This window comes from Anomaloglossus baeobatrachus, chromosome 2 (assembly GCF_048569485.1).
Source record: "Anomaloglossus baeobatrachus isolate aAnoBae1 chromosome 2, aAnoBae1.hap1, whole genome shotgun sequence".
Lineage (NCBI taxonomy): Eukaryota > Metazoa > Chordata > Amphibia > Anura > Aromobatidae > Anomaloglossus > Anomaloglossus baeobatrachus.
Window position 1 is genome coordinate 80848102 of NC_134354.1, and position 121896 is coordinate 80969997.

The window sequence follows — 121896 nt, forward strand, 5'->3', positions numbered from 1 at the left end:
CCGGCGTCACACGGGACGATATAGCGTGCGATCGCATGAGCGATCGCACCCGCCCCCATCGTTTGTGCATCACGGGCAATTTGTTGCCCGTGGCGCACAAAGTCGTTAACCCCATCACACGTACTTACCTCCCGTAAGTACACACGTACTTACCTCACGTACTGTGGGCGGCAAACATCCTCTTCCTGAAGGGGGAGGGACGTTCGGCGTCACAGCGACGTCACACAGCCGCCGGCCAATAGAAGCGGAGGGGGTGGAGATGAGCGGGACGTAACATCCCGCCCACCTCCTTCCTTCATCATTGCCGGCAGGACACAGGTAAGCTGTGTTCGTCAATCCCGAGGTGTCACATGGAGCGATGTGTGCTGCCTCGGGAACGCTGAACAACCGGAGCACAGAAGGACGACCTACATTTTGAAAATGAACGACGTGTCAACGAGCAATGATAAGGTGAGTATTTTTGCTCGTTAACAGTCGTTCGGAGGTGTCACACGGTACGACATCTCTAACGATGCCGGATGTGGTCACGAATTCCGTGACCCCGCCGATGGATCGCACAATACATCGTACCGTGTGACACCGCCCTTAGTAAATTGAGTCCAAATGTGTGTAATTAAATCTCAATAAAATATAGAAATGTGGCACTCCTTCTATGGTCGCTGGTGCTTGGATAGGGTCCCACCCCAGATCAAAAAATTGAAAAAAATCCAGCACTCAAAGCATTCAACTGAAATTGTTTTATATTTTATTCATTGATAAGGACACAATTCTGTGTAACTATTAAAGACGTTTCGGTCATCCGACCTTCATCAGATTACACTACAATGAAAAGATACATAAAAGATTTTTAAGTATACAGAAATAATGGCATTATACAATCATGGTAACAAAAAAGGGCAGAATATAATGCATGAATCATGAACTATGATATACAAAAAATGTCAACAAAAAGACAAAAATGAAGAATCTGTCAATTGAGCCGCTTCACTAGCAGATATAATGTCCACCTGAAGATATAATTGAAATACAGATAATATGTAGCATAACAGAACCATTATACAACAAAAGGGGAACCAAACAGGAAATCCAAAAATTTATCAAAAAATGTATATCTTGCTGATGTAGAGGAACAAAGTGCCTAAGCACTAGCACTGAGACACTATTCTAATCTAATAAAACAGACAATACACAGAAATACCATGCAATGAACACTCACCAGAAAGGGCTCTGAAGAAATATATGAAAAAGCTGGACCAGAGGAAAAAGCTGCCCGTCCGGGTCTGCAGTCAATGTAATCTGACAGTCCAATGTCCAGATTTAAATAGACCGCTCAATTAGCTCATTAACAAGTCACGGAGCGTCACTTCCGGTCCGAAGACCGGAAGTGACGTTACGGAGCGTCACTTCCGGTCCGAAAACCGGAAGTGACGTTACTGGCTGGCAATATGTAGATCCTGATGGTTGGCAACTGTAGACATACACAGACAGCCGCTCATCACCGCGGAACGTCACTTCCGGTCCGCAAACCGGAAGTGACGATCCTGGTTGGCAACATGTAAACTAGATGGTTGGCAAGCGCTAAAATCGCGCTGACTGGCAATGTCCCCTCATGCAATAACCATGAAATAAGGGTAATTAAGCCCAAACTAGTGTAATGAATAAGAGACTCTATTGGTAACATTATTTAAAGACAAATTACCTAAAAGGTCAAATAAAAGGAAAAATAAAAGGAAAAATAAAGTAAGAGGACTAAGGGAATGGTGTATTTATTCGGAATCAATTTAATAATTTTTCATCAACTATAATTAACCCTAGTAAAAAAACAAGAAAAAAGAAAAAAGAAAAGAGAAAAGAGAAAAACTAAGGGGAATATTCATAAGAAAATGGAGGGGGGGAAACCCTGATTTTTGCAATCGTTTTGAACAGATTCTTAACAAATGCTCTTTTGATTTAATGACCTTGACTTTGGATTATTTAAACCAAGCGATTATTACTAAACGTGAAGAGATTGTCGTGATTGAGCAACAATTAAGTTCCACCTCTTCGGCTGAAGATCTGGCGAAAATCAAAGATCAAGTCACAAGAGATTTACAAATCCATAAAATTGAAAGTCAAAAAATGAAAAGAGAAAAATTTTTACGGGATACTGAGGACTATAAAAATAATCGAGTTTATCGGTGGACGGGATACATCCTCCAGAGTGTTTCCAAGACGTTTCCAATATTCCTCTAGTGATAATTCGGCTTCGGATTCGGAATTTTCCTTTACCAGACGACCAAAACCACATTTTTTAGGTCAAAGAAGCCGCAGAGGTCAAAGAGGAAACCTAGGCGGGGGGACAACGCCACCGAATCTGCAAGAACAACGATGGTCACCAGATCCCAGGTACGCCGGATACCATTGTAGTTAACATTTCTTCTAAGAATTTGTTACCGGATCAAATTAGTCTTCTTCAGAAGGGTTTATCTTTTTGTCCTTCCTATAAATTCAATACATTCCAGTTACAAATGGACTTACTAAGATTTTATCGAAATCTACGTATTAAAGCCCATTTTTCATCATTATCTGATATAGGTCTGAGACCATCGACACAATCTACTTCTATTGCTCCTATCAATATCCAAGGATTGGGACTTAAAATTAAGAGCACTTTCATGCCTCCCAAAAATAACCCTCCAGTGGAAACGTTCATAGGCTTATTGGAACATGACATTACGTCGTTTTTCAAGGATGTGTCTAATAAATCATTACACTGTCCTTCCAATTTTTCAGATAAGGATAAAAATGCGTTGGCATCTCTTATGCAGGATAAGGACATAATTATCAAACAAGCCGATAAAGGCGGAGCTTTGGTAGTTATGGACAAGTCCATGTATTTACAGGAAATACTGAGACAATTGGGGGACAGTAATGTTTATGGGATATTGGCAAGTAACCCAACGAATAGGATTCGGGATAGGATTAGATCTGTGACCAGCCACTATCTACAAAAGGGAGTAATAGATCAGAAGACATTTGATTTCCTACAAAAGCAGAATCCAATCATTCCTGTTTTTTATGTACTCCCCAAAATTCATAAGACCTTGGTGAATCCTCCTGGTAGACCTATAGTGGCGGGCACAGATTCTATCCTTTCCCCTTTAGCTATTCTACTTGAGAAGATTATTACTCCTTTGACCAAAAATATTCCTTCTTTCCTGTTGGACACTGGTCACTTCTTAGAGGTGATTCGTGGGCTTGATATCATTCCATTTGATGCTTTTCTCGTGACTTGGGATGTGACAAGTTTATATACGTCTATTGTACATCAGAAGGGCATGTCAGCAGTTCGTGAGTTATTGTTACAACATAACTTTTCGAGTGATACAAGTGATTTCTCTCTGGACTTATTACAAATAGTTTTAACTGAAAATTTATTTTTGTTTCAGGACATCTATTATATTCAAAAACAGGGGACCGCGATGGGGTCCAACGTGGCGCCCCCGTATGCAAATACGTACATGTCTTACTTTGAAGATACATTCATATATTCACATAAGGGATTCCAAGAGCACTGCAAGTGTTGGAAGCGATTTATTGACGACATTTTTTGCATATGGGTTGGCCCGTTGGATTCCATCATGGAGTTCCATAATTACATTAACAGCATTTGGTCTGAACTTCAATTTGTTATACAATATGATTTACATCATATCAATTTTTTAGATGTCACTGTTACGAAATTAGAGAATGGACATTTACAAACTGATTTGTACATAAAGTCGACGGACAGGAATAACCTACTGGCATATGATAGTTGTCATCCCAAAGCCATGAAGAATTCTATACCTAAGTCCCAGTTTCTTTGGGTACATAGGATTGTTAACCAACAAGAAATTAAAGACACCAGATTACAGGAGATGAGGACTAAGTTTCTGGTGAGGGGTTATCCACAGGAGGTTTTGAATAGTGCTAGTGTGAATACCGAATCTTCTATTGGTAAGACTAGAGATAAACGTTTGGCTTTCGTTCATACTTACCATCCTTTTTCTTACAAAATTCATAAGTTCATCAGAAGTCATTGGAACATTTTGCGTAAAGGGTACCCGGAGGTGGAAGAATTTAAATCACCTTTTCTTCCTTGTTTTAGACGTCCGTCCAATCTTAGTAATAAATTAGTGAGAGCTGATGTGGGCGCCGGTGTGACTGGACCCGTTCAAACTCATCTTTATACCCAGAGACGTGGTACTTTTCCATGTTTAAAATGTGCCTAATGCAGTAATGTGTTGAAAGGTGATAGAGTTTTGCATCCCTATAGTGGTCGGGGTTATCCAATTAGAGGTTTTTTCACCTGTGAGACATCTTATGTTGTGTATGTAGTGAAGTGTCCTTGTGGCCTACTCTATGTAGGCGAGACCACCCAGACTGTTAAGGAACGTATATCACAACATAAATCCACCATTAGGTGTGAGAGATTGACTTTACCTCTTCCATCTCATTTTCATAAACAGGGACATAGTGTTAGTCAATTACGGTTCCAGGTGTTGGAGCAGGTCTTGCCAAATAGAAGAGGAGGCGATAAGGTTAAAAAATTGAAACAAAGGGAGGCGTATTGGATTTTTACTCTTCAGACTTTGGAGCCCAAAGGCCTTAATCGTGATTTCGATACTTCTAGTTTCTTATAGCTTTACATTCATTTATGCCTACTTGTTATTATTTTTTTCAGAGGAGTTGATCACTGATTTGATGATGGCCGGTCCCTTTAGGTATTTTCTTATAATCTTCTTTCTGTTTCTTTCTTAACATGATCCTTTTTCCTGCTTTTTCCCTAGTTTTAGTTTTCTCTATATATTACTAATTTTCTCTTGATCCCTTCCTTTCACAGTCTCTCCTTCCCCTTTCCCCTTCCCCCCCCTTCCCCTTCCCTTTCCAATCCCCACCCCCCTTCCCCTTCCTTTCCCCCCCCCTCCATTTTCTTATGAATATTCCCCTTAGTTTTTCTCTTTTCTCTTTTCTTTTTTCTTTTTTCTTGTTTTTTTACTAGGGTTAATTATAGTTGATGAAAAATTATTAAATTGATTCCGAATAAATACACCATTCCCTTAGTCCTCTTACTTTATTTTTCCTTTTATTTTTCCTTTTATTTGACCTTTTAGGTAATTTGTCTTTAAATAATGTTACCAATAGAGTCTCTTATTCATTACACTAGTTTGGGCTTAATTACCCTTATTTCATGGTTATTGCATGAGGGGACATTGCCAGTCAGCGCGATTTTAGCGCTTGCCAACCATCTGGTTTACATGTTGCCAACCAGGATCGTCACTTCCGGTTTGCGGACCGGAAGTGACGTTCCGCGGTGATGAGCGGCTGTCTGTGTATGTCTACAGTTGCCAACCATCAGGATCTACATATTGCCAGCCAGTAACGTCACTTCCGGTTTTCGGACCGGAAGTGACGCTCCGTAACGTCACTTCCGGTTTTCGGACCGGAAGTGACGCTCCGTGACTTGTTAATGAGCTAATTGAGCGGTCTATTTAAATCTGGACATTGGACTGTCAGATTACATTGACTGCAGACCCGGACGGGCAGCTTTTTCCTCTGGTCCAGCTTTTTCATATATTTCTTCAGAGCCCTTTCTGGTGAGTGTTCATTGCATGGTATTTCTGTGTATTGTCTGTTTTATTAGATTAGAATAGTGTCTCAGTGCTAGTGCTTAGGCACTTTGTTCCTCTACATCAGCAAGATATACATTTTTTGATAAATTTTTGGATTTCCTGTTTGGTTCCCCTTTTGTTGTATAATGATTCTATTATGCTACATATTATCTGTATTTCAATTATATCTTCAGGTGGACATTATATCTGCTAGTGAAGCGGCTCAATTGACAGATTCTTCATTTTTGTCTTTTTGTTGACATTTTTTGTATATCATAGTTCATGATTCATGCATTATATTCTGCCCTTTTTTGTTACCATGATTGTATAATGCCATTATTTCTGTATACTTAAAAATCTTTTATGTATCTTTTCATTGTAGTGTAATCTGATGAAGGTCGGATGACCGAAACGTCTTTAATAGTTACACAGAATTGTGTCCTTATCAATGAATAAAATATAAAACAATTTCAGTTGAATGCTTTGAGTGCTGGATTTTTTTCAATTTTTTGTAATTAAATCTCCACATATCTACAGCTGTTCTTTGAAGGCAAAAAATATTTTTTACCAGCTCACCTAAGGTTGCTTCAATGAGGCTTAATAGTATTGCTGAGAGAACAGAAAAAATCATGTGGTCCCATATTCAGATACAAGTTAAGAAAGAGGTAATCCAGCTCTTCAAGTTGAGGTAGTTTTATTTATAGAAAATAACAATTTACATGGTAGAAAACCCTTCCTTTCCCAACGGCACCCCACTCCAGCACCAACACCGGGCCCCGGGGCACAACCCTCCTACCCATGGAGGGGTTAAACACCTTGCTGCCGTACCATCACCACCAGGCTCCCCCTTCCCCAACAGCAGCGGTGGTACTCCACCTTACCACGCACCGTGAGTGGAGTCACAAACTTCTAAATCCCCTGTACATACTCCCCTTTTCAAACTCGAGTGTCCGCACGAACCCCCTGGTCTATAGACCCCCTCGAGCCACCGCGGTTCCGGATCCAAACGGCTCGGCCGCTGGCACGCGGTCAGTACACCTCGAAAAACTGGCGTCACGAACAGGATACGAGCAGGACCCACTTACCTGGGTGACGTGCGCCTTGAAAGTCGAAAACCGAAAGTCAAGAGTCCTTTTCCCACCAATTCCGCCATTTTCCGCCATCTTTTCGCGCTAAAATGCTGTCTTCCCCGAAAAAGCATGCAAAGCCTAAGCCCTGCCCTTCGTCTTGCTTGTTCCCAGAGGGACACAGCGCGTGAAAGAGTGCTGGGAAAAGACCGGGGGGGCGTGCCGGAATGTAATACTAGCGGAAGTGGAGCAGTGGCAAGATGGCGGAGCGAGACTGGTCACCGGAGTGTGCTGTTCCTGGGACCGCAACATGGATCGAGAAGGAGATGGAGCAGCTGTGCAAGAGAATGCGGATGCAGTTCCTGTTTATACTGACCCACTGGAAGGAAGAGATGCGGAGCCTGGCGATGACGGTCCGAGCCCGTCAGATTGAAATCCCACGTGAAGAGAGGGTAAGCGGTTACCCAGTCCCTACTGATTGCCCAAATCCGGCCACAGCGGCTAGGGGATCCGGACCACCCCCGCTCGCATTGAGCACTCCATCATCACCTACCCCGTCCTCGGCAGATGCCGAGCTGCTCACACCAATCCCGGCAGCGGAACCTGCAGTATTTAAGTATGAAGCTCTAGATGCAGAGACCCTGATCTCAACCATCAGTCCTGTCATGGCAGCCGTTGTCCGGAGCCCGGCCAGACCAGACCAGCCACATCACCAGGCCTGTCCTCAGAGGCGGAGCACCTGGACCCTGCAACCCTGGTTGGGGAGAAGTCGGTTATACAATTTCTAGTCACGGAAGCGGAGCCAAGAAGTCCACCAGTTTCGTTACCGTGCGGCATCCCGACGGCTGTTGGGGCCACAAGAGTCCAGATAAAGCCAGAGCCAGATAGAGAGCTGAGGCCGAACACAGATGCCCCCTACTGGGAACGACACCAGCGCCAGCTACAAGCGGAAATCGCAACCCAAGACCAGCGACGACGGGAGCTTGCCGCCCGTAACAGAGCAGAGAAGCAGCAGGTGAGGAGCGCTGCTTCTCAATTTAAAGGGCCATGGTGCCATGGCCTTGTGGAGCGGTTCGACCCAGACCAAGAGTGGGGGTTCATTCGCGAAGCAGGCCTCACAGCAGGGGTGTATGTGTCCCGACGGGACGTAGCGCAGCACCTACCTTGGAGCCATCCTGAGTGCAATCTTCGACCTGAGTAGATGGTTACCTATACCTGGCATTGCAGAGAGAGGGGCTGGTACATCCTGGAGGTGACCAAATATGTGATGTTTGAGGAAGCATGGCTACGGGACCCGACGATTTATTATTAAAAATGTGATAATACCAGTAGTTTTTCAATGCCATAGAACTGTTAGGTATCGGTACTTTCGTATATTGTTTTTCATAGTTTGTTATTTTTCATATAGAAAATGTTACTAAATAAGTGCTAATCAACCAGTTTAATGAAAAGAGTGAAAGTTATCAGATTTGCAAGAAGATTGTTAAAATGTGTACACCCGATACATGGACTCTGTTAAAGTTTTTATATTTAGTAAATATGGACCATGGTCACAGGACTGGCGTGACCGGCACCAACTTGTGTACTGTACATAGTTGCACCTCCTGTGGCAACCAGAGTCGTCTAAGACAGCATCCGGGACCTTAACCTGGTCACAGACCCGTGTATAGATTTCCAGGGGGTCAAGTTGTTTGGGTGGCGGGTTATTGGGTCCGGGACATTGGGGCTGGACTGTCACAGGAAGGGGCTGCAATGGAGTAGGTTGAGCCTCCGTTACCATTGAAACCGGTAGCGCCCCACCGTTGGACGATGAACTCTTAAAAATTTAGTAATGTTTAAGTAAAGTGCCTCCCCTGTGTAGGATGGAACCCATTAATAAAATTGTGTAATGTTTAAAATGTTCCTTTTTTCTTCTACAGTTGAAAACAAAAATAAACCTCTGGTATCCTGTAGCTCAGAGACGAGCTACGTTTAACCAAGGGGGATTGTGACACCTTGGCCTATCAGATTGTCACAGGGTATTGTGCAATCTGCCCTTCTGCACAGTATCCGCATCCTCCTTGGTTATGGATCCTTGTCCTTTGGTGTTGCTAAGAGCAGAGCCAGTCGAAACCCTAGGAACACCTTACACCACACCCACCAGACACACCATTGGGGGGCCTGAAGGGAATAGGGCCGCCCACTTGGGGGGTTGGTAGGGGAAGGTAAAAGAGTGAAAAGAGGAGTGTTGTGTTGGAGGTGAAAAAGAGAGGAGGTTAGGAGCAAGGCTCCTCGAGTCTACTAGGTGGCAGACGTTGGTCTGGGCCTGGTAGGAGCTGGAACCCCGGTTGCAGGGGATTGTGTCAAGGGGCACAGATTGCCTAGGAGGGAAGCCGGCGGCCTTGAGCCATCTCCCTCATCCGCTCCAAAATCGGGGTACTAGCACACCGATGGGATAGGACTTTCCCACTATATCGTACAAAAAATCACAAGCGTGAACCCTGAGAGCAAGCTCACTCCATTAGCCATACGGGTGAGCGGGACCTGATTAGTTTCACACTATAGTGAACAAGGTGCCACGGAAAAGGCCACAGGCTAACAAGCAACACTAAGGGCACGGATCCACGCATGCTCCCTCCTTGCCGCAGAGGTGCTCAGAATTCTGGTTTACAAGCTGTCAGTGTCAGTATTCTTGGACTGAGTGAGTACGCAGAAACCCTGCCTTTTCCCAATGGCACCCCACTCCAGCACCAACACCGGGCCCCGGGGCACATCCCCTCTACCCACGAAGGGGTTAAACACCTTGCTGCCGTACCATCGCCACCGGGCTCCCCCTTCCCCAACAGCAGCGGTGGTACTCTACCTTACCATCCACTGTGGATGGCGTCACGAACTTCTAACTCCCCTGTACATATTCCCCTTTTCAAACTCTAGTGTCCACACAAACCCACGGGTCCGAAGACCCCTCGAGCCACCGCAGATCCGGATCCGAGCTGCTCGGCCGCTGGCACGGGGGCGGTACAGAAGTACCGTTGAAGAATATCTCAACAGCAGTTCAGTGCACCACATAAAGCATATATTTTTATATAATATGTATATAGTTATACAAAATATAATCCAAAGAGGAGTATAACAACCTCAGGAGGTGTGATGAAGGCTACACGCCGAAACACGTGTAGGGTCCTGGCGTCGGTGCGGCAATAGTGGGACATGCCCTCAGGTTAACATTTGCTATTTTATGTACTTACCATCTTTACATACCATTGTGCTCTGCCTGTCTATTGTATTCTGCACCTAAAGAACATCTCCAGAATACGCCCCTTTCTCACAATGGAAACAACAGAAATCCTCTCCATAGCCCTGATCCACTCCTGCTTGACTACTGTAACTCTAATTGGTCTTCCACTAACTAGACTCTCTCCTCTACAGTCCATCCTTAATGCAGCAGCCAGGGTCACCTATCTGGCTAACCGCTACTCGGATGCTTCCACTCTGTGCCAGTCATTGCACTGGCTGCCCATATATCACAGGATCCACCCCCCTACATCTCCACCCTCCTCTCTGTCTATCACTCCACCCCTTCCCTACGCTCTGCAAATGACTTTCGACTAACATTCACACTAATCCGAACCTCCCACTCTCGGATCCAAGACTTCTCCCGAGCTACACTAATCCTCTAGAACGTTCTACCCAAAGAAGCTGGGACGAATCACAACTTACTCAGCTTCAGACGCTCCCTAAAAATGCATCTTTTAGGGCGGCCTATCACACTCCCTAGCCAAATTAAATTTGGACACATGGTCCCTCCACAACTTCTCAGAACATAACTCCACGTCAAACTCCACTGCACCCAAATGCATCCCAAGGTACTGGCTGACTGGTTAAGGCATCCTTTATCTATCCCCCATTTCCTTGAGATGGCTGGACTGTCGTTATAAATAAGCACTTGTACCTTGCCCCCCCCGATCATATTGTAGATTGTAAGCTCTCAGGAGCAGGGTTATCTCTTTTTTTTCCCTCTAAATATTGTATTTTCTATAACTGTTAATTGTTTGTATATGATCCTCCTGAATTCTAAAGGAATATGTTGGCGCTGTAGAAATAAAGATTTTTTTTTTTTATTATTATTATTATTTTTATTATTATTATTATTTTTCTGCTATGGCTACATCCATTTATTAGATCAACTATCTTGAGTAGTATTGGGTACCTTGTTGATACTATTTATACTGATATATATATATATATATATATATATATATATATATATATATATATATATATATATATATATATAATCTTGCACTTTATTCACTTCATGTACAGTATACCCAACTTTGGGAACACATTTTTATATATTATATTGTGTATTTATTATATTGGTGGCCAATATTATTGAACTAGGATACCAATGTTTCGCTTGCTTTATGGTTAGTGTATATCTCACTTAACTGCATTTTGTGATATACAGATATTTATTAACCATTTTGGCGTGCTATAATAATTGATTTATATCTCATAAATTTATTTCACATTGTATTAGTATAGTATATACTGGCTATATTTTCTATTTTGTATTTAAGAGGTTGTTATACTCCTTTTTAGGACTAAAGGGGGCTTTACACGCTGCGACATCGCTAATGCGGAGTCGTTGGGGTCACGGAATTTGTGACGCACATCCGGCCGCATTAGCGATGCCGTTGCGTGTGACACCAATAAGCGATTTTGCATTGTTGCAAAAACGTGTAAAATCGCTAATCGACGACATGGGGGTCCATTCTTAAAAATCGTTACTGCAGCAGTAACGAAGTTGTTCCTCGTTCCTGCGGCAGCACACATCGCTGCGTGTGACGCCGCAGGAACAAGGAAGCTCCCCTTACCTGCCTCCCGGCTGCTATGCAGAAGGAAGGAGGTGGGCGGGATGTTACGTCCCGCTCATCTCCGCCCCTCCGCTGCTATTGGGCGGCGGTTCAGTGACGTTTCAGTGACGTCGCTGTGACGCCGCATGGACCACCCCCTTAGAAAGGAGGCGGTTCGCCGGTCACAGCGACGTCGCCGGACAGGTAAGTATGTGTGACGGCTCTGGGCGATGTTGTGCGGCACGGGCAGCGATATGCCCGTGTCGTGCAACAGATGGGGGCGGGTACCCACACTAGCGATATCGGGACCGATATCGCAGTGTGTAAAGTAGCCTTAACTATACCTTGGTCTGCTACCATTAGGGTACGCCAATGACCTTTTCCCTCTTAATAATACAAAAAAAAGAGAAAAATAAGTATATTTGATATTGCCACTTGTGTCAAAGTGCAGTCTATCAAAACATAAAATTAATAAACCTGAACTATAAACACCGTAATGAAAGAAATAAGTGAAAAACAAAAATTGTGGGTTATTTATCGCCACTCCTGCCTATGCACATTTCAATAAAAAGCAATAAAATATATGTACCCCAAAAAGGCATCAGTTAAAATGTGAGCATGCATAAGACAAGCCATCACACATGTCCATCAACAGAAAAATAAAAAAGTGACGAGTTTCAGAATATAGTGACACAAACCAAATGTTTATTTACAAAATTCAAAAACATGATAAAAATGTAAAATATACATTAATAAAGGAACATAAATGTTAAACCTTTCCCTTCTCCTGACATATTTCCGTATATAGGTTGTCATTTCGCTTCTACTGATGATGGATATTGTATAATTACATTGGAGATATAGATGTAAAAAGGTCTGGCCTAAATAGAGTGATCGTTAGAAAACTCTGGATCCTTTTGTCTAAAACTATATTTTGTTTATAGCTCATTATTAATCCATAGTTAAAGAAGAGGACTTGTTATTAAGTAAAATCCTGCAGCACCACCTAGTGGTAGAAAACTTTGTACTGCCCAAGACTACAAAGGCAACACAGAAGTGAGATACAAGTAGATACAGTAGATGTGAGATGTGAGATGTGAGTACAAGTGAGATACAAGTGAGATACAGTAGATACAAAGGGGATTGTATCTACTGTATCAGCATGAAATAATAATATTGACCCGCCTAGAAGCAGCTTTGGGTTATTAGTAAAGTTGGATTAATGAGATGAAGAGTATATCCTTAGAGAGACAGACAAAAAGAATGTCTATATGGACAAAAGCATTGGTACAAACAATCTAATCATTGAATTCAGGTTTTTTATTCAGCCTCATTGCCCCCAGTATTTAACATCCGGCTCCTTCCATGCCATCTGCCTTTACTACCATGTGAGAGAATGGCTGGTGGTGTAGAGCTCACTAATATCAGCTCAATCCTGTAATAGTAGCCATAAGGGTAACAAGTCTATTCATGACACTTAGGGGCACTTTGCACGCTGCGACATCGCAGGCCGATGCTGCGATGCCGAGCACGATAGTCCCCGCCCCCGTCGCAACTGCGATATCCTTGTGATAGCTGCCGTAGCGAACATTATCGCTACGGCAGCTTCACATGGACTCACCTGTCCTGCGACCGTCGCTCTGGCCGGCGACCCGCCTCCTTGTTAAGGGGGCGGGTTGTGCGGCGTCACAGCGACGTCACACGGCAGGCGGCCAATAGGAGCGGAGGGGCGGAGATGAGCAGGATGTAAACATCCCGCCCACCTCCTTCCTTCCGCATATCCTACGGAAGCCGCAGTGACGCCGGTAGGAGATGTTCCTCGCTCCTGCGGCTTCACACACAGCGATGTGTGCTGCCACAGGAGCGAGGAACAACATCGAACTGTCGCGTCAGCGTAATCATGGATTACGCCGACGCTGCACCCATGATACAATTACGACGCTTTTGTGCTCGTTAATCGTATCATCTAGGCTTTACACACTACGATGTCGCATGCGATGCCAGAAGTGCGTCATTTTCAATTTGACCCCACCGACATCGCACCTGCGATGTCGTAGTGTGCAAAGCCCACCTTATTCCCTCTTAAATATTCCCCCATTGCCTGTGGGTGATATTATTGAATAGTAGATCTAAAGGGGAAGCTATTCTCCTTACAAAGACTGACACACCAATCTGGCTGCCAGTGACGAGATTTTTAAACCACAATGCTCCTCTGGGAAATATTCAAATTGTCTCTTCAGGTAGAAAGAAGACGAACTATGGTGCCTCCTACTGGAGGTGGCAATCTTAGAAGTAAATTCCCTAAGAGACAATTTGAATATTTCCCAGAGGAGCATTGCAGCTTAAAAGTCTCCTCACTGGCATGTTGGAATGGCTAAAAGAACTGATGAATTATTTGCTAAAAATCTCAATTCATAATATAGTACAGTTGGAATAAATCTGTGAATTTGCACTTTTTATATGATGCATGCCATTTTCAGATCGTGCTGACTCCCCTCTCTCTCTGTTTGTTTGTAGTTATGCTACAAATGTCTGGTGGCTGGTCACCACCATGCTATGCATGCCTGATCTTGGTTTGCAATATATTCCTCCTGTTGGTAGCTGTTCACATTCAGTTGCCTCACCCTTTCCACAGGCAATGCTAATTAAGCACCATACTTGGATCTGGTCCGCCTTTATCAATGGTTGCTGTCTGGCACTGGGAGGGTCAGTTCTGATATAGTCCTGGTATGTGTAGAGCTTGCTCCACATGCTGGGACCTGGGCTGGCCTCTATCCACAATTGCCTATTTTGCAACATAGAAGCGGTTTTATATTCAGGTTACAGGTATGTGTGCTCCATTATGGTTCTGCTTTTAACTTTATCTAGGAGGCCGCATGGCACATGAAATACATAATATATAGGACCCCCCTATTGAGATTTGCCGTGACGTTGGCAGGGGTGGCTCAAAGAATTGATCAATTATTTGCTAAAAATCTCAATTCATATTATAGTACAGTTGGAATAAATCTGTGAATTTGCACTTTTTATATGACGCATGCCATTTTCAGATCGTGCTGGCTCCCCTCTCTCTGTGTTGGAATGGTGTGTTAGTCTCCGTAAGGAGAATAGCTTCCGCTTTAGACTACGTCTTAGCCTCTCATACAGCCAGATCAGGTCTCATACTTTTCACTGACAAGGGACAACCATCCCGAAACACCGTCTACAAATTGAGGTTCTGATGTGGCATAAATTTTAAGTCATACGACAAGACTCGTTGGAGGGTCACTTTGGACTTCTAGGATTGCTACCTCCAGTAGGTGGCACCAGAGTCTATCTTCTTCCTCCCTAAAGAGACAATTTGAAAAATAGATGGATTGGAAGTAATTAAACTATGAATTGGAGACCATGTAAAATTACAGAGCAGAGTCACCAGTAGAGATGAGCAAACCTCAGGCTCGAGGTTCGGGGTTCGGGCTCGTAAAAAGACATAAAAATCCCCATGTTGAGTATTGTGCTGTGCTTGTGTCTGAGTGATTACCTGCATTGTTCTCACTGGTGGAAGTTTTTGTTCATTGCAAATAAGGCTTTCAATCAGCGTACTAAGATGTTTTGATCATGGAGCATTAGCATTAAAAAAAATACTGCCCACCCACCTCCGGAAGTGTTTAGCTTTAGGCCCATAACAAAACATCGATTTATCCTCCTCTTTGATGCCACTCATGTACTGTGTGCACCAATGTTCTTTCATTCGCATATGGAATATAAAGTGTTTTCAAACTAACTATAACTATGAAATGTATACTGCTAATACAATCTTTCTGGGGTGTAAGAAAAAAGAGGGGGGAATAAATCCCGCTCACCTGTTGAGAAGGAAACCTTGGAATTGAACCGTGCATGAACATTCAAAAGTCGGCCAAACTTGACATAGAGAAAATGCAGAAATAGTCCAGCACAAAATCCAATGATTAAAATGTAGAAATCTTTATTACCTTCTAAGATTTCTATTATGATGGACTTTTTTTAACCGTTGGAATAAAGAATTCTACATTATAATCATTGGATCTTGTGTTGGACTATTTCTGGATTTAATCTTTCTAGGGGCTATATAACAGTTTTGTTTTTTTTTAGTTTAGTTTGCATTTTGGGGGCAAATTTTGGTTTTCATAATGTTTGCTATTCAGTGTTTTTAGATCTTGTAAACAGCTATTTCTATGGTTACGGTAGTAAAGTTATCAGTATTTTAAAAGTTTTTAAATGTTTATTGACAGATCAAGTTTCTGGGGAAAGACTCAGTATTTACAGTGTTCACCTGTATTTTTCAAAACTTCTACAATTTGCCTTGACATGATGGATATCTGCTTCTGGCTTAAAGCCACCATCACATTTAACGTCTTTCCAGCAATCCCGACAATGATACGACCTGATAAGGATCGCTGGAACGTTGCTATCTGGTCACTGGTGAGATATCAAACAGTCAGATCTTCCCAACGATGCAGCAACGATACAGCGACTGTAGCGACCTATATAACGATCTTCGTGGTACGTGTCTGAGTTCTGAGTCGTCAACGAGTTCATTGGTAAGGTGTAAAACACACTGATGCATCCTGCCCAGCAGGACCTTGATGATCAAAAAAATGGACGACGCCATTCCGACACGACCAGCGATCTAACAGCAGGGGCCTGGTTGCTGCTATGTGACAAACGTAGCAAGATCGCTGGCGAGGTCATTGTTGCGTCACAGAATCTATGACTCAGCAGCGATCTTGTGTGAAGGTACCTTAAATCTTTACTGATAGCAACCCATTCTTATCTAATCATTTTGTCCCAATTTCTGCAATTTTCTTTGTCTATTTACTTTTTGAGGATTGACCACAAGTTCCCAATGGGATTGAGATCTAGGGAGTTTCATGGTCATGGATACAAAATTTTAATGGTTTGTTTAAACGAGCTATTTAGCTATCGGTCTTTCATTGTGACATGGTTCTCAATCATGCCGGGAAAAAGGCATTCTTCAAATTGCTCCTGGGTTGTTGGGAAGTGTTGCTTTTGGAGGACATTTAGCGAAAACTCTTATTCATTACTTCGTTCATAGGCAAAATTGTGAGTGAGCCCATTCCATAGATGAAAACCAACCTCATACATGAATAGTCTTGGGATACTTTACTGTTGGCATAACACAGGAGTCATTGAAGCGCTCACCTTTTCTTCTACGGATAATCATTCTTACAGATGTCCCAAACAGTCTGAAAGTGGCCTCATCAGAGAATAAACCTTTACCCCCGTTCTTTGCAATCCACTTCTTTTACTTCCTAAAGAATGTTAGTCTGCCTTGGATAGTTTTCTTGGAGAAAAGTGGCTTCTTTGCTTCTTAACATAATGCCAGCCTCCAAAATCCTTTGCCTGTAATTTGCCTGCTGTAATTTCTGAATAAGCTGTGCATCGGTGTAGAACCTATCACACAGCTGATTCCTCCTTAGAAGAAGGCCCTGGCACATTCTAGACTTTATTGGGCATACTTAAGCCTCCTTCAGAGTAACTGAACCTCCCTCTATGAAGCTCTTGATGATGTAATAAATCATTGTTTTAGTGATATTCTTACAAGCATCAACATCCTTGCCTATAAAGTCCCTTGGATGCAAAGCAATGATGACTGCATGTGTGCCTTTGGCAGTAACCATGGTTAACAGAAGAAGACAATGTTTTTAAGCATTACCCCCCCCCCCCTTTTAAAGCAAGCAGTCTGCTGTTATAAACTAACAACGAGCCTAAAGGCTCCATTAAACGCAACAACATTGCTAACGAGATGTCGTTGGGGTTACGGAATTCGTGACGCACAAATGGCCTCGTTAGCGACGTTGTTGCATGTGACAAATACGAGCAACCGCTAACGATGCAAAATACTCACCAAATCGTTGATTGTTGACACATCGTCTATTTCCCAAATATCGTTGCTGGTGCTGGACGCAGATTGTTCATTGTTCCTTAGGCAGCACACATCGCTACATGTGACACCACAGGAACGACGAACAACACTGTACCTGCGTCCTCCGGCAACGAGCTGGGCGTGACTTTTATGTGGCTGCTCTCCGCCCCTCCTCTTCTATTGGATGCCTGCTGTGCGTCGTCGCTGTGACGCCGCACGAACTGTCCCCTTAGAAAAGAGGATGTTCGCCGCCCACAGCGACGTCGCTAAGAAGGCAAGTTGGTGTGACGTGTAGTAGCGATATTGTGCGCCACGGGCAGCAATTTGCCCGTGACACACAAACGATGGGGGCGGGTGCTTTCATGAGCGACATTGCTAGCGATGTCGCTGCGTGTAAAGCCCCCTTAAGGGTAACAATGTTTTGAACGTTTAATTTTCAGGCTCCATATCTCACCATCCACTACACCTTTGAACATGAGACTACCTTTATTTTTTAGACAATCATCTTGGCTATGTCATACATAAATTTGATTTGCAACTATTTAGCATATAATTAGTTATGCTGTCATGGCACTGCATTTGTTACTGCTTTGCTCTTGGTAGTGGAAAAATCTTTTTCTTCCTATAGACTACAGAAAATCTATTCTCACATTCCCTAAATGGTGTAACTAGGTTGATTCCCAAGCAAAAGATCATGAGTTCAAATCAAGGAGCAGCCATAAAGAAAATTTCATAAGAAAAAAAAAACAGCATCATCATCCAGCTCATCAATAGCGGTTTGTTAGCCAAGAAAATTGCCAAACTGCATCAGGTGTGTGTCATTACAGTTGGAAGAATAAGAAATAAAGCCATCCATCCTTTCAAAAGCCAAGAGATGGAGTCAACAAGTCGGCTCATCACAAGGTCTATCAGTTATAGCGCAATAAACACGGCAGTGGAGGCCGCTCGTATGCTTCATTATAGTCAGATCACAGATGACCATGTAAGCACTGTGCCATGAATGTTACACAAGTCTGGAATGGTGTTTCGAAAAAAGTTGAAGAAGTTTTGACTTTAATGTCATCATAAAAGTTGGCTCGAGTTTGCGGAAAAGTACAAAAAGTGGGCAGTAGAAGATTGGAAATGGGTGATTTGGAGCGATAATATGAAAGTCAATAGACAAGTCTCTGATGGGTACAAATGGGTATGGAAGAAAAGGACGTAAAAAAGGGGCTAACAGATCGAGACGTTATAGGAACTGTCAAGTTCGGTGTAGGAAGCCTGATGATAGTGGCTTGTTTAACAGCCAAAGGTGTTGAATACTTGACCAGGAACGATGGTAGTCTCAAAGCTGAGCTATATATGAGTATCCTACAAGACAAGTTACTTATGTACACTTGAGTACTATGGAAATGAAAAGGGCGACATAGTGTTCCAGCAGGACAATGACCCAAAGTATACATTGAGTTTGGTAAAGAAACGGTTCAATGACAATGAAGTAGGGGTGATGGATTGGACCCACAGTTCTCAGACCTCAACCTAGTCGAACAGTTGTGAGTAGAGTTGAAAAAAAAAAGCTATATACACACCCAAATGAGTCGAGCAGTATGCACCAACATTGGAAACATGTAAAAGAGACCTGGGATCTGATTTCGGGTGAGACATGCTTGAATAATAATAATAATAATAATAAGTTTTATTTCTATAGCGCCAACATATTCCCCAGCACTTTACTTGAATCTAATAGAGATCATGCCCAGAAGGATTCAAGCTATGTGGAATGCCAAGGGAGGATTTACAAAATATTAACAAAATAATAAAAGTTAAAATTTAGATTTTTAGGAGCAAAACAGTAACAATGCAGTGATATGACAAGAATCTCCATAGCTAATAATATGCTAAATAGTTGCAAGTCAAATTTATATGTGAGATAGCCAAGTTGATTGTCTATAAAATAAAGGTAGTCTCATGTTTAAAACTGTAGTGAATGGTAAGATATGGTACCTGAAAGTCAAAAGTTCAAAAATTGTTACCCTTTTACTTGTCAGTGTAAGCCAATTAAATTCATATCAGCTGCCTTGTCCTCATTAGCAATTTCTTTTAAGCTAACGAGAAAATCACTGAAATTATGTGAGCAGGTCATTTTGTGGCAGGGCTCAAATTCAGTGAAAATGAGATTTTTGTGATTTAAGTTAATTTTTCACAGCAACGAATTACCTTAGATTTTTTTGCAATTGATCTGACCACTGTTCCTAACAATCTAGAGTTAATACAAATTGCTAATATAAAAACTAAAGCAATAAAATTTGTCAACAATAAATTTTGTGTCAGTCTCAAAACTTTTGACCACGACTGGAGACTTTTTTTAGTTTGAGAAAGTGCAACACTTTTTATTTTCTAGATATGAATATGTATGTAACCAGGGTTGTAAACCGTCCAGAAATTCAAGGACAGTTTGTAAAAATAGGACACTTTTTTGCCCTGTACATAAAAAAATTCTGTGATTATATTGAAGATGAAGAATATTATAAAAAAATATTTTGGCTGTAATTATTATTTTACAGTTTACAATGAATTCAGACAATGTCTTCATATTATAATTATGGGACATGTATAACTTATAATGATAATGATTTATTATGGTTTTATATCTGTCTGTAAAAGAAAAGTCTCTCTGTGATTTTTTCATAAACTATTGGAAAAAAAAAATCCAAAAAATCAAATTGATAACCAGTGAATAATGTAAAAATAAAAGTGTTATAAAAGATTTGTTCATCACATTCACAACTCTTACAACCCCTACAGTAGCCCACAGACCAATTCAGGCAACAAGCTATTCAATCTACAGTATATCGCAAAAGTGAGTACACCCCTAAGTATTTTATTATCTTTTCATTGGATAACATTGACTATATGACACTTTGAAACAATGTACAGTAGTCAGTGTGCAGCTTGTATAACAGTGTCAATTTGGTGTCCTCTAAACAACTCAACACACAGCCATTAATGTTTAAACCGCTAGCAACAAAAGTGAGTATACCCCCTGACACATGCTTGGCCAGTCCAACACCTTCACCCTCACTTTTCTTAGCAATGCAGTGGTCATCTTGGTGATGTGTTTGGAGTCGTTATCATGTTGGACTCCCACCACCATGCCTGACTGTAGGTAGGACACACTTGTACTCCTCACCTGGTTGCTGCCAAACACATTTGACACAATCTGAACCAGATAAATGTATTTTGTTCTCATCAGACCAGAGGACATGGTTCCAGTAATCCATATCTTTAAGCGGGCTTTACACGCTACGATTTTGCTACAGCGATCTCGTTGGGGTCACGGAATTCGTGGTGCACATCCGGCCGCTGTAGTGATATCGTTGTGTGTGACTCCTAGGAGCGATTTTGGATCGTTGCAAAAACGTCCAAAATCGCTCCTCGTTGACATGGGGGTCCACTCCCAATTATCGCTGCTGTCGCTGGGATGTAGTTGTTCCTCGTCCCTGCGACAGCACACATCGCTACGTGTGACGCCGCAGGAACGAGGAACATCTCCTTACCTGCCGCCGGCCACAATGCAGAAGGAAGGAGATAGGCAAGATGTTTGTTCCGCTCATCTCCGCTCCTCCGCTTTCATTGTGCGGCCGCTTAGTGATGTCGGTGTGACGTCGAACGGACCGCCCCCTTAGAAAGGAGGCGATACGCCGGTCACAGCGACGTCACAGGGCAAGTAAGTACATGTGACGGGGGTGCGCGATTCTGTGCGCGATTCTGTGCGCGACGGGCAGCAATATGCCCCTCTTGCAAAAACGATGGGGGCAGGTCTCATGCTAGCGATATCGGGACCGATATCGTAGCGTGTAAACCCACCCTTAGTCTGCTTCTCTTCAGCAAACTGTTTGCAAGCTTTCTTGTGCATTATCTTTAGAAGAGGCTTCCTTCAGAGACAACAGTCATGCAGACCAATTTGATGCAGTTGTGCGGTGTATGGTCTGAGCACTGAAAGTCAGACCCCTCACCCCGGTAGCCTCTGCAGCAATGCTGGTGGTACTCACACATTTGTTATGAAAAGATAACCTCTGGATATGATGCTGAGCACGTGCACTCAACCTCTTTGATCACCTATGGCGAGGCCCGGTTCTTGTTAAACCCCTGTAAGCTCTTGACCATCATACTGCAGCTCAGTTTTAAGATGTTGCCAATCTTCTGATAGCCTATGATATCTTTATGTAGAGCTACAATTCTTTTTTTCAGATCCTCAGGGAATTCTTTGCCATGAGGAGCCATGCTGAACTTCCAATGACCAGTATGAGAGATTGGAGAGATTGTGTGGGACACCAAATGTAACACCTGCTCCTCATTCACACCTGAGACATTGTAACACTAATGAGCCACATGAGCATATGTCTAATGCGGGGAAAATGGCTAATTGGGCACAATTTGACCATTTTCACTTAGGGGTGTACTAGTTTTTGTTTCTAGAAGTTTAAACATTAATGGCTGTGTGTTGAGTTATTTAGAGGGCACCAAATTTACACTGTTATACAAGCTGTTCACTGACTACTGTATATTATACCAAAGTGTCAGATCTTCAGTGTTATCCCATGAAAAAACATAATAAAATATTCACCAACAAATTATGAGGGATGTACTCACTTTTATGATATACTGTATATACTTCCCCTTATCTTCCTTAGTACCATAGATCTACACTATTCTCTATTCTATTTTCTTGAAGTGAATGATCTGACTCTCTGTCTTGTGATGACTTCTCCACGTCCACCTATTATTTCCTTACTTTGGAGAATTCCACATTATAAGCCTGGACCACTGACCTCATCATTGCCCTCTGATTACTCACCTTATAAGATGATGGTTGTATTACATTGTCATATAGCCTATGTGAGATTTTTTTTTGCCAGTGCAAATATGAAGTCCCATTTGTCCAAAGCATATTTAAGAACAGGTACATGACATGCTGCAACCTATTGTTCTCCAATTCTTGGTGCGTTCAGTGATTGTATTTGCATATATAAAGGGCCTCTATTAGGAGATAATGACTGTTCAAACCAAGCACAATAGGGATAAAAAAGGATTAGATGCAGATCAACGCGTTTCAAAGACATATCCGTCTTCTTCATCAGGACAAAAACAAAGGAACAATATCAATATTCATACCTGGTAAGACCCTATGTGCGCTTTCTCTTCCACAGATGAATAATTCAAACCAAGCACAGGCATTTGGTGCATCATGGTGTGGCTAAACATTTAGGAGCACCTTCCCACCTGCTTTTTTCCCCTCTACCTCCACCTTTCCCCCTTTTATTGACAGCTTCAGCTTCATAGAGCCAGAGAAAGGAGGAGATGAATGGAGTACAAGCAGGTGTGAAGTTGCACTTTAATATTTGGCCCCACCATGGTGCACCGAGCACCTTTATTTTTTTGAATAGTCACTCTGTGCTGACAGAGACCCTATAAATCTTTTTTTTTCCCAGGATTAGAAAATCGTTACTTCTACCCTAGCACCACAGCTGTCCATACACTGTGTGGTATTGCAATTCAACCCCATTCTCTTTGCTGGAACAGGGCTGTAACAAAATACACAACGTGTAGATAGGTGCAGCACTTTTTGCGGAAGAAGGCAGTCATTTTTATCTATTCCAGGACAACGTCTTAAAATTATGAGAACAGAATATATAGAGAGCCATATAAGACCCCCTTTCACATGTCCGTGATTCCAGTATGTGTGACGTCTGTTTTCATACATACCAGAGACACGAACATACGCAGACCCATTAAAATAAGTGGGTCTGCGCACACATCAGTGTTTTTTCACGGACGTATGGCCGCGTGTCCATGTGTTCAGCACAAAGACAGGTGTGTTTTTCTCTGGCAGCACTGATGTCACATGTACCACACACTGATGTGATCTGAGTGACATCAGTGTGACACGTACCAGAGAAAACACGTGTCTTTGAAGTAAAATTGTTTTCTATACTCCCCTGTCTCCAGCACTGCTGTCTTCGGTGCTGCTGTCACTTGCTGCTGGGTCCCGCTCATTATGCTCATGAATATTTGCTACACCGTGGACCCAGAAGCAGCAGCGTCGGAGACAGCAGGTGAGTAAAAAGTACCTAATCTCCGTGTGCTATCACAGAGAACACGTGTGCTAAAATCTTGGCACACGGAGGGCCATGCGCACCTTCAACACATCCGTGCAAAATATGTGTGTGTGTGTGTGTGTGTGTGTGTGTGTGTGTGTTGTACAGACGTGTGAATGAGGCATTAGAAAGGGGATTGTTTTAACTAACTTGAATATCTAGATTCACCAACAAAGCTTCATAGGTAAAAGTGAAGAATGATTAAAGGCCCATTTACAAGAAGTGATATAAAAATGAAATCACCCAGGAATGAGTACTTTTTTGTTTGGCTATTCCACCAAAGTCAGAACTTTTGATCACCGACTGATTGGCCCCAGAGATGCCATAGAACATCATAGAAAACATAAAAGAAACCAAAGAAATTCTATAAAACGTTTATCTTGTATAAATGGAATACTACACATTTCTCGTTTGTCCTTTTGATATTGATAACATTGAAAATATAAATGAGTTATGTTCGGCACTCGATAAAATACAGAGTATTAAAAACAGCACACGCAATTCTGGCACATCTCTTGTCAGCCTCAGAAGTCGGGTAATTCAGTAGTAGATGCTACAAAAATGTAAAAAATAATATGAAAAGTCTCTCTATGAAATGAAAGGACAGGAATGTGATCGAATGTCATTTTGCTTGAGCAGAGCATCATCCAGATCAATCAGATTTCCATTAATGGTGACGTCCATGCAGCCGACGTAGAAGGCGGAGACTGGAGTAGCCGTAACTGGGATATCTAACAATAAGAGACAGCGTTATTAACAGAAGACTTAGGTGCTAATACAAAGTCTGCAGCCCCCCTTCACTGTTAGGCATTCACAGCACATCCATATGACATGAATGCTTAAACAAAGCATGGGGGCCTAGAGTGTACCACAGTCATCTCTCTATTGTAGAGATTAGTGACAGGTGCTGGGCCACAGTCTCTTTTCTTTGAGACTCTGCACATTAAATGTATTCCTTTTCCTTTGGCTAGGAGAGGGTTAATGTTTGCATTCCCTTCCAGCAAGCATGTCTTCACCTCTTCAGGTGTTTCCGGTTTGAGACAACCCCACCTCCCTAAATATACCCTCTGCTCGCAGCAGAGGGTGCCGGTTATTCTCATTCAGTTGGAAGCTTGGCCTGGAGGTGAAAGGAGCTGCAAGAGTCCTCTCTGCGACTTGCGGTGTTGGCTGCAGCATTGGGGCTGACTGCAGCAGTATGTGGTGTGCTGATTGTACTGTTTGGAAGTTTCCCAGTTGTCTGTTTACTCCCCATTTTTATGTTGCTTTCCCCTGTGCACGTCTAGTCACTCTTCTGTGTGTGATTGCCGTGTGTTCGAGTTGTTGCTTTCCCCTGTGTGTATTTAGTTGTAGGATTTGTGTTTATGGTCCTGGCTCAACCATCGGGTGGAGGTTGGGGAGGGGAGTAACGTCAGGGCTTGGACAGAAGTTAGGGTCACATTGGCAACTCAGACCTCGCTACCATCCTGTGTACCTCTGAGCTGAGGGACAGCACAGGGTTCTTCAATCAGAGGGTCAGCTTAGGTGTTCCAGTCCTGTTATCCGTTCCCCGTGACAGAGTGAATGTTTATTGTTTAGTAATAAATCACTTTGTAAATATTCTGTGTTAGATATTTTTTTTCCAGCTCACAATGAGCATTATACATAAATATATATGATCTCCATTCCGCTCTTAATTTTTGCAAAAACAGCTCTGCACAGTTTCACAGACTACACTACACAGCCCCCTTTGGTAGTCTGCGACATTGTCCCCACTATCGATGTGCTCAGACACTGACACAATACTGGGCACAAAAAAATTCAGCAGTCCGGTCTTGGAATCTATTTCCTTTAGTAAGGCTCACAAATTACCTGTCTAAACTATTACCAATTACAATGCAATTAGAAGTGCAGATATTCTGTATGGAGCGAGGGCTATCAGAATCATTGAAGGGTTATTCTCCAATTCTTTAACAGATAAAATTGTAAAGTCCTTGTAAAAACAAACTATTTTACAGTTTACCTCTTATTAAATATCCATTCCATTCTCATAAACAGAGAGATTGTTAATTTTATAGTTTACCCTTAATTTTCTAAGATACTGGTCCCCACTAAGAAAGGTAGCTGATTTCCAAGGAAAGGGGTGCCGAGCTTAAAGGGAACCAACCAGCACGATTTTCATATATAAAGTAAAGCCAGTGCTATACTGGTGCTAGTACGCTGAATCTAAGCATGCCTTTTGTTCAGAGATTGGATGTTTTATTTAAAAAATATGGGCAAGTAAAGTTCCAGCAATGCACTGCTATTTGATTGACAGGTGCAACAGGAAGGGAATATGTGGGTTGGGTCTTGCTATCTATTCCCACCCCTGTCACCCTCATAGACATTAATTCTGGCGCAGGCAGACAGATAGGGGGCAGGAATAGATAGCTAGACCCGACCCATATATTCCCTTCCTGTTGCACATGTCAATCAAATAGAAGTGCATTGCTGGAACTTTACTTGCCCATATTTTTTAAATAAAACATCCAATGTCTGAAAATAAGGTATGGTTAGATTCTGCATCCTAGTGCCAGTATAACACTGGCTTTATTTTATATATGAAAATGCTGCTGGTTGGGTCGCTTTAAAAGCTAAGGTCTGTTGAACAGATCTTGTAGCACTGCTCTAAAGCTTGCCAGATCAGTGGATTTGATCAACTTCAGTTCATCTGCACTAATCTGATGCCACAGAGGCAACTTATCTCTACTTGTAGCAATTGGAAAGCACTTTTCTGGACTGTTAATCATCAAGAGCACAGCGCTCGTGGGCAAGCAAAGGCTAGGAGGCAGGGGAGTGTCGTGCTCCTGAACTGTAACCCCTTTAATCCCACTGGGCTTAATCATTCCAAGCAGGACAGTGTTAAATTGGGCTGGAGATGTTAAGCAGGTGATAGACATAAGTCCAGAAATATTTTTTTTATAGGATTTACCAGCTCAACATAGTTCACTACTATTTACCACTATTTTCATTCCAATCTGCCCTTTTAGAATCCTATAGAAAATGTTTAAAGGTGCGCCTGCTTCAATAGCTATATGTGAACTGCTCATTTGCCCAACAGATTTGTCCCCATCCTCCTTCATACATGTGAAAATTTAGTTAAGGTGAAATTTCATGTGTCCTGGATGGAGAGAGGGGAATAAGCTGCTGGAGGACAACTCTGGAAGTGTCATATCTCCCTTGAGAACAAAGGGTGTTGAAATGTAACTTTCTTGATCCTCCTTTTCCCTGACATCATCTGTTGGGGTTCTCCTGACTTGTTTCATGTGTATGGGGGCCTTACAAGAAATCAAAGGTATAAAGAAGCCATACAAGATATTTAGCCTCTAGTAACGAACCAGAAAGCTACAAAGGGTAATGCGGATATCGATTGCAAATAAAGGGAAATTGTGGGTGAGTACAGAGATATGAACATACCAGGAATGCCTCCTAAATACGTATCCACTTGGCCTCTCATTGACTGGTCCAAAATGACCAGCTGTTTCTTCATTTCTTCCTTGCCTATGTAATTAATTTCAGTGTAGGAACTGGAGGTTATTTCCACAGTGGACTTTGTAGCTGTAAAACTTATGGACAGATTCTTGTCGGTACATATTCTTTTCGTTGTGAGTCGTGCCACTGTAATGCTGTGAATGCTGACAATAATATCCTGTGGGGGGAAATACACACAGTAGCTATATGATAGGAATACCTTAAATAAAAGTAGTTATATATATATATATATATATATATATATATATATAATACAGTCCAAGATCTGGCATGTATTCCCCAGATCCCGTGTCAGTGATTTTGACAATTTTTGAATTTTTGTTACATGCTTGAGTAACAGGACTTCTGCATCACCAGGTAACAAATTAATGGAATAATATGGAATTAATGGATTATCTTTTTTCTTTTATTATTCTGTGATTTACTTTAAGGTGAATCTGTCAGCAGGTTTTTGCTACGTAATGTGAGGACAGCATGATGTAGGGGCTGAGACACTGATTTCAATAATGTGTCACTTAGGCTGTTCTCTCAATGTAATGAGTGTTTTATCAGTAGAAGATTATCACTGCCCAGACTAGTTGCACAGGGGAGACTTTGTCCAACCACAATGATTAGCAGCTTACTGTCAATATACAATGTACACAGAGAGATGTGGTGTAGGCGGAGTTAGCTTTCTGAGCTCTGCTATTATTACATTTAAAAACAGTGATTGTGTCACAACTGCTGTACCCAGAAAACAAAGTGATAAATCGTTGGAATCACGGTCTCTGCCACTTTATTATGCTGCTCTCAGATGAAGTAGCAAAAACTCGGTGACAGATTCCCTTAAAAGGGTTCATAAAATGGAAAAAAAAATGTGTAAGGGGCTTGATGTAGACTTGGTGTAAATTGATTCACAGAACTCAGTCCATTGACCTCAACTGTGGTCACTGGACGGAAGCCATAAGAGTCACCACCTACATCCTGGCATCCACAGTTCTTTTCTTTATAGCAGTCTTCAAATAGCTGAAAGGCAGTCACAGTGCAGAGGGAACCACCCTATTCTCATTAGCACAAGGAAGTACAAGAAGAATTGGGATGAAACTAAAGGGAAGGAGATTCAGATTAGACATTAGGAAAAACTTTCTGACAGTGAGGATAGTCAGATAGTGGGACAGGCTGCCGCAAGAGGTAGTGAGGGCAGTCAGAGAATGGAACAAGCGGCCACCGGAGGTAGTGAGGGCAGTCAGAGTGGAACAGGCTACCATGGGAGGTACTGAGGGCAGTCAGAGAGTGGAACAAGCGGCCACCGGAGGTAGTGAGGGCAGTCAGGGAGTGGAACAAGCGGCCACAGGAGGTAGTGAGGGCAGAGAGTGGAACAGGCAACCACGAGAGGTAGTGAGGGAAGTCAGAGAGTGGAACAAGCGGCCATGGGAGCTAGTGAGCTCTCCATCAATGAAAAAGTTCAAGTGGAAGGTGGATTAACGTGTAGCTAGGATGATGTAGGAAAACCTGCACTCGCAGGGGGATGGACCCGATGGCCTTTGAGGTGCCTTCCAATTCTGCCATTCTATAATTCTATGAGATTGCCTGACGTGTCATTATATCTGCGTCACACAGCAAAGATGATGTCACGACAGCCCAGCTAGTCAAAAGATGAGCCATGGGTGCAGGTGTAGGTGGTTCTCAGAGCTGTAGGGCAGTGGCAACAGACGTGGCTGCTGGACCAGACCCTGTAAATTGATTCGCACAGAAATTTAGCTTGGACTAGTTAAAAAAAGTAAAGAAGTAATACTCACTCTAACTCCCACCACTCCCCACAGCTCCCATTCCACGCTTACCTGATCCTTGCTAGGCTCTACTTTTTGGTTCTGTTACAACAAAATGGAAATGGTTGATCTAATCACAGGCTGCAGAAGTGAGCCACCTCAACCAGTGACTGGCTCATGGGACATTTCTTCTCTTTCGAAACAGAACCAGAAAGTAAGAACTAGTGAGGACTAAAAACCTATTAAACAGAAGTAGCTATGGATAATGTCTAAACCCTTTTAAACTCTGCTACAACATGAAATCTACAACTACACATGTAAAGATAAAACTTACTTGTACAATGTCCAAAGAATTATCTTCAATAGCTAATGCTAGAGGGATGGTCTCCTCCTTAGCCAGGGCAAACATCACCCCAGTGCTTGTAGACGACCGAATGTTTAGTGTAACATTTACTAACCAATCTTCTTCAGTTGTTGTGGCATCAGCTACAATGAAATATAGAAATCAAATATACAGTATTATTGGATGGCTACGATCTTCACCACAACTAATTCCTGCACATCAAATGACTTACTGTAATTTACATAAATTTGAGCCACTCCTCCACCGGGATAATAGGAACCTTCCTCCACAGAAACCAGACAGTGCTTGCTCTGCTTTTCTTGAATAACTTCTTTTACCCCCAGGGCTCCTTGATTCATTAAATTCCATCCACGAATGCATCCATCTAATCGAGGGTTAATCTATAATATAATTATGACAAAAACAGCAATAGCTATGGCCATATGTGAGTGGAGGAATTTGGTAGTGTTACAGTGGCATGCAAAAGTTTGGGCACCTCTTGTCAAAATTACTGTTATTGTGAACAGTTAAGCAAGTTGAAGATGAAATGAATCTTTTTTGTGGACTCCATTTGCAGAGCCCCAAGAGTCCTTGCAAGTGGTGGACACCGCTTTATACATTATTGCCAGCGTCCCATACAATTTGTACACCTCCAGCTTGTGTACTGAAGGTCTAACCAACCGAAACATCTTCATTTCATTTACTTGATTGAATTTTTTGGAATTAATACACGTATCACAGTTGTCTTTGGACTGCATGGTTATTTGCTTATGGTTACGGCTCTAGACCCGAACCATTGCACCCATTAACTAAATTAGATGTGCCATGTGCCTCATCTAAAAATGAAAAATAAACATTTGTAAGTGGTTTTGATGTAAATATTCAAGTGTTATGTGTCTGTCTACACCAACTATAGAAAAACTGTGCGTCTCCATGGTCACAGACTACAAACAAACCCTGTGTAGTCTGATCCTGCAGTCATGTTCCACTCCTACATTTGCCGCTCTTCTACTTTTTGAAAAGTAATAGGATCAGTCGGCAGAGGGAGAGGAGTTAGTGAACGGCTTTTGATAGTGTAAACAAAGAGAGCGAATCCATTATACTGCAGTATACAAGAAGGACATGAAGGCAGGACTAGTTGGGTGAATAAGCGGCTACCATGGATTCTGAGGGAATTCCAGCTCATTTATATTTGGTATGCAGTCAATTAAGTTATTTATAATTAAGAGGATTACAGTGTAGACATTCCTTAAAATTACCGGTTTAATGAGATTTTCTACTTTCCGTGGTAATCCTGCAATGTAGACTTTGGTTTCCAGAATACCATTCATGGGTTTAAACAGATATTTGGGGTTGTTGATATTCATAACAGCTTCCTTTGCAATCTTAACACTGATACTGTTTTCTAGTTCCTCCACGGACACCTAGAAAAAAGGGACAAAAGGTGAACGGAGAAGTGAATATAGTGTAAATGATGATGACAAGCATGTAAGCACAGATCCAGAGTGAGTACCTGAGGTTCTCTATAGTTTTGCGATGTATTATTATTTTTGTCCTACGTTTTGGCAAAATTATGAGCATAAAACATGTAATTTAGTGTAAAAAAAGTAGTTGAAAAAATACCTTTATATTTTACGATCCCCTTTCCTTGGTAATGATGGGGATATATTGTCACAAGTGACTAGGGGACACAGGGAGACCTATGCTAGCCCCAAGACTGGGACCACTTCACTCACCCTCCCCCAAGAGGTACTCTTGAAGGTAGAGAAATCTGCTTCCCAGACCGGGCCCTGTCTCCTGCCAGGCCCTGACCTAATAGCTCCACACTCCCAACCCAGGGTTGGGCAGGACACAAAGTAATAAACCTCCCAAAAGACAAAGGCAAGGGGGTAAAACTGAAATTCACGCACACCGCAAATATACACAGAATGGAGACAAAAAGACACCAGAGGGGAAAAACTAAAGGGGAAGGAGAAAGTCACACCAAAGAGCTTTCATACAGCGCAGACAACAAGTTTCTAGTCACCAAACAGAAGATGAACATGGACACCGGGATATTGCAACAGCTAAGCAGATGCTATCTTTGGCAGTTTCCTACTACTCTCCTCAGCTTTAAATAGAAGACCAGCTGTGGAAGGTAATCAGCAACCTGACTCTCAGAAGAGTAGCATATTGCTCAAAAAAGAATTAACTCCTGCATGGCTGGGAGCAGTGAAACAACTCAGCCGACGCCCAGCCGAGATGAGCACGTAGGGGTACTTTGCACGCTGCGACATCGCTAGCCGATTGTAGCGATGCCGAGCGCAATAGTCCCCGCCCCCGTCGCAGATGCGATTTCTTGTGATAGCTGCTGTAGTGAACATTATCGCTACGGCAGCTTCACACGCACTTACCTGCCCTGCGACATCGCTCTGGCCGGCAACCCGCCTCCTTCCTAAGGTGGCAGGTCGTGCGGCATCATAGTGACATCACACAGCAGGTGGCCAATAGAAGCGGAGGGGCGGAGATGAGCGGGACATAAACATCCCGCCCAACTCCTTCCTTCCTCATTGCAGGCGGGACGCAGGTAAGGAGATATTCCTCGCTCCTGCGGCTTCATACACAGCGATGTGTGCTGCCGCAGGAACGAGGAACAACATCGTACCTGTCGCTGCAGCGAAATTATGAAAATGATCGACACTACACAGATCACCGATTTACGACGCTTTTACGATCGTTTATCGGTGCATCTAGGCTTTACACGTTGCGATGTCGTTACCGGTGCTGGATGTGCGTCACTTTCAATTTGACCCCAACGAGATCGCAGTAGCGATGTCGCAACGTGCAAAGTATCCCTTAGGATAGACGTGGTTGCCTGTCGGTCTCTGCGATGTGAAAAGAGTATGATGCCATAGTAGTAGCCCACGTGTGCGGATCTGGACAACGCATGACATATATGGAGCTGGGATGAAGCGTAAGCAGAAAGGTCAGCTGCCTTGAACATAACTGACAGGTTTGGGAGGATGAGCTAAAAAATGTTTTTCTTGAAATTTTTTGTACAATCAATTGGAAGTTTTTGTCTATGGCATTGTTTTTCAAACTCCAATCCTCACAACTCCCCAAACAGATCATGTTTTCAACACATGACACCTCCAACCGATCAGCTGCGGTATCTTCAAAACCTTTACGAAGTGTTACAGCTCAGTACATGGTTTTTAGTGGGTACTGCAGATCAGCACCAATTCTTGGTAATGGCCACTAAACGGTGTGTTAAAAATGTGTTATTTTTTCTTGTGTTGTAATAGTAATTTAAAATTACTCAGTATAAAAAAGATCCATCTTACTATATGCCACTGTCCGTTATTGATGGCTTTCCCACCGGTTGTAACTTTCGTCCATAAGTCGTTCTTGAACTGAATCTCAATCTTTCCATCCCTCAAAGCCAATAGAAACCAGGAGGTGCTGTCAGCAGACTCAGCATACAGAATCACCCCTTCTCCATCATACGTACGGAAGTCAAACTCTGCCGAAAACCTACATGGAAAGTGAATTCCTCAATGACAAAGTGAAAAAAATCGTATGAGAAGCACTGATGAGATTAATTCTAGTTCATTATCAAATTCAACTCCGTATATTGGCAATAAACTATTTCAGAGACTCGTCTCTACAGAAAATACCTGCTCCTTACAAACTTGTGATTTCCAGCTGTGGTAGATCGACAACTTCCAGCATGATCTAAAAATCCTGCCACATGCAAAATGTCCCTTATGTCGCCATACAATCTCAATAGTTGTTAAAGGGGACCTGTCAGGTCCAATATGCACCCAGAATCACAAGCAGTTCTAGGTGCATATTGTTAATCCCTGCCTAACTGTCCCTGTATACACTAGCATAGATAAAGAGAACTTTACAAAAAGTATTTCTAAAGATCTTTAACATGCTAATGAGCGCAGGGACTAAACCCTTGGCATTAATTCCCCTGGCTAGCCAGCTCCATTAGCATGTGAGTATGCCCCTGTGGGTGTGCTAACATGCTAATGAATGTACAGTGTCAGAGGATGATCTCACTCACCTCTCCACTGCCATCGCATCCGACGTGGGATTTCGGCTCAGTGCACATGACCCCAGAGTTTGGGTCATGCGCACTACTTTAGTTTGAAGCCAGGGCATGTACACCCGGCTTCATAGTTCACATGACAAAAACACGGGGTCATGCGCACTGAGATGAAATCCAGTGTCGGGTGGCGATGGAGGTGAAGAGGTGAGTGAGATCATCCTCTGACACTGTACATTCATTAGCATGTTAGCACACTCACAGGGGAATACTAACATGCTAATTGAGCCGACTAGCCAGGGAAACTAACACCCAGGGGACTAGTCCCTGCGCTCATTAGCATACGATAAAAGATCTTTAGAAACACTTTTTGTAAAGTTCTCTTTATCTATTCTAGTGCATACAGGGACAGTTAGGCAGGGATTAGCAATATGCACCCAGAACTGCTCATGGTTTTGGGTGCATATTGGACCTGACAGGTTCCCTTTAACAGCTGTATTAAGGGAATGTTCACATATTTGCTGCAGATTTTATAGCAGAAATTTCACCAACTATCCCTCTCTTAGCAAATCAGTTTGATTCATCTGAACAATGTTAATTCACATTGTCTAAACTATTGCAACAAAGCAAGAATATTTGATCCTTTCCCTTAGGAGGCTTTTCCTCTTATTCTTGACCTGCTTTTATATGTCCAAATTTGACAAACAATATACCATGTAATATCAATTTAATATTTGTGCTTCTTCTCTGTGGGCCATGTGCAACTCTGGGAAAACTCCAGACTAACTAATCACAAAGTCATTAATGTCTAAACTGCTGGCAACAAAAGTGAGTACACCCCTATTGAAAATGGACAAATTGTGCCCAGTTAGCCATTGCCCTCCTCAATGTCATGTGACTGAGTCATGTTACAATATCTCAGGTGTGAATGGGCAGCAGTGTGGTAAATTTGGTGTTATCACTCACACACTCTCTCATACTGGTTAAAAATGGAGTGAATCAATTCTATAGTGGCCGCGCCCCCCTTAGTGATTATTTTGAAACCTCTTGTCCACAATTGGAATTTATTGTTCAAAAAACATTAAACATACGGATATAAAAAACAGATACAACACGTTTCGGTGGAAACAACCGCCTTCCTCAGGTATCTAAGTAAAAATACATTTAACTTTCTATTTTATAGATAAAAAATGCAATTTGTTGGGTATTCAAATAAGGGTATGGATATAACCACACCTGTGTAATCAGTTTCTTTGTTCACTTCAACTATAGTGGTTCATTTCAAGCAAAAATCCCCAAGCAACAAAACACATAAAAAATCACTTTACAAAATCACATAAAAAATCACTTAAAGAATCCCTAATTTAAAAGCACTTTCTTTAAGTGATTTTTTAAAGTGATTTTTTAAAGTGATTATTTACATGTTTTATTGCTTGGGGATTTTTGCTTGAAATGAACCACTATAGTTGAAGTGAACAAAGAAACTGATTACACAGGTGTGGTTATATCCACACCCTTATTTGAATACCCAGCAAATTGCATTTTTCATCTATAAAATAGAAAGTTAGATGTATTTTACTTAGATACCTGAGGAAGACGGTTGTTTCTACCGAAACGCATTGTATCTGTTTTTTATTTCTGTATGTTTAATGTTTTTTGAATAATAATTGTGGACAAGAGGTTTCAAAATCATCACTACGGGGGGCGCGGCCACTATAGAATTGATTCACTCCATTTTTAACCTTTTCACCTGTGGGAATCCGTGGCTGGATGATCTATTTAAGGCAAGCAGCAGACCCGGATAAACATTAGAAGTGTAAAGAGGCTTTGGAAAAATCATATAATCTTGAAGTTTTGTGGCAAAAGGTGAGTGCATAAAACTTCATTTATAGGGCACCAGAGAGCCGCTTTGATAACTCACTGAGATTGGGGTCGCATGTTTGTTTTTTATTATATATCCTGCAGGGAATCACCTTACTCTCTCATACTGGTCACTGGAAGTTTAATATGGCTCCTCATGGCAAAGAATTCCCTGAGGACCTGAAAAAAAGAATTGTTGCCCTACATAAAGATGTCCGAAGCTATAATTACGATGGCTCCAGTGCTGTAGCTCAAATTAACACTGTTGGCAAAAACCATACAGCAGTTTAACAAGGCAGGTTCCACTCAGAACAGGCCTCGCCATGGTTAACCAAAGAAGTTGAGTGCACATGTTCAGCGTCATATCCATAGGTTGTCTTTTCATATAGATATATGAGTGCTGCCAGCATTACTGCAGAGCTTACAGGGGTGTGGGGCGTCAGCCTGTCAGTGCTCAGACTATACACCATACACTGCATCAAATTAGTCTGCATCGCTATCATCCCAGAAGGAAGCCTCTTCTAAACATGATAAACAGTTGGAAAAGCTCCAGCGGATCCAGATGGATAATTATAAAGGTGTCTACTTATTCTTTAAAAAAAATCCAATTTTTATTTATTAATTTTAAAAGCACTAAATATAGATTGCTGGTAGGAAAATAACAAATATCCAAGACAACGTATTCCAGCGTTATGTTACGCCTTCATGATGGTTTATTCTCAGACAAGTAAGATATAACAAGCTTGGTCACTATTAATAAGGGGTTGTCCAAAACTATAAATGTGTTCCTGATATAAATACACATTACTTCTTCAGGTCCAGGTTTTAGCAACACTCCTCTAAAGTCCTAATTTCCCATCAATTCCAGATTTTGTTACACACAGGACAAAAGTTTCTGTGTTTGCACATCATCAATGTTTTTCCAAAAGTGGCTGGCTGACTGCTCATATCAGTAGCCAAAGCAGACCCCTCCTTGTTCACAAGAAATGCATAAATGAATAAGCGGGGTGGCTTATCTACTGTAATGAGCCGTTCAATTAGCCAGCGCCACACTTGGGTCATATGACAACACCGGGAACTGTCATGTTTCTAGCATAGCAGAATCAGTAAGTGGAAGTCACTGGGACCTACAACCAGTACTGAAAATGTGAAATCAGTAGTTTCTTTTACTTACCGTGTAACATCAGGTAGTTTGAATCTCAGATACACTACGGGTATCCCTGTGAATTGTTCTGCCAGGTACAGAAGTTCATAATTAGTCTCCAGATTGAGGGGAACACAAACAGGGATGCGCTAAAGTAGACAAAAGCACAAAGCAGAATTCATAAGTAAATGTCATTTTTGTTAGAGGAGTTATTCAACGTATAGAAATGTTTTTTAAAAATTAATTGCCAATATTATAAAAGTCCAAAATCATTACTTCTCAACTAAATTGGGGTCCCTAAGCTGGCTCACAGACTAGGAAAGACCTGTGCTATCCTTATTCTCAGAGATACCCCTAATAGTTGGGATGTCTGATTCTCCTCCCTGGCCCTACTCCTGACCAGCCTTGATCCTATATCCCCCCCCCCCTGGGGGGACCGAGACAGGAGTGTGATTTAACCACAGAAATAGATAAATAGGGGAAACCAAAATTCTGCCACACAGTACACACACACAGAGGTGTAAGACAATAACAAATTAGGAGGAAAACAAGAGCAGGGTGGAAACAATAAGACAATGGTTAACTCCACAACACCACCAAGCACACAGCAACACTTTCTCCAGCAAATGTGGGAACCACAGCTTACAGACCAACACAGTTGAAGCTAGAGTCGGCGTGGGCGGAAGATCTCCTCTAATCTAACACACTTGCTGATAAGAGATGTCTGGCTGGAATCTATATGTTAACCCTTGCAGCATGCTGTCTTCAGCTTACATAGGGAAAACCTTCTGGCAGGTTATGTTTAACTTCAGATAACCACAAACATATGTAAAAATAATTGTTTCCATGTCAAAGGTGTTTATACTCTTTACAGCCCACATACACCTTAGAAAATTGTTGAACCCATGCACATTCAACCAACAGCAATCTCTTCTGACTAGCTCATAAACATTAATGTCTGGCTGAGAATTCATGTGTTCTCTATGGGGAGAGTTATCTGCCTGCAGAACAAAATTAAAACCTTCCATGATACTTATATCAACAGGTTAATGTATTCAAAACTATTTAGATTCTGAGCCCCAATGGGGACAGTGATTTTCACATCTGTAAATAGTTTTGGAATTAATAGTGCTACATAAGTGAATAAAACAAATAAAAATAAATAAATAAAACTATTCCCAGGCTCAGTTAATATATATGTAGCATCCACGGGGCAGGGGTTAAACTCTTAATCATCGCGGGGCCGGTGATGTTGGGACCGGGATATCACGGGTGGCCCTGCCCGACTTTATGGCCCCGAGGTGTACAAATAAAAGGGGATGAGGATGGGTGGTGGAGGATGTTGGGAGTTATCTTGTGACGTCACCTGTGGTATATGGCCAGGGATTAGCTGCCGCTGCAGTCGCTGTTCTCTGGGGCGGGTGATGTCGCAGCAGGGATGGTTTAGCTTCCCGAAGATGAAGCTAGGCCCCAGAGAGGATGATGGGGGTAGTAGTGGCCGTGAGCGCCGAAGCACGGGTCGACGGCGCTGGCAATGAAGGGGACGGACACAGTAGTTGCGGTTCCAGGTTTTTACTCACTGTCTAAGTGCTGCCCTGAGGGTGACGGTCACTACCGTCATGGGCCCCAGCCGATGCCGGATCCTTTGGATGTCAGAACTGGTGTGGTAGTCCATGGGCCCTTCCTTCCTGCGCTTTAAAAGATGGATCCCTACGGCTTGAAGCTACTTGGGGAGCCCGATTCCAGTAGTGTTTACTCCCGTACCATATGCAGGTGACGCGGGTCCGTGATGGGGCCTCACCTTGATCGCGACTTTGAACCCTCTGTGCCTCTGTGCTCCTGGAAATTGTGAGGACCAGAGGAACATACAATCCCCCTGTCTTGCAGATTCTGGCAGTACAATATGAAGTCTGTTCCACCCTAGGGTTCTGCACCCTTCACAATGCCAGTCCCGAGGGAGCAGTGAAGCTCTCCCCTCGGCGACCATATTAACTCCTATGTCCCACAGGAGCTACCGAAAACCCGTCCACTCCTGTCCTCTCCTGCTGGAGAACTCTCTAACTGTCAAGTGTGCTCCTAACTCCCTCTAGTGGCTGCTCCTCCCCTGGTTCACTGTCACTAGTGGGTGGCGGCTCCCCATGTTTGTTGACTGCCTTAAGACCCGACCCTAGCCCAGTCCCCATTGGGGAGGGCAACCTGACTGTATGAATTTGTGCGTGGTGGAACCGATACTGACCTCCTCTCGATCCAGGATAGGTATCGCACTTTCAGTGAGGTGCAGTACCCTGTGGCGACTGAAGCCTCAGGGGTGCCACACATAAAATGGCAATTTTGGTACAAAACTACAAAAATATTGATAACAAGAAACTTCTACATGGAAATATCTATATTGAGAAGAGATACCGAGAACTTGAACGCTAAGCTTGTTGCACAAACATCTCCAGTTCACACCTCCCTAGTTGTTAGAAATCAGATAAAAGTTCATACACATTCGCCTTCAAAGTAGTGGCTGTAAAACCAAGCAGCAGGAGCAGCAGGCGTGTCCAGGTGCAAAAAACACAACTAGGTTATTGCTGTCAGCACATGGGAGAAGGATAAAAACAGGGGATGATATCAATAATTGAGAAGTGCAGACTGTGTGTTATCGTGTTCAGCAGCTAATTGACTCTGCACAGTAGGGCTGAGAAGATTCACCTCTCCAACTCCCGGCTCACTTCTACTCATTACAAATGTGCTGCATCCAGAAAGATGAAACGCAGCACGGAAAGTACCCCAGGGTGATGCTGTCAGCCTCACTAATACACAGCACAAGACGGCAAATGGAAAAGAAAGCGGATTCAGACAGTATTTTCTAATAACAAAAAGAGGGATTGCTTCCGGATATCTGTATTTAATAATTAAAAGGATTTTCCTACAAAATATTTTGATGCAATATCATGTACAGTATGTTTGATTGTACAGGTCTGACTACAGAGACCCTTACCAATCCAGAGTAAGGGATGCCAGGTCCACTGTTTTCACCGGAATGACCAGTGGCTTTCCTAGAAAGAACAGATCTCAGGATATACAGTCCATCTGGTTCCTAAATTCTACAGTAATGAAAAGTGAAAATAAAGCGCCTACTGATGCAACACATTCTAACGTGAGGGATATAAATTGTGAGGACTTTTGATTGTGTTGTGCTGAGAGCACAAAAAATATATAAGCATCAGACTAGGAAACAAGATGGTGTTCCTGTGGCATCCCTGAGGCTTCAGTCGCAACAGGATATTGTATCTCACTTAAGGTGCAGTACTCATCCCGGGTAAGGAAGAGGTTAACCACTGGTGTTCATCACTTACACAACACATACTTTAGGTGCTTTCCCACTGGAACTGGGCTAGAGGTGGTCACCATAGCAACGGGACTTCCCCAGCCACTAATGAGTCATCATGAAGGTGGGGGCAGCACAAGGGAATTGAGGAACACACAGACTTTTACCTCAGAACAGTCTGGAATGCAGGAGAAGCAGGGTCGCTCAGAGAGAGAAGGACCGAGGGGAGTGCTTTAGAGCTCCCTTGGGGGAAAAGAGGAAGAGAGTGCCAGAACATCAGGGACTCACAGAACTACAGCCACTGAGGGGAGTGCTTCAGAGCTCCCTCAGTTAGGACCGGGCAGACTGGAAGAAGCAGGAGCCAACTGGTGGAGCTGGTGAAACAAAGGAGCAACACAGTAGCCGAGGGGTGAGCCTAACAGCCCCTTCAAGACCAGGGTAGTAAGGGTGCAGAGCCCTAGGGTGGTGTACACTCCAAGTTGCGCCATCAGAATTTGCCAGGAAGGGGGATTTCATGTCCCATTGCCCAACACAAAGGCCCGGGGCACAGCAGCATATAAAGTCTGGAGTCAAGATCACGGTCGGGGCCACATTTGATTTGCGCTGCCTGCGAACTGGACAGGAACTTAATTACCAAATTCAGGGGTCCCCAAGCAGCTTCCTGCCATGAGGATCCACACTAGAGAGAGCAAGGAAGGAAGGTCTCACACTCCACAACACTGGTGGTGGCCTCTGAATCATCCGGGATCGGCTGGGGCCCATCACGGCAGAAACCGGCACTCCAAGGGTGACGACCTGACAGTGAGTAAAAGAACTTTGTCTGCAGTCCTGGTGTCATCCCGTCATTGACAGTGCCGTCGCCCTGCGCTCCGGCGCCAATGGCCGCTGCCCCCCACCATCGTCCTCCCTGGGGCCTAGCTCTTCCTGTGGGGAGCTGGACCATCTGAGCTGCGTTACCATCCGCCCCAGAAGAGAGAAACATCTCGCAGTGGCGGCTGACCACGGGTGGCGCTGCAAAGCAAACCCCCATCATCCCCTATACTTGTCACCTTGCACCTTGTATTGACACTGACGGGGTCAAGGAGCTGGGTCAAGCCATTTACAGCAACCCCAAATACCACTGGCCAGGTGACGAGTAGCCCTCTGGCCCTGTGGGTGCGTCATTCCCATTGCACCCACTCATGGTCCAAATGATAGTGGAGAAGAGATGGCATCCAAATAAGTGTGATACTACAGGACCTTGGTGTGATTCCACTGTGGAATGCTGGGGATAAGTTCTGGAGGCTCGATAAGTCAGCAAATAATAGAAATTTATTGTGGCAGATTAAAAAATGGCAGCAATGCGTTTCAACCACCTTCCATGGTCTTCATCAGGCTTATAATTGGTTGTACATGTCTTAAATACTTTCATCACAGAAAGCGTACATTCAAATAATTGATGGAATGATGAATAACACCTTGCTTGAACCATTATTAAATCTGCTCCATGTGGTACGTAACCCTGATATCCTTCACAGGCACAAGCAAGAAGCACGGGGCACATCCATGGTCAGAGGGCAACTCCCAGGATGTTACTCCGGTCAACAACCCTGGATTTAGATGTGTGTGCTCATGGAGTACCTCAGACATGCATCCAAGTGACACGTGACACATCTGTAATTGTCACAGCAACTCACCTGTGTGACGCATCACTAAATTCCTCGATATGGGCAGACAAAAAAAAGGGTGATTTCCATGTTGTCATAGGCCCCTCATTGACTGAATTGTGGATTCAGAGGAAGGTATTTGCTTGTCTATACAGTATATCACAAAAGTGTAAATATTTTGTTATAGCTTTTCATGTTATAAAAATGATGATATAACACTTTGATACAATGTAAAATAGTCAGCGTCCAGCTTGCATAACAGTGTAAATTTGGTGTGTCCTCTAAATAACTTAACACACAGCCATTAATGTCAAAATGGCAGACAACAAAAGTGAGTATACCTTTATTAAAAATGGCCAAATTGTGCCCAATTAGACAGTTTTGCTATCTAGTGTCATGTGACTTATTAGTGTTACAAGGTCTCAGGTGTGAAGGAGGAGCAGGTGTGTTACATTTGGTGTTATCACTCACACACTCTCTCATACTCTTGACTGGATATTCAACATGGCACCTCATGGCAAAGAATTCTCTGAGGATCTGAAAAAAGCATTGGTGCCTACATAAAGATAGCCAAGGTTATAAGAAGATGCCAACACCCTGAACCTGAGCTACGGCACAGTGGCCAAGACCATACAGGGGTTTAACAAGACAGGATCCACTCAGAACAGGCCTTGATATTAGCAATGGCCAGACCCACAGATACCTGGGATCGGTGGGTCTAACTGGGTTTACAAAACAGACCCCGGTTCAGGCCCGGAATTAATCCTGAACACCTGGCTGGACGCCAGTCCTCATATAAGTCTAAGGAGACCTGAAATATGCACTTTATAATGGTGGTAGAAAGGGATTGGGGGATTAGAGTATACTTACTAGACTCGCGCAACTGTGTGACAGCGAGTCTGACTGCTTGAAATCATAGACGCATTGTGTGTCCCTATCACGGTGTATAAATAAAATAAATAAAAAAATTGGTGTAGGGTCCTCCCATATTATGATACCTAGCACAGATAAAGCATACAGCTACAGGCTGCAGTCCCCCGCTCTATGCTTATCTTGGCTGTGTATAAAAATAAGAGGCCCCCCAGTCTAAAAATAGCACCCTGCAGCCGCCTAACTTTACCCGGCTCATCCCGATTGCCCTGGTATGGTGGCACTCGGAGTAATAAAGGGTTAATGACAGCTGACAGCTGCCACTAGGCCCTAGATTAGTAATGGGGAGGGTCTATGAGACGCCCATTACTAATCTATAAGTGAAAAGAAATAAACACAAACCGAAAAAATCCTTTATTTGAAATAAAATAAAAAAACACACCATTTTTCACCCCTTTATTAACCTTATTAATCCAGTTCCAACGTAATCCACACGAGGTCCTATGATAATTCTCTGCTATATACATACTGAAGTCACAGCAAATAGGCACAGAACATGTCTGCAAGCTGTGGGCTTCAGGCACAGACTGAGCCACAACGATGAGCGGTGACATCACTCAGTTTATTTGAAGTTACAGCTGGAGGTTCCCAAGGTACCCCAGCTTTGACCGCAGGTAACTGACCTCATTATACTCAGACCTGCATCTCCTAGCAGAAAACCGCTGTTTTTTTGCTAAGATAATACAGATTTAGTGTTTAAATTTATACACCATATTCCTCCACCTAATCTGCATCTTCTGTCAAAAAACAACATCAAAATACAATGCGGTTTTGATGCAATAGTGAAGCAATTTTTTGCCAGGATATGCATGTTTTGTGCAGGAATATGGTGTATAAATTTCAGCTTCAAATCCGTATGTAGCAGAGCCGGAATCGTTGTGAGACCTCACGTGGATTATATTGGAACTTGGTGTTTATTTCTTTTCACTTACAGATTAGAAATGGGAAATCTAGAAATATTATGAATTTTGGGCTGATGTGTGATGTATTATTAAGGAACAGTGTGAATTCTAGGGCGAGATTTTCTGATTTCTTTCAAATGATGAACAAGTCGTCTATATAGAGTTTATAATATGCAATATAATAGAAATATCAAGTGGGGGCCACGATGTATTGGGACTCAATCCCCTTCCCCAATGAAGAGGCTAGAATAAATGTGTGTGACCAGAGATCCCATTGCGGTCCTCCTCTTCTGATGGTATATACCGTCTCCGTATGTAAAAATATTATGGGTTAATATGAACTCCAACCCCCCTAAGAAGAATTCAGTCTGATGTTAGGGCAGTTTATTATGGAGCCCCAGTAAAGATTTTGTTTCCTGTAGTCCAAGACTATGTTTAATATTGAAATATAATGAAGACACCAAGTGTGAAAAAATATAGTCATCAAAGCTGTAGAATCCCTAAGGTAAGAGGGTAATTGGAGGACTAATTGCAGTCAATTCAATAAAATGGGATGATTGACTGGAAAATGAATGTATCCGATAGACTTTTTGTCTCCCTGGGAAATTCTCATGTTCTTGTGGACATTGGGCACAAGACATCTGTTGACATCTGCTGCCTCATTATAGTACGTATTTCGGAGATGTAGATGGAAACCCCAATGTAAGTGCTCAGTATAAAGCACAGAATAAATTTGAACTGATCCAAAATGTTCTGTACCCCAATTTGCCACCTGGCATTCAACTCAACCCACAAAAAAAATTCCTACTGATGTTTGTCATCTGTTAACGGAAATATAGAGGGCTTCCACATTATTGGCTCTTGAAAAGTGTTTATGCTCTTTCCCCAAAAAAGAAATCCAGCAAAATCTGAGCTCTGTAATTCAAGTGCCCTACTCCCTTCTAAGCTCCATAGTGAACTTAAAACACAATTAAGGTCCACATGATTAGCATTTCTATAGTGAAGAAGCCTGTTTTTTGTGGGTGGGTGTCTCCAGAAGTACAAGCTTGGCACAATGTACAGGCACTACAATGTACTGGGCACTACAAGGGATTAATTGCAATTTTTAATTTTGCAACATTCACTGCGTTTGACTCCACGGGTGTTTTCAAGAGACAAAATCATCACTACAGCTGTAGATGAATTCCCAGAGAGGTGTAATTTCCAAAATGTGGTTGCTTGATGGGGTTTCTGCTATTCTGGTACTTTGGTGCTTTGCAAATGGAGTCTAAAAACTATTCTAGGAAAATCTGTGCTCCAAAGCGCTACTTCAGTCTAGAGTCCTGCCATGTGGTCAAACAGTACTATACAGTCACATGGGGAAAATTGCCACATTCAATTGTGCAGCACATTATGGGGCCTTTTTTTATACCTATTCCCCTTGTGAAAATTGGAAATCTGGGGCTAAACCAACATTTTAGTGGTAAAAATGTAATTATTTTTTCTTCACTGCCCAATATTATAAAATTTTGTGACACATCTTTGTACCCCAAGATAAATTAATTGAGGGGCAGAGTTTGTAAAATGGGATCACTTATGAGGTGGGGTTCTGCTTTCCCAGTATGTCAGGGACTTTGCCAATGTGACATGATACTCACAATTCATTCCAACAAAATTTGCACTCCAATATGATGCTCCTTCCCTTCTTCACTTTGCACTGTGCCTCAGAAGTAGTTTTTGAACTCAGGAAAAATTATGTAACAAATTGTATTGTCCAAATTAAAACTTTGGGGTCGAAGCCACATTTTAGTGGAAAAATATAGTAATTTTTTTATATTCACAGCCCAACGTTATACAATTCAATTAGTCACCTGCGGATTCAAATTGCTCACTACATGTCTAGATGAATTCCAGAATGGGTTCACTTGTGTGTGGGGGGGTTGTGATGTTTTGGCATGTGAGGGGGATCTTCAAATGGGACATGGCGTCAACAATTAGTTCCAGCTAAAATAGTGCTTTTTCTCTTCTGAGCCTTACGTGCACCAAAAGAGTACTTTTTGACCATATACAGTTAGGTCCAGAAATATTTGGACAGTGACACAATTTTCGCGAGTTGGGCTCTGCATGCCACCACATTGGATTTGAAATGAAACCTCTACAACAGAATTCAAGTGCAGATTGTAACGTTTAATTTGAAGGTTTGAACAAAAATATCTGATAGAAATTGTAGGAATTGTACACATTTCTTTACAAACACTCCACATTTTAGGAGGTCAAAAGTAATTGGACAAATAAACCAAACCCAAACAAAATATTTTTATTTTCAATATTTTGTTGCGAATCCTTTGGAGCAATCACTGCCTTAAGTCTGGAACCCATGGACATCACCAAACGCTGGGTTTCCTCCTTCTTAATGCTTTGCCAGGCCTTTACAGCCGCAGCCTTCAGGTCTTGCTTGTTTGTGGGTCTTTCCGTCTTAAGTCTGGATTTGAGCAAGTGAAATGCATGCTCAATTGGGTTAAGATCTGGTGATTGACTTGGCCATTGCAGAATGTTCCACTTTTTAGCACTCATGAACTCCTGGGTAGCTATGGCTGTATGCTTGGGGTCATTGTCCATCTGTACTATGAAGCGCCGTCCGATCAACTTTGCGGCATTTGGCTGAATCTGGGCTGAAAGTATATCCCTGTACGCTTCAGAATTCATCCGGCTACTCTTGTCTGCTGTTATGTCATCAATAAACACAAGTGACCCAGTGCCATTGAAAGCCATGCATGCCCATGCCATCACGTTGCCTCCACCATGTTTTACAGAGGATGTGGTGTGCCTTGGATCATGTGCCGTTCCCTTTCTTCTCCAAACTTTTTTCTTCCCATCATTCTGGTACAGGTTGATCTTTGTCTCATCTGTCCATAGAATACTTTTCCAGAACTGAGCTGGCTTCATGAGGTGTTTTTCAGCAAATTTAACTCTGGCCTGTCTATTTTTGGAATTGATGAATGATTTGCATCTAGATGTGAACCCTTTGTATTTACTTTCATGGAGTCTTCTCTTTACTGTTGACTTAGAGACAGATACACCTACTTCACTGAGAGTGTTCTGGACTTTAGTTGATGTTGTGAATGGGTTCTTCTTCACCAAAGAAAGTATGCGGCGATCATCCACCACTGTTGTCATCCGTGGACGCCCAGGCCTTTTTGAGTTCCCAAGCTCACCAGTCAATTCCTTTTTTCTCAGAATGTACCCGACTGTTGATTTTGCTAACCCAAGCATGTCTGCTATCTCTCTGATGGATTTTTTCTTTTTTTTCAGCCTCAGGATGTTCTGCTTCACCTCAATTGAGAGTTCCTTAGACCGCATGTTGTCTGTTCACAGCAACAGCTTCCAAATGCAAAACCACACACCTGTAATAAACCCCAGACCTTTTAACTACTTCATTGATTACAGGTTAATGAGGGAGACGCCTTCAGAGTTAATTGCAGCCCTTAGAGTCCCTTGTCCAATTACTTTTGGTCCCTTGAAAAAGAGGAGGCTATGCATTACAGAGCTATGATTCCTAAACCCTTTCTCCGATTTGAATGTGAAAACTCTCATATTGCAGCTGGGAGTGTGCACTTTCAGCCCATATTATATATATAATTGTATTTCTGAACATGTTTTTGTAAACAGCTAAAATAACAAAACTTGTGTCACTGTCCAAATATTTCTGGCCCTGACTGTATATCCCTGTACTCAGGAGAAATCGCTCAACAAATTGTATTGTCCACTTTCTCCTGTTACCCCTGTGAAAATTTAATTTAAATTTGGTTATTAAGCAACATTTTTGCAGTAAAAATGTGTATATATTTTTTTTTCTTCATTTTTATGGGTCATCGTTATAAATTTCTGTGAAGCAACTGTGGCTTCAAGGTGCTCACCAAATGTCTAAATAAATGCGGTTGTCCCGGTTGCATGTGCACCTTTTTCTACCACACTTTTCCTTCCACTCAACTTTCCAGTAATATGCTTGGATACAGCACTCTGTGAACAGCCAGCTTCTTTAGCAATGACCTTTTATGGCTAACCCTCCTTGAGGAGTGTGTCAATGACTGCCTTCTGGACATCTGTCAACTCGGCAGTCTTCCCCATGATTGTGTAGCCTACTGAACCAAGACTAAGGGACCATTTTAAACGCTTAAGAAGCCTTTGCATGTGTTTTGTGGTAATTGTTCTAATTTTCTAAGATAATGACTTTTGGGTTTTCATTGGCTGTAAGCCATAATCATCAACATTAACAGGAATAAACACTTGAAATAGATCACTCTGTGTGTAATGACTCTATATAATATATGTGTTTCCCTTTTTGTATTGCTGATATAAATAAACTTTTTGATGATATTCTAATTTATTGAGATGCACTTGTATATGGTAATGTAGAATCATAGAATTCCATGTATCAGTTATTAAGCCATTTATTAGCATTAATATAATATTCACTACTTCAATGCCAGTGTCAATCCAGCCAGAAATCATACACAATATTCTCAAGTCATAAAATGATTCCTGGACTGTGTTTTAGGAGGGGGTACGCACTGCTGAGTGCTGTCTAAGTGCCTGTAACTACAGCAGAAATCCTCCCAAACAATATGGCAGAATTACCAACCACTGGGTTCACTACTGGATGCATTCAGATAAGCTCATATTACGTCGTCATTTACCAGTTTTGTGAAATTCAAATGAATGGCGTAAAAGCGGCGATTCCCAGCTGATGCATGTAATCATACACAGATATATGAGGATTAGCACAGCGTGACGTGAGGAAGCAATAATATGATGGATGGAGAGGACAAGGCTGGTTTAGTTACATAATGCAGTGCAGCCCGGACCATTCGTAAGACAAGGGAGACGTGACATTAGTATAGGAATTGTGAATGTGTGAAGAAAGTGCAGACTCTGCACAATGTAACTGAAGCCCTGCTCTGCCTGGCACTCTGTAATTACAAAGAGACATTATAACACAAATGTAAAGTTTCCAACGAAAATATAAAACTATCCATATATTAGTCAATCAGCAGAACAAGTGCTGAAACAATGTTTTATTTTCTTACAGAGCCATTGAGATTTTTCTCATGTTGCGAGTTTGGCTTTTTCTTTACATAGACTTCTTTGTAGCACTTGATAAACAAGTACAATGCAATAACAAAATGATACTAGAATAGAAAAGAAACCACCAAAACTACAACACCTTTAAAAGCTCATGATATATAAAGAAAATATCTATCGTTTGATCCATTTATTAATGTATTCCAAAACACCTAGACTGAATGGAGGAGGTGTTATGAGCACTAAAGTACACATACGGTAAAGAACATAAAATAAGGTCTTACATAAAACTAGTACACCTGACCCACCCAGTTCTTGTACAGACTAGAAGTCTGAGCTGCACAGTCCCGAAAGGTCCCTGCGCAGATTGAAACAACCCTTACTGGATGACTCAGATGACTACTCAGATCTTCACATCATAAGTGGCCACCAAGGGTTCTGCGTACTGCCTTAAGAATCCGGGGGAAGGTGCAGTGTAAAATAAGTTATAATGTGCCAGGAGAAACAAAAGACAAACGAGTTCCAAGCAGGGTCCACCTCAGAAATATCCCCAGCGAGAAGTGGAGGCCCGGGGAAGCTTTAAATAGTTACATCCATTAGGTAATAGGAAACACTTGTTGGCAGAAAGGCAATGAACACACAAAGTGTCCACACAGAGACAAAGTGTTCAGAACCAGGACAGCGACCGAACCTGACTGTGCTTCAGTGAAGAGGGAAACAGACTCCAGCACCGGAGGCTGCCTGATCAAATCTGAGGCATAACAAAAGGCCTTTAATGGGTTATCCAATGCCATCCAGTGTCACTCACTTCAACACCGGTAGTGATTGGTGCTGATAATGGTACGACCCCACATACCTGGCAAGTTGCCTGCACAATTGGCAGATATTGTGCATGTCCTTAACACTAGAATGGGACATGTACATAATTACTGACAATCATATATGTTTCTCGGTTTGTGGAGTTGCAAAATCGACACCGGTCACTACTGATGTGGAAGTGAGCGACACTAGATAGCATTGAATAATCCTCTTAAGGGAATCTGCAAAAAATGTTTCCTTTTCTATTTAGTCACCAAGGAGTGTTTTAGACAGCGCCATATCTAATTTGCAGCCATGGTGTTTCCTAAGCAGAGGAGAAAGTATGTTCTTATATTGATATCACACTAGGTCATGTATAGAGAGGTATCTGACTGCTCACCACCCAGCAGATATCTGTAACCCGCGGCTCTCCAACACTGGCAGCTCAATACTAATAACAGTATAAACACTTCTGCATCTTTTCTGTACATGGATTGATCTATAACAGCTGATAATGGCATTGCGGTACTGTACCTCTGTATATGGACAATATTGTATGGATGCTTACAGAAGGTTCACGTAAAATTCCATATGGAGCACAGCTTCTTGGGGATCCTCTCTCTATATTAGGGTATATTCATTTTTGGCAGATATGATGCAGAACTATTGCTATTTGTTACATATATCTGCAGTGGGTGAGCAGACCCCCTGCAAAAGGGAGCATAGTTAACCCGGAAATGTTATTAATAAAAATGTTTTATTTGTATGTGCATGTGTATTGTGTTAGGGGACCCCTAGTGGCCGGGTGGGACGGCTGTCACCACAGTGAGGAGGAGGAGCCGGCAGAGACAAGGGGAGGAGAGAGCAAGGGTGTGAGGAAAGGATTAGATCAAGGGAGCAGTCGTCTCGGGGACAGGAGCGGAGCAGCAGAGCCGGGGCAGAGTGTGGGAGCTGGAAATCAGGGAAGCCGGTGAGAAAAGGGGCAGGCGGAACCTCATAGTGTGAAGCAGTCCGGTGTGGGTCCGGGCTGTGGGTAGCCAGAAGTGGGAGCCGGGCGAAGTGGAGTAGCCAGGCACATCCCCACTGGAGGGGACGCAAGGACAGGCTTCCCCCAGCTAAGAGAGCGTATCATCACCTTTATTGCTTTGTTTGGGACTTTGTGAAGAATAAAAGAATGTTTGTTCATTGCATCGAACCCTGCCTGAAGAGTGTTTGTGCGCCGGATAACATCTGCATCACCACCACACTCTGCCCCACCAAGTCATCTCCTGTCCCCATAGTGACGGTGGAACCAGGGGTAAGCCTGATTGCAAGGGCCACGACTACAAGGCCAGAGGCACCCCTGGCACCCCGTTACATGTGGCGTAGTCGGCAGGATGCGATTCCCCTGCCAGGAACCCAGGAGGCTGGAGATCGGGTCGTGCCTGAAGCACAGGATCCGGACCGTGATACAGGATTTCCAGTCCCTTGGTGGGAAGAGAGCCTAGTGCCCGTGGCGTTGGACCGGGTACAAGATGGCGGCAAGGAGGCCGTTATCTGTGAGGAAGAAAAGGCGCGAAGAATTGGCGCCGAAAGAAGAGCCTGGGGCTGGCCGGTGCCGAAGAGAAAGCATGGAGTACTCCGCCCAAAGAGGGGAGGCGCCAGCTCCAGGGCACGGAAGAAGAAAAAGAAGTACCTCAGCGGAGGAGTCAAGATGATGCGTGGGGCTGGGGGTGGAGTCTGTTTAAGAGCGGGAAACGAGGACCCGCCTCCACTCTACCCAGTCTCAGCATTGACACCGCCGCCGTTACCAGCAAGATTGTCAGGGGCAGCGATGCCTTCACCACCGAGAGGAGCTGCAGCAGCTGCGCCTGTGGAGCCACCCTACGCCCCTGCGTCCTTCCAGAGGATCCGTCAGCAGCCGGGACAATCCCTGGGGGCATACATCCAGGCCCAAGCGGAGGAATGGAAGAGGGCCTGGCCCCCAGAGTAAGTCACCACTGCTGATCTGTTGTTTAAGTCCGGCGCCGTTTAGCCGGCAGAAGTTCTTTTAAAGTTTCACGGGACGAGCTCCCTTCTGTGTGTTTGTACGGGCAGTCGCCCCATCTAAGACCGGGAGCGCTGTTGCCAAGCCTCCGGGCGCCCATCTAAGACCGGGAGCGCTGTTGAGCCTCCGGGCGCTAGTTGAAAGAAGGACCGGGAGCGCTGCAGAAACCGCCGGGCGCGGGACTGGTGGCCGTCCAGAGGAGGAGAACTGGGCACACTGGTGGCCGTCCAGAGGAGGAGAGCTGCGCACACTGGTGGCCGTCCAGAGGAGGAGTGCTGCGCGGGACTGGTGGCCGTCCAGAGGAGGAGAACTGGGCACACTGAAGGCCGTCCAGAGGAGGAGAGCTGCGCACACTGGTGGCCGTCCAGAGGAGGAGAGCTGCGCACACTGGTGGCCGTCCAGAGGAGGAGAACTGGGCACACTGGAGCCCTCTGTGTGGGTGCTGCGCCTATTGTGGACGGTATTGCAGACTTTACGTGCTTCTGTGTGTTTTAAGTAAGAGCCGTGCCGGGAGGCTCGGGTTTTAAGAGGGGAGGTATGCAGTGGGTGAGCAGACCCCCTGCAAAAGGGAGCATAGTTAACCCGGAAATGTTATTAATAAAAATGTTTTATTTGTATGTGCATGTGTATTGTGTTAGGGGACCCCTAGTGGCCGGGTGGGACGGCTGTCACCACAGTGAGGAGGAGGAGCCGGCAGAGACAAGGGGAGGAGAGAGCAAGGGTGTGAGGAAAGGATTAGATCAAGGGAGCAGTCGTCTCGGGGACAGGAGCGGAGCAGCAGAGCCGGGGCAGAGTGTGGGAGCTGGAAATCAGGGAAGCCGGTGAGAAAAGGGGCAGGCGGAACCTCATAGTGTGAAGCAGTCCGGTGTGGGTCCGGGCTGTGGGTAGCCAGAAGTGGGAGCCGGGCGAAGTGGAGTAGCCAGGCACATCCCCACTGGAGGGGACGCAAGGACAGGCTTCCCCCAGCTAAGAGAGCGTATCATCACCTTTATTGCTTTGTTTGGGACTTTGTGAAGAATAAAAGAATGTTTGTTCATTGCATCGAACCCTGCCTGAAGAGTGTTTGTGCGCCGGATAACATCTGCATCACCACCACACTCTGCCCCACCAAGTCATCTCCTGTCCCCATAGTGACGGTGGAACCAGGGGTAAGCCTGATTGCAAGGGCCACGACTACAAGGCCAGAGGCACCCCTGGCACCCCGTTACATATCTATAATAATGCACAAACTGCAGGAAAAACCTTTTGTCAAATGAGTGGAATCGATTTTTCTGTAACAAAGCCGCCACATTTAGAGATACTGTAACCACGCCGTGCAGAGGTGGCATATATGGCAGGACATGAAGAGTCTATGGCTTTGTTCTGTGTTGTGTTCCTGGAGCCAAATTGGAGACCTATTGGCAAAAAGATTATTTGGATGACAGCTATCTCTTCTGATTTCCCCATACACAGGAACGCACATCTTGGCCGAACACTCGTGTTTTCTATGAGAGACGCTGCCAGAGTCCCCAAGAAAACCAAAGGATCAGTTGTCAGAAATCCAACCTGCTGGATCCTTCTCTCCTCCAACATCATGTGTGGGGACGTTCCCCATACAAATTTCAGTGACATTGGCAGGTTTGTCTGACTTTAGTCTAATATGTATGATTCCCTCTAAAAATATAAAATTATCCATATAACATTCACTTGACAGAAAAAAATTATGTTTTAGTTTTTTACACAGATATTGACATTTTGTTATGCAGTTGCTGCAAAGGTTGTCAAAAAGAAAGAAAAAAAAATCCCTAATAGTAAAACCCCATGGACTGATGATTTAACGTCTGATTTAACAAAATATAGTCATTACTTTATGAAAAATAAATTGGAGTTTCAGAGCAGTGTGGACCGGATCTTTTCTTGCTTCTTGGAGACATGAAAAACCATATGTAGCAATTCATCACATAGGTACCATACATATATATATATATATATATATATATATATATATATATATATATATATATATATATATATACACACATACATATATATACATACACTGTATATATACACACTGGCTATTGAACCCATTCTACGCACAGCTTGCGAACATTTTTATTGTCACATTTTTTAATTTATTGAAGCATTAGCAGACTGATATATATATACACCGTATTTTTCGCTTTATAAGACGCACCTGATTATAAGACGCACCCCCAAATTTGGTGAAGGAAAAGAAATTTTTTTTTTAATGTTAAATGGGGTCCATCTTATAATCCCAGTGTCCCTCTAACAAATTATATAGGGTATATGTCCCTCATAGCCCCCCATCCTAAAATTAGCTCCCTTAATCTGGATATGGCCCCCTTATATTGAATATAGCCCCCTTGTGATGGCACACGTTCCCCTGTGCTGCCTATGGCCCCCTATGGATTGCATACATTCCCCTGTGCTGCCTATGGCCCCCTATGGATTGCATACATTCCCCTGTACTGCCTATGGTCCCCTATGGATTGCACACATTCCCCTGTGTTGCCTATGGTTCCCTATGGATTGCATATGTTCCCCTGTGCTGCCTATAGCCCCCTATGGATTACACACGTTCCCCTGTGTTAGATAGCGCCCCCATGCTGCTGCCCATAGCCCCCATAGATCGCACAAGTCCCCCTATGCTAGATATCGCCCCCATAGTGCTGCCCATGGCCCCTATATAGATCGCACAAGTCCCCCTGTGTTAGATATTGCCCCCATAGTGCTGCCCATGGCCCCTATATAGATCGCACAAGTCCCCTAGTGTTAGATATCGCCCCCATAGTGCTGCCCATGGCCCCTATATAGATCGCACAAGTCCCCCTGTGTTAGATATCACCCCCATGGTGCTGCCCATGGCCCCTATATAGATCGCACAAGTCTCCCTGTGTTAGATATCGCCCCCATAGTGCTGCCCTTTGCCCATATATAAATCGCACAAGTCCCCCTGTGTTAGATATCGCCCCCATAGTGCTGCCCATGGCCCCTATATAGATCGCACAAGTCCCCCTGTGTTAGATATCGCCCCCATAGTACTGCCCATGGCCCCTATATAGATCGCACAAGTCCCCCTGTGTTAGATATCGCCCCCATGGTGCTGCCCATGGCCCCTATATAGATCGCACAAGTCCCCCTGTGTTAGATATCACCCCCATAGTGCTGCCCATGGCCCCTAAAGATCGCACAAGTCCCCCTGTGTTAGATATCGCCCCCATGGTGCTGCCCATGGCCCCTATATAGATCGCACAAGTCCCCCTGTGTTAGATATCGCCCCCATGCTGCTGCCCATAGTAAAATAAAACACTCTTTCCTTACCTCCTGCAGCGCTGAGCTCCCTCCTGTCTCCCTCCGTGCTTCTCTTCCTCCACTTCCTGGTTCTCAGTGCGGTCATGTGATCGGCACAGCAGACTGAGATCTCTGCGTGCCTGATCACAGTGGAAGCAGGGAGACCGGGGAGAAACGCTGGAGGGGGTAAGGCTAGTTTCACACTTGCGTTGAACGGTATCCGTTGCATTGCGTTGTGTGACGGATGCAACGGATGTGTTGCATATAGTGGCACAACGGATGCAACGGATGCTGCAAAACAACGCAATTCATTTTGTTTTGTTTTTTTACAGTTTTACCGTCGGCAGACTACTGTGAACGATCAGCTGATCGCTAACAGTAGTCAGCCGCCGGGTGATCAGCCGATCACTCACAGTAGCCGGCCACCTGGTGATCAGCCAATCACTCACAGTAGCCGGCCGCCGGGTGATCAGCCGATCACCCACAGTAGCCGGACGCCGGGTGATCAGCCGATCACTCCCAGTAGCCGGCCGCCGGGTGATCAGCCGATCACTCACAGTAGCCGGCCGCCGTGTGATCAGCCGATCACTAACAGTAGCCGGCCGCCGGGAGATCAGCTGATCACTCCCAGTAGCCGGCCGCCGGGTGATCAGCTGATCGGTCGCCAACAATGTGTGCGGGGGGCGGAGTGCGAAGTGGATGGAGCCGAGCGGGGCCATGGCTGAGGACGTCAGTGCCGCGGGGACTGCATCGCTGGGGGACAGGTGAGAGTGTGTGTGTGTGTGTGTTTTGTGTGTGTGTTGTGTGTGAGGGAGGGAGCAGAGCCGAGCGGGGAAGTGTCGGGCTCCCGGCACACGTAACCAGGGTTTCTTGGTTACCCGATGTGTACCCTGGTTAAGGGTGGAGGGAGCCAGAGAGAGCATGCGCAGTGAAATCCAAAGGATTCCGCTGCTCAAAAAAACATTACATGCTGCGTTCCTTCCGCCCGATGCAGCGTCAAAATAACGACGCTACGTCGTCCGGCGGATGCAATGCTGACACTTGCGTTACAGTGCGTCATCCATACAAGTCTATGGAGAATAGCGCAGTGCGTTAACGGACTGCGCTATTCTCCATAGTGACGGACTCCGCTGAACGCAAGTGTGAAACTAGCCTAAGTAAAGCTTTTTTATTTTAGAATGAGCAGCAGCCTGGGGGCCAAATCTAACACAGGGGGGGCATGTGCCATCACAGGGGGGCGCAGAGACATATAATATGCACCACTGCCCCAGCCCCTCACTGCGGTGCGATTTCAGCACCACCGGAGATGTACAGCGGCTGTGCATATTATACGAGCGGGAGCAGGAGATCAAACGCTGCCACTGCAGCGTTCACCTGCCCCCAGCAGCGCCCCCACCTCCCCTGGACCTTGCAGTGTGTATATATATAAATATATATATATATATATATATATACTCCCCTGTATATTCAGCTTATAAGACGCACCCCCTGCTTTCCCCCAAAATTTGGGGGAACAAAAGTGCGTCTTATAAAGCGAAAAATATGGTACATATATCTATCTATCTATCTATATATATATATATATATATATATATATATACACATATAATGTGCGATATACTGAGAGACTGATATACTGTATATGATGAGCTGTATACAGCGGGACTGATTATATATATATATATATATATATTTATATATATATATATATATATATATATATATATATATATATATATATATATATACACAAAACAAGAATGCCGTGGAGACACTATCACATGTTTCTCAATGCTGGCAGGAAACTAACCAGGTCTTTCATCGGGAAGGAATAACCACGGGAAGGGCAGTCTCCAATCAAGGAAACCGCCTATATTACAACATTGTATCCATCCACAGACAGCTGTTTTGGGGTATTTGCCCCTCATCAGTGTGGAGTAGGAAATTGGGTAGTGGGAGCAATGCCTAGTAGAAGACTACATAGGTAAGGATGGTTGACCTCGGGGAGACCAACACAATATTAATGGAAAGTTGACTGTAAGGAAAAAGTGTGGCAGAAAAAAGTGAACAAGCAACTGGGATAGCTGCAGCCTTGATAAGATTGTTAAGAAAAGGCCATTCAAAAATTTTGGGGAGATTCACAAGGAGTGGATGCTGCTGGAGTCAGTGCTTCAAGAGCCACCACACACAGACGTATCCGGACATGGGCTACAACTATCACATTCCTTGTGTGAAGCCACTCATGACCAATAGACAACGCCAGAAGCGTCTTACCTGGGCCAAGGAGAAAAAGAACTGGACTGCTGCTCAGTGGTCCAAGGTGTTGTTTTCAGATGAAAGTAAATTTTGCATTTCATTTGGAAATCAACATCCCAAAGCTGGAGGAAGAGTGGAGAGGCCACAATCCAAGCTGCTTGAGGTCTAGTGTGAAGTTTCCACAATCAGTGATGGTTTGGGGAGCCATGTCATCTGCTGGTGTAGGTCCACTGTGTTTTATCAAGACCAAAGTCAGCGCAGCCGCCTACCAGGATATTTTAGAGCACTTCATGCATCCCTCTACCGACAATCTTTTTGGAGATGGGAATTTAATTTTCCAGCATGACTTGGCCCCTGTCCACACTGCCAAAAGTACCAATACCTGGTTTACTAACCACAGTATCACTGTGCTTGACTGACCAGCAAACTCACCAGACCAACAGAATTTATGGGGTATTGTCAGGAGGAAGATGAGAGACAATAGACCCAACAATGCAGACGAGCTGAAGGCTGCTATCAAAGCGATCTGTGCTCCCATAACACCTCAGCAGTGCCACAGGCTGATCGCCTGCATGCCACGCCACATTGATGCATTAATTCATGCAAAAGGAGCCCAAGTATTGAGGCACTTACTGTACAGACTTTTCAGTAGGACAACATTTCTGAGTTTAAAATAATGTTTTCCGTTGGTCTTATATAATATTTTAACTTTCTGAGATAATGAGTTTTGGGTTTTCATTGGCTGTAAGCCATAATCATCAACATTAACAGAAATAAACACTTTAAATAGATCCCTCTGTGTGTAATGACTCTATGTAATATATAGGAATAGATCCCTCTGTGTGTAATTACTCTATATAATATATAGTAATAGATCCCTCTGTGTGTAATTACTCTATATAATATATAGGAATAGATCCCTGTGTGAAATGACTCTATATAATATATAGGAATAGATTCCTCTGTGTGTAATGACTCTATATAATATATAGGAATAGATCCCTCTGTGTGTAATGACTCTATATAATATATAGGAATAGATCCCTCTGTGTGTAATGACTCTATATAATATATAGGAATAGATCCCTCTGTGTGTAATGACTCTATATAATATATAGGAATAGATCCCTCTGTGTGTAATGACTCTATATAATATATAGGAATAGATCCCTCTGTGTGTAATGACTCTATATATTTGTTTCCCTTTCTGTATTGAATTATGGACATAAATTAACTTTTTGACGATATTCCAATTTTTTGAGATATCATATCAGACTGTTCCCATTGTAGAGTGCAGTGAGTTACATTTCCAGCAGATGGCGCTGTGGCACCTTTCCTGAATTTGTGCTGTGAAATGAACAATTTTTTGTAGTTTAAATCAACAGGAAATTAAAGCCGCATCCGATGTCATATTTTTCAGCACTAATTAGAATATGGCTATCATTATGACTGAAACTGCCTGAAGATAATGCTAAACAAGTACATATTAAACTGATGAGATACATTTTCAGATACTGTCATGAAATTGGTATGAAAAAGTCAGGTTGTCTATTATTTTCTATGGTTATTAGCAGAGGAGAATAATATATCTATCAACATGGTTCCTAGATATGTCTGAAAGGAAGCAGCAGGTCATTTCTCTGGACTTTATTACATTATTTTTCTCCATTGTTGTTTTTATGCTCTCACGATGGCTTGATGTGGCAGTGGCACCATATAATTGATGATGACGCCGGCTCTGCGGCGTCTTGTATATTATAAGACAATATATTATAACAAAGTTCCATATAGTTCAACCGGTTATTTCAGTTTGTTTTTTAATTTTGAATAAATAAAATTCAAATGAGATAATTGCCTTTTTCTAATCATAAGAGCTAAGAAACCAACAATTATTTACTTTTAATATTACACTGAGGTCCTTTTTTGAAAGATTATTAAAATTGGACGTAATTGCAATGAAAACACCTATAGCCAGCAGAGACATCATTGATATTCCTATAGCAATATGGGGATCCATAGAATAACTAAGTATGGGGTAAAGTGTAATGATCAATGATTACATGTACATGGCTAATTTTGAAGAAGTTATCTATTGATGTTTTCGTTTTTAGTACCTATTAGGTACTTTGAGAATTAGGGTGATAACCTCGGTGGATAGGAAGGGATAGGAGTACTGGGATATAAACAGAAACAGCTCTTTTACTCATTGTCTCTCCTTTGCTCCTTCTGAATTGTCCATTTACATATACTGTATCTGGAAACATATATTAAATATTTCCTCGTAAGGGCTCATCCTTTTTTGAGAGATTATATCCTAGCTGCTTTGAGAACATGTATATTATACTTTCCAATCATCCAAAATCAAGCAGGACTGTCCCAAATTTCGGGAGATGTCCTACTGTCCTGGAAGCTCGGGGAATTTACCAAATTGAACTGTATCTGTGACCTCAGGACACATATAAAGTTGAACATAATGGTGGAGCAGGGAACCATCAGATCCTTGCTCCACCAATCAGTCAGTCTTGAGGCTGAAGGACCTTCAGGTCATATGACATTCTCAGATTACATGGCTGGCTTTAGAGACCCTCTCAACAGAGAAGCAAGACACACATCCAAGTAGGATGCTTATGTGAGGACATCTTACTGTGTGGGAGGCATCACAAGGTGTGTGGGAGGCTGTGGGGGACTGAACTGTTGGGGCATCATACTGTGTGTTGGTGGCTGTGGGGAATTGAACTGTTTAGGCATTATACTGTGTGTGGGTTGCTGTGAGGGACTGAACTGTTGGGGAATCATATTGTGTGTGGGTGGTTGTGGGAGAATTAACTGTTCGGGCATAATTCTGTGTATGGGTGGCTGTGTCTGACTTAAATGCTTGGGCATCATACTATGTAAGCATGGCTGTGGGGGAATGAACTGTTCAGGTATCATACTGTGTGTGGGTGGCTGTGGAGAACAACTGTTGGTGCACCACACTATGTGTGAATGGCTGTGGGGGAATGAACTGTTCAGGCATCATTGTTTCTGTACATGGCTGTGGGGGAATGAACTGTTTGAGCACATACTATGTGTGGGTGATTGTGGGATCTGAATTGTTGGGGAATCATACTGTATGTGGGTGGCTGTGGGGGAATTAGCTGTTGGGGCATTATACTTTGTGTGGGTGGCTGTGGGGAACTGAATTCTTGGGGAATCATACTGTGTGTGGGTGGCTGTGGGGGAATGAGCTGTTGGGGTATCATGTGTGGCATGGGGGAATGAACTGTTCGAGCATCATATTGTATGTGTGTGTGGGTGGCTGTTGGTGACTGAAATGTTTTGGCATCATTCTGTTTATGGGTGGCTGTGGAGGAATGAACTGTTCGGGCATCATACTGTGTGTGGGTGGCTGTGTGGGAATTAACTGTTTGGGAAGCATATTGTTTGTAGGGGGGACTGTGGAGATATCATACTATGTCTGGGGAACAGTCCATAAAGAGAGAAAATTCCAGCTCACCCAGCGGAGACGGGACGGTGCACGGAAGGGAGGTGTCTAGTAAGTCCAAATAGAGAAAAAAATCCAGAATCCAGTCTAGTTGATAAACTAATTTCTTTCTTCCTTTATTGAAATTTCATTAAAATAGCCATCAATATGGCATGGTGCCAACCATACAGAAGACGTATCTCGGACGTCACAGCATCCTTGATCGCATGTGATCAAGGACGCTGCGACGCCCGAAACGCATCTTCTGTATGGTTGGCACCATGCCACATTGATGGCTATTTTAATGAAATTTCAATAAAGAAAGAAAGAAATTAGTTTATCAACTGGACTGGATGCTGGATCCTTTTCTCTATATGTCTGGGGAAGTCTACTGTGATGGGCATCATACTGCATGAGGGGCACTGCACTGTGGGGGCTTCATACTGTGGTTTCGGGGCACTTCAGTGGCCATATAAGTGGCACGATACTGTGTGGTAACACTAATGGGCTTCACAATGAACAATATTTCTATGTGGGTTCATATAAAGGACTTGGTGCGAGGTCAGCAAAATAGCTTACTGTAAAATAAAAATAGCCACGGCGCACTACATAAACAGCAGTAGGTGTCTCTCTTTTATGTATTTCAGAGTTAGGAGGTGTAGTAATGAGGGCAGCCATAGAGTGGAAGAGGCGACCACTGGAGGCTGTGAGCTCTCCATCAATGGAAATCTTCAAGCGGAAACTGAATAAACATATGGCTGGGATGATTAGGAAAGCCTGCATTTGCAGGGGGTTGGACCTGATGGCCCTTGAGGTCCCTTCCAACTCTACCATTCTATGATTCTAGTATATGCATTTTGGAGATAAGTGTAGCTGGTGATTCATCAAAATAGAGATATCAAACTTGTATAGTGTTGATATGTTGTGGGCAGGGGACAGAAAACGGCAGTGGGGCTGCTCGAGACGCTTGGATCCATGGTCGTGGCGGTGGCTAGAGGGGAAGCCGGACTCGGGTCTGAGCACCCGTCCGTCGCCCGCAAGTGAAAAGGGGGGGATTTGTTATATAGGGGAGGTTTTGTCAGTGACGCCACCCGTGGGTTGCGGTGATTGTTGGTGACACCGCCGGTGCCTTGGTATGGGGTGCCCAGGGCTGATGGAACGGGGCAGCAGGATGGTATCCCCTCCTCGGGTAGGGGAGGTGTTGTCCCAGGGCCCAGGTGTCGGTGAAATACAGTGATCAGGCACAGTCTGCGGGGATGGACCGGAAGCTACCGGTGTACTCAATGTTTTGAATAAAGTCACACAGAGTCCAGATAGTAAACCAACTGCCGGTAACCCTCCGGAGGGGTGTGCTCGGGTCCCGCACACTGGTGGATAGAACAGGGGCCCTTCCTCCTGCACTCTAATTTGGTGTCTCGTGTGTTGACTAGTCCGCATGAAACGGGGAAGTCCACTCCTGGTGACTTTTCTGTGGGAGCTGTGGCCCGCGAGATCTGACCCTTGGGATTTTTGCAGGCACTTGCAGATGCCCTATCCCCCTCGTTGGGCTTCCGTCTCACTCTATCTGGGCTGTTACCTGAACAAGACTTGGAATCTTGTCCCCTGCTGGTTAATTGGAAAGGTGCTTGCAGCTGTGCTAACCCTAGGGTACCAGGTACCCCGACTGTGCACGGCCTCCATACCGGAATCCCGCTGTCGGCACCGGCGGGCTAAAACCCTGCCCCGGTCCACTTAAGGTCTCCCGTGACCGGATCTCTGTCGCCTGTGGCCCTGCTCTGCCATCTGCCACCTAGTCCAGTAGTCCGGGAGCTACAACCCCCGACAACCACTTCACCTCTCTCACTTCCACTGTCTCCTAGCAACTCTCTTCTGCTCGACTCTTGTTCCCTCCCCTTGACACCTCAGGACCCCTAGGTGGGCGTCACCATCTGCCTGGCCCCGCCCACTGGTGTGTCCCTATTGTACTGGGGGGGGTGACTAGGCTTTTGTGGCTGGTGTATGTACCTGTGTGGGGTTGTGATGGAGGGCCAAGGAGGAGGGAATCCTGCACCTGGAAGAGGGGTGCAGTCATCTGTGACACCCTGATTTTGTCAGGGTGTCACAGATATATGTGTTTGAGAGATCACGCTCATATTGCGTGATGTGTTATATTGTGCCCATGTGTTTACTGTTCAACCCAGGGCCTATGGAGGTTAATGCTTTGGACAAGAGCAAGTGAAACGTGGTTGTTTGAGATCAGCAGCTCCTTTAGGTGTATAATATTGGTAGCTATGAATAACCATTGCTGGATTGCACTAGCCCTTGCCTTTTTATAAGTAAGTAGTCTCTTTTTATGCTGCAAGCACATTCATGGCAGGTATAAATCTATCATTAGTTAAAGGGCCAATCCTGCATGGAAACAATGTTAAATGCTATTATTCACAAAAACGAAAGCTGGGTCGCTGAATTCTTTCTTTTTTTTGCAAGCTATACCCCAGGAGCTTTCAGAGGCTTAATCAGGATGCGAGACGCTGGCACGTTCCAGCCTCGATGCCAGGGCTTAGAAGGCATTACACAATATTGTAGCCTGCTGGGCGCTCATTGTCTGCCAAGTCACTCTTAAAATGTGCCAAGTATTTGAAGCATTCTTAACACAAAAGCCGTAAAGCTCGGGGGAGAATAACTAGAGGAAAAATAGAGATAAAAATATTTCCTTAAAAATAATAATAAAGCGCAGCGACACGCCGACACCATTTATGAAGAAGTATTGTAATCTAGTACTGTAATAATGGAGAGGACGGCATATATCATCGTCTGCTTGAGCCGCCTGTAATGAAACATACCCAGGACTTTATAGCCCGAGGCGATGGGGAGTCAATGCTGATTTCACAAATTACTCATGAAGAAACTTCAACACATTAGGTTTTCCCCTGGTGACCGGTGGTGGCATAAAATAACACCTGTAACTGGGATTTCTGCTCAGATGAATAGACTTCAGTAAGTGACAATGGCCTACAGCTGTATGCTCCATTACAATGTGGTCAATGACCCCTGCAACTCCGCGTCATTATTCTAGAAATTATGATACTAATTCGCGGCTTGGACCAAGTATAGAAGGGATGAACAGCCGGGATGAAATCTAGTTTGGTGGCGGGGAGATGATGTGATATGTAATGACAAATTGGAACGCTACTTATCAGATTGAAGTGAAAGGCAGCGAGCCGGCCGCGGGTTTATTAGCACCTTCCATCTGCCTGTCGAGGAGGCCGTGAGGAGTCCCGGGGAGTCCCAGGATACGTTTATCATGTTTCACTTGTGGAAAGTGAAAAGTGGGCAGTTCTATTACACAGATCAATCATGGTATATGGGATCTCTCTCTATCTTACGTCCCCTGCAAAAAGGCATTAAGCCACATAGCACCATTTAACCCCTCCATGACGAGGAAGTCTTCTATTGCCATGTCTGTTTCAATATTACAGTTATAATTTCTACTACTGTGTTTCGCTGAAAATAAGACAGTGACTGTCACGGGTGTATCACAGGTTACAGACAGTCCTGTGGTTTCTGGTCATACAAGGTCACAGAATTTGGCTGCGCAAAATGCTGCCTGATATTCCACTGTTCCTGCTGTCAGTATTCATTGGTATAGGTAGCTTTCCTGCTGGATTCACCTCTCTCCCTTTTGGACCCAGCAGGAGCTCATCTTCCACCCAGCTGCTGATCATTAGCATTATCTTGGTGCTTAAATACCCTTTCCTTCATCAGACTGGTGCTGGTGATATTTTCAGTTTATTCAAGACTTGGTTTAAAGCAGGTGGCTGTAGTATCGTTACTGAAAACTTTGCTAAACTTCTACCTGTGTAATCTGTAAATAATTAGTTCATGCATTTTCTCCTGTGTCCTACTTATGTCATCTATAGTGTTCAGTGGGGTTGACTAAGAGCTCATCCCATCCATTCCCTTTTTAGGGCCCAGCACTAGTGATACCTAGGGTCAGGTATCTGGATCAGTACATAGGTGCGGAACCTATCTAGGGTTGTGAGGACCCTCAGGGGCCAGCAGTAGGTTTGGTCAGGAGTCACCATCTTCCCTTTCCCTCTACACAGGGTTTCCCTTCCCTTTCGCTAATTGCTTGATACTTCCCCATACTAACCATAACATATTTTTGTCTCCAAAAGATGCGCTAGAGCTTATTTTTGGGGGATGTCTTTTATTTTGTATTGGTGGCAGTGATTGGGTTGCCCGTCAATGAAAAAGAATATTCACCCCTTCCACAGCCCATAATGCAGCCAACCCTTCAGCCAGTGTCAGTGATTGAAACTTTTGTTAAAGTAAAAATTAATATTCACCCCCTTCTCCAGCCATAATCCTGTCCACCCTCTAGATGGCATGTGACTATAAACTTCGGGCCTTACAGCAATACAAGGGAGCAACATACACCAATGAAAGTTACATATTCTGGAAGCCCTATTACAGGATACTGTTATTATGATGATCCATAACTAGGGCTTATTTTTGGAGTAGGGCTTATATTTTAATAATACTCCAAAAGGGCCAAAAAATCCTGGTAGGGCTTATTTTAAGGGTAGGTCTTATTTTCGGGAAAACACGTTATATGTTAAATATTACTCTAAATGCATCAATGAGTAACAATTCTGAATCCTCTTTTCTTACAGCGCTGTACGGTGCCATTCCTTTATTATTCCTCCTAGAAAAGTAAAATGAATTGACAACTGGGTGTTACCACTCTCTTCGTCGTAGGGGTGTGTCTGTAAACAGAGAGTATTGATTGGACACTCCCAACATAAATGTCATTCAGTGTTCTCCTCTAATCTCATCAGGTATCTTGGCATCTTTAGACTCTGTTCACACTGCAGAGTCTGGCATAACACCTGGTGCTGTTGAGTTACTCTGTCAGACCTGGGTGTCGACCGGTTTTGTGCTCACTGGTGATCAGTCTAGCAGGAGTTTATTCCGCTTGGCTTGTGAATTGCTGTAGGGGTCATAGGTTGCTGAAGACCTATCACAGCCACCTCCACCCTTTAGAAGATGGTGGAACCGAGTCCCTCATGCCAATTATAGCTCTAGCTTTGCTCCAGCGATACCGGTCTTTGTTCGTGGTGACCCAGTTGTTGGTGAACTATTGTATGCTATTTGGTGTGTGGTGGAAAATATCTTTGTTGTTTGTTTATCTCCTCCCTGTATTTTATTTCTCCCTGAGCACGTATTGTCTTTTATCCTGTGTGTGGTTGCAGTGAGTTTGAGTCTTGGTTTTCCCCTGTCTGTCGGTATTTGTGGGATTCATTACTCCTATCCCAGCCCTCCCCGGAGGTGGAGGAGAGGGGGTGTTAGACCAGGACAACTAAGGAGTCAAGCCTACGCTGGCGGTCCAGACCTTGCCACCATCTGACGTACCTCTGGAATAATGGATCGTTTAGGGTCCCTAGTTTGAGGGACAGTTTAGGTTTCCCTACTCCTAGTTACCATATCATACACCGTGATAATAAAACACCCAGTTGTCATTTTAATTACACATTTCTCGGAGGAATAACATGAACAGTACAATGCAGAGTTCTCAGAAAATACATTTAGAATTTAGAAGAATGTCCTGGGAAGTGTTGGGTCCTAGAACAAAAACTTGGACAGCTGAAAGGACATATGGGAAGGACATTTTTAGATAATTTTAATCAGCATCACAGAAAAGACTCCTAGCTATGCTGATAGCTCACAGAATCCAAGTGACAGCTCAGAACACAATGTCCTTTTGGATGCTATTCAGAATATACTCATGTCCAAATGACATTGAGACTGACGCTTCATTGTGGCTGACAGTGTTTGACTATGAGGTTTTATATGAGGTTTTGGAGTGGAAACTAAGCAAAAACTCTCAAAATCCTCATCAAAACTCCTCCAAAAATTAGTGTCTGCTTCAAAAATTCTCCAAAAAGACCCATTTGAGCATATACCCTTTGTGTACACTGTATGGGGGCTATTATATGTTAATATATCACACACAAAGCTAGAAGTTGGGATTGTGGTTAAGCTTGTTTGGATGTTACATATTGATAGGAAATGTTTCAGGGCCTGATAATGGCATGATTCTTTACCAGAAAAGAAAAATTGTGTAAGTCAAACCGCAGCCGCTCAATATCTTCTCCATCCAGATAAAGGGGTTAGTGACTGAAATTAATCTCTTCATTAGGCCTCTTTCACAGGTCCATGCAAAACACATACGTTTTGCATGGTCCGTGGTGTAGGTGCGTATGTGTGTATCCGTGTGTGTGTTCAGTGTTTGCTGTCAGTGTGATAGCCATGTGACATCTGCATAGCACAATGACAGCATGAACTTCTATACTTACCTGTCCATGGTGCTGCTGTCTCCAGTGCTGCTGCTGCTTCTGGGTCCTAGGTGCAGTGAATATGCGTGTGCATAATGAGAGGGGGATGGAAACAAGTGACAGCAGTGCCGAAGACAGCAGCGCTGGAGACAGGTGAATATAGAAAATCATTTTATTTGAAAGACACGTGTTTTCGCCATTACGTGTCACACTGATGTCACACAGATCACATCAGTGTGCGGTCCATGTGATACCCGTGTGGGCGGTGCAAAACGGACATGTCACCGTGTGGAGTACACAGACACATGTTTGCTCCATACAGACACACAGTCCATATTAAAACTTGAACATGTGCGCATACCCATTGATTTTAATGGGTCTACATGTGTCCGTGTCACCGATATGTATGGAAATGGATGTCACATGTACCGAAAACACAGACATGTGAAAGAGGCCTCAGAAGGTTCTGGAGTAATTGAACTTTGTACTATTCCGTTGTGGCTACTGCAGAAACTCTTAATACACACCTCCGCCATTGTACAGCCTCATATTAGAAAAGAAAAAGGCTATTGATGGAATTTAGTAGTTGACATGAAGCTCCTACTGGCTCCTTATTACCAAGTCCTGCAGCAGCGGAGCAGATATAATATTACCTGTATAATATTGTACTACACATTATTTATATATAATATAATCATGTTTATTCATATATAGGGTATGTATTTTTCTAATTTGCACTAACACTGTAGTATGCAAAATGATGACTGTTTTTATATGTTTTGTTAAAGTAATTTATTGGTGTTTTCCAGCAGCAAGGAGTCAAGTATAGTCGAGCCTGTGTGCTGCGCGGTGGGACTGAAGGTCAAACAATGAAAGGATGAACCCAATTACAGTCCAAGATCTCAGGATCCAAGTCCGGACTCTGTGTTTGCTTACCCTGAATTGATATTTTGAGCAGAGCATCTGATGGCTGGAGACCAAGGCTGAAGGAGATAGAGCATTGCAGGAATAATCTCAGAGAATATAATAAATTACTGATAAATAGCCATGAAGAGCATCAGCAATTTAAGTATTTAAAGAGAATCTGTCGGCAGATTTTTGCAGCCCCATCTGAGAGCAGGATAACGTAGAGGCGGAGACCCTGATTCCAGTGATGTGAACACTTGGTTTACTGGGTTCAGCAGTTGTGACATAATCACAGTTTTTAGATTTAGCATGTAGCAGAGCTCAGAAACCTAACCTCGCCCACCCCACAGCTCTCTGTGTACATTGTATATTGAAAGTAAGCTGTGATTTCAGCGGGATTTAGCAGGATATCATTGAGACAGCGAGCAATCTTGTAGCAGTGTTATTCATTTCCTTGATCCTTCAACAGATTTATATATAGGGAGAATTAGTATTAGGCTAAGGGTACTTGACGAGTAAAACAGAGCGAGTGAAATGCGATAAAAAAAATCACATTCCACTAGGGCCAATGTTTCTCTATGGGGCCGCTCCCATGAGTGATTTTTTTTCAGCCCTAATTGGACCAAGAAAACAATCACAGCATGCTGCCGGTGGAATCCGATTTTTTTTTCTCTCGCACCCAAACAAGTCTATGGGTGCGAAAGAAACATTGCATTGCTCTCGCATTGTGTGACGCCCTGACCGGGCCTAGTAGTCACAGATAGGGCCCCGCACTACACCAGTCCCCTAACAAGATGACAGCAGCCAAACATTAAACCCTAGTCACCTGCCTCAGTGCTTGATGGACACACCAGGGGGGGGGAGCCAGGCGGTTGGACACGCCCACCGAGGAGTTCAGAGGGTCTGGGGTGGGAAAAGTAGTCAGAGAGTTTTAGTCTGAGGAGTCTGTTAGTGGAGGTGAGGTTAAGTGGAGGCAGGCCTGTGTGTCAGGTCTGCAACTAACTGACAGGTGCCAGGGTAGGAGCCCTTTGGCTAGGAGGCAGACGGAGGCCTCTGCCTGCAGGAGCCAGGAAGACAGCTCGGTGGAACTGTGGTGGACCGGGACAGGGTAGTGGCTTGCCGGTATCGACCCGGGGAACCGACTCGGAAACCGGAGCACAAAGGGGGGTACTCAGACCCTGAAGCTAGGTCCAGAAGCTACTGGGGGCTAGCTAATTAACTGATTGTGGCCAGGACCATAGGTTCTGTCCCACTTAAAGTCCCGACTGAAGACAACAGCCCACCGAGGGGGATAGAAAGCCACCGCCACGGCAGAGAGATCCCACGGGCCAGCGTCTGCGGGCAAAGGGCTCCTTAGGCGATCACAAGCCGGGGAGCGGACGCCTGTAGCTGCAAACGCAGGTAGTCCACCATCACACAAACAGGTGCATGAGAAAGGCAGAGACCACCAACCGGGTGGGGGACCAGACTGCAGCCGGCTGCGGGCACCGACCACCATCACCTTGGCTTACCAGAGACTCGTATGTGGTTACTAATAGTGAGTACATCAGTGCCCTCCGGCCGCCCATCTCCCTGCACCGCCCAACTACTTCCCCAACGGTTCTCGGGGCCACCATCCCTACCCACGGAGGGGTTAATAACTTGCTGCGCAACATCTCCCCCGGGTGCCCCATAACTGCAGCGGTGGTGTCCACCTTCACCACAACCCGTGGGTGGCGTCACAAACTTACACACGGCTCCGGCCGTACACCTACGTCCCCAAACCGCCAACCCCTTTTAATCAGAGTGACCGTGGGACCCCCGGGTCTGGAGACCCTCGAGCCACCCACTGAAGGTCCGGACCCAAGCAGCTCGGCTACCGCTGAGCACGGGGAGGCACAATTATAGCGGAGTGCAGTGCGATATACGCATCAACTGACAATTGAGGAGATAGGGAGATTAGTCCCTCCCTCTCCTCCGCAGCGCCCGCTCTGTCCTCCGCGGCTATGCTTTGATCGCAGGATCACATCACAGTGGCATGACACTCGACTTACCTTCAGCAGAGCGGCAGCCAAGTGTCATGTGATGCACTCGCAGTAGTTCTCATGTGGCCCCAGCCTTAAGCTCAGTGGTTAGCATTGCAGTCTTGCAGCGCTGGGGTCCTGAGTTCAAAACCCACCAAGGACAACATCTGCAAGGAGTTTGTATGTTCTCCCTGTGTTTGCATGGGTTTCCTCCCACACTCCAAAGACATACTGGGAATTTAGATTGTGAGACCCAATGGGGACAATGTTTCTGATGTATGTAAAGCACTGCGGAATTAATGGTGCTATATAAATGAATAAATATTACTATATTATTAATACTTATACCATTAGAACACTGGAGTGGTGGTTGTTAGAAATGGGCCTCTATGCATCTATGCAGATATTGCATTAAAAACCAGACGTTTGGAGCTAGATACCACATTAGCAATGTATAGAGTGTATTTCTGTTTAATTTATTGTTAGATTCATTGAAAAAAATGTGCTTTACTTTTAAAAATAAAGAAATATCTAAGTGACCCTAAACTTTTGAACTGTAGTGTAGCCTAATAAGAACTTCATATTTTATTAACTACTATATTTAATATATTGAATAGAGGGGGCTCTGGAGTAGGAAATGTGGCGCCCCTGAGGCTTCCATCGCCACAGAGATATTGCATCTCAGCCAGAGGTGTGGTATCCCATCCCGGGTAAGAATGGGGTCAACTTCCGGTTCACAGATAAAACTTGCACACACCAATTGGTAGGCAAACACCGGGTCAGGGATAGTGGCAGCAACCCTCATAGACTTAGTCATGGGGCCATAAGTCCCATTCATTGGTCCCAATGGTGTGGGTGGGGCCTAGTCAGTGGGTGTGTAGGAGGAGTCAGAAAGAGTGAGTAGAAAAGGGAACTAGGAAGTTCAAGTTTTTAGTCAGTCTGTCAGGAAGTGAGTGAGAAGGAGTGAAGAGATGGGCTATCAGGAAAGGACAGCAGATAGAGAAGGCAGAGACAGAAGGAGGTTCCTGGTGGAGATCCTGGGGTCTTGCTAGGCCCAGGTGATACCGAATGAAGAAGAGATTCCAGGGTCACGGAAGGGCAATTGTCCTGTGACCTGTTCCACTAGCAATTTCGGGTGGAGGGATCAGGCTGCAAATCAGGGACGGTCCCTAGACTGAGGGAAGAAAGACATTTCCTTAAAGTGAAACCGAAGGCCTGGGAGATCGTTGCAAGTGCCCAGGGCCACAACCTGCAACAGATCATCGGTGAAGGTGAGCAAGATACGACTGAGGTCAGCAACCTTTGTACAGGCCCTGTGGTGGAGGCGCAAGACAATCCAAAAACAGTTGAGCGCTGGGAGACAGCCAGAGAAAGGACACATAGAGAGGTGAACCGGGAATGACCCTTGACCTATTCGGGATCGGCGGAGGTCCCTGACCGTGGATCCTGGCATTCCGTGGGTAACCGGTCAGCTGCAGCACTGAGACTGAACAGTGAGTAAAACATCTTAACTGCAAGCCCTGTGTCGTCTGGTTTATCCTACACCGTATTAACAAACACCATAGACTTTACCAAGCACCAAAGGTTGCCCCGGGGTATCCGCTCTACCTGTGGAGAGCAAGAAACACCTCAGCTGCCATAACATCAGCCCCAGAGGTCCCTTCCAGCAGCTGCGGCTCCATAGCTGCAAATTACCACAGGTGGCGTCACGAATCTTATATAAACTTTATCATCATCTACTCCCTCTATCGCCACATTAACTGACTCCACCAGGGTCACAGAGTGAGGCCCCGCCACCGCTGACTACCCCGGACTAGTCCGGCCCGACACCGAGTCACCTAAGGCTAGAAACCTATCTATGTATTAGAGTTATGTGCATATGGAATAGTGATGCCTAAATCAGGCCGGATTTTATGGAATTGCAATATTTTGAGAAAACAGTAATTACAGTAATTACAGTAAATTATAGTGTTTTCATAAGAATCTATGGATGGATACAGCAATGAGGTGTACTCACTTCACATGACTTCTTGTCCTGAGCAAGCTTTAACTTCTTTCTTCCTTCGCAGTAGCATTTGTAACTCCCGGGCGTATTAACACACACTTGACTGCAAATATCATCTGCACATTCATCCACATCTAAAAAATAAATGACAGGCAGCGATGAATGAGGCATAAGGCTATATTCACACAATGTCTTTTAGATGCCGGTGCACCTGCTGGGTTTTGGAAGAGGAAGTTTTTCCAAAACCCAGCTTTTTTTACATCATATTGGGCATTTTTGCCTACGTAAAATAGTGATAATAATAATAATAATAATTTTATTCATTTATATAGCGCTATTAATTCCACAGCGCTTTACATACATTGGCAACACTTTCCCCATTAGGGCTCACAATCTAGAGTCCCTATCAGTATGTTTTTGGAGTGTGGGAGGAAACCGAAGGAAACCCATGCAAACATGGGGAGAACATACAAACTCCTTGCAGATCTTGTCCTTGGTGGGATTTGAACCCAGGACCCCAGCGCTGCAAGACTGCAGTGCTAACCACTGAGCCACCGTGCCGCCCAGTGTGCGGCTTTCATACAGATGCTGTCTGAAGAATGGTCGGGCCACTTCTATTAACTACCGTATTTTTCGGACCATAAGACGCACTTTTTTCCCCCCAAATGTTGGGGGAAAGTGGGGGGTGCGTCTTATGGTCTGAATGTGGCTGCGGGGAATGAGGGTGCTGCGGTACAGCGGGTCATTGGGGACACGAGCAGGCTGTAGCAGCCTGCCGTGACCACGTGGACCCGCTCATTTAATATGCACGCCCATCCCCCGCCCATCATCCCTCAGCGCTGAAGCAGGCACTGACAGGTGGACGGGATGATGGGCGGGGGATAAACAGCCGGCCCGCATGATCACCCCTGGCAACTACGGCCTGGAGTGATCATGTGCGGCTGTATTCACTGCCCCCCGCGCGTCATCATCAGCGCGTGGAGCAGTGAATCAGTGTACAGTACTCACCTTTCCCCTGCAGCATCGCTCGTTCTCCCGTCTGTGTCAGCGGCAGCGCCGCTGAGTGGAGCCATCCCCGTTACCTTGCTGTATCGCGATCATCTCCTGTGCCGTCGGCTGGGTGGAGACTAGCGGCGCGCACAGCGATGACGTCATCGCTGTGCGCACGTGTCCACACGCAGCCGCCACCGGCACAGACACAGGAGATGATCGCGATGCAGCAGGGTAACGGGGACGGCTCCTCTCAGTGGCGCTGCCGCTGACACAGACGGGAGAACAAGTGATGCTGCAGGAGAACGGGGACGGCTCCTCTCAGCGGCGCTGCCGCTGACACAGATGGGAGGACAAGTGATGCTGCAGGAGAACGGGGACGGCACCACTCAGCGGCGCTGCCGCTGACACAGACCGGAGGACGAGCGATGCTGCAGGGAGTGAGGTGAGCTGAGGTGAGTATGAACGTTTATTTTTTTTTATGTGCCACAGGATGCGGCAATACACCAGGATGGGGGTATAATATGAGCAGGATGGGGGTATGATATGAGCAGGATGGGGTCATCTGAGCAGGATGGGGTCATCTGAGCAGGATGGGGTCATCTGAGCAGGATGGGGTCATCTGAGCAGGATGGGGTCATACGAGCAGGATGGGGTCATCTGAGGAGGATGGGGTCATATCAGCAGGATGGGCGCATATGCCATGATGGGTTATATAGCAGGATGCGGCCATATGGCAGGATGACGGTATATAGCAGGATGAGGGACATATACTGTATATACAAGGCAGGAGGATCATTACCAGGATGCGGCACCTTAGTAGAGAATTTGGGGACATTACCCCCATAACAGTGTAGGCAGCAGATCCTCGACCCATAACAGTGTGTCATGACCACATTTTTTGCTTAAAATTTTATTTTCCTATTTTCCTCCTCTAAAACCAGGGTGCGTCTTATAGTCCGGTGCGTCTTATAGTCCGAAAAATACGGTACTTGTTGTCTTTAAAAACCTAAAGTGGTTAAACGAAGCTAAAGAAAACCATATGCACAGCAAATTGTTTTTACAGCGCATATGTTCATTCTTTTTCACATTTATTGAGCCCCTATACAGGCATGTTTCCAAGCATACTTCACAAAAACTGTCCTGCATCTCCAAATAGAACAGGCGCCATCCGCTATGATTACACAATACACAAACAAAAGAATACAGCAGCGCTCTATAAGTGCTGAGACATATACAAACATAGAATATAGTGTATTGTAAAGCGATAATGGAAAGGGTTAATGCCGAGCTGCAGTGAAGAAAAGGACAATCCAAGAATAACTTAGTGGTGATTTTATTGAACAACGTGTTTCGGAGATTCCATCTCCTTCATCAGGTTAAAATTACATAAGCTCTGATGATGAAGATGGAATCTCTGAAACACGTTGTTCAATAAAATCACCACTAGGGTATCCTTGGATTGTCCTTTTCTTCACGGTAGCGCAGCTTTAACCCTTTCCATCACCGCTTTACAGTCTGCATTCTCTGTGGCTACAGCAGCCATGTCTTGTTTATGCCTGTAAGTGGTTGTGACTCTCAAAACCTGAACAGATGAGCCTTTTCAGCATTTCACCCTTTGTTGCTCACCTGGGTAAGACCCTATTTCCACATCTCTGTTTTCCAGTTCCTTTTTAGTTAACATAGAATATAAGAAATTGAAACTGCAGTAATGTTATCTATATATATAATTGCCATATTCTGTCTGCCTTGCTCCAAAATGACGTAATTACAGTGACAACCGTCGCATTGGCCGCTCGGCCCGGCCCCACCCCCCGCAAGCATTGGCCACTCGGCTCGGTCCGGCCACGCCCACCGCACACATTGGTCGCTTGGCTCGGCCACGCTCCCCACACACTTTGCCCGCTTGGCTCTGCCCGGCCATGCCCCCCGCACACTTTGCCCGTTCAGCCACGCTCCCCACACATTGTGCCCGCTTTGCCACGCCCCCCCATACACTTTGCCCTCTTGGCCACGCCCTCTGCATACTTTGCTCGCTCGGCCACACCCCCACACACTTTGCCAGCTCAGCCACGCCCACCGCACACATTGGGCACCTATACACCTCCCCCCCAGGACTACTCCACCTATTAGACACCTCCCCCCAGGACTACTCCACCTATTAGACACCTCCTCCCAGGACTACTCCACCTATTAGACACCTCCCCCCCAGGACTACTCCACCTATTAGACACCTCCCCCCAGGACTTCTCCACCTATTATACTCCTCACCTCCAGGACTACTCATCCTATTAGACACCTCCCCCCCAGGATTACTCCTATTAAACTCCTCTCCCCCAAGGACTACTCCTCTTATTAGACTTCTCCCCCCAGGACTACTCCACCTATTAGATCCCTCCCCCCAGGACTACTCCTCCTTTTAGACTCCACGCCCCAGGACTACTCCTCCTATTAGACTCATCTACCACCAAGGACTACTCCTCCTATTAGACTTCTCCCCCCAGGATTACTCCTCCTCTTAGACTCCTCTCCCCCCAGGACTACTCCTCCTATTATCATCCTCTCCCCCCAGGACTACTCCTATTAGACTCCTCTCCACCCAGGACTACTCCCCCTATTATCCTCCTCTCTCCCCAGGACTACTCCTCCTGTTATGCTCCTCTCCCCCAGGACTACTCTCCCTATTATCCCTCTCTCTCCACAGGACTACTCCTCCTATTATCCTCCTCTCTCCCAAGGACTACTCCTTTCTATTATACTCCTCTCCCCAGGACTACTCCTCCTATTATCCTCCTCTCTCCCCTGGACTACTCCTCCTATTATACTCCTCTCCCCCAGGACTACTCCTCCTATTATACTCCTCTGCCCCCAGGACTACTCCTCCTATTATACTCCTCTCTCCCCAGGACTACTCCTTCTATTATGCTCCTCTCTCCCCAGGACTACTCCTCCTATTATACTCCTCTCCCCCAGGACTACTCCTCCTATTATACTCCTCTGCCCCCAGGACTACTCCTTCTATTATACTCCTCTCTCCCCAGGACTATTCCTCCTATTATGCTCCTCTCTCCCCAGGACTACTCCTCCTATTATACTCCTCTCTCCCCAGGAATACTCCTCCTATTATACTGCTCTCCCCTCAGGACTACTCCTCCTATTATACTCCTCTACCCCCAGGACTACTGCTCCTATTATACTCCTCTCTCCCCAGGACTACTCCTTCTATTATCCTCCTCTCCCCAGGACTACTCCCCCTATTATCCCTCTCTCTCCCCAGGACTACTCCTCCTATTATCCTCCTCTCTCCCCAGGACTACTCTTTCTATTATACTCCTCTCTCCCCAGGACTATTCGTCCTATTATCCTCCTCTCTCCCCAGGACTACTCCTCCTATTATCCTCCTCTCTCCCCAGGACTACTCCTTCTATTATGCTCCTCTCTCCCCAGGACTACTCCTCCTATTATACTCCTCTCCCCCCAGGACTACTCCTTCTATTATACTCCTCTCTCCCCAGGACTACTCCTTCTATTATACTCCTCTCTCCCCAGGACTACTGCTCCTATTATCCTCCTCTCTCCCCAGGACTACTCCTTCTATTATCCTCCTCTCCCCCAGGACTACTCCCCCTATTATCCCTCTCTCTCCACAGGACTACTCCTCCTATTATCCTCCTCTCTCCCCAGGACTACTCCTCCTATTATCCTCCTCTCTTCCCAGGACTACTCCTTCTATTATACTCCTCTCTCCCCAGGACTACTCCTCCTATTATCCTCCTCTCTCCCCAGGACTACTCCTTCTAATATACTCCTCTCCCCCCAGGACTACTCGTTCTATTATCCTCCTCTCTCCCCAGGACTAGTCCTCCTATTATACTCCTCTCCCCCATGACTACTCCTCCTATTATACTCCTCTCTCGCCAGGACTACTGCTCCTATTATCCTCCTCTCTCCCCAGGACTACTCCTTCTATTATCCTCCTCTCCCCCAGGACTACTCCCCCTATTATCCCTCTCTCTCCACAGGACTACTCCTCCTATTATCCTCCTCTCTCCCCAGGACTACTCCTCCTATTATCCTCCTCTCTCCCCAGGACTACTCCTTTTATTATACTCCTCTCTCCCCAGGACTACTCCTCCTATTATCCTCCTCTCTCCCCAGGACTACTCCTCCTATTATCCACCTCTCTCCCCAGGACTACTCCTTCTATTATACTCCTCTCCCCCCAGGACTACTCCTTCTATTATACTCCTCTCTCCCCAGGACTACTCCTCCTATTATACTCCTCTCTCCCCACGACTACTCATCCTATTATGCTCCTCTCCCCCCAGGACTACTACTCCTATTATACTCCTCTCTCCCCAGGACTACTCCTTCTATTATACTCCTCTCCCCCATGACTACTCCTCCTATTATACTCCTCTTCCCCCAGGACTACTCCTCCTATTATACTCCTCTCTCCCCAGGACTACTCCTCCTATTATACTCCTCTCCCCCCAGGACTACTCCTCCTATTATCCTCCTCTCTCCCCAGGACTACTTCTTCTATTATACTCCTCTCCCCCATGACTACTCCTCCTATTATACTCCTTTGCCCTCAGGACTACTCCTCCTATTATACTCCTCTCTCCCCAGGACTACTCCTTCTATTATACTCCTCTCCCCCATGACTACTCCTCCTATTATACTCCTCTTCCCCCAGGACTACTCCTCCTATTATACTCCTCTCTCCCCAGGACTACTCCTCCTATTATACTCCTCTCTCCCCAGGACTACTCCTCCTATTATGCTCCTCTCCCCCCAGGACTACTACTCCTATTATACTCCTCTCTCCCCAGGACTACTCCTTCTATTATACTCCTCTCTCCCCAGGACTACTCCTTCTATTATACTCCTCTCCCCCATGACTACTCCTCCTATTATACTCCTCTTCCCCCAGGACTACTCCTCCTATTATACTCCTCTTCCCCCAGGACTACTCCTTCTATTATACTCCTCTCTCCCCAGGACTACTCCTATTATACTCCTCTCCCCCATGACTACTCCTCCTATTATACTCCACTCTCCCCAGGACTACTCCTCCTATTATACTCCTCTCTCCCCAGGACTACTCCTCCTATTATACTCCTCTTCCCCCAGGACTACTTTTCCTATTATACTCCTCTCTCCCGAGGACTACTCCTCCTATTATACTCCTCTCTCCTCAGGACTACTCCTCCTATTATACTCCTCTCTCCCCAGGACTACTCCTTTTATTATACTCCTCTCTCCCCAGGACTACTCCTCCTATTATACTCCTCTCTCCCCAGGACTACTCCTCCTATTATACTCCTCTCTCCCCAGGACTACTCCTCTTATTATCCTGCTCTCTCCCCAGGACTACTCCTCCTATTATCCTGCTCTCTCCCCCAGGACTACTCCTCCTATTATACTCCTCTCTCCCCAGGACTATTCCTCCAACACACACACTGCACAAAACATACCTCCCCCCAAAACACACAAACACCCACACAAGCCGCGCAACACACACAGTACCACACACACACAACACTGCAGACACACAGCGCTCCACAAGCAACGCAACACACACAACGCAACACACAAACAACACCGCTCTCACACACACACCCACACCCAGACAACACCCAGAACATTTACAGCGCCCTACACAAACACTTTGCAATTACACACAACAACATCTATATATATAACAAAAATCATACATTAACTCATTAACTACACAATAAATTCTAGAATACCCGATGTGTTATAATCAGGCCACCTTCTAGTATAGAATAAACTTCTTAAAATGAAGGTACTTAGAACATAAATTTGCCAATTCATGTGTGCCCATCCACCGCGACAAGGTGACCCTTCTGTTTCAGAGCATACGTGCCTGAAAAAGACATTGTATGCCCATATCCTAACAAGTCTCCCTATTATATATAATATGGAGACTATATGCAACTATCAAATGTGTCCTGATATGAGAATCTGAGTTGAACAAACCATCTGAGCAGCCTCTTCAACATGCGTAAGAGTCCTACAGGCAAGATGCCAACTTGTCTCATATAAGAAAATTAATAATGTTTCTTGCTGTCTGAGGAATAGCGAGTAATACTAAAAGGATAGGCCATATTATGTCTTTACATTGGGAAATGGGTCTGCTGTTCTTCCCCTTCCATATGAATAGTTGTCTACCATCCTAACCACCTGCACCTGACATTATTCCAATGTCTACTGTATGCGACAAGATTATACTGCAATGTGTTTCACTACTCAAAGACAGGTAAACTGATGTCTTCATATACTGTATATACCAACACTATCTTACACCATTTTGGCATTTTAAATATGCCACAGTGTTACTTACCTTCACAAAACTTTGATGACGTGTTAAACCGATAACCAGCATCGCACTCACATTCATACTTTCCTGGCGTATTTCTGCACTGCGCTCCTCCGCAGATAACTGGGCTCAACTCACATTCATTTCTATCTATTGAAGACAAAGACATCTTACATGTAGTGTACAACAAGACTGTGCAACAAGTGCAACAACTGACAAAAATAGATGGGTCTCCGATACACCCTGTATTAGACATAAAGAAGGGCCTCATACACATTCTGTTAAAATTGTTATATAATGAGACTCCTAGACTCATAAAGGCTATTCACATAATGTAAGGGCTGGCAAAAATTAGAAGAAAGGACTGCAATACACCATGGAAGACCCGTAGAGGAGTTTTTCCAGTAAAACAATTTTATTTCCATTATTAAGGAGTGGACTCCTAGACTAGTAAAGCCAATGCACTATGTGCAAGGAGTTCCGAAATTTAGACGGAGGGACTCCAATAGACCCTGTAAAACAAGTAGAAGAGGGCCTCAGAATACAATTTTTCTCCGTATTAAACAGTGTGACTCCTAGACTAGTAAAGCCTATACACTATATGCAAGGGCTGCCAAAAATTAGAAGGAGGGACTCGTGGAAAGTAGATTTCGTATGTGAGTATGTTTCTTGTGCTGCTACAGAAGGTGCAGTTTCAACTGGCCCACAGCCTCAGCTTCTGTGTGCACCATCAGCAGCATGCCCACTTCCCCATCCCTTACAGCACACCTTGCGCTCATTAAATTAGGTAGTTAATATATGCCTGCAAACTTTATGGTATTAATAGGGAATATACAGTGGGGAAAATAAGTATTTGATACACTGCTAATTTTGCCACCTTACAGTCCTTGCTGCTGCAACCTAAAACCAAAAGTTCTTTGTAAAGGCTATATCTATTATAGTGGGGAAAATAAGTATTTGATACACAGACAACTTTGCAAGTTTTCCCACCTACAAAGAATGGAGAGGTCTGTCATTTTTATCGTACATACACTTCAACTGTGAAAGACAGAATAAGAAAAAAAATTCCAGAAACCCACACTGTGATTTTTAAATAATTAATTAGCATTTTATTACATGAAATAAGTATTTGATCCAATAAAAAAATAGGACTGAATATCTGGTACAGAAACCTTTGTTTGCAATTACAGAGGTCAAACGTTTCCTGTAGTTCTTGACCAAGTTTGCACACACTGCAGCGGGGATCTCCTCCATACAGATCTCTAGATCTTTCAAAATTTGAAGCTGTCACTAGGCAACATTGAATTTCAGCTCCCACCAAAGATTTTCTATTGGGTTCAGGTCTGTAGACTGACTAGGCCACTCCAGGACCTTGAACTGTTTCTTACAGAGGCACTCCTTTATTGCCCTGGCTCTGTGTTTCAGGTCTTTGTCATGATCGCAGACCCAATCATGACCTATCTTCACTGCTCTTACTGAGGGAAAGAGGTTGTTGGCCAAAATCTCTCAATACATGACCCCATCGATCCTCCCTTCAATACGGTGCACTCGTCAATCTTTCCCCCATGTTTTTTTTTTTTTTTGGGAAGGTGTCTTGGGGATTATACTCATATTTCTTGATCATCCAGATGGTCATTGGCAAACTTTAAATGGGCGTTGGAGATGTGGTGGCATGAGCAGGGGGACCTTGTGTGCCCTGAAGGATTTTAATTCCCGACAGTGTAGTGTGTTACTAATGGTAATCTTTGAGACTGTGGTCACAGCTCTCTTCGGGTCATTGACCAGGGACTCCCTTGTAGTTATGGACTGATTCCTGACCTTTCTTAGAATCATTCTTACCCCACAAGGTAAGATCCTGCATGGAGCCCCAGACCAAGTAAGATTGACAGTCATTTTGTGCTTCTTCCATTTTCTATTAATTGCACGAACAATTGTTGCCTTCTCAGGTAATGAGTGGAAAGTAGGAGCTTCTTAAAGATAAAAATAACAGGTTTGTGAGAGCCAGAATTCTTGCTGGTTGGTAGGAAATCAAATACTTATTTCATTTTAAATTAACTATTTAAAAATCATACAATTTGAGTTTCTAGATTTTTGAAGGGATTCTGTCTGTGACAGTTGAAGTGTACCTATGATAAAAATTATAGATATATGCATTCTTTTTAGGTGTGAAAATTTGCAAAGTTGTCAGTGTATCAAATTCTTATTTTACTCACTGTAATAGATCTAGCCCTGACAAAGAACGTTTGGTTTTAGGTTGCAGCAGCAAGGACTGTAAGGCTATAATGACTGTCTATATGCCTGTAATCCAAACCTATCCTTCCTCCAGCAGCTATCCCTACACTGAATGAAGAGCTAACAGCGGGAATAGAATAGATTTAGCCCTGACAAAGGAGTTTTGGTTTGGTACTGCAGCAAGGACTGTAAGGCAGTAATCCCTACCTATAAGTCTGGAATTCAAACCCCTCCCTCCTCCAGCAGCTCTCGCTACACTGAATGTGGCAAAGAGTGGTATTATTAGGGAATACAATAGATGTAGCCCTAACAAGGGACTTTGGTTTTAGTGTGCAGCAGCAAGGACTGTAAGGGGTACTTTGCACGCTGCGACATCGCAGGCCGATGCTGCGATGCCGAGCGCGATAGTAGCCGCCCCCGTCGCAGCAGCGATTTCCTTGTGATAGCTGCCATAGTGAACATTATCGCTACGGCAGCTTCACATGGACTCACCTGTCCTGCGACCGTCGCTCTGGCCGGCGACCCGCCTCCTTGTTAAGGGGGCGAGTCGTGCGGCGTCATAGCGACGCCACGCCAATCGGAGCGGAGGGGCGGAGATGAATGGGATGTAAACATCCCGCCCATGTCCTTCCTTCCGCATATCCTACGGAAGCCGCAGTGACGCCGGTAGGAGATGTTCCTCGCTCCTGCGACTTCACACACAGCGATGTATGCTGCCGCAGGAGCGAGGAACAACATCGGACTGTCGCGTCAGCGTAATCATGGATTACGCCGACGCTGCACCGATGATACGATAACGACGCTTTTGCGCTCATTAATCGTATCATCTAGGCTGTACACACTACGATGTCGCATGCGATGCCGGAAGTGCGTCATTTTCAATTTGACCTCACCGACATCGCACCTGCGATGTCGTAGTGTGCAAAGCCCGCCTAAGGCTATAATGCCTTACTAAATGCATGTAATGCAAACCTATCCCTCCTCCAGCAGCTATCCGAACACTGAATGTGGCAAACAACGGTATTAATAGGGAATACAGGTAGGGCAGATATCACAGCGTGTAAAGCACCCTATAGTCACACAGTGACAAGCTCCTGCTGATAAAACACTGATTGTATAGAAACCACAGCACACAGCCTAATAAGGCTTACATATTAATCAATAATTACTTTCTCTATATTCTTTATATGTAGAGTACATTATCATGCATATGTTTTATTTAGATTTAGCAGAATATTTGCCTTTATTGCTATGAAGCAGCCAGCCCATATGAAAAATATACAAGTCAGAGAAAGAGCTATAGGTAAAAACACAAAACAGTTTTGTGGACTGTCAGGAGACCAGATAAAATAGATGAGCAAAACATATTTTGATAAAGTGGATGCCGGATGATGTCTACTTGCTGTCAAGGGATGGGAATAGCACATGCAAGATTTATGTAAGGCTGTTTGCTGTGTCTTCTCTCAAATTCTCAGCAATGAACATCAATTGATTACAGTGATGTAGTGCCGAATCTGCTTTTCTGGGATGCGCTAAGAGACTGTGGAGACTCCCAGATATGGATTGGGTTTTTAATCACAAAGGATCGGCATTCTCAATCGTACAAAATTAGCTTTTTAGGGAGTAGAAGTTATTTTATGAAGCCATTCTTAGTAGTGATTTATGCCTCCGGTGAAGCCAAGAAGATAAATGCGTCAATGTTTTACATTGAATACGGAATCTGATACCATTCAAGCACAGGTGGTAAACAAAGAGAACATCGCAGCACTGCTTCTCTCATGTTGTCTGTCTGGTAAAAATGTTGTACAATTATAAAAACCCTGATAAGGATAACTCCTGTTCATATGCACTATTAAGACATATTAATATGAGGCTCCTATGTGAATCTCCCCACGAATCAGAATGGAGAGCTGCTACGTGGCTGGGTGGCATAGTGTCACAGTGGTCTCTCTGCTACGTGGCTGGGTGGCATAGTGTCACAGTGGTCTCTCTGCTACGTGGCTGGGTGGCATAGTGTCACAGTGGTCTCTCTGCTACGTGGCTGGGTGGCATAGTGTCACAGTGGTCTCTCTGCTACGTGGCTGGGTGGCATAGTGTCACAGTGGTCTCTCTGCTATAGGAGTTTAGGGACAGGTTTTGGGTCTGAGTCTCAGTTTTCCTTGTGAGACTCTGCTCTTTAACCCTAGAACTCATACCTGGGGCCTCGCAGGGCCTGCTAGGTTACTTGTTTTCTATGGTTGATTTCTATGGTTGCGCGTTCTAGGGTTAAACATGTTTTCCTTTCCTTTGGCAGTTGTAGGGTTAATGGCAGTATTCCTTGACAACAAGCAGGCCATTTACCATCCCAGGTGTTTCCGGTTTGGGACCACTACCAGTCTCTTTATAAAGAGTACCTTCTGCTACCTGCAGAGGGTGCCGGTTATTCTTGATTCATTTGGATTCTGGTCTTGGAGGAAGAAGGAGCTGCTGTTACCCTCTGCCATAGTTGCTGTGGTGGCTGCAGTTTTGGTTCAGACTGCAGCATTCTGTTATGTTTCCCCCTGTCTATCTTCCTTTCATGGTGTGTTGTTTCAGTGCAGCGGTGGGGCTAGTGTCCATCACCTGCTCACTCCTTAGCCAGGGACAATTGTAGGTTCATCTCAGGGCTTCAGGTTCCGGCTCGGCAACAAGTGAGGAGCCTGTATAGGGACTGGCTAAGACTGCAGGGTACAGCAGCAGGTAAGTGGAGTAGGTGTCCTTCTTCCCTCTCACTAGCGCTAGGGCCCACTCTTGTTAATTTGTCCCTGGTGTACCCCTTGTCTTGTTCTGGTGTTTTCCCCTTTTAAGTTGTGTGTTTTGCCTCACGCCGGACTCTCCCCTAGTCCATGCTGTAGAATGGCTGTATAATTCTGATTACCATAAGCATTTTGTGAGTCCGGCTGTGTAATGAAAAAGCTGATGAGTCCAAATGTATTCACTCTCTGTCCACCCAGCCAGAGTGACAGATGCAGCTCATAATGAGCAGTGTGAGATCTTAGGAGGGAGGAGGGACACTGAGAAGTGGGCAATAGAGCCAGGTTGGGAGAGATTCCGTTTAAACTGTAAGAAGAATTACACAGTCATTTTCACAGGGATTACCACAGTAAGTAGACCAGTTCCATCAGGTCTAGAAGCTATTTAACCCCTTCAGCCCCCGGGCACTTTCCGTTTTTGCGTTTTTGTTTTTTGCTCCCCTTCTTCCGAGAGGCGTAACTTTTTTATTTTTCCATCAATCTTGCCATATGAGGGCTTGTTTTTTGCGGGAAGAGTTGTACTTTTAAATGAAACCATAAGTTTTACCATATAGTGTACTGAAAAACGGCAAAAAAATTCCAAGTGCGGAAAAATTGCAAAAAAAAGTGTGATCGTACAATAGCTTTTGGGATATTTTATTCACCGTGTTCACTATATGGTACAACTGAGGTATCTGTGTGATGCCTCAGGTCAGTGCGAGTTTGTAGACACCAAACATGTATAGGTTTACTTGTATCTAAGGGGTTAAAAAAAATTCACAAGCTTGTCCAAAAAAAGTGGCGCACGTTTTGCGCCATTTTCCAAAACCCGTAGCGTTCTCATTTTTCGGGATCTGAGGCTCAGTGATGGCTTATTTTTTGCGTCTTGACCTGACATTTTTAATGGTACCATTTTTGCTCAGATGCTACGTTTTGATCGCCTGGTATTGCATTTTGCACAAAATTTGCGGCGACCAAAAAACGTAATTTTGGCGTTTTGAATTTTTTTGCCGCTACGCCATTTACTTATTAGATTCATTGACTTTATAATTTGATAGATCAGGCATTTCTGAACGCGGCAATACCAAATATGTGTGTATTTTTTATTTTTTTAACCCTTTAATTTTCAATGGGGTGAAAGGGGGGTAATTTGAACTTTTAGGTTTTTTTATTTTTTTTAAATTTTTTAAAACTTTTTTTTTTATTTTACTAGTCTCCCTAGGGGGCTATAGCGATCAGCAAACCGATCGCTATTATCTATCTGCAGATCTCAGCTACAGAGCTGAGAACTGCAGATTTGCTGCTTTACTTTCAATGCCGGCTGTATTCCAGCATTGAGAGGAAGTGAGTCATGTTAACTACAGGCGTCATCACATGACCCTGTGCTACCATGGCAACCACCGAAAGTCATATGATCATGTCACGTGACTTCCTGTGGGGGCGGGGTAAGTTGACTATCATGGTGGCGCCCATATACATATCCCTGCCAGATTTTGGCAGCGAAATGTAAGGGGTTAATGGCCGCGGGTGGAAGAGATTCCACCCGCGGCTAGCAGGCACACATGTCAGCTGTTGATAACAGCTGATATGTGCGCGGATCACCGCCGCCTGCCGGCGGCAGGGGGTGGGGTTTACCGGCACACGATCCATGACGTACCCAGTACGTCATGGGTCGTTAATGGGTTAAAGAGGAACAACCACCAGGATTTTCCTATATAAAGTAAAGACAGTGCTATATAGGCACTATCATGCTGATTCTATACATACCTTTAGTTGTGATATCGGATGTATAGTTTCTGAAATATAGGCAAGTAAAGTTTGTGAAATACAATGTTATGTGATGAGAGGTGCAACAGAATATCTAATAGGTGGGTCAGGTTTTGCTAGTTATTGCCACCCCTGTCTGCCTGCCTGTCCTTACTCCCCTTGTCTCTTACTGTTATTACAGGGGAAAGAAGGAGGGAGAAAGGAAGGACAGGCAGGCAGATAGGGGTGGGAATAAGTAGCAAAACCCAACCCACCTATTAGATATTCTGTAGCTGCTATCAATCAAATAACAGTGCATTTCAGAAATTATACATCCGATCTCACAACTAAAGGTATGTATAGAATCAGCATCATACTGCCAGTATAGCACTGGCTTTACTTTATATATGAAAATCCTGGTGGTTGGTCCTCTAATAATGTATACATTTTCTATTGTGAAATCCACTTTAATAATAAATCAGCATACAGTAAGCTTTCAAGGGCTGGATTCTAGATTTAAATCAACTAAAGGCCACTTTACACACAGAGATAAATCTGCGGCAGATCTGTGGTTGCAGTGAAATTGTGGACAATCAGTGCCAGGTTTGTGGCTGTGTACAAATGGAACAATATGTCCATGATTTCACTACAACCACAGATCTGCCAAAGATTTATCTCTGTGTGTAAAGTGGCCTTAAGGGCAATAAATTGCATATTTTTTATTTGCTTGCATGAATTTTCTTCAACACAATAAAAAAAGGAAAAGGTTTTTTATGGAATTGAATGTCATGGAATTTTGGACTGTTTTGGAAACACTATGCAATTAAAGGGAATCTGTCAGCAGATTTTTTTTGCTGTTATTTGAGTGCAGCATAGTGTAGGGACAGAGCAACTGATTCCAGCCATGTGTCACTTACTGGGTTGTGTTTCATTGTCTCAATATAATCAGTGTTTTATGAGCAGGAGATTATCACTGCAGGATAACTAGTTATGTGCTTGCTAGTCCAACCATCAGCACTGATTATCAGCTCTTTTATACATAAAACAGCAAAACAATGGAACTCTGCTAGATCGGCAGCAGAGAAAACTGTGATTCCATCAAAACTGCTGCACCCAGTAAACAGACATAGATTTCTGGAATCAGGGTCCCTGTCTGTCCATCATGGTGCTCTCAGATTACACCCCACTTATAAAGAGAAATGTGCTGCTTACAACAATGCAAATTTTAAGGATAGAAATTATCGTCACGTTAAAAATGTACTTCCCGATTCATCAGAGTATGTTCAAGCATTTATCTGACAAAGTAAAAAGGCAGAAGAAAACCCTTTACTGTCAATCCTGCTTGTAATTTCTACCTAATATCTCCGGCTGTAACACTCAGATAAGATCATTTCTCTTGTGAAGCAATAACATGTGTAAGGCATTTACCGTTACAGGTAAGCTTATCGGGAAGCAAGTAGTAGCCGTCGTCACAGGCGCAGCGATAACTTCCAGGGATGTTCACACATCGTTGATTGCAGCCGCCCTTCACTTTTTCTGGATCCTCACATTCATTAATGTCTGAGAACAAAAACAAATACTTTAAGGGAATCACATTTAGGGCTCATTCACAAAACTGATTTTCTTGCCAGAGTATTATCTGTGGTTTTCACAAATAGCACTTGCACCTATGATATTTTTTGGAGCTTGGCACAAGTCTGATTTTTTTCAGAGGAAAAAATTGGAGACATGTCGGTTTTTGATGTGTCGTCAATGCAAGTCTATGAGTCCGTGGAAAACATCATACTGCACTCAGATGACATCCCAGTTCAGTTTGATTTTCGTGGACGTGTGATAGGGCTGATGAGCCAGCTACAGTGTCGCCTCCCGTACACCAAATGTCTGCGCAGTCAGGGAGGAGGATCCAGAGGGAGTGACAAGAGAGAGGAGAAGGACAGAGCGAGGAGATTCTGAGGTGAAGTGACTGTATGTTTCCTGCTCTGATCTGGATACCTAGAGTGTTAGAGTCAGCCTGCCGATTACTCTGCGAGCAGACCTAGAGTGTGAGAGACAGTCTGCCGATTACTGTGCGAGCAGACCTAGAGTGTGAGAGACAGCCTGCCGATTGCTGTGCGAGCAGACCTAGAGTGTGAAAGACAGTCTGCCGATTACTGTGCGAGCAGACCTAGGGTATAAGAGACAGCCTGCTGATTACTGTGCGAGCAGACCTAGAGTGTGAGAGACAGCCTGACGATTACTCTGCGAGCAGACCTAGGGTATAAGAGACAGCCTGCTGATTACTGTGCGAGCAGACCTAGAGTGTGAGAGACAGCCTGCCGATTACTGTGCGAGCAGACCTAGAGTGTGAGAGACAGCCTGCCGATTACTGTGCGAGCAGACCTAGGGTATAAGAGACAGCCTGCTGATTACTGTGCGAGCAGACCTAGGGTATAAGAGACAGCCTGCTGATTACTGTGCGAGCAGACCTAGGGTATAAGAGACAGCCTGCTGATTACTGTGCGAGCAGACCTAGGGTATAAGAGACAGCCTGCTGATTACTGTGCGAGCAGACCTAGAGTGTGAGAGACAGCCTGCTGATTACTGTGCGAGCAGACCTAGAGTGTAAGAGACAGCCTGCTGATTACTGTGCGAGCAGACCTAGAGTGTGAGAGACAGTCTGCCGATTACTGTGCGAGCAGACCTAGAGTGTGAGAGACAGTCTGCCGATTACTGTGCGAGCAGACCTAGAGTGTGAGAGACAGCCTGCCGATTACTGTGCGAGCAGACCTAGGGTATAAGAGACAGCCTGCTGATTACTGTGCGAGCAGACCTAGGGTATAAGAGACAGCCTGCTGATTACTGTGCGAGCAGACCTAGGGTATAAGAGACAGCCTGCTGATTACTGTGCGAGCAGACCTAGAGTGTGAGAGACAGCCTGCTGATTACTGTGCGAGCAGACCTAGAGTGTAAGAGACAGCCTGCTGATTACTGTGCGAGCAGACCTAGAGTGTAAGAGACAGCCTGCTGATTACTGTGCGAGCAGACCTAGAGTGTAAGAGACAGCCTGCTGATTACTGTGCGAGCAGACCTAGAGTGTAAGAGACAGCCTGCTGATTACTGTGCGAGCAGACCTAGAGTGTAAGAGACAGCCTGCTGATTACTGTGCGAGCAGACCTAGAGTGTAAGAGACAGCCTGCTGATTACTGTGCGAGCAGACCTAGAGTGTGAGAGACAGCCTGCTGATTACTGTGCGAGCAGACCTAGAGTGTGAGAGACAGCATGCTGATTACTGTGCGAGCAGACCTAGAGTGTGAGAGACAGCCTGACGATTACTCTGCGAGCAGACCTAGAGTGTGAGAGACAGTCTGCCGATTACTGTGCGAGCAGACCTAGAGTGTAAGAGACAGCCTGCCGATTACTCTGCGAGCAGACCTAGAGTGTAAGAGACAGCCTGCCGATTACTCTGCGAGCAGACCTAGAGTGTAAGAGACAGCCTGCTGATTACTGTGCGAGCAGACCTAGAGTGTGAGAGACAGCCTGACGATTACTCTGCGAGCAGACCTAGAGTGTAAGAGACAGCCTGCCGATTACTGTGCGAGCAGACCTAGAGTGTGAGAGACAGCCTGACGATTACTCTGCGAGCAGACCTAGAGTGTAAGAGACAGCCTGCTGATTACTGTGCGAGCAGACCTAGAGTGTGAGAGACAGCCTGACGATTACTCTGCGAGCAGACCTAGAGTGTAAGAGACAGCCTGCTGATTACTGTGCGAGCAGACCTAGAGTGTAAGAGACAGCCTGCTGATTACTGTGCGAGCAGACCTAGAGTGTGAGAGACAGCCTGCTGATTACTCTGCGAGCAGACCTAGAGTGTAAGAGACAGCCTGCTGATTACTGTGCGAGCAGACCTAGAGTGTAAGAGACAGCCTGCTGATTACTGTGCGAGCAGACCTAGAGTGTAAGAGACAGCCTGCTGATTACTGTGCGAGCAGACCTAGAGTGTGAGAGACAGCCTGCTGATTACTGTGCGAGCAGACCTAGAGTGTGAGAGACAGCCTGACGATTACTCTGCGAGCAGACCTAGAGTGTGAGAGACAGCCTGACGATTACTGTGCAAGCAGACCTAGAGTGTAAGAGACAGCCTGCTGATTACTGTGCAAGCAGACCTAGAGTGTAAGAGACAGCCTGCTGATTACTGTGCCAGCAGACCTAGAGTGTAAGAGACAGCCTGCTGATTACTGTGCCAGCAGACCTAGAGTGTAAGAGACAGCCTGCTGATTACTGTGCCAGCAGACCTAGAGTGTAAGAGACAGCCTGCTGATTACTGTGCGAGCAGACCTAGAGTGTAAGAGACAGCCTGCTGATTACTGTGCGAGCAGACCTAGAGTGTAAGAGACAGCCTGCTGATTACTGTGCGAGCAGACCTAGAGTGTAAGAGACAGCCTGCTGATTACTGTGCGAGCAGACCTAGAGTGTAAGAGACAGCCTGCTGATTACTGTGCGAGCAGACCTAGAGTGTAAGAGACAGCATGCTGATTACTGTGCGAGCAGACCTAGAGTGTAAGAGACAGCCTGCTGATTACTGTGCGAGCAGACCTAGAGTGTGAGAGACAGCCTGACGATTACTCTGCGAGCAGACCTAGAGTGTAAGAGACAGCCTGCCGATTACTGTGCGAGCAGACCTAGAGTGTAAGAGACAGCCTGCCGATTACTCTGCGAGCAGACCTAGAGTGTAAGAGACAGCCTGCTGATTACTGTGCGAGCAGACCTAGAGTGTGAGAGACAGCCTGACGATTACTCTGCGAGCAGACCTAGAGTGTAAGAGACAGCCTGCCGATTACTGTGCGAGCAGACCTAGAGTGTGAGAGACAGCCTGACGATTACTCTGCGAGCAGACCTAGAGTGTGAGAGACAGCCTGCTGATTACTGTGCGAGCAGACCTAGAGTGTGAGAGACAGCCTGCTGATTACTCTGCGAGCAGACCTAGAGTGTAAGAGACAGCCTGCTGATTACTGTGCGAGCAGACCTAGAGTGTGAGAGACAGCCTGCTGATTACTCTGCGAGCAGACCTAGAGTGTGAGAGACAGCCTGCTGATTACTGTGCGAGCAGACCTAGAGTGTAAGAGACAGCCTGCTGATTACTCTGCGAGCAGACCTAGAGTGTAAGAGACAGCCTGCTGATTACTGTGCGAGCAGACCTAGAGTGTAAGAGACAGCCTGCTGATTACTGTGCGAGCAGACCTAGAGTGTGAGAGACAGCCTGCTGATTACTGTGCGAGCAGACCTAGAGTGTGAGAGACAGCCTGACGATTACTCTGCGAGCAGACCTAGAGTGTGAGAGACAGCCTGACGATTACTGTGCAAGCAGACCTAGAGTGTAAGAGACAGCCTGCTGATTACTGTGCAAGCAGACCTAGAGTGTGAGAGACAGCCTGCCGATTACTGTGCGAGCAGACCTAGAGTGTGAGAGACAGCCTGACGATTACTGTGCAAGCAGACCTAGAGTGTAAGAGACAGCCTGCTGATTACTGTGCAAGCAGACCTAGAGTGTGAGAGACAGCCTGACGATTACTCTGCGAGCAGACCTAGAGTGTGAGAGACAGCCTGACGATTACTGTGCAAGCAGACCTAGAGTGTAAGAGACAGCCTGCTGATTACTGTGCAAGCAGACCTAGAGTGTGAGAGACAGCCTGCTGATTACTGTGCGAGCAGACCTAGAGTGTAAGAGACAGCCTGCTGATTACTGTGCGAGCAGACCTAGAGTGTAAGAGACAGCCTGCTGATTACTGTGCGAGCAGACCTAGAGTGTAAGAGACAGCCTGCTGATTACTGTGCGAGCAGACCTAGAGTGTAAGAGACAGCCTGCTGATTACTGTGCGAGCAGACCTAGAGTGTGAGAGACAGCCTGCTGATTACTGTGCGAGCAGACCTAGAGTGTAAGAGACAGCCTGCTGATTACTGTGCGAGCAGACCTAGAGTGTAAGAGACAGCCTGCTGATTACTGTGCGAGCAGACCTAGAGTGTAAGAGACAGCCTGCTGATTACTGTGCGAGCAGACCTAGAGTGTAAGAGACAGCCTGCTGATTACTGTGCGAGCAGACCTAGAGTGTGAGAGACAGCCCGCTGATTACTGTGCGAGCAGACCTAGAGTGTGAGAGACAGCCTGACGATTACTCTGCGAGCAGACCTAGAGTGTGAGAGACAGCCTGACGATTACTCTGCGAGCAGACCTAGAGTGTAAGAGACAGCCTGCTGATTACTGTGCGAGCAGACCTAGAGTGTAAGAGACAGCCCGCTGATTACTGTGCGAGCAGACCTAGAGTGTGAGAGACAGCCTGACGATTACTCTGCGAGCAGACCTAGAGTGTGAGAGACAGCCTGACGATTACTGTGCAAGCAGACCTAGAGTGTAAGAGACAGCCTGCTGATTACTGTGCAAGCAGACCTAGAGTGTGAGAGACAGCCTGCTGATTACTGTGCGAGCAGACCTAGAGTGTAAGAGACAGCCTGCTGATTACTGTGCGAGCAGACCTAGAGTGTAAGAGACAGCCTGCTGATTACTGTGCGAGCAGACCTAGAGTGTAAGAGACAGCCTGCTGATTACTGTGCGAGCAGACCTAGAGTGTAAGAGACAGCCTGCTGATTACTGTGCGAGCAGACCTAGAGTGTGAGAGACAGCCTGCTGATTACTGTGCGAGCAGACCTAGAGTGTGAGAGACAGCCTGCTGATTACTGTGCGAGCAGACCTAGAGTGTGAGAGACAGCCTGCCGATTACTCTGCGAGCAGACCTAGAGTGTAAGAGACAGCCTGCCGATTACTCTGCGAGCAGACCTAGAGTGTAAGAGACAGCCTGCCGATTACTCTGCGAGCAGACCTAGAGTGTAAGAGACAGCCTGCCGATTACTCTGCGAGCAGACCTAGAGTGTGAGAGACAGCCTGCCGATTACTCTGCGAGCAGACCTAGGGTGTAAGAGACAGCCTGCTGATTACTGTGCGAGCAGACCTAGAGTGTGAGAGACAGCCTGACGATTACTCTGCGAGCAGACCTAGAGTGTGAGAGACAGCCTGCCGATTACTCTGCAAGCAGACCTAGAGTGTGAGAGACAGCCTGCCGATTACTCTGCGAGCAGACCTAGAGTGTAAGAGACAGCCTGCCGATTACTCTGCGAGCAGACCTAGAGTGTAAGAGACAGCCTGCCGATTACTCTGCGAGCAGACCTAGAGTGTAAGAGACAGCCTGCCGATTGCAGTGCGAGCAGACCTAGAGTGTGAGAGACAGCCTGCCGATTGCAGTGCGAGCAGACCTAGAGTGTAAGAGACAGCCTGCCGATTGCAGTGCGAGCAGACCTAGAGTGTGAGTTACAGCTTGCTGATTACTGTGCGAGCAGACCTAGAGTGTGAGAGACAGCCTGCCGATTACTCTGCGAGCAGACCTAGAGTGTAAGAGACAGCCTGCTGATTACTGTGCAAGCAGACCTAGAGTGTGAGAGACAGTCTGCCGATTGCAGTGCGAGCAGACCTCGAGTGTGAGAGACAGCCTGCCGATTACTCTGCGAGCAGACCTAGAGTGTGAGAGGCAGCCTGCTGATTACTCTGCGAGCAGACCTAGAGTGTAAGAGACAGCCTGCCATTTACTCTGCGAGCAGACCTAGAGTGTAAGAGACAGCCTGCCATTTACTCTGCGAGCAGACCTAGAGTGTAAGAGACAGCCTGCCAATTACTCTGCGAGCAGACCTAGGGTGTAAGAGACAGCCTGCTGATTACTGTGCGAGCAGACCTAGAGTGTGGGAGACAGCCTGCCGACTGCTGTTCGAGCAGACCTAGAGTGTGAGAGACAGCCTGCTGATTACTGTGCGAGCAGACCTAGAGTGTGAGACACAGCCTGCTGATTACTGTGCGAGCAGACCTAGAGTGTGAGAGGCAGTCTGCTGATTACTGTGCGAGCAGATCTACAATGTGAGAAACAGCCTGCTGATTACTGTGCGAGCAGAGGCCACACAGCTGCTTATCAGTGTTTTTAAACGGCTGCCAGAGAGAGAACTGAGTGAAGCAGTTGTCCTGGTGACCCATATTTGAGTCCTTCCTACCGGTCCTGACTTCTGCCCCTGAAGTGATCTGCCCCGTCACTGCCGGCACGATAGACAACTGCTGCGGAGCTGAAATCTGCCTGGATTTCCCTTAGTATAGGAGACCTTCCCGGATCTATCTGTTGGTACTGTAAGTCCTGAGCTCAGGCCCCGCAGATATCTTTCTGTTTGTGTGGGCAAGTGTGCACACTTATGCGGTAGTGGTTTTCGTGCAAAAACAGGTATAATACACAGCAGTCACCGCTGCAGAACTGAACTTTAATTGCCATTGTATTGCTGCTAGCAGGTGTTTAACCCTGGGTTGCTTCCCTGTTTGTACATGTATATGAGAGGAAGGGAAGGGAATAGAGATTTAATTAAGATTGTTAATTAGTGTGCTGGTCCAGAGACAAGTCCATATTGCACCCTGTGATTTACACTCTCTAGTTTCTCCCTGGAGTTCCCTGCTAGGTGAATTGTGTTACAGTAGTTCCTGACCTATTGGAATTGGTCCCTCGACCAACACACTGATCCTGGTTTAGTAACCGGGTGTTTGTACATTTAAAGGTGTTGATATTTGCTTTCCTTACTGAGTTCCATTTCCCATTTCCCTTATCGGGATAAAAAGAGTTTGCATTTAAACCTAGCCTGGTCTCATTCCACGTTCGTGGCCTGCTGTATTCTGAAAGTAACCTCTTGGTTCCACAGAAGGACATAATGGAGAAGGTAGAGAAACTTTTGTTTTTTCTCTCCACGTCTGAGAAAAACTGATAAACTCTGATCAGAGTCTGGTTAGTATAATCGGACCGTTTTTCTCAGATGGAGAGAAACCAGTCGTGTGCACCTACCCTTAGTGGAACTCATCACTCTTAGAGTACATGCTCACAATCAGGACGTAGCGGGTCCTGTCCTGCGGAGCCGCAAGTCTCCTTGACGGGAGACCGCAGCTGCCCGTGCCCACGATCAAGGTTCGGGCCGCTGCGATCTCTCTCTTCTGTTCTTCCTGCGGAGAGTGGTTGCGATTCCACAGCAAAGAATTGACATGCTTGTGGCTAGGAAAGCTGCACCGCATGCAAGTTTATGCTGCGGGCAGTACACTGTGCTTGTACTGTACAATGCAGCGTTTTGGACGCAGCTGAAGCATGCTATGTCCAAAACACTGTGAACCCTGATCATTAGCACGCAGCCTGAGGCTAAGTTCACTTGTCCAGTAATCATCCATTAGAACGGATCCAGCAGTAATCTTCAGCCGACTTCAGGGCAACAAGAATAATTACCGTTGCTTACACAATTGCAGAAATGAACATACGTATTCCGAAAAAGGTCTGGCATACTAGGCTGAGTTTACATGCCCAGTAATCATCAATTAGCAGCAAGCCGTTGGCAAAAAAAGTTCTGCAAACATTACTTTTTTGTTAGTTTTTAAATTATTGATTTTTGATGGATCTGTTTTCTAACATTGAAGTCTAAAGGCCCCGTTACACGCAACAACATCGCTAACGAGACGCAATTCGTGACGCACATCCGGCCTCGTTAGCGACGTCGTTGCATGTGACACGTACGAGCAACTGCTAACAATGCAAAATATTCACCAAATCGTTGATTGTTGACACGTTGTTCATTTCCCAAATATCGTTGCTGGTGCTGGACGCAGGTTGTTCGTCGTTCTTGAGGCAGCACACATCGCTACGTGTGAAACCCCGGGAACGACGAACAACACCGTACCTGCATCCTCCGGCAACGAGGTGGGTGTGACTTTCATGCGGCTTCTCTCCGCCCCTCCACTTCTATTGGACGCCTGCCATATGATGCCGCTGTGACGCCGCACAAACCGCCTCCTTAGAAAAGAGGCTGTTCGCCGCCCACAGTTACGTCGCTAGGAAGGTAAGTATGTGTGACAGGTACTAGTGATTTTGTACGCCACGGGCAGCGATTTGCCCGTCATGCACAAACGACGGGGGCGGGTGCTTTCACGAGCGACATCGCTAGCGATGTCGCTGCGTGAAAAGCAGCCTTAAGGCTACTTTCACACTTCAGTCATTTCAAATCCGCCAGGTCCATCGTTGCGACTGAACAACGGATCTGTCGTTTTTTAGCTGTCAACTGATGTAACGGATGAGTTATTTCACAGGATTCTATTCACTGGAATCCTGTGGAAAAAACTGATCCATCGCGCCTGTTACATCCGTTGTGCGTCTATTTTACGACAGATCCGTCGTGATATGTTTGTTTTTGGGATAGCCCAATGGGAAAGCCAGACATGCTGGGCATGCTCAGTAGAATATGACGGTTTACGGCGGAATCCTGCACCATAGACAACCATTATACCTCTTGATGGATGGCGATGGACACCTGCGCATTGAGTTTTTTTGACGCTCCAAAAAACGTTACAGTGTCAGTTCCTTCCGCCCGATGGTCAGTCATTCCACGACTGATCTGTCGCGTGGCGGATGCAACGCAAAGCCATCAGTCGCAATCCATCGTTAATACAAGTCTATGGGGAAAAACTGAATCCTGCAAAATATTTTGCAGGATACCGTATTTTCTCAAGGCAATGGATTGTGACTGATGGAAAAACACTGAAGTGTGAACATAGCCTAAGGGAAATGTTGCGGACGGGGGCCGGGCCGCTGCAGGGGCCGCTTAAATCCAGGTTCGTCACTGCGGCTCGAGTGGTGGCCGGACCCGGGCTCGCACGGCCTTCCGTCCTCATAACCATAGGAAGGGAGTATTTACAGGGGATGGTTTTGTCGGTGTCGCCACCCGTGGGTTGCGGTGAGAGTTGGTAGCACCGCCACTGCCTGGTGATGGGGCACCCCGGGCTGATGGAGCGGGGCAGCAGGATGGAATCCCCTCCACGGGTAGGGGAGGTGTAGTCCCGGGGCCCAGCAAACAGGGGTCCCTTCCTCCTGCACTCAGTGTTTGTGTCTTCACTGGGACAACTCCGCTTGAAATGGGGAAGTCCACTCCCGGTACTGTGTATGTTGGGAGCTGTGGCCAGCGAAATCTGACCCTTGGGATTTCTGTGGGTTGTGACGGACACCCTATCCCCCGCGTTGGGCTGACGTTTCGCTCTCTGGGCTTCTGTAGAACAAGGCCTGAAACCTTGTCTCGGGCTAGTCAATTAACGAGGGAGGGTTGCAACCTTCCTCGTCATAGGGTCCAGGTACCCCCGACTGTGAACGGCCTCCGGACCGGATTCCCGCTGTAGGCACCGGCGGGCTACAACCCTGCCCCGGTCCACTTTAGGTCTCCCGCGACCAGATCTCCGTCGCCTGTGGTCCTGCTTGCCGTCTGCCACCTAGTCCAGTAGTCCAGGGGCCCCAACCCCTGACTCCACTGCACTTCCACTCCGGTTTGAAGTTGTTATCATGTTGGAATACTGCTCTGCGGCCCTTTTTCCAAAGTGAGGGAATCATGCTCTCCTTCAGTATGTCACAGTATATGTTAGCATTAATGGTTTCCTCAATAAACTGTAGCTCCACACAGCTGGCATCACACATGCAGCCCCTAACCATGACACTCCCACCACCATGCTTGTCTGTAATCAAGACACGTCTTTGTGCTTTTCACCTGGTTGTTGCCACACACACGTGACACCATTGAACTAAATAAATTTATCTTGGTCTCATTAGACCACAGGACATGGTTCCAGTAATCCATGTCCTTAGTCTTCTTGTCTTCAGAAATGTATGCGAGCTTTCTTGTGTATCATCTTTAGAAGAGGCTTCCTTCTGGGATAACGGCCAGGCAGACCAATTTGATGCAGTGTGCGGTGTATTGCCTGAGCATCGACAGGCGCCCCCCCTACCTTGTAACCTCTGCAGCAATGGTAGCAGCACTCATATGTCTATTTTGAAAAGACAAGCTCTATATATGATGCTGAGCACTTGTACTTCTTTGGTCGACCATGGCGAGGCCTGTTCTGAGTGGAACCTGTCCTGTTAAACCATTGCATGGTCTTGGCCACTGTGCTGCAGCTCAGTTTCAGGGTATTGGCAATCTTCTTATAGCTTAGGCCATCTTTATGAAGAACAACAATTCTTATTTTCAGATCATCAGACAATTCTTTGCCATGAGGAGCCATGCTGAACTTCCAGTGACCAGTATGAGAGAGTGTTTGAGAGATAACACCAAATGTAACACCCCCGCTCCCCATTCACACTACAGACCTTGTAACACTAATGAGTCACATGACACCAGGGAGGGAAAATAGCTAATTGGACACAATTTGACCAACTTCACTTAAGGGTGTATTCAATTTTGTTGACTACTGTACATTGTAGCAAAGTATCATACCCTCAATGTTGTCTCATGAAAAGATATAATAAAATATCTACAAAAATTTAATAGGATAGGTGTACTGACTTTTGTGACATACTGTACATACTTTATGACCAGTTCATTAGTTGCCCCATGGGCCTGACCTCCAGCAATGCTAACAGGGGGCTCTATATCCCTGCGTAGAGGCGATCCTACAAAGCAATTGATGCAAATCAAAGTGTCAAGACAACACATGTAAAATGCTAACTGTTACATGTGGTATGATCTGTATATATGGTATAAACAATTGGTAAATTGTCCTAAAGCTTGATTATTCATTGATCTATCGCTTCAATAGAAGGCTCTGCACATTCATGTTGTGATAGGACTCTATGTACAAAATACAGTTAATAAATAATATTGTGTTATATACATTTTTTTGGCATCATGCCTGTGCATTAAAAAAGTCGACTGCATTTATCTATACAGTAAAAATAATGTAGACCTACATATATCAGCCTGGCGGAGGTGAAATGGACACTCTGGTGATTGGAATACAGGTATGTTTGAAGTTGATTAGACAATGGGATTGAAGGGTGCGATATATCAGGCAGCAAGGACTGACATTTCTTGAAGTTAGTGCTTAGGAAGCAAAAAAAAAGTGAAAGCGTGAGGATCTGAGAGGCTTTGACAAGGGCCAAATTTACACAACTGGGTCAGAATTTCTTCAAAACAGCCGATCCTACACAATATTAGGTAGGTGACTGTAATGTTATGGCTGATCAGTGTTCAGCAGTACATGTGCCTATACAAAGTCATGACATTCAGGCAGAAAACATCCACTGTTGACATCGCTGGCTGCAATCACAGGGCTAGAAAGCATTGCACAATAGTATAAAAGGTTACGAAAAAAACTTTGTTTCCCTAAGCTTTTTCAAAAATTAATTAATAGAAACAGATGGGCTATGCCTTAAACAATATATATATATATATATATATATATATATATATATATATATATATATATATATAACAACAGGGAGATGAATAATCGACCGCAAACAGCTGCTATGCCAAACAAAAACCTGTAGAACCGTAGGGTGGACCCGTAGAAGTCTGACTCACAGACGAAACGGCCGTCGTCCTTTGGAGGGACTCGCATCCAAGCCACCTCCCGCAATTTTATTTGCACCGATGAAAAGAACGTTTGAATGAAAAAGAATTTGTTTGGCATAGCAGCTGTTTGCGGTCGATTATTCATCTCCCTGTTGTTGGATCTCCTAGCTGCTCACTACCGACCAGCACGCTGCGCCTGCAACCAGCGCTATATGGCAATCATCAACACGTGAGCCACTGGACCTGGAGGTAATCTGAGGGCAGGCGGTGCAGGACTTGTTCACTTTTTGCTGCAATATATATATATATATATATATATATATATATATATATATATATATATATAATCCAGATCACTAGAATACAGAGAAAACAGAACTAAAGTGGTTCAATCCGATCCGCAGGGTATAATCCCTTTTTAGACTGATCTGTCCCACAAAGAAGCATTGGAGATGTGAAACACGTGTCGGGACGTTGGTTCCCACGTGCTTCCCTGGTTGTCATTTACGAATATGGGTGAGTGATTTATTCATTGTGAGGTTACCACTTGGGATTAGACTGTATTGGGGTAACTCTGCACCTACCTATATATCCCCATAATGAATTGATTCAACCCCATCTGTTTTTGTCCTTGAACATACATCCAGGGGCATGTGGGGTCTCTATCTTTCCCCCTCTGCACCTTACCCACCTTTTTGACTTCTGTTGTATAAAAACCTTGTCTATTTTGAAGCATTATTATAATAAATATTTATTCAGCATGATTTTGGCTTCATGTGTCGGTTCTATGAATGTGCAAAAATCAAAGACTTGTTTCTTTTTGTGCCTCTATATATATAAAATCCAGATCACTAGAATACAGAGAAAACAGAACTAAAGTGGTTCAATCCGATCCACAGGGTATAATCCCTTTTTAGACTGTAGTTGTGACCCTTTTATTTTAAGGATCACCAAGCTACGATTTGCCTACTTTGGACACATCATACGAAGAGAGCAATCACTGGAGGACATCATGGTCAGAAGAATCGGAGGCAAAAAGGAAGACCAGCAACATAAAGGCTTCAAGTCAACAGTGGTGAAGACCCTGTTGGACCTACTGTATCTAGGCTATACAAGATCGATCTTCATACCGAGCCTTCATTCATTAAGTCGCCATGGCTCAAGATTGAGCTAAAAGCCGGTAAAAAAATGAAAAAATAAAAAATAAATAAAAACTGGGTACAATCCTTCCATTCGACATTCTCACCAACACAATGTAATGCACCTTCTAGACACTTATCCCTACCGGGCTGCTCCCCCACATATTATCTGCACGGTAACGTCTCCACCTGGTCTAATGGATGAAAAATGTTAAAATCACTATTATTTTGACTTGTTTAACACAAGTAATGGAACCAGAAATACAAATAAACCCGTGCCACCATCTCTCATTAATAAGACATTGATATATTATGAATAGACGCTTTATATATACAATCATCTGGAAGAGTGCAACTGTAAGAACCATTAATAACAAGGGAACGTATATACAATAAACAATAGAGAAATTCTTTTATGGAGTCTCCATTTATATTATCACATCCACTCAGGTATTTCATCTTTTTTAACACATCATATTTTACTGTACATAAAAAAGCCAAAAAGATGAGTGTGAGATGGAAAGTGTCACTGACCTTCATCACAACGCACTCCCTTCCAGCCAGGCTTACACACGCAGGTAAAAGTTCCTTTTCCATCCTTGCATTCCTTATATCCATCTTTATTACATGGTAAGGGTTTACACTGGTCTGGAAGCGCTATAAAATAAATGTGATATATAAATATGTGATAAGCAGACAGAATGAAAACTTAAAGAGCTAACGTCAATTCAGTGTTTTTTTTCATAAATCAATAGTTCACAACTTTGTAATATACAGTACAGACCAAAAGTTTGGACACACCTTCTCATTCAAAGAGTTTTCTTTATTTTCAGGACTCTGAAAATTGTAGATTCACATTGAAGGCATCAAAACTATGAATTAACAGATGTGGAATGAAATACTTAACAAAAAAGTGTGAAACTACTGAAAATATGTCTTATATTCTAGGTTCTTCAAAGTAGCCACCTTTTGCTTTGATTACTGCTTTGCACACTCTTGGCATTCTCTTGATGAGCTTCAAGAGGTAGTCACCAGAAATGGTCTTCCAACAGTCTTGAAGGAGTTCCCAGAGATGCTTTGCACTTGTTGGCCCTTTTGCCTTCACCCTGCGGTCCAGCTCACCCCAAACCATCTCGATTGGGTTCAGGTCTGGTGACTGTGGAGGCCAGGTCATCTGGCGTAGCACCCCATCATTCTCTTTCTTAGTCAAATAGCCCTTACACAGCCTGGAGGTGTGTTTGGGGTCATTGTCCTGTTGAAAAATAAATCATGGTCCAACTAAACGCAAACCGGATGGAATAGCACGCCGCTGCAAGATGCTGTGGTAGCCATGCTGGTTCTGTATGCCTTCAATTTTGAATAAATCCCCAACAGTGTTACCAGCAAAGCACACCCACACCATCACACCTCCTCCTCCATGCTTCACGGTGGGTACCAGGCATGTAGAGTCCATCCATTCATCTTTTCTACAAGACACGGTGGTTGGATCCAAAGATCTCAAATTTGGACTCATCAGACCAAAGCACAGATTTCCACTGGTCTAATGTCCATTTCTTGTGTTCTTTAGCCCAAACAACTCTCTTCTGCTTGTTGCCTGTCCTTAGCAGTGGTTTCCTAGCAGCTATTTTACCATGAAGGCCTGCTGCACAAAGTCTCCTCTTAACAGTTGTTCTAGAGATGAGAAGGTGTGTCCAAACTTTTGGTCTGTACTCTATGTTATCAGAGAAATTTGCTTCTTTCTCCTCCTGGACTGATCTTTGATTCTCGATATTGTCAATTTACGGGTAAAATCTATCTTCGGTGAGTACAGACTTTCCATTACTGAGATAGGTGATGGGAGTTGGTGCGCATAAAGTTCTATGTTGGCCTCTGGCTCCTCCTTCTGCATCTGACACCTCCCTCTGCCTCCTCCCACTGCATCTGGCACCTGTTTCTGCATCTGCCTCCTCCCTCTGCATCTGCCTCCTCCCTCTGCATCTGGCTCCTCCCTCTGCATCTGGCTCCTTCTTCTGCATCTGGCTCCTCCCACTGCATCTGGCTCCTTCTTCTGCATCTGGCTCCTCCCACTGCATCTGGCACCTGTTTCTGCATCTGCCTCCTCCCTCTGCATCTGGCTCTTTCCTCTGCATCTGGCTCCTTCTACTGCATCTGGCTCCTCCCACTGCATCTGGCTCCTTCCTCTGCATCCGACTCCTTCCTCTGCATCTGACTCCTCCCTTTCCATAAAATTTTCAAAGCACCAACTGTAATCTCCTATCACAGTAATAGGAGTAATCTGTCATCATTTAATGTAAATTTTACCTATGAATTGAGAGTAAAACATCAAATTCAGGAGAACAAAGAAGCAAATTTCTCTGATCCGATACATTACACAGTTTCTTATTTTCATGTGTACTACTGATTTATAAAATAAAAATTAAAATGACTCTTATACTTTAAGAACAATGGCTTTTGCTGTAGCGGACACAGCTTTCCAATGTATAAGGTTAGGTTCCTATAACGAGTTTTTGACACTTTAAAGTTCCAGCAAAGTGGATGGGATAAATAGAAATCTCCTGCCCACTGTGTTTTATTTTTACGCTGTAGTGTGTGCTTGAAATTTGCAATATCACAATTTCTCTTCAAACCTATAACTAGAGTGAGTCATAAAACCACTAAAGTAAATAATCAAATTAATTTATTGAACATAAATCCTAATAATACAGCATAATATAAGAGGGAAAGAACAAGGAGCTCAGTAAGGATTACAAGTACGGAGAGCACCACATTGCAGATCAAATCAACACAGGGTGGATGTAAAGTGCATATGCATAATAGCAGCAAGAGTACCAAGGAACCATCTGCTAGGACATAAAGTGCATGTGCAAAATAGCAGCTAAGGAACTCAAGTCTCAAGTGAGTGACACTTACTCATAATACCCTGGATACTGCAAGGTGGTGTGTCTCCAAGACCCCTATGCGCGTTTCGCGTGGGCTCCTTCAAGGGGTCACAACTTCTCTTGCAGATGCGCTGAGTTTTATGTGCAGATTTTCCTCATAAAATTGCACTAGAAGTGGAAGATTTGCAGATAAAAAACGCATATGCAGTTTTAGTATATTTCCACATTGGAAATGCACTAAAAAAAAGCATGTAGTCCGCACATGACTGTGAAAATCAAATACCAGAAAGTATCAAAAACAGAAAAACAGAGCAGTTTTTTTGTGAAGCATGTCAAACCAAAAAGAGACAAAAAACGCAAAGTCAAAAAAAGTTAAAAACGCATGTAAAAAAATGCAAAAAAAAAAAAATGCAAATAACATAATAGGTGGAGAAATGCTGCAGAAAATCTGCAAGATCAAAAACTCACCAAATTCTCATTCTGAGAACAAAGCCTAAAACTACCGTATTTATTTCAAGGGCTGGCATGTAAGGCCCTATTCACACGTCCGTGTTTCCGGGACGTGTAGTGTCCGTTTTCACAAGTACCAGAGACACACTCACATGGGACCTCATTAAAATCTATGGGGTTTTCACACATACCGTGTGTCCATCTCATCCCCACAGAGACAAGTCTGTTTTTTACCGGCAGCATGGATGGAACACGTACAGCACACGGATGGTATGTGTGCCATCCGTGTTTAACATTGCAAAATATAGGATTTGTAATTTCATTCTTCTATTAATCCATGGTGGAAAAGTACAAATGACACATGGACGACACACGGCCGTTGCAGGAAGTAAACATTCTATAGAGCAAGGAAGCCACAACTTCTTATATTGTGTAGTAGTTTCCTCGAATACTGTAGCTCAGCTCCCTTCACTTCCAGTGCCCGAGAAAGTCCAGTATACAATGTATGGAGCTGAGGATCATGACTCCAGACACTGCTTATTGCTGGCCACCACGGCACATGCACAGAGCTGATCGGAGGGGGTGCAAGCTATCGGACCCCCAAAAACATGATACTGATGACCTATCCTAAGGATAAAAGGAAAAAATATTTTTGTACCATATTAGTCAGTTAATAGAATAATAAAAAATGAGACTCCTCAAAGGTGATGCATAAGGGTCAACACACACGGCGAGTAATATGGACCGAGTGAAATGCGATAAAAAAAATTGCTTTCCACTCAGACCAATATTACTCTGTCGGGGCAGCTCCCAGGAGCGATTATTTTCTCAGCCCTAATCGGAACGAGAAAACAGTCGCTGCATGCTGCAGGTGGAATACGATTTTGTTCCACTCGCACCCATTCAAGTCTATGGGGGGGAGAAACATCACACTGCTCTTCCGTTACACTGGTGTAATGTGAGAGAAATGCAATTCTCGCATCAGCCGGCAACGGAGGAGATAGGGAGATAAATCCCTCCATCCCCTCCACAGCGCCGGCCCTCCCCTCCGCAACTGTGGTCTGATCACACGATCGGACCACAGTTGCATGACAGTCGCATGATACTCTGCTCTCGTTGTGCTGCGAGTGTCTGCCGAGTGTCATGCGAGGACTTGCAGTAATCCCCGTGTGGCGTCAGCTCACCAAAGAGTTGGTGACATTTTCTTTTCAGTCTGCCATTAAAATCTAACACCTATATAGATTATTTTTTATTTTTTTATCTTGTAAGGATAGCTCATCAATATTGAAGTCTTGGACAGCCATCTTTTTGTCATCATCCTTTGTACCCTTTGTACAACACTTTGATTAAATTCTGTCTGGGGTCACTCAATAAATAAAGAACTGTTGACAGTTTGTGTCTATACTCGTATAAAAAGTTGGGCAACTTTGTTAATATTTTGTACTAATTCTGCACAATATAATGTATTTTTCTCCAATCATTCAATTATTAAAACAATTGTTTAAAAATTCTATTAGTCAATCTTTATTAAAACAACAGCTCTGTATTTCCATTACGCTAAAATCACACCAGCTAATAAAAAAAAAAATTGTCAAAATTAAATTCAGAAAAAATGGACAATTATCGTCTCAATTGTCATCTGAATTCAATCTGTTTGGGATCTGTATGGCATCCATTTGTATACATCAGAAGTTATTAATCTCAGCAAGAAAAGGCCATTCAAAAATTTGGGAGAGATTCACAAGGAGTGGATGATGCTGGAGTCAGGGCTTCAAGAGCCACCGCACACAGACGTATCCAGGACATGGGCTACAAGTGTCACATTCCTTGTGTCAAGCCAGTCATGTCCAATATACAACATCAGAAGCGTTTTACCTGGGCCAAGGAGAAAAAGAACTGGACTGTTGCTCAGTGGTCCAAGGTGTTGTTTTCAGATAAAAGTAAATTTTGCATTTCATTTGGAAATCGCGGTCCCAGAGTCTGGAGGAAGAGTGGAGGCCACAATCCAAGCTGCTGAGGTCTAGTGTGAAGGTTCCACAATCAGTGATGGTTTGGGGAGCCATGTCATCTGTTCGTGTAGCTCCACTGTGTTTTATCAAGACCAAAGTCAGCGCAGCCATCTACAAGGAAATGTTACAGCACTTCATGCTTCCCTCTGTTGACAAGCTTTTTGGAGATGGAAATTTCATTTTCCAGCAAGACTTGGCACCTGTCCACGCTGCCAAAAGTACCAATACCTGGCCTAATAACCCCAATATCACTGTGCTTGATTGGCCAGCAAACTCTCCTGACCTAAACCCCATAGAGAATCTATGGGATATTGTCAAGAGGAAGATGAGAGACACCAGACCCAACAATTCAGATGAGCTGAAGGCTACTATCAAAGCACCTGAGCTTCCATAACACCTCAGCAGTGCCATAGGCTGATCACCTCCATGCCACGCCGCATTGATGCAGTATTTCATGCAAAAGGATCCCCGACCAAGTATTCCGGCATTTACTGTACAGACTTTTCAGTAGGCGCCAACATTTCTGAGTTTAAAATCATTTTTCCAGTTGGTCTTATATAATATTCTAATTTTCTGAAATAATGACTTTTGGGTTTTCATTGGCTATAAGCCATAATCATCAACATTAACAGAAATAATCACTTAAAATAGATCCCTCTGTGTGTAATGACTCTATATAATATATAGGAATAGATCCCTCTGTGTGTAATGTCTTTATATAATATATAGGAATAGATCCCTCTGTGTGTAATGACTATATAATATATGCGTTTCCCTTGCTGTATTGAATAACTTAACTAAATTAACATTTTGATGATATTCTAATTTATTGAGATGCACCTGTGTTTACAATACGGTTCCAATAAATGAGATGCGCTGCAGTTGATCCCTATGAGATCAATTTTTTTTGCTCCCATAGACTTCAAAAGGTGAGTGTCATTGTCATTTGACATAAGGGAGAAACCAATACATGCTACGATTGTTTTCATGAGCAGATTCATTTTGTGACAAAAAAAAAATGTTCATTTTGAAATTGCTAGAATGAATAACATTGATGCAAGCGCTGTCAGGTTTTTTTATGGCCATCGCTTGGACCAAAAATACAGCCGTGTGAACTTGGTCTAAGAAAAAGGAATTGTATGGAAATACAGTACGGCCCCATAAACTTCTATGGATGTGGTAATAGGGCTCCGAACCACTTACATTATGTTTATTTATGTAAATAAATAAATAAATAAATAAATCATATACAAACCATTAATGCAAGATCTCAGATCAGCGGGTCCATCAAAATTCAAGTAACTGGTCTTATCATCTTTATCTCGATAATTTCCAATGCAGGCTAAAAAAAAGATAAAACATGTATACTTAAAAAAAAATGAATCAAAATGTTATGTTGTAATAAAACTATATTAACTGTATAAAAAAGCTGCCGTTATTGTTTGGTTCACCTGTCGGCGTCGTTAGGTTTACAGTGGAACAAAGCACATTAAATGGAATCTGTCGCCCTTTTGTGGTTTTTTAGTTAGTAATATGGGCATACAGGTGGCATAGATGTGAAATTAGCCATATCTGTATGCCTGCTGGATGAGGGGTTGTTTGGCCAAAATACTCTTTTATATATTCCAGGCTATGGGGCGTGTGCTGCCCGGGACATAAGCCGGTCTCCGGTCTTCATTATACAAGACTCTTCCACCGCTTCCTTCAGAGTCCCTGTGACGTCAGATGCATGGCTGGAAATCTCACGCATGTGCATTCTGCCTGCCATATCTCTCCTGCACTGTGAAGCAGCAGTGACTCCCTGGCGCCTGCACACAGCAATATTGAAGCCTGTGCCCACAGAAGGGTTGAACAGTGCAAGGAGGGACGGTAGGCAGAAAGTGCAGGTACGAGCCACTCACCTGATGTCACAGGACACCAAGGAATGGAAGGGGTGGAGGAATTCTGTATAATGAAGACCAGAGGCAGGCTTATCTTTCGTCAGTGCACGCCCCATAGCCTGGAAGACAGAACATATAAAAGAGTATTTTTGCCAAACGACCCATCATCCAAGAGGCATACAGGTATGGCTAATTTCACCTTTATGCCACTTGTATGCTTATAATAATAACTAAAAAAATGCAAAAGGATAATAGATTCCCTTTAAGCAAGTGTGACGCACTGGACTAGCCAGGGGTCACAGATAGTCCCACGCACAACACCCCCCCCCCCCCCCAAAAAATGGTCACAGCAGCCACCCTTAAAAACCTGAGTCACTCCCTCAGGTTCTGAGGTTCACACCAGGTGGGGCAGAGCCAGGTGGTTGGCCCCGCCCACCGAGGAGTTCTGATGGCCTGAGGCGGGAAAACGGAGAGCAGAGTCTGTAGTGAGAGGGAGAGGAAGGAGAGGAGAGTGACAGAACTTACAGGGGGTTTCGGGTTGGAGCACGGACACCCTTTGGCCAGGAGGCAGACGGTGGTGGCTGCCTGCAGGAGACCGGGAAGACGACCGATGGAATCGTAAGGGACCGGGACAGGGTAGTGGCCCGCCGGAACTGAACCGGGGAACCAACTGGATACTGGAACACCAGGCAGGGTACTCAGACCCCGACTAGGCTAGTAGCCACCTTTTAGTCAAATTAACTGATTACGGCTTGGATCTCAGGGGTTCACTCCCATACTAGGCCTGATTGAAGACAATAGCCCCACGATTCGGGATAGAGAGCTACCGCCACAGCTAGAGATCCAAAGGGCCAGCGTCTGCAGGCAAACGGGTTCCCCAGCACACACACCGCTGGGGAGCGAACTACCGTTGTTGAAGCGTAGGCAGTTACTTACACACAACATAGGTGCAGGAGAAAGGCGGAAACCACCAACTCGGAGTAAGGGGAGAAACAACGCAGCCAGCTGCGGGCACCGTCCACCATCTCGTTTGGTTTACCGGAGACTCCAGTGTATTTGTCAGAGTGAGTACACCAGTGCCCTCGGGTCGAGCGCCGTGCTGCACCGCACCTGCACTGCCCTGCGCCAGCACCATCGCCAAGACCAGCGAAACACCCGTCACCCGCCCCCTTTGCACCGGGCCCCGGGACCAACATCCCCTACCCACGGAGGGGCCAACACCTAGCTGCGCCACTACACCGCTCCTGGGAGCCCCCACACCTTCACCGCAGCGGTGGTGTCTACGATCACCACAAACCATGGGTGGCGTCACGAACTATCACTCCAAATCCGAACACCCCAAGTCCCCGCGTGCAGCGACAACTCCCTTGCAGAGCGAAGTGACCCCGTGGTCCGTGGGAGGCTCGAGCCACCGCCTGCAGTACGAGCATGGATCTGAGCGGCTCGGCAGTCGCAGCCGAGCCTGCGGGGCGGTACACAAGTAACATACGGTATCTACTTCCTACAGCAGACGTGGACATTGGCACCTAGGTGGCCATCATTGAAATGGAACTTAATTACTTTCAGGTAGGTTTGGGCTGAAGTACCAGACACAACGTGGAGGAGGAGTGCACTCCTCTATGTGATCATTGGAGTACTGGAATTTGTATTGGCCACAAAAAGAAACTTTAACGTACTAATGTAACTTAATCATTAGCCCAACTTACCCAAATATTTTGGATAGAAATATTCCTAAAAAGAAAAAAAAAACAATAAACATTATGATAAATATATTACAAATATCATTTCAGATAATAGAACAAAACAATATTTTTGCAAGTCAAATATTAAAGGAGTTGTCCACGAATAGGACAACCCCTTCTTAATTATTATATTCCCCCATGAAAAATAAAAGCAGCCTGTCGTCTCCTCTGGTGCTGGAGATGTTCTAGCAATGTTGTCCCTGGGTCTCCGAGACATCTCTCGCAGAAACTGACATCCAGAGGAAGTGTGAGAGCAGCAACATTTCTCACCTCCTCCAGATGTCCATTTCGTTTGAAGGAAATAAAGGTGAAGTGACCAATTAGAGGTCACTGATTGACTGCAGGACTGATTGGCTGCAGGGCCCTGGGAGACCTGGTGCTGACATCACTAGAACAGAGACAGAGGTGAAATCAAGATTTTTTTTATTACATGGGAGAACAGAGTAGTAGACAACCCCTTGAACTTGGCAAAAAAAAAGCATGTTTGAATTATGGAGACTGGTAAAGGCTATATGGTAGTCTATAGCCACAGATATCCAGAAGTAAGCATGGATGCACTATAGAGTTGGCTGTCAGTCAGTGCCGGGCGTGGTTACAGCTGCCACTCACAGTGCTGTCAGCAGTGACTGTAGCCACTCTGGGTACGCCTGTATGGGAGGGCCCTGATCCCAGAAGAAAAAAAAGTTTATTTTCTCCCAGGAGCCGCTCTTTCAGTAAGGTAGCCAAGCACCAGTCTAAAGGGGGCTATACACGCAGCGATATCACTGGTGAAAGCACCCGCCCCTGTCGTTTGTGCGTCAGGATCAAATCGCTGCCCGTGGCGCACAAAATCATTAGGAGCCATCACACAGACTTACCTGCCTAGCGACGTCACCGTTGCCGGCGAACCGCCTCCTTTCTAAGGGGGCGGTTCGTGCGGCGTCACAGCGGCGTCAATAAGCGGCCGCCCAATTGAAGCTGAGGGGCGGAGATGAGCGCGCCGATCATCCCGCCCACCTCCTTCCTTCTGCATTGCCGGCGGCCGCAGGTAAGCTGTAGTTCGTCGTTCCCGAGGTGTCACACGTAGCGATGTGTGCTGCCTCGGGAACGACGAACAACCTCCGTCCTGCAACAATCAACGATTTTTTTAAAATGAATGACGTGTCAACAATCAACGATAAGGTGAGTATTTTTGATCGTTAACGGTCATTCGTTGGTGTCACACGAAACGACGTCGCTAATGATGCCGGATGTGAGTCACAGAATCCGTGACCCCGGCGATATATCGTTGCGTGTAACTGGGCCTTAACACTATTAACCTGCAGATTACCCCTTTATCTGCACGTTAATAGCATTTTCCAATGTGACAGGTTCCCTGTAAGAGTAACATCCTCAGTAAACTAGACCAGTGAATGGGTAATAGAAGTATGACTATTTTTAAGGGTATAAAATATGTTAAAAACTCATAGGCTGACATCATGCTGTTAAAACATTGCATGTCATAGCCATGTTCTCTGGAATTTTAAGGGAGCCTGTCATCACAAAATGACTGTTCAAAACATCAAAGGAAAAAGAGTAAAAATAAGCACAGATATTACCGTCTCAGGGTTATTCTCAAATATCTCCCGGGCTTCTTCTTTATTACACAGCTCTTCAATACATTCCCGTTCAAGGTCTCCACCTTTGCTCTCTTCAAAAAATGAATTTGCTCTCTTTTTCCGTATAAGAAATTGTGATGCAGCCTGCGGAGGCAAAACTATGTCCAGGAAACTAAGTTACACCTAACTTTGAAGAAGCTATTAAGACATTAGAACAACATATCTGATTAGAGATACGCAAACTCACCCATGATCTTATGAATATTCACTGCTTCTCCTGCTCCGCCCACCCTCTGTGACAGCATCTATGATTGGTTGAAGTCAGATTATGCCAACAGCCTCTGTGATTGGTTGCCTCACACTAGCTGTCTGGGTCCCCCAAGGGGAGTGTAAAAATAAATAATTTAAAAAAAACACATAGGCTGCCTAATATTTTGATACTCAGCGCAGAAAAAGCAGACAGCTGGAGGCTGCAGCCCACACCTGTCAGCTTTATCTTGGCTGTGTATCAAAATATGAGGAACCCAATGTGGCTTTTTTTAATTATTTAAATAAAAGAATAATTTAAAAAAATTGAAGTGGGTTCCCCCCATTTTAATACACAGCCAAGATAAAGCAGACAGCCGGGGGCTGGTATTCTCAGGCTAGAGAGGCCCATGGTTATTGGGCCCTCCCCAGCCTAAAAATAGGAGCTATCAGTGGCCCAAGAATTAGCGCATCCATTAGATTTCTGACGCATAGAAATAAAATCACTCCTTTTATTATACAAATTTTTCTGTATTTTTTTCTGTCACGGGCTCGCAGTGATACCTATTTTATGGACTGAAACTGCTACATAAAGTGTGGTGAGCTTCAACTGTTTTCTTTTGGTTTAGTAATCAAAAATGCATTGTGTTTTGGGTGCATTTTTCTGCAAGGAGATGCAGATTTGGTGCAGAAATTTCTGCAACCAAATACTCAATGTATGTACATAACGTTATCTTGTAATCCAGCATTGAGTTCAATGAGTTCACCTGAGGTGAGTTCAATGAGCACACCTGAGGTCACAGCTAGGGTACCGTGGGAACCAACAGATGTGACCTCATGTGAGCTCACTGATGTAACCACTCTCAGAGCTGCGGCTCCGTTATTGTGTCCTGCAGGACGCAGTGATTGTTCTCATTTTCTAATGTGACCACGCACTGAGACCTCAGGATGCAGCAGAGCCAGGATCATTGTGGAACGTTGCGGCATGGATTACATCAGAACTTCAGGGGTGATTTGGGGGTTAATAAATTAAAGAATGAGGGTGTTTCTTTTTATTTTTGTTTTTTTGGTTAAATATATATAGGATTTTTCTCTTTGTTTTGTGTTTACTTCAATAATGGACTACAAGTAACGGAGGTGGTCTCGCCTACTAATTACTTATCCAGGTCTTTGTGGCAGCTGTGATTTTTTTTTGACAAATCACAGCTGTCATTAACCCCTTATATTACCTTCATTACCATCGCTCCAGGGCAACCAAAAAAGAGCCTGGTAAGCGCAAACATGGCGCAAACATTAAAGCATCTAATGGATGCGCCAATTCTGCTGTTTTTAGACCGGGGAGGGCCCAATAACCAGGGACCTCCCCAGCCTGAGAATACCAGCCCCTAGCTGTCGGCTTATCTTGGCTGGGAATCAAAATTGGGGGAGGTCCCATGTAGTTTGATACACAGCCAAGATAAAGCACACAGCCGAGGGATGCAGCATTCGAATGTCTTCTTTATCTGTGCTCAATATCAAAATACCCCATGACAGTTTTTCAATTATTTTACAGTTCGGATTCACCCATCACTATATCTGCTATTATGATAAGGCTGTATTTACATTTGCCACAAAGCCTTTGTTGCAGATTCCTTCATATATGACTAAAAAAAAACAAAGTATACTTCCTGTTAACACTTCACCTTAACCTAATGTCATTGTTAAAAGCTTACTTGCCAACTCTCCCCCATAATGACCTGACAGCCTCTCAAAAAGAAAAGGGAAGACCTATTGGACTCTTAGAAGAGTTGGAAAATATCCCAGAATCTTAAGAAAACCTCTCGGAAAGTGAATTCTTTTAGAAGATTTCCATTGTTTGGCACCATGATGCACCATCAAACACACAAGGCAAGAAATGTGCCATGGAATATACATGGTCTTTAAAAGGAGAATGTGAATATGCAAAAAAAATGATCTCACATGACCTTTCCTAAAAGATGACAAGTATAGTTAAAAGAGGACTCTCGTTTTACATACAGTTGGTGAAATAAGCATACTCGTAGAATACGTCACCAAATTTCAAAGTACAGTAAATATATTTCTAAAGGTTCTATTGACATGCGTTTCTCACCGGATGTTGCTAACAACTCATCCAATCCACAAAGGCAAAGAAATCAACCATAGACGACCATAAATTAAGTTATGTGTAATAATGACAAAAGACCCAAGGAAAAAGTATTGAACACATGAAAAAAAAAAGCAAAAAGCCATGGAAAGTCAGACACCATCTGAAATATATCAGTAATTAGAAAGCAATATTGTCACTAATATTGATCAAATGATGGTGTCTCATACAAAGGTGCCACACCAAAAAAATACATCTCATGATGCGGACAATTAGTGAGCTGTTTCAAGATCTGCACAATCTTATTGTTTCAGAACATACTGATGGCATTGGTTACAGAATCTTTTTAAGTTACTGAAGGTTCCAGTGAACACTATTGGGGCCATAATCCGGAAGTGGAAAGAACATCATTTCACCATATACCAGCCACAAACAGGTGCTAACTGCAAGATTTCAGACAGAGGAGTGAAAAGAATTTTCAGAAGAGTTATCCAAGAGCCAAGGACCACCTGTGGAGAGTTACAGAAAGACCTGGAATCAGCAGATACCAATAAGTATTTACTCAATCTTCATATCCTGTATGTACGCTCACCACGCAAGACTCTATTGCTGAACAAAATGCATGTTCAAGCTCGTTTAAGGTTTGCTCAACAGCATTAGGGCTATGTGCGCACGCTGCATTCTGGCTTGACAAATAAACTGCAACGTTTTGACAACTGTAAACACTGCGTTTGACAAAAAAAATGTACCCAAAACGCATGCATTTTGGTTGCATTTTGAATGAGTTTTGAATGCATTTTGGATGCACTTTTGACAGTGCATCCCACTCGGCTCTGCTACATCCCTACATCCCCATAGAGCATGGCTGGCTGCGAGACAGAGCCGTGCGATGAGAATGAACTCGGATGGACTTCACCCGACTTCATTGTCATAGCACGGCTCTGTCTGTGTGCCGCGTACTGATTTGTGCTCACCGTTGAAGAACTCACCAGTTACCGCAAATTCACTGAGTGACTGAAGTGACCCACGCGATCAGTGGTGCCATCACTCAGGATACTCACGGCCAGTTGGGTCCTCCACCCAAGACCGTAAATCACCTGGATGAGGGCACCGCTGATCACTTCAGTCACTCGGGCGACTTGCTGTCACAGCTGGAGGATCCAGCAGTGGCCACGGGTAACCTGACTGACGTCATTGCTGGCAGCGCTACTCACTTCAGTTGCTGCGTGTAGCTCACAGAGACCGGTCGTGGTCTGTGGCCACTCGCTGTCAGCTGCCAATGTAGCAGAGCTGAAAGCGTCGTGGGACCTCGTGTGGATTACGTTGGACCTGGAGGGGTGTTTGGGGATTTGTGGTGGTGAAAGTGGTGAAAGAGAGTGATTTTTTTTTGTCTTTTATTCCAAATTAAGGATTTTTTGGGTGTATGTGTTTATTTTCTTTAACTTACAGATTAATCATGGGGGGTGTCTCATAGACGCCTGACATGATTAACCTTGGACCTAGCTATGGGCTGCCATCAACTCCTTCTTACCCCAATTGCCACCACACCAGGGCAATTTGGGATGAGCAGGGTAGAGTCCCGGGACTGTCGCATCTAATGGATGCAGCAATTCTGGGCAGCTGCTAACTGATATTTTTAGGCTTGGGAGCTCCCCATAACGTGGGGCTCCCCATCCTGAGAATATCAGCCTTCAGCCGTGTAGCTTTACTTTGGTTGGTATCAAAATTGGGGGGGGGGATAGCACGTTGTTTTTTTTTTTATTATTTTTACTGCATGATATAGACCCGCCCACTGGTGGCTGTGATTGGTTGCAGTGAGACAGCTGTCACTCAGCGTGGGGGCTCTTCTGAATGCAACCAATCATAGGTGCCGGTGGGTGGGGGACGCAGTGAATACGAGATGGAATAATGAGCGGCCAGTATTTTCAAAGCAGGAGAAGCCACCACAGTGTGAACGCCGTGCAGCGCCGTGCCCGTGATTGGTGAGTATGAGAGGGGGAAAGGGGGTGACCGACCGAGGAAAGACCGACCGACAAACAGAGAGAGACCAACATGGACAGAGAGAGAGACCGAAAGACCTGAGTTTTGTTTGTCAAAAAAGCATGCAGAACACAACAAAAATGCAGTGCAAGTGCACAGCTAAACATTTTGATTGCATTTTGACACACCTCATTGATTTCAATGGGTGGAAAATGCAACCAAAACGAACAAAAGAATTGACATGCTGATTTTTTTAAACGCATCAATTTTGTCAAATATGTGGCATCCAAACGCTCCGTTTAAAAAAGCAACATGCGCATAGAATTTGCTGACTTCTCATAGACTTTGATGGGGAAGCACAATGAATGCATTTACACTGAAGTTTACAACGCTGCCAAAATGCAGGAAAAAACGCAACGTGTGCACGTAGCTGAAGGCTGCAATTTTTTCTGCACACAAACTGCAACCAAAACTGCATCCAAAACTGCACCCAAACTGCAACCAAAACTGTACCTTGTCAGAGAGAGCCTGGAAATGTCAAAAAAATGCTTGTAATGTAGATGCATTTTTGGTGTGTTTTGGGTGCGGTTTTGATGTATTTTTGATGCATTTTTTGTGACAAAAATGCACCAAAAATGCACCAAAAACCCACCAAAAATGCACCAAATTGACAGCATGCGTTTTTGATGCATTTTTTTGTGACAAATGTTGACAAAAATGCTAGAAGAATGAACATGCTGCATCTTGTTTGTCACAAACATTTGAGGGAAAAAAACGCTGACAAATAAACTGCAAGGTGCACATTGCAAATCTGAATTCTCATAGACTTTGCTGGGAAGTTAAATGTCAGAAAGTTCTGACAACAAAACTGCACCAAAAAATGCAACAAAAACGCGACAAAAAACACATTGTGTGCATGTAGCCTAAGACAAGCCTATGAAATGCTGGGAAAATATAGTGTGGTCAGATGAGATCAAAATTGAACTCTAGGGATGCCATAATACACACCATATTTGGAGGGAGGTAAATCCTGGTAAAAACACCATACCAACAGTAAAGTGTGGAAGTGACAATATTATGGTGTAGGCTGTTTTTCAGCATACAGCACTAGCAAATGTCATGTAATTAAAGGAAGAATGAATGGACAAATGTACCGAGACTAAACAATGATCCCAAACACACAGCTAAGGCCGGTTTCACATTTGCGTTGTTTCGACGCAAACTGACTCAGTCACTAATGTAGTACAGTTCATTTATTTACAGTGGAAGAGTGACACCATGCTTCCTGCACTACCCGCATGTGTCCATATGGTGTCGCGCTTACACTGTAAATAAATGAACTGTACTACATTAGTGACGGAGTCCGTTTGTGTCGAAACAACGCAATTGTGAAACCGGCCTAACAAAACACTCAAATGGTTTCAGAGTAAGAAAATAAAGCTGTAAAGCGGGCTTTACACGCTACAACATCGCTATCAATTGCTAGCGATATCGAGCGTGTAAGCACCCGCCCCCGTCGTGGATGCTATATCGTGTGATCGCTGCCGCAGCGAACATTGTCGCTACGGCAGCGTCACACGCACTTACCTGGTCGGCGGCGGCGCTGTAACTGCCAAACAATCCCTCCCTCAAGAGGGAGGGACCTTCGGCATCACAGCGACGTCACTGCGACGTCACTAAGCGGCCGGCCAATCAAAGCGGAGGGGCGGAGATGAGCGGGACGTAACATCCCGCTCACCTTCTTCCTTCCTCATTGTGGCCGGTGGCAGGTAAGGAGACATTCCTCGCTCCTGCGGTGTCACACACAGCGATGTGTGCTGCCGCAGGAGCGACGAACCACATCGATAATCAACCATTACCGATTTTTGGTTTTGGGACGACCTCTCCATGGTGAACGATTTTCACCACTTTTGAGGTCGCTTAAGGTTGCTGGTAAGTATCATACGCTGCGATATCGTTAATGACGCCGGATGTGCGTCACTAACAACGTGACCCCGACGATAAAACATTAACGATATCATAGCGTGTAAAGCCCCCTTTAGAATGGCCCAGTCAATCACCTGACCTGAATCCAATAGAAAATGTATGTACGAAGCTAAAGCTCAGAGTTCATAGAAGGAGGCAACAGAATCTTCATGATGTGAGAAGTGTTTGAGTGGAAGAATGGCCCAGTACCTCACCTGAGCAATGTATGTGACTAGTTTCTCCATACAGGAGGCATCTTCAAGTTGTCATCATCGGCAAAGGCTTTTGTACAAACTATTAAATAAATTTCAGTAAGTGTGTCAAATACTTTTTCCCTATGTCATTTTTCATTATTAGACATTACTAAATATACAAACACCTATGGTTTGATGTCTTGTGTGTGTGGAATGGATGGGTTGTTACGGACATCTGGTGAGATGTTCATGTCAATAGCAGCTTTGGAAATATATTTACTTAGAAAATTGGTGGTGTGCTCAATACTTATTTCACCCGCTGTAGATACAGTAGTACATTTGCCAATGAATAAAAAAAATACATTTAAAAAGATAGCGAGTCCCCTTTGCAAATTTTCTTACAAAGGACCATAATTACAGTACAAAGCAGCCACCATGCAGCCTAGAATATTCCTCCTTCCTGCACAGCTTTTACCTGACTGCTGATAAGATAAAAAAAAGTATATAAACTGGGAAAAAGGGTTAAGACAGCAGGGAAAGGTCATATATGGCTGCTGGGTTGATGACCTACAGAAAGGAATGCTGACACTTCTGCCCTAAAGCGTCTTCTGCATCTTCTACACCTCCCTTCCCTTGTCAATTAAGGAGCTATGAGTGTCTTTAAAGTGTTTATGTTAGTAGTTTCCATAGCTTGGTGCCCCCAGCATGTGGGGTAAAATGGCACCGAAATCCTTTAGAAGTGAGTCCCTGTCCCTGAAAAATGTAGCTGTTAGCATGAGGGGAGCGTGACTTCAAAGAACGTCTAGCATTCAGGAGTACGCTATATGTTGATATATTACACAGACAGTACACTGACTTTTGGAAATGCTTTTCTTTCATTTTGGTTGCCCAATAGTGAAATGAAGCAGTTCCTGACAGGTTCCCTCAGAACCTGAAGGGTCTCAGCAATAGGACACTGTATTATTAGTGTATCTTCTTGGAACCAAAGCTCCATTCACCAAAATCTTTAAAAGGAACCTGACAACTGATTCCTGCTGCCCGAACCATGGTCACGTATGATTTAAAGGCCAGTTCCATTATTAAAGCCAAGTTTTATTCCGAGATGCTGAGGCTGGGGATGATGCAACTAGTCCAAGAAGATGATCCCCGGCAGCTTCTCCCTGCCCCTACTGTAGACAAATGTACTTTCATTACACTGGATAATGTATGAGAGGTGGTTTATTTCCACAGTGTAGAAGAAGAAGAAGTGGAGTTTCACTTCAAAACGTGTAGAACCTACCCGTTTCGAAGTGAAACTCCACTTCTTCAGGAAATTGGTGGGTTCCATGTTTTTATACTGGTTCTGGTGCTGTTTGGCCTTAGGGTAAGTGGATCCTGCGGGAGCTGTAGTATGCCTGTATTACTGGTTGTGTGTCACAAGCTATCTTGATCTCTTCTATGTTTTTGGTCTTTGGTGCTTGTCTATCCACAATAATGTAATATTCAAACCTCCATAGATTAGTCATCTGAGCCCTAACGCAAAAGTCCCTGGCCAACTTTTAAAAGTATGTTTTTTCTCTGAAACCTTGCAGCAAAGTAAAACATAAACAGTTGCAATTACTGGATTCATGCAGCTTGTGGATCAGGCAGCATGAATCAGATGTCAGGTTCCCATTAAAGGGTCTTCTGTGACAGAAATCCTTTAAATATTCACATTAAAGTTGGCAAATCGTCTAACTTGTATGGGAAGAAGAATGATGTCAGAGTAAAGAAAGATCGAGAATGTTAAATTGAAAAACCTATTACAATAAATAACATCACGCTCTCCCCAGTACCCAAAGTTCGCTGCCTTGGAGTGATCTTCAACTCTGCCTTGTCATACCACACATCCAATCCCTCACCACCTCCTGCCGTTTTTAACTCAAAAATATTTCCAGAATCCGTCCTTTCCTCAATTCTCAATATACAAAAAGGCTAGTGCATGCCCTCAATCTCCCACCTCAGTTACTGCAACATCCTCCTCTATTGCCTCCCTGCTAACACTCTCGCCTCTCTCCAATCATCCTTAATTCTGCTGCCTGACTGATCTACCTCTCTCCTCACTACCACCCCGCTTCTCCTCTCTGCAAATCTCTCCATTGGCTCCCAATCTTCCACCGTATCCAATTCAGACTACTAACACTGACCTGCAAAGCTATCCATATTCTGTCTCCTCCGTATATCTCTGAACTAATCTCTTGCTACACTCCAAAACATAATCTCCGGTCCTCCCAAGATCTCCTTCTCTCCTCCTCTCTCATTCGCTCCTCACGCAAACGCCTCCAAGACTTCTCCAGAGCATCCCATCTTCTGGAATTCGCTGCCTCATCACGTCAGACGATCTGCTACCCTTGCAAGCTTCAAACGGAACCTGAAAACTCATCTGTTCAGAAATGCCTATAATCTTCAATGACCCCCACTGCTTCACCACCATCACAGCTGCTGCCCCACCACCGTGCGCTGCCGCCTCACCCCCGTGAGGAGCTGCCGCCTCACCACTGTGCGGAGCTGCCGCCTCATCACCGTGCAGAGCTGCCGCCTCACCACCGTACGGAGCTGCAGCCTCACCACCATGCGGAGCTGCCGCCTGACCACCGTGTGGAACTGCTGCCCGACCTAGACCCCACCTACTGTCTCCTCCCAAAACCCTATAGAATATAAGCCCGCAAGGGCAGGGCCCTCTTCCCTCTGTACCAGTATGTCTATTGTAACTTGTATATGTATTCTGTATGTAACCCCTTCTCATGTACAGCACCATGGAATTAATGGTGCTCTATAAATAAATATTATTAATAATGATAATAATAATAATAATAATAATAATAATAATAACCTGATCCTTTTGTTTTCCAGGGAGAGAAGTTGCAGTCAGAGGTGTCTGGCAAAAGCTTAAAGCCTCATTCAGACATATGTGAATGTGACCACGATGCATGGACAGGCTGCGATCTGCTGACCCGAATATGATAGCCTCATGGGCATATGTACTGTACATACAAGGAACATGTTTCATGGATATCTGAATGAGGCTGAAGGCTGATATTGGCAGGATCGCAAGACATTCTAATGTGCATGAGAGTCTACTAACTATCCAGACATGATGATGATGGAGACAAAATATTCCAGATCTTGGAATTTCAATGGCTGGTCCTTTTTGTTCTTCGCTGAGAAGATAAGTCAGATGAATCTGTCAGTGGCTCGCTCATTGAGAACACAGGAATGATTGTCGTAGTCTGCATCTTGAGAAGTTACAAAAAATGGTTGGCAGAAAACTGGTCGATAGCTATCTAATATGTGGGGTCATTATTACAAACATATGCACGATTGGCCTCGGTGAGTGTGCATATGAATGAAATAGTCAGGACAGATTGCTATCTAAAATATAAGGCTGTTTTTTTTTTCGGATGTCTTCTCCCACTATTGTCATATCATGTATATCAGTGCAGTATATACTCAGAAAGTCGAATCAGCACAATGGGATAGGATATCAGACAGGCAAAGTAACAAAGCTAATTTCAGGGTAAAAAATCATCCCAGTAGAAAAAAGATGAAAAAATAAACACAACATGTAAAGAGTTAATAAACAACAGGATGTCAATCAACAATAAAGTATGAGACAGGGTACATGGTGATCGGTGTTTACAGGCCTCACGCTAGAAGCTCGTAGCCCTTTATCCACTTAGCCCTCAGCGTATATGAAAGTACTTTGGATTATATTTCTCGCACAGACTAAGATGCCGATAATGCTCTTATATCTATGACTCCGCAGTTCCTACGGAAGATTTCTGGATGATTAAACCTCTGACTCTTATTATATATCAATTATTACAGTGTTGCACAACATATAAGGTTGAACTAGATGGACCTAGGCGTTTTTTCAACCTATGTAACTATGTAACTATAGAAGAAAAAGATACACAGAGGAAGAATGAAAATACTTACAAGTCCGCCCTTCACACAGGGAAGTAATGAAGAGAGAGGAGGCCAGCAGGACCAGGCTCAGTGTGCTCATTAACATCATGATCCGTTATGGCCAGGCCTGCACACCGCTTCGTTTGTGAGCTCAGCCCAGCCTCTCGTCCACCACACTGGCTGGGGGGAGCTCAGCTGCAGAAGCTGGAGAAAGGCCCAATGATCCCAGGGCTTTTCCGGGAAACATCCCTCCCCTGACATGACAAGTACACAAACACCATGGGATCAGGTATCCGCATGGACTCCTATGACTTATCAGAACAGTGGGAATTGCAAAACATCTGGGTATTTGTATTATGCAATGCTCTCCTAGTTTGTGCAGGCAGCTTGTGTGGATAAACTGATTACAGGGACTTTTTCTCTTAAAGGGGTTCTGTGGGATTAACATTTAGGCTATGTGCCCACGGGACAACGTACCCACGGATTTTGCCGCGGAAAACCTGCGGATTTATCTGGATTTTCCAGATAAATCTGCAGGTATTGCACAAGTACAGACACTCCCCATGTTAATGGGACATGGGGAGTGCTGTGTCCATGGTGCGGTATGTACGGCTGCGGATTTCCCGCAGCCGCACGTAACTGCACGTCAATTATTGATGCGGAAATATCTGCGGAATTCCCGCTCCTCCACTATGGAGATACAGGGCAGGAATTCCGCAGGTATTTCCGCACTTGTCCCACAGGTTTACTGCAACAAAAAAGCTCGGAACCCGCAGAAATGGATAGCTGCCGGGGATCAGCTGCGGGAAACCTGCGGAAATATCCGGGGGTACATTGTCCCGTGGGTACATAGCCTTGGGGCCCAAGTCATTATTACATGTGCCTTTTTTTTGCTAGTTTTTTACGTTTTTCATTTGTGCTGTATTCTTCTTTTAATTTATGCGTTTTTCTAAAGTCAATTTTATGTGTTCAACTACATAAAAATAAGGTATATGGATACCAGCCAAAAAAAAGGAACAAACAATGAGTCAATTAAATTCAAGTATTTTATTCAATATTCTAGTAAAATAGCAGAAAATAAGAGCATATTTACCAACACAGATCACAAACCTGCTGCACTACAGCAGGGGACCCCAACATGTGGCTCGTGGGCCCGTGATGTGTGGTTCCTGACTCAGTGATG

At 44.5% G+C, this 121896-nt stretch overlaps 1 protein-coding gene across 1 annotated transcript; it reads right to left on the reverse strand.

Annotated features, from left to right (window-relative positions):
• Window positions 1-23939: 23939 nt before the first annotated feature.
• PROS1 (protein S) lies at window positions 23940-121016 on the reverse strand. Its single transcript, XM_075335119.1, has 15 exons — window positions 120744-121016; window positions 110298-110455; window positions 108685-108709; window positions 106354-106440; window positions 100295-100417; window positions 86628-86759; window positions 78496-78621; window positions 71148-71269; window positions 36246-36364; window positions 32502-32691; window positions 30438-30602; window positions 29411-29579; window positions 29170-29321; window positions 27013-27244; window positions 23940-24311 (listed from the first exon to the last, which is right to left on the reverse strand). The coding sequence occupies exons 1-15, from the start codon at window positions 120820-120822 to the stop codon at window positions 24169-24171; spliced, it is 2022 nt and encodes a 673-aa protein (XP_075191234.1). The 5' UTR covers window positions 120823-121016; the 3' UTR covers window positions 23940-24168.
• Window positions 121017-121896: the final 880 nt, after the last annotated feature.

Coding starts and splice junctions, on each gene's coding strand:
- PROS1 (XM_075335119.1), bottom strand. CDS start 120,822: ATGATGTTAATGAGCACACTGAGCCTGGTCCTGCTGGCCTCCTCTCTC. Junction 36,365..71,147: donor AGGACAAGAAGTCATGTGAA/GTGAGTACACCT, acceptor TGTCTACTTTAG/CGCATCCCTGTTTGTGTTCC. Junction 32,692..36,245: donor AAACTACCTGATGTTACACG/GTAAGTAAAAGA, acceptor CTTTCCATGTAG/GTTTTCGGCAGAGTTTGACT.